Source organism: Anastrepha obliqua, chromosome 4 (assembly GCF_027943255.1).
Source record: "Anastrepha obliqua isolate idAnaObli1 chromosome 4, idAnaObli1_1.0, whole genome shotgun sequence".
Lineage (NCBI taxonomy): Eukaryota > Metazoa > Arthropoda > Insecta > Diptera > Tephritidae > Anastrepha > Anastrepha obliqua.
The window spans coordinates 30327838-30472016 of record NC_072895.1 but is presented as its reverse complement, the minus strand read 5'-3'; the positions used below and the strand labels follow the sequence as shown (position 1 = coordinate 30472016).

At 35.3% G+C, this 144179-nt stretch overlaps 4 protein-coding genes across 5 annotated transcripts; 1 reads left to right on the top strand and 3 right to left on the bottom strand.

The window, feature by feature from the left end:
* Window positions 1–6995: 6995 nt before the first annotated feature.
* Window positions 6996–20675, bottom strand: LOC129245927 (augmin complex subunit dgt5). 2 transcript variants are annotated; one of them, XM_054884372.1, is made up of 8 exons: window positions 20413–20675; window positions 20222–20354; window positions 10793–10937; window positions 10474–10725; window positions 8256–8779; window positions 7676–8196; window positions 7404–7591; window positions 6996–7290 (listed from the first exon to the last, which is right to left on the bottom strand). In XM_054884372.1, the coding sequence occupies exons 1-8, from the start codon at window positions 20505–20507 to the stop codon at window positions 7031–7033; spliced, it is 2118 nt and encodes a 705-aa protein (XP_054740347.1). In that variant the 5' UTR covers window positions 20508–20675; the 3' UTR covers window positions 6996–7030. The 2 variants fall into 2 exon arrangements, with proteins under 2 accessions (XP_054740347.1, XP_054740348.1); XM_054884373.1 differs by lacking the exons at window positions 20222–20354; window positions 20413–20675 and adding an exon at window positions 17995–18056.
* A 1863-nt stretch (window positions 20676–22538) lies between these two features.
* On the top strand, window positions 22539–26070 carry LOC129245614 (protein lethal(2)denticleless). The gene is made up of 4 exons (XM_054883887.1): window positions 22539–22735; window positions 23028–23674; window positions 23728–24511; window positions 24570–26070. Exons 1-4 carry the CDS (start codon window positions 22693–22695, stop codon window positions 25517–25519), a joined length of 2424 nt encoding a protein of 807 aa, XP_054739862.1. The 5' UTR covers window positions 22539–22692; the 3' UTR covers window positions 25520–26070.
* A 2272-nt stretch (window positions 26071–28342) lies between these two features.
* On the bottom strand, window positions 28343–31379 carry LOC129244033 (protein aubergine-like). The gene has a single exon (XM_054881617.1). It carries the CDS (start codon window positions 31328–31330, stop codon window positions 28640–28642), a length of 2691 nt encoding a protein of 896 aa, XP_054737592.1. The 5' UTR covers window positions 31331–31379; the 3' UTR covers window positions 28343–28639.
* Window positions 31380–46109: 14730 nt separating this feature from the next.
* Window positions 46110–141542, bottom strand: LOC129245760 (uncharacterized). The gene is made up of 6 exons (XM_054884131.1): window positions 140554–141542; window positions 53787–54012; window positions 50155–50312; window positions 49830–50067; window positions 49339–49758; window positions 46110–47116 (listed from the first exon to the last, which is right to left on the bottom strand). The coding sequence occupies exons 2-6, from the start codon at window positions 53892–53894 to the stop codon at window positions 46745–46747; spliced, it is 1296 nt and encodes a 431-aa protein (XP_054740106.1). The 5' UTR covers window positions 53895–54012; window positions 140554–141542; the 3' UTR covers window positions 46110–46744.
* Between the last annotated feature and the right edge of the window lie 2637 nt (window positions 141543–144179).

Genomic DNA, 144179 nt, shown 5'->3' with positions numbered 1-144179 from the left:
ACTCCGTCAGAAAATATGAGATTTGCAAGTGGTCTTTCGATTTCTTTGAAACTTTGGGAAATATTAGTTCTAGGTAAGATACATTCGAGCCTAAAAGGATTTTGAAAAATTTTCAAAATTGAGTCATCTACGCCATGTTGAAAATTGGGACCGTGTTTTTTCAAAAATCAATATTTCTTGAACCGTTGGATGGATTTCAATGCAATTTACAGACAATATAGAAACAAATAAGTAGTTTAAATTAGTATTATGTTAAAAAAAAAATTTCGAAATTTTGACCAAAAAAAAGTCAAAAAAATTTTTTGAATCAATTTTTAGTTGATTTGGCCACTTTTTTAGATTTACTGTTATACACGTAACGATTCCTTATGATTTAACCTTTATTTTGAAAAAAAAAAATTTTATGGTGTCTATAATAGTTCTCGAGATATTGCGATTTTAGTGGAAGCGCGCACCGTGAAGTTCCCGGTTACGCAGCGCGGGAGTAGAAAAACGCGCACAGACCTGCAGCAGTCTGCTCCAGTCACTTCATACAGGAACACATAACGCAGCGCGAACCGTGCGTGCGTACGCGAACCGTGCGTGCGCGCTTCCACTAAAATCGCAATATCTCGAGAACTATTATAGACACCATAAAATTTTTTTTTTCAAAATAAAGGTTAAATCATAAGAAATCGTTACGTGTATAACAGAAAATCTAAAAAAGTGGCCAAATCAACTAAAAATTGATTCAAAAAATTTTTTTGACTTTTTTTTGGTCAAAATTTCGAATTTTTTTTTTTAACATAATACTAATTTAAACTACTTATTTGTTTCTATATTGTCTGTAAATTGCATTGAAATCCATCCAACGGTTCAAGAAATATTGATTTTTGAAAAAAACACGGTCCCAATTTTCAACATGGCGTAGATGACTCAATTTTGAAAATTTTTCAAAATCCTTTTAGGCTCGAATGTATCTTACCTAGAACTAATATTTCCCAAAGTTTCAAAGAAATCGAAAGACCACTTGCAAATCTCATATTTTCTGACGGAGTCTTACCCAAATCCCCTACGTGTTTCTCTAGCTATTCTTATCTAGATTAAGAAAAAAAATGTTTCTTTGTTCCAGATTAAAATTTGCACCCTCTGTGCTGCGTGCCGCGGAGCTCCTTCAAGAGAAACTACATTACAAAAATGTCTCCAATGCCGCCATTTTGTAAAATTTTTCGATCAAACTTTGTAGTTTTGTATTTTAGTATATAAGTAATAACTTCCCAAATCAGAGTGATTGTTTCCCCTTTCCTTCTATACAAAAAAATTCTTTAAAAATCGTGTTTATTTTACGCGTGTACAGTGGTGTTACCCCTTAAGAGGGACTTTTTTTACTTCAATTTAGTAAGTCTTACAACGTTTTGGTCCGTGGGCTACATTAAAGGAGGAAAATACATTACCGATATTTGGCCGTCGTAGCTCTTTAACTCGCCTTCTTTGGAATAGCATGGCGCATTATCAACAATAAGTGCTTTTTACGGTAGATTCTGCTCACGAAGGAGCATTTTTACCTGTTTATTTAAGCAATTTTTGATTGATACTGGACAAATGTTCTGAGAAGCCAGTCTTCAACTAAGGCCATCCAATCACTTTTATTTCCTTTGAGTTTCCTAAGAGTTTTCCTTTTACCTGGATCGGATTCATGAGGAGTTCTTTCATGGCAGAAATACACTCAGAGGTTTGCCATTGCCTACCGAGGGGCGACCGTTATTAGAAAAAAAATTTCTATCACTTTACTGTGTCATGCGCGGATGTTCGAACCCATGCACTCAAGGATGGTAGTCGCGTACCAACCCATTTTTCCTAATTCGAACTCAATTTTACAAGTTCGAAACTTGGATTTATATACATATATGTTTTTTGTTAAACTTGCCAAAAAAAATATTAACCCTCTAGTTATTAATTAGTTATTCTGCAAAAGTGGTGTATTTTAAAAATTAAATAAAAATATTAGAAGTGTGTTTAGCTTATAATAAAAATTATCATAGTGTTGCTGGTTGTGTTCAAAATACGAAAGTTAAAAATAATAACAAAAAAAAAAAGAAAGTGTGTGGTAGTTCACGGAACCCGCACGATTGAAGTGAAACTTCTTTTATCAACAAATCAATAATTTAACTATTATTTCAATATAATGCATGCAGAAGTCATGGAAAGCATGGAATGGAATTTTATTAAACAGAATTATTTATTTATTTTAATATAAAAAGAAATGAATTTATTGTACTCAATTACATTTGGTTCTCGGCATTGTCATTATCATTATTGGATTCGTTTTCCAAAAATGAAACAAGGGCTTTATGGTAACTGAAATACGTAAAAAATGATCTACATTCTAATCTATCAAGGTATCGATGAAATACTGCATCAATGGTAGTTCCGCATCTTGTTGTTGGTACTACAAATTATCACTTATCGTACAACCGGAGGATTCCCTGTCACGGTGTTCAACAGTAGCTCTTAATTTTTTACGCTCCAAATACTCACGTTGCCGTTCAGCACCTGTTTTCGGTTTCCGTTTTTGTTGATTTGATGCCATATTTAACAGAAATCAATCAACAAAACAAAATATGTTTGTAAGATTTGCTCAAAACTACACACACACTCTATGACGCGTCTCGTGTTACTAATAATATTGTGTTTGGGATAACTGTCAACTGTTTCCACCGAAATGCGTTCGCAAAGTGTATGGTCTTTGGTATGGTAAACAGATTTATGATACATTATTTTGCGGCGACAGCACAGCGCGATAGCCCAGCGGCTAGCAATGTGGGCTTCCGATCCGAAATCCTTGGTTCGAATCACAAGAAATTTTTTTTTTTTTTTTTTTTTTATACATTTATTTCAATTTGTTTTATGATATGTTTATGAGCAGATTTTTTTCATGGCAGAAATACACTCGGAGGTTTGCCATTGCCTGCCGAGGGGCGACCGCTATTAGAAAAATGTTTTCATTAATTTTGCTTTCACCGAGATTCGAACCAACGACCTCTCTGTGAATTCCGAATGGTGATCACGCACCAACCCACTCGGCTACGGCGGTCATCAATCAAATGTCATATTTACAAATTACATTCGATAAGACGACACGCCACGCCAGTCTTTTAACAGATGGCGCTGGCATAGCGTGAGTTTTACGTAGTTTAGCGTAGTTTTACTCCTCACAGCGTTTCATCCACGCCACGCTTTTAACAGATGGCGCTGGCGTAGCGTCACATATCGATGAAACGCTATGGTTTTACTCCTCACAGCGTTTCATCCTTCGAGACAAAAGAAGTTTCACTTCAAAAAGTGTTTCCTGTATTTTATAAACCTTTGAAGACAGCCCGTCTAGAGGCGGTCCTGGGATAACTCGGAATAAATAACACTATGCAGTAAGTTTGAAATTTTTATATTTTTAGAGGGGGGCTAAGCTTAAAGTTTTGGTTTTTTAGAAATGGATCAACGACAAAAGTGCAAATTATCACCCCGCAATGAAGATATTGCAAAATTTTTGGGTTTACTAGAAATCGACGATGATACAGACGTGGAAGAAGATTTGGAAGATCTTTTAGACGAAGATGTGGACGATGCAGAATTACCTATCGACACTGGAATTGACGAGGTGATTAACAGGGCGGTAAATTTGTCAGATTCTATGCTGGAATCAGAAGTGTGTGTCAATTTAAATGGAAGTCCCGCGTCGTTTGCACATGTATTATCCCCATCTACTTCGACTTCCTCAAAAATATTCCGCAATCACAGAATCGCAAATGCAAAGCTCCTGGTGAGCAGGTTGTCGGTCAACGTATTGAAACTATCCTAACCGATCCAGGTGAGTTTGTTGGGTCAGTTAATGATATCGATCCTAAATCGCAGACCTTTAAGAAAATGTTGTGGCGAAAGAAGAACTTAGTGCTAGATAAATCAGCGAATGTGGTGGTCCGATTGTCCCGTAATATTCCAGATTTTACAAACCATATAACATATTTCGACAACTATTACACGTCACTGCCACTTCTGGTTTATCTAAAATCACGCGGAATACATTCGCTGGGAATTATTCGTTAAAATCGAATTCCGAATTGCACACTTCCGACAGATCTTGATCTCAGGAAACAACCCCGTGGATATTCAACTGAATTTTGTGGATCTGCTTTAGGAGTTGACATTTCTTTATCAGTTTGGAAGGACAATAAAATAGTGCGACTCGCATCGAGTTACGCATGCGAAAAGCCCTTCCAGAATGAAACAAATGTTATAAACAAGGTGTCGCGATTGGTCTGCTCAGAAAAAAAATTTGTTGATGTCGATTCCCCCAATGTAGTCCGTGAATATAATAGTTATATGGGGGGCGTCGACCTCATGGATGGACTAATTGGGCGATATAAGATTCCGGTAAAGAGCAATAAGTACACAAACCGACTTTTTATACACCTGCTTGATATGGCCATGATAAACGCTTATGTTTTGTTCAGAAGAATTAACAAGATTGACACGCATGCTAGGCAGTACCAACTGCCGAACTTCCGGGCAGAGATCGTATACGTACTCTGCAAACGTCCATGACAAACTCCTCAAGTAAAATTTACTGGAAGAAAAGCTTGCTTACCTCCTGACGACGTTCGCTACGACGGAGTTGGAAATTTTGCAAAGTTTTTATCACGCACCGGTAAAAAAAGGTGCAAATATACTGACTGCACCTCCGAAAATCAAATCGTGTGCCGAAAATGTAATCTGAATCTTTGTTTTTCCCAGCAAAAGGACTGCTTTCACAATTTTCACCATAAATAATTTGCACCAACTGCCTGTTTATGCCCAAAAGCATGCCTTTCTTTTGTAGACATTTTTCTAAAACTATTTGAAATAAGACTGACTGTTTGTTTTGTATTGATTTCTGTTAAAAACTTTCTGTTTTGTTCAATAAAAGTAAGTAATATTCTGAATTTGCAAGTTTTTCATTTAAATTTTATTTGGCGTTTTTTCCCAAAGCCACCTGCAGGCGCGGTAAGGTTTTATCCCTATATAATCGGATCAGGGAACAAAATTTCACTTTCTTGATAAAGAACCTATAATTTTACCATAATCCCCACCCAAAGCAATTTTTTTCAAAAATAAAATTTGGGCACTAGAGGGTTAAACATTTTTAAAAATTGTCAAAACTGCTGTTGTCAAAAAAATGTTCTTGTTATTGTAGCGGCATAAATATTCACCACACAAATACGGGAAATGTTGAAGAAATGACAGTCCTTGGCTGGATATAAATCCGGGTCGATCCGGTTACGTAGAACAGATTGTCGTGGAAACGGCGCACACTGGGGATTTTTGTACAGAGATGCGGAAAAAAGTATACATACATCCCAAAAAATATTTACATTTTTACTACTAACGAAGTTGTATATATTTGTGTATGAAAAGAACATGTTTAAAAACTATTTTTTAAAAAAAATTTTAAAAGAATTGTTTTTTAAAATTCATAAATTTTTTTTTTTTTTATTAATATAAGCCAGCAAATATTTACGCACAGTAAGTTCATAATTCTGAATTACCCTCAAAATGTCAAAACAAAATTAAAAGTAGTTTCTGACCGTAGGTAAATGTAGCTCAACTTGCAGATCCAAGAATATGAAGGAATATGATTTTTTTTTTTGTTCGTAAAATTAATTATAAATAGATAATCAAATGCTTCACAGCCTTTGTTCTTCCGGCTAAAATATATAAAAATATCGTACCCTAAATGAAAAATAAAAAATTGGAAGTCGGCTCAAGCAAAAGGAAAAAAACCACCTTGGGCTTTGAAGTTTTTTCTTAGTCAGTTCAATACTATAAAAAAATTATACTTTTGACATATCTATAAAAAAAAAACTGTAAGTCGGAGTTTAGTAATTCTTTTTGATTTTATTGTTGGTTCTATTCTGGAATTTAGAAATACCATTAAACATTGCGTAGGTGGGATGTTGCAAATTTGACTTTTTTTCCGCTAAATCCCCAGTGTGCGGCGGGCTGTATATAAAGGCTTTTCCCAATAACAGGTGTTATTTTGAATAGCCTGCTATTTCGGTAGCAGTCACTTTTGAAGCTGTCATTTTTTGATATTTGACAAGTAGAAACTACGCCATTAATAAAAATGGAACGAACAACGCATTGAAATTATTAAAATTCACTATAAAAATGGTGAAAATTTGACAGAGAATTAGGCATTCCACAAACGTCTTTACACCGTATTTTGCATAAAGATTTGGGTTTTAAAGCGTATAAAGTCCAGTTAACAAAAGAACTCAAGCCGGCCGATCATCAACAACGTCGTGTCTTTGCAGATTGGGTCGTTGAAATGCATGAAAATGATCCGGAATTCCATCGAAAAATCATCTTGAGTGATAAGGCCCCTTTCCACCTCAGAGGCTTCGTCAACAAGCAAAATTGTTGGATCTGGGGCTCAGAAAATCCAAGAGTTATTGTTGAAAAACCTCTCTATCCTCAACGTGTGACTGTTTGGTGCGATTTATGGACCCGCGAAGTCATTGGACCTTACTTTTTCGAAAATGAAGCTGGAGCAACAGTTACGGTGAATGGATTCCGCTATCGAGAGATGATTAACGATTTTTTATCTGGAAAACGTTTATTTTCAACAAGACTGCGCTACGTGCCACACAACCAACGAAACCATTGATCTTTTACGGGAATAACACCTCTCATTGAAAAACCCTTTAGTTTCAGCTGCAGATGTACACGTTTACCCTTGAGCTCTAAAAACCAAACAAACTGTAAAAACATATTATTATCGGCAGCCGAAAGCCTCCGATGCTAGCGCTGCACTACTTTCAGTTTGTATAATAATTTTATTGTTATGTAAACCTTTATAAAAAAAAAATAAAAAATATTATTATCGAATAAGTAATTGCTACCATCAAAAAAAAATTTCATAACATTTGGTTCTAAATTTTTTTTTTATTGTTTCAACTTACAAGTAAACAATAACACTATTTTATTCGAATACAAATCACATTACAATACAAGCACATTATTTAATTGATGCACCAACGGTTGCCATGCGGTAATACATGGAAAATTCGCCTTCATAATCCGCATACGTTTGATTGTTGTATTTCCTATCAGATGGAATATAGCGGCGCAGAGGGTTCGCCAGTATGAAATCGTACAATTTTGATAGTTTATGCAGTGTCCGATTGGTGTTTATATTGGTCACATCGATTTTATCCAACATCTCTTCAATTTGCTCACGGTGTTGCTTGATTTTTTGCCTACAACTTTGTGCATCGACTAATAATAAAATATTTAAAGAAAACCAAATCAACAAAAATAAAAAGGATACATTTTTGGAGAGTATATTTTTTACAAAATATAAGCACAATTAGCAGCACTTTGATGCCTACCCATAATCAAATCTAAATCCAATTTCAAGTCATGCGAATTCTGGGCAATTAAATCCGCCCACTTGATGCGATTACGCACTTCCTGTAAAGCCCCTGAAGCGGTCAACAAGCTGCCTGGCGCCAATTGCATTGTAGAGCAGAGTTCACGCAAGTCCACGATCAACGGATTGGGTGAGAGGTGGTAAGCGCTGAAAGCATGCACATAGTCATAGGGGTGCTAAATATGTATGTATGTACATTAAAATTTCGATGCACTATAATTGATATCCCACCATTCTTTCGTTACACAGCTAAACTTCTCAAATGGGATTTCGGCAAACGTGCTCAGTTCGCTGGAGTATGGTGGCAAATTGAAACGACCCTCGGTGTTGTTGCTGCCGGCAGCCGCAGGCATAAGTGTGGTATCCGCAGATCCCACACTACGTCTGTGCGATGTTGCTGTTATATTTGAGGAAGTTGAGTTAAGTGACATCAAGGTGGAGTCAAAATCCAATTTTGTGCTGCAAAAAACCATGTCTCCACCACCCATTTCGAAGCTATCACCAATAGTAGAACTACTATTGTTGACTTTAAGTTTCGTAGGTTGGAAATTGGATCTGATGCCGCCGCTGGCAGTGGGCGCGGTAATACTGCCCATAGTGGACATTTGCATTTCATCCAATAAACGCTTCAGCATATTTTTTGAGTACAGAATTTTCTCTTTGATTTGCCCCAGCTGCAGCATTTCATATTGTATACGATTGATGGATGTGTTTATGTCGCTATAAACTTGTTTAATGGAACCCAGAATGACCTGTGAAAAATTCGAAATTAAGTTAAGATTTTTTGTAATCAAAGTGCAAAAAAAAACACCTCATGATTTTCTAATTGTTTAGCGCCATAATCAATATCTGATTTGCACTCGTCGATTTGTTGAGCGATAAACTCATTTTGGGATTTTGAGAAATTTCGCAAATTGTACTGCACCAGATAGTCAGAAATGATTTCGTTGATATTCTCATTGGCATTTGCATTGAATAGATTGACCTTCTTCTGGAGCTCATCCACGAAAGGGCCATAGGCATCGGCGAATCGCTCTTCCAGTATGATACGCTCCTTGCGGACGGACAAAAATTTTACGACCATGCCCACAAGATCCGCTTTTGTTTGCAGTAGTTTGATTTCAAAAGCCGATAGTGGTTCTTTTGTTCCCACTCCGCTGACGGAATGAGTGCTTGATTCTTCATGATTTGATTTATTTATCAACGACATTACGTACTGGAGTTGTTCATCTTTTAAGCGCATAATTACATTGAAGAAGATAAAATTTGGTATATTGGAGAAAATTGAGCGCATTTTGCTCCACAAAGCATCCTTTGCTTGTTGCACACTGCTGGCTGTGAATATGTTTCGTATATAACTGCATTCAAATATCTGTAGGTTACAGCTGAGCGCATATACAGCTATGGTCAGACATTTAGCGCGCTTTATATTATACTGATAAATAATGCAGTTTCTTCTAAGAGAGTGCAAATTTTCCTAATTTTGTTTTCAGCATGATAAGAGTTATTTATGGGTCTCTTCAAATGCCCAAAAAATAACCGTATTTGTTATTGCTTATTTTTTCTTCAGTTCTGTCTCAATTACGTTGGACAACTATTTAGCGCACTTACACGTGTTTTCCCCTTACATGCGATCGGTTCGGCAAATAACTATTTTTTGTGGTGAATATTTAATTAATAACGTCTAAAATGGCTAGAGGAAAGTGTTGTTCAGTTGAAGAAAGAAAAATAATATGGACCTTTACTAAATGGGAACCAATCAAGTGAAGATTTCCAGAATAGTGCATTGTTCAAGAAAAATGGTATACAATGCCATCAGAGATGCCAAGTCGAATGCTAATATAATTTATTAAAACAAAAAAAAAAATCGTAAAGCTCCGCCACGTAAAACTTCCCCCCGTGAGGATCAAATAATTGTAAAGAAAAGTCGATCGGATCCTTTTATGTCTTCACGAACGATAGCGGCTGAAGTAAGGGCAGAATTAGGCTTAGTTGTGTCCAGTAAGCTCGTGCGAAGGCGTCTGAATGAAAATAAAATATTTGGTCGCATAAGCAGAAAAAAGCCGCTCCTATCAAAAAAAAATATTAAAGCGCGTTTATCATTCGCGCGTAGGCACCTCTTCGAAAAGACAGAGTTTTGGAAACGAGTACTTTTTACGGATGAAACTAAAATAAACCGCATCGGTCCTGATGGAAAAACGTAGGTACATCGTGAAAAAAATCAGGAAACCAATCCACGGTACACAAAAAAGGCGGCGAAGCATGACGGTGGGAATTTAAAAGTTTGGGGGTCTTTTTCGTGGCGCGGGGTTGGGCCGCTGGTCAAGATAGAAGGAAATATGGATAAGCATATGTATCTGAATATACTTAGAAATAATATGGAGCTATATTCTTTCGAGTTTATGCCAGTAAATTGGATATTTACGCACGACAACGATCCCAAACATACTGCGGGAGTGGTCAAAAACTGGCTTTCGCAGGAAAATATTACCCAGCTCGATTGGCCAGCATAAAGTCCGGATTTAAATCCAATCGAAAACTTGTGGAATGATGTGAAGACGTTGGTTGGACAAAAAAAATTTTAAAATATCGATGAACTTTGGGAAGGTGTACAGGAAGCATGGAACTCTATTCCTTTGGACAGGTGCCAAAAGTTAATAGAGAGTTTACCACGCAGGTGTGAAGCAGTTATACAGAATAACGGCTATTCTACCAAATATTGATATGGTAAATAATAATAGTCAACAATCTTTTCTCAATTCTTACAAATATTTCATATTTTTTACAGAAATCAAAACTGCGCTAAGTCTTTGTCCAAATCCCACTAAGACCAAATAAGAATCACTTCTATTTTATCATATTTTTACTAGGGAAAACTGTCTACTTTAAGTTATTTTGTCTTATAATAAAGTGTTAAATATATTTAGTTAAAAAAACTGGATTTAATTTGGTTTCATATCATTTAATCGAGCATTATATTGAACTCTTTTTAAGTGCGCTAAACGTTTGACCATAGCTGTATAACTTACGACTGCTCGCCTGGTTGATGTAAAACGTATAGAAATCGTCCAGATCCTGCAGAGCCTGCTTAACGCCATCCATTGCAACAGCTTCGCTGGCATTTTTTGCTGTCAAGCGCACCGGCATTGTGACACTAATTAGTTGTTTATTTTTTTCCTCTTGCTTTAACTTTTTATCCAATGACACAGATTGGAATTCTAATAGATTAACGCGCGATTTCAAAGTTTTCTGCTTATGCTTAAGGCTAATGTGTTGGATGTCTGGGTAAATATAAGTAATGAGTTTAATATTTATTTTCAAAACAGACTTTCTCGATTTTGATGTTACTTTTTGTTTTAATATTCATAGCCAGGGTCTCGTGCTCCTTTCTATATTCATCTAAACGCATCTGTACGTCTTCTATGTTTCTTTTTAATTCTTTTGCTTTAAGGTAAGTCTGCATTTCTTTGGGCAAAAAGCTTCGAGCGGAAGTCTGCAAAATAGAAAAAATTATGGCAGCTGCATAAATTCTTTTTTAATATTCTTATCAAAACTCTACTGAAGTACTCCTCTTTTTTTTTGCTTCATTTCATTTCTCAACATAAAATACAAAAAATTGGCCACTCATTTCATTGTAAGCCAAAAAAAAAAACAAAAACCTACAGCGAACTCACGCCGCAGCGTAAACGAAGCAGTTAAAAATACCGCTATTCCCGGCGCAATTTTCAACAAACGAAACTGCATTTTCAGTTTGTTCTGTGAGAGTTTGTAGAGTGTCAAACTCACTCTACAATTTTGTTGTTGTTGTTTTAACAGTATTGGTAGCCCTGTTAGTGTAGGCATATCACCGGTCATCTTCGTCTAGCTCGTCTAGGAGTAGGCCCAGGTTGGGTCCAGAGGGAGAGGGGTGTTAGATGAGTGGGTTTTAGGGTTCATGTGAAGAGGTGGTTAGTATCGTGCGGGGTACCTTCACATGCCGGACATGTGTTTGGAATGTCCGGGTCGATTCTGGATATGTAGGAGTTTAACCTGCTACAGTATCCAAAACGTAGTTGTGCCAGTGTTACACGAGTCTCACGGGGAAGCTGGAGCTCTTCGTCTGCAATAGGTGGAGGTTGGACTCCGATTACGGCATTCACAGGACGGGAGTTCATAAAGGTGGTGACGGTCTCCCGGTGGATGTCGTTTATTGACTGTCTAAATACTGTCCGGTCCAGTAGGTTGCGGTCAGTTTTGTTCTGGATTTCGTCAGCGTAGTCTAAAAGGTGTCTTCTGACGTGCCTGGGAGGTGGCTCAGGCTCAAGCAGGTCCCGGCAGGGGTGAAACCTGCGGTAACATCCAAGCAGGAACTGCTTGCTGAGCAGTTTGTTGTGCTCCACTACTGCGAGCATTTGTGCCTCGTTATGCAGGTGTTGAATGGGATACATCAGAAGGCAACCGGTGATGACATAACCATCATCATTGTTGGCTGGACAACCCTGGTCGGGTCTTCGCCTGCTGTGGCATATGCCTCCAATTGTCTCGGTTTCGTGCCTGTGCACTCCATGCCCGAAATCCCAATAAGCCTGCGTCTTCTTCTACACCGTCAATCCATCTAAGAGGCGGGCGGCCCCTTCTTCTCTCCCTGTGACATTTACCGAAGAGTATTTGTTGAGGTGGGTAATCCGTGTTAGCCCGCAATATGTGACCTGCCCGTCTCAATCTGTTGATCATGATTGTGGTTATCACAGATGGGTGCGCATATAGTTTTTCGAGTTCATGATTATAGCGTTTTCGCCACTCGCCTTTATCGCATATAGCGCCAAAATTTTTTCGCAGAGCTGTTCTCTCGAAAATTAGCAGCTTCGCTTCTGTTTATCTTCCACTCTGAGTGTCCACTACCGTGTAGCAAAATGGAAATTATATTTGAGCGGTATAATGAAATCTTTGTTTTCCTGTTTAGGAGGCGAGTCTTTAGGTGTTAACACAGCCAAAAATAGCAGCGCTTGGCCATAAGCATTCTGTGGCCGATTTCTGCAGAAATTTTGTTGTCATGATTAATTATTACCCCAAGGTATTTAAATACCTTCACTACTTCGAAACCATAGTCACCGATTTTTACTATTTGGCCCACATTGTGTCTGACAGAGTCCGATGTAGTTGAAACTAGCCTTTAGTTTTGGGTTCGTTTATTTCTAAACCCATACATTTTGCTACTCTCTCAATACTTGCAAAGGTTTCTTTCAAGCTCGGCATAGAGGATGCATTTACGTCTATGTCGCCCGCGTAAGCCAGCAATTGAACCGATTTAAACAAAATAGTTCCATTTGTGTTTACGGCAGCTTGACATAAAGCAATATTAAATTTTATGTATGCTTGTTTTTTTTTTAGCCATGGGACCGCGTACTTCGATAGAAAGGCGTGAGTTAGTTTTGGAGCATTTCAAAAAAAGTTTATCGTATCGTAAAATAGCTGAAATTGCACAACAGTTCAGGACATTATTGAACGACTTATGTATGAAAATCGTGTGGTAAGGGACGACAGGCTCCAAATAAAACTTTCATAGAGCAGAGTGTCAGCGATTAGTGCGCCAAGTGAAGAAAAATCCAGCAACAAGCACTTTAAAATTAGCTGAAATGGCCAAAAAGGATTTAGGTAAGCCTTGCCGTCCAGAAACTTTTCGAGGGAAACGATTTTAAATGGTAGATTAGCCTGTAAGTAAGAGATTGCAGCTTGCGCGTGATTATGTAAATAGAACCCCAGCATTTTGGAGGACCGTACTTTTTGTAGACGAGGTAAAAATAAACTTATTTGGCCTTGATGGCAGAACTTTTATATAGAGCGAGGCCAATACGCAGCTAAATCCCAAAATTTGAGCGCTACTAAATATAAAACACGGCGGTGACAACATTCCCACGACAGTCGGTTCTACGTAATCGGAACTACCCAGATTTATATTCGGCCAAGGACTGTCACTTCAGCAGCATTCTCCGTATATGTATGGGAAATATTTATCCTGCTGCAACAACAACAACGGCGGTGGCAACGTTACGGTTTGGGCATGCATGTCATCAAATGGAGTTGGGAGTTTGACCTTTATTAAAGAAACAATGAACAAATGTGTTTATTTAAAACTTCTGCAAGAATATTTGCTTCGAAGCGCTAGAAAATTTCAAATTGAAGATGACTTTCGCTTTTATCAAGATAACGACCCTAAACACAAGTCACAAATAATACAAACATAGTAAATATATAAAAGTCCACAATCGACCAGATATTCAAAATACGCCAAATCTTGGAAAAAACCCATGAAAGGAGAATCGATACACACCATCTTTTCGCCGACTTCAAAGCTGCATTGGACAGTACGAAAAGGAGTTCTCTGTATGCCGCGATGTCTGAATTTGGTATCCCCGCAAAACTAATACGGGAATGCAAGATGACGTTGCTGAATACCAGCAGCGCCATCAGAATTGGGACAGTTATGATTTCGAGGTTGTAAAGGGTTTTTTAATAAGAGGTGTTATTTTGATATTCAAAGAAAAATACTACTTTTTAATATAAATGATCGGATGTTTATTTCAGTATAAAGAGGAAGGTATGCCGTTAATAGTGGAAAATAACATCAGGCAAATGACCACTACGACCACGCTTACAGGACAATATCCTTTTCATGAAATTTTACATAACCGAATTGCAAAGTGGCTGCTCTATGTCCTCGATAGCCTCACGAATTTCATCTTTGAGGTCTTCAATCGACCCTGGGCTGTTGGCGTAGACCTTCTCTTTCACGTGGCCCCAAAGAAAAAAAGTCACAAGGTGTTAAATCACAAGATCTCGGTGGCCAATTGTGATCAGCTCTTCGAGAGACAACACGGTCCGGAAACTTTTCCCGTAAAAGATCAATGGTTTCGTTGCTTGTGTTGGACGTAGCGCCGTCTTGTTGAAAATAAACGTTGACCAGATCAATACCATCTAATTCCGGCCATAAAAAATTGTTAGTCATCTCTCGATAGCGCAATCCATTCACCTGTAACACCTGTTAGTAGAAAACCCTATAAAAGTCTTCGTTTATTTATGTCAGCCTGGAAATCCAACGTAGAATTTCTCTTGTCAACAAGTGCTACATTGGACTAAGTAGGCAATTGAGTAGTTAAGTCCTCTCTCGAAGAACAACACTAACACTCTATAAGGCTCTCATAATGACCGTCCTAACGTATGACGATGACAACATCCGATGAGGCGTCCTTTGGAGTGTTTGAGTGAAAGATTCTGCGGAAGATTTTTGGACCTTTGCACGTTGGCGACGGCGAATATCGCAGGCGTTGGAACGATGAGCTGTATGACATCCGTAACAAATCGGATCTTATAAAGATGTTACTTGAAAAGTGGCTAGAAAAAAAATGTGGTTGGTTCCATGCCACGTAGACTTCAAGCTGTAATTGATAATAAAGAATACCGAACAAAATACTAAATACCTTAAAATTTTAAATAAATATTTGGTATTTTTTACGTTGGATCATTTAAACTGCGGGTTGAATTCTCTGTATATATTTTTTGTTTTTCCATTACAATGAAATGAGTGGTCACTTTTTTGTATATTATTTAATATTGAGAGATGAAATAAAGTAAAATAAATAAAATATCTGCATACTCTGTTTTTCCATTTTCGCAAAATATTATGAAAAATTAGATCACTTTACAAAAAAAACCGTGTCTGTCTGATTTATTAGAATAATATAAAATATTACACTAACTTAAAAAAAAAAAAAGCACACTAGCTGCTTGGGCCTTCGGTGCTTGGTTTAAGGTATAGGGTTAATGACAATTTTACAAGCTTTCAATTAGGCCGATTACCTTAATAAAGTTATATATTTTAATGGCATTCTCTGTTGTGGTATTTTTCAAAAGTTCGGAGGGGTTTTTGGAACCAAAGATAGGTACACGTTTAGTATTTAAATTTCCACAGATGTCTATTATGTGTATAAGGTTAAGTTGATCGCTACAGAGAGTGAATGTATATAGCAAACTGTATGTACAAATGTTCATATGTTCAAATGATTATTATTGCCATCTTTAATATAAACATATTGGGAAAATCCATTTGTTATAATTTTCGAAACATTTATCATATTCAAAGAGGAGAGACACTTTAATGTATAGACTCATGATTTAAGTGTATTTATTAATATGTAGTGAATAAGCAAATTGTCATATCTATACTTGTTTAAGTTAATATAAGGTTGTCAAAAAAGTCTTGCGGTATTTTTATTGAATTTTCAATTGTTCATAAAATTGGTTATAATAATGCGATTTAAGTCAAATATACGAGTTCCCAACGAGATGCCAACTTCATAATGCCCCTCTTATAGAAGCTCGCTTCCCTATTGTCAAAAAACTCGGAGAGCCAATTTTCACAGGACTCTCTTGTGTACAACTTCCGACTACCAAGCTCGTTCGCCATGGACAGAAATAGGTGGTAATCACTTGGTGCGAGATCCCGGATCTTCTGGCGCGTCACCAAAGATGTGTGTCGCCTGGCGTTGTCCTGATGGAAGACAATTCGGCCTCTGTTGATCAAAGATGGCCTCTTCTGCATGAGTGCTGCATTCAAGCGGTCCAGTTGTTGGCAGTACAGGTCCGAATTGAGCGTTTGGCCATAGGGGAGCAGCTCATAGTGGATGATTCCCTGCCAATCCCACCAAACACACAGAAGAACCTTCCTGGCCGTCAAACCAGGCTTGGCCACCGTCTGGGCAGTTTCAACGCTTTTCGACCACGACCGTTTGCGCTTCACGTTGTCGTAAGTGACCCACTTTTCATCGCCAGCCACCATCCGATTCAAAAACGGGTCGACTTTGTTGCGATTCAGAAGCGATTCGCATGCATTCATACGGGCAAAAATGTTTTTTTGCGTCAATTCGTGTGGCACCCATACATCGAGCTTCTTTTTGAATCCAAGCTTCTTCAAATGGTTTATAACGGTTTGATGACTCATGCCTAGCTCTTGGCCGATGCTACGGCTGCTACTATGCCGGTCTCTTTCGATCAATTCAGCGATTTTATCGTAATTTTCGACGATAGGCCTTCCGGACCGTGGCGCATCTTCGATCACCTCTGCACCAGAACGAAAAAGTTGAAACCATCGTTGTGCGGTGGAAATGGAAACTGTATCGGGTCCATAAACTGCACAAATTTTATTGGCAGCATGAGATGCATTTTTGCCTTTATCGTAGTAGTACTGTAAAATATGCCGTATTTTCTCTTTATTTTGCTCCATGTTTGCGGCGCTATAACTCACGAACGACTAAAAGCAAACAACAATTAATCAAACACGTGTTAGCACGTGAAGAGCTTTCCAAAAGGCTCTAGCGTGAACCGATGCGACGAATACAACTAGAACTACGCGCTTGCAAAGACAAGCTTGCGGAAATACCGCAAGACTTTTTTGACAACCTTATATGTTAGTTGATACCCCTAATAAACTACCAACAACACGCGCACAACAAATAACTTTCATCACGTTAAAGCTACAACGCAACCCAAAAAACTGCTCGGAAAAAATTTGGCTTTGGTAGTGATTTTGTAACTATAAAACCTGAAAAACTGTATCTAAAGACTATGAAAGTTTTCGAATAAATACAGAAAAATTATTTTAATCCAATTTGTGTAATGAACGAACAGCTGGAATAAGAGGTGAATTAAAAAATTAAGAAAAGCAGTTTTGCTACGCACTCCCGAAACTGGACCCTTTCCAGCTTATAAATCTCGTTGCGAATTAATTGACTTATTATCATTAAATGATTTTGGCTTTTTCATTTCTTCTAGACATCCTTTCGAGTAAAATCGGCTGCCCTCCCTTCTTGGGTTAATTGATTTGCATATGCCATGTTGAAGCCTTCGCCTTTTTATTGCTTTTTTTATAGGCTCACATAAAACGCTTTACAATGCTAATGCTCCATCTTATAGAGCTTCGTCTGAGTTCAATTCTTTCTCGATTTTTTTTTTAGTTCTATGACTTATCGGATTCAAAGCCAGACTTCTATAATAAATTTACGTACTATTGATTGTGTAATAAATTAGCATAATGGTGTTGAAATTTACTAATAAGCGCATTACAGTAAGCAAAATCTTAAATTGGTGAAAAAAATTCAAGAAACTGGTGCTGTCGAGTATAGGAAAAGGACTGGTAGCCCAAAAACTGGATGTTCTGTAGAAAATATAGCTGCTGTTGCGCAAAGTATTGCTGGCCAACCCTGAACATCGATTTCTCAATGTTTTGAACATTTAGGCATTCATGAAGAGACTGTTTGGCGGACTTAACCTGTCAACCTGGTGCTCCTGGCGGACATTTAAATGATGCCATTTTGCACATATAATTGTTAAGAGCCATATTTTGAATAAAATTAGTGAAGCTTGAGTGAATCTAAATTTTTACATGTTTTATTTTAACCCTTTCGCTACTGCTGGGACACTGATATCCCACAGCATGTTCACTTCACCCTGAAACTTGCAATTTCATAGGAAACTCAACCAAAATGTCCTAATCAGTAGCTGCGAACAATACTTACAATTTATCGTTATCCGCATTCCACACTGTTTCAATCGTGTTTAGTTTTGATCAGTTGTTTGTGAGCAGTTGTTGTTGTTGTTAACAGCATAGGTAGCCCTGTCAGTGTAGGCATATCATCGTTCGTCTTCGTCTAGCTCATCTAGGGGTAGGCCCAGGAAACATGCTGTTTCGACAGGTTGGGTCCAAAGGGAGAGGGGGGTTAGATGAGTCGGTTTGAGGGGGCATGTGAAGAGGTGGTTAGTGTCGTGCGGGGTACCTTCACATGCCGGAGTTTGTGAGCAGTCGCTAATATTGCATCAAATTTACGCGTAATTTTGGTGAAATAATACGTATTTTTATAAGAAGTGTTGATTTTGCTAAAGAAAAATATTGCCCTTTTACTGGTAAGTACAAATATATATTTTAATAAGAGTTTTGTGAAAAATATTCAGCGAAAATTAATTTTGGGATGCATGTGTTCCAGCAGGGCTTTATATAGGGGCATATATGTCCCAGCAGTACGTTGTACATTCTGTATCACACAGCTAATTTTTTTTATTTTTGCAACCTCGTAGACAACAAAAATGTCGAAATTAAATCGCGATCAAATTAGTGCATTACTTCAAGAAAATGATCATGAATCCATGGAATCAGGAACTATTTTAGTGACGAAAGTGATGATATTTATAGTCCTGAGTTAGATAAAACCACTGGCAATGACGATTCTTCCAGACAGTCGGTTCTACGTTACCGAAACGACCCGGATTTATATCCGGCCAAGGACTGTCACTCCAGCAGCATTCACCGTATGTAAGTATGGGGAATGTTTATGCTGCTACAACAACAACAACAACGATTCTTCCAGCGATTCAGAGGAGACTGGATTGAGTGACGAGAATGGTGGCATAGACGATCAACCTGCAGGAGGTGAGGAAGGCTCAGGCACGGTTATTTGGAGCACACTGAATGAGTCATTTGTTTCAAGAAAATCGGTTAGTAACCACCGTGGGTGCAAAATTGCAGTAAATATTGGGCGCCACTCAACCCCCTACGAAATTTTTCGCAAATTGTTTCCAAGAAGCATGTCTTTGTACATTGCCCAATGTACTAATGAGAGGCTCAGGAAAATACCCATAACGGAGCGAAATAAAAAAAAAAATTCTTCAGACGGACTCCGGTGAAATTGATATATATATTACGAGTACTTGGATGCATGTTTATCATGTCGTATAACCATGAGTCAGAGTTTCCATGCCCTGACATCGTAAAGACGTACCGCGCAATAATGGGCGGTGTGGACTTGGCAGATCAAATGACGGGATTGTATGATATAAACAGAAAATCAAATAAATGGTGAAAAAAAAGTATTTTATCGTGGCATGATGATGGCTGCTGTAAACACTTGGGTTATATATTCGGAGCTGAATAAGAAGAAACCTGCCTTCTTACCAGTGCTGGTCGGGATTGCTGAGTCGCTAATTGAAAAAGGAAAGGAATCTACCGCATATAAACGATCCCGTCGGTCTGGAAGATCATCGAATAGGTACAAATCAATGACATATGTGGGGATCATTTACCCATAGACCAGTCTAAAAGACGTCGGTGCGTAGCATACGCCAATCGAAAAGTCGAGAAAAGAAAAAAAATTATTTGCCGGGCTTGTAATTTGCCATTCTGTATACAATGTTTCGCTTCATCCCATTCATAAAATAAATAAAAGTGCAAATCATATGTTATTACCAAAAAAATGTTTCTACTTTCTAGGTGTAGTTTGTACCCTGTTGGGACAAATATATCCCATTTTTAAATACTGTTGGGACACATATGTCCCACCTCAAAATACCATTATCTACATAAGTTACAAGCTTCATCTAGTTTCTACGCACATAAAGTACCAATGGGTATCCAAAAACTCAAAAATAAAGTTTGAGCAAATCCCCTGCAAAAGTCGGAGCGAAAGGGTTAAACCAACATCTAGACGCATCTTTTGAAAGACTTTTTACTTGCTAATTAACTGTAATTATGAATTCTTGTGCTATGTTTAGGGTAACGAAGTTCTAAATACAATTTGGGAGATTGTTGTTTCACTGTATGCTCTTGCACGAATCTTTCAATAAAATAGAACATTTAGAAATTTATAATAGAAATAGAGGCAAAAGAATAATTGGGCGTTTAAGATGTACGGTAATGCTACAAAAACTTCCAATAGCAAAACACTCACTTCCAATAGCAAAACACTCACTTACCGGAACCACCTGATCCTTCAGCTTTTCCAAACGCTTGATCAAAATATTCTCGCGCACCTCTTGCACATCCTGGCGCGAACGTACGCTTTTGATTAAATTACAAAATAAATCACGCTGGCGCGACTTATAGATCCTGAAACCAATGATATATCAAATGAATTGTTCGTATTTTGCATTCTAAACAATCTTACGATTTTAATGCTTCCTCCGAAGGTATTGCATTCGGCGGGCATCCCAATTTAGCTGCCCACACTTGAAATAATTCTATATCCTTCTCAAACGGCATAGATAACTTTTAAATTTGATTTACAGAATTCAACAATTAATTGTGGCACTCTAGTTGTTGGCTCCTTTTTGAATTTTTATATTTGCCTTAGTCATTCACAATAGCATACTTTTAATTAGTGATGCATTTCTAAGGCAACGTTTACACACAACTTTCTGGTTGCCTTGCTTTGACACTGGGGTATGAGTACGTTTACATATACTACAGAGATTATCTCATTTAAACCGCACGACTTCTTGCCAGTAATACACAAGTTACACAAGTTCAATAGAAATATATTTTTATTTCGTACTTTGCATCCATTTTTATTTACTTTTACATTTGACATATGACAAATAATCGATGAGACCAGATTGGACGAAGATTAGATATCGAAATTATTTAATTTCTATGAAAGAAAAACTTTGAATGGTGTTCCTTTTAAATTACAGATATGGAAGTTGAAATGAGAATAATCTAGTTATATGTAGACCTATCAAATTCTTGGTATCCAACACGTTGCCATTCATTATGGATGTATAAAATTTGTAAAATTATGAAGAACTCATTTCCACATATTTTATATTTCCTACGAGAAAACAATTTGTATCAGATACTCCGTGTAATGAAAACTTTTATTCGAATTTCGATTATACTGTTGGAATCATTAGCAGACATTCCTGGATTATTGAATAGAAGTCACATATTAATGGCAATGCAACTTGCTTGCTTGCTGTACACCGGGCGATAAACGGATTTCATACGCTAATTCTATGTTCTCACGGCACGTAATTCGCTATCTAATTAATTCGAGAATCTATCTAATTTGCGAACTGTCACGACCTATTCGTAATTAATTTGGTAGCCCTCCTTCTTGTTCTTTGGTTTTTATTATTACTTTTGTTGTTTATCATCTCACTGGTAAGCCATCCGCCAGAGAGTTTGATCCTAAAAAAGTTATAATACGATATTTCATAAAAATATTCATAAGTTAATATAAACTTTTCAAAGGACTCACTCCAGGTTTTGCAAGTTAAACTTCCAGGGGATTTGATACCTTCACAACACTTAGAAGAAGGGGGAAAAGTTCTCTGAACTTGGGGTAAAATTGTAAACAGTACTCATTTGATTGTTTTTTATTAATAAAATATATCAGTAAATGCCACTCAGTGTACTTAATCATTTTAAACCTCTTCCGGTTTAAAATGAAATGAATGCATCCTATGTGAAAATTGTCATACACACAAGGAGTCTGCATATGCAGTACAAATTAAGAAATTATTTGAAATATGATATGAAATGACTTTCGATTGCATAAAATTTGTTATATACATACATTTACTCTATTCTGTCTGCATTTAGTCTGTTTGCAGGGGTTGAGGGGTTTTGATTAATCGCATCCGCTGAGATGGTTTACCCATCGGAATTCCTCTTCTTCATATGTATCCATTATACAAAACTACAATTAAAAAATTTTAGGAATCTGAGAGAATATAGGCATCGGATTATATGAAGAATGATAGAGAAGAAGATTGCGCCTTTCGAATTCGCCGCGTCGTAAGAGTCCATGAATAAACAAACAAAAAGAAGGGGAATTACTTGTTTGTGAAGAAGAAGAGTAGACGATGCCATGCATTCGGAGGCTATATATTTATTATTATTATTTATAGGAGATATATACAATATAGGCCTAACTAAATTAGCACACTGGCTACTAGGGCTTTCAATGTGTATATATTTATATGTGCTCTCACAATTTAACACACAGCACTTCTTTTGTTTAGTTTAAATCTCACAAACAACAATATTACCAATCCACTCATTGAATTTTCATGGATATTTATTTTATCTTGCTTTTGTTTATTTTGTATTGAGCTACACAAAAAATCACGAAAAATACAGTGACTATTTCGACAGACTTGTTAAAATCACGAAACATTCAGCAACTGTTTCGGCAAGGCGCCGCCCATGGTACTCAATTCGCCTTGCTTTGACACAAACTATTGTGTGCGGGGACACTGTCAATTTTTGACAATTGCGCGCATTCTTTTGTACAACTGACAGCAACGATTCCTTGAATGGATTATTTTATTTGAAAACTTTATTATATTCATATGTCGGTAATTGGAAGAGTTTAGTAATAATATTTATAGATTAACAAACCATTAAAACAAGAAAGAATAAATTATTGGAAGCTGGTGTCAAAATGAATAGAATCCAAATGCTCTTCAACCGCCAGCAAGGGATAGGTAAGTTTAAGTTGCATATAGCGCAGTTTTGTTTGTGTAAATTTTTTCACGGCTGAAGTGGCGCGAGTTTCCTCCAAACTCGAGAAGATTTCGCGGGAAAGTTAGTCGCAAAGAAGTTTTGTTGGTAGATAATAAAACTAAAGTTAGATAACAAAGTTTCTTTTTTAACCATAAAAATCGGTCATAAAAAAATTGTGCTGTGTATGCAAAATTATTGACCTCTTCTCTCTCAAAACAATGCATTTATATGTGGGATACTTGAAAAATAAGTCATTTTTCTTTTGACTTTCAGCAAACGACTACACATATGATTTTGCTCTAGGCCGGCTTTGTGTAGCTAAAGAAGACAGTTGGCGTGGAATATTGCCCTCTAACTATAGTTCAGACTATAATCCGGAACCACCAATATTTTCGGCGAAATTTGCCAACTGTGATAGTTTCAAACACATTTTAGCCATCGCTAATGAAGATGGAAAGATTGCTCTACAAGATGTCACAAAAAGAAATGAAGATCCGGAAGAACGAGCTCTTAATGCACCACAGTGCCATTACAATGCAGTGTTCGATTTGGAATGGGCGCCTGGGCAGATGAAATTCGTGTCTGCATCTGGCGACCACACAGCGTGTTTGTGGCAAGTGGATGAAAGTGGGGAAATACGTATTTTACGCTCATTTGTGGGGCATACACGCTCTGTGAAGACAGCGGCTTTTCGCAGGCATGACTCATCTGTGTTTGCCACGGGTGGACGAGATGGTGCGATAATAATTTGGGACACGCGAGCGAATCTGAATGTTGATTTGACTCCACGAGCGGATAATTGCATTTACAGTGGCCATGTTGGCGGACCGGGTACACCAGTGTCACAAAAGAAACGCACACGTACACCGAAAATGACCCCTAGCGCAACATCAAGTAGCATTACGGGATTGGCTTTTCAAGTAAGCAATAAATTTAAATGTTTTTGTTCTGATAATTTCATTAAATTCCCTAGGATGCTAATACACTTATATCATGTGGAGCTGGTGATGGCGTTATAAAAGTGTGGGACCTTCGACGCAACTATACTGCATATAAAAAAGAGCCTCACCCTAAACATAGCTTGCCATATGCTGGCACAAGTACCTTTAAAGGATTCACCAACCTAGTCGTTGATGATTCAGGATCACGCCTTTTTGCTAACTGTATGGACAATACAATATACGCCTATAATCTGTGCTCCTATTCAGCTAAGCCTCTAGCGCGCTATAAAGGCCTTTTAAATAGTACTTTTTATATAAAATCTTGCCTTAGCCCAGACGGAAAATATTTGTTGAGCGGCAGTAGTGATGAAAAGGCTTATGTATGGAATCTTAAATACCCAGATGAGCCGCTGGTTGCCTTATGCGGCCACACAGTGGAAGTAACATGCGTGGCATGGGGTTCTACATACGATCAGCCAATTGTAACATGTAGTGACGATGCGCGCCATAAAATTTGGCGTATAGGACCCGAACAGACATCCGATGCCGGAAGTATGGAGAACTTCCGAGGACACGCAGAAATTGTACGCCAGTTTGGTAGAAAGATGCATGGTTCGACACATAAGTATAACTTGCGTGACCTTGAGAATACGCCACGTTCGCTTAAACGGCTTGTGGATCAGAATGAACGTACGCCTAATTCCGTGGAAAAGATTTCAACGAAACGTTCTTTTCTGGAGATGTTAGGAGCGGTGGCTATGGCTGACGATAGTGAAGCAATCGAGCCAAAGCGGCAGAAACCATTGGAGTCTAGAGGTAAGAAGTTGTAAAGAATAAAGATTTTGTCAATTTATTTAAGTATATAATTTTTTAGGACGACGTCTGTTTAGTCCTTCCACGTCAAATATGTCCAATTCGACTAGCCTTACACCACCACAAATGCGTTGTATTAATTTACAATTACTTCCAATACCTGAAGTGCCAACCATTTTGCCTTCAAGTCCAGTAACGAGTTGCGCAGTACATACGCATAGTAACGACAGTAATCAGGAGAATACATTAGAATCTACACTACCATATATCTCGCTGAAGTATACACCACCAGCCATACCAACGCCACTAAGTGAAAGAGCAGTGATAGAAAACCAAAATACCCATTATTCTTCGTCAGCGAATACGTCAACTACATCTTCAGCCGCAACTGCACAACAACCACCGTTGTCTTCTATGATTTTTTCGCCTACCTCAAATTTGCCTAACTACGTGCTAGATGGGGAAGCACCACATTTGAGTATAATGTCACCCAAGCGTAAACACAAAGAAAAGGTTGACTGGCTGACCAAAATACGAAAACAAAAATTGATGTCCTCCCGCACTGCGTCGCTAAGCGAAAAAATAATTGAAGGTTGTAATGGTCCAGAATCCCCAATAGCATCAACGGCTTCACGGCTAAACAATTTGCGTCACTCGGAGGCTAGTCCACGCGCAACAACTACGCCACGTCGTCGCATGTCAAGTGGTACCCGAGATACTCAGGTACATGACTCACCTTCAACATCCAGCCATCACATTCCACATCACCCAAAAACGCCGACGTCCAGTCGACGCAACAGTGAAACCACTATTTTGCGGTTCTTCAGTGTACGCACACAACAACGAGCCACACCTGAACCCTTATCGACTGTTGTGACTGCTACGGACGTTATTAGTGACCTACAGCCTTTGACACTGTCTTCTGTGGCTTCCAGTACACTAAGCGGCAGCAGAGGCCTCACTTATAATACGTCGACGCATGCTCAAGCTACCACAACTTGTAGCGAGTGATTTTAATGTCTATGCTTTACTATCAAATGTTTAATTTCTCACTGCTATTTTGGTATTAAGCTTAACTTTGGTTGTGCGTTAGTGTACATACCGATTGACATAATGTGGCCGTACCTAATGAGGTGTGCCCACCGTTATTTACTTTTTAAAAAAGTTTTTTTTTTATTTTCTAAGTTTATTGCTAGTTTATATTGCGTACTTTTAAGTGTAACTGATGGACTTTTCTAAAGTAAAATAAAAAAAATACTTAGACATATAAACAATAAATGTGCAGAATCGAATACCCGTTTTCGCAAAATGATAAAAAATGACAATATTTCTAAAGTTACAAATAATGTTTAATTTGCAAGGATAAACCTTAAAAACCGCAACTCGGATTTATTTGATTTCCTCACTGGGGAAAAGTGAGCGGGGCGCTCAGGAAACTTGGAAAATAGATCGGATCAACGGAAACAAGGAAATGCATATTTTAGTGTCAGTAAACACCATAAAAAACCTTCGTCACCTAATTGCTGAAATAATCAAAACCATACATAAATGACTGTGACGTATTTTGAGATTCTCAACACGACAATTACAATAAGAAAATTATGGCAAAGACTTGTTAATATTTCAATTTTTAACAATAAAAATCTTTGGGTGGAAATCCCAACAAATTCTAGTGAAACGATATCAGGCTACCGTAGGTATGTGCTCGAATACCGATTAGTTTTGTTTTTTAGCTCCATAATCTCAACCCCTAGCCGAATAGATTGTTGCGTGACCAGCAGTCGGTAGTGCGTACCTTCGAATCTCCGTACATGAAAGAGCAAAATGATAGTTTTTTTAAGCAGTTGTCCCTCGGCAAGCAATGGCAAACCTCCGAGTGTATTTCTGCCATGCGGAGTCGGGTTAAAGCTGCAGGTCCCTCCATTTGCGGAATAACATCAAGACGCACGCCGCAAATAGGAGGAGCTCGGCCAAAAACCTAACAGAAGTATACGCGCCATTAACTTATTTATTTTTTAACCGCAACTCTGAAACTAAACAGAATTTTTTTTAACCTCAACTCGGAAACTAAACATAATTTTTTTTTAACCTTAACTCGAGAACTAAACAATTTTTTTTAATCTCAACTCGGAAACTAAACCGAATTTTTTTTTGTAACCTAAACTCGGAAACTAAACAGAATTTTTTTTAACCTCAACTCGGAAACTAAACATAATTTTTTTTTAGCCTTAACTCGAGAACTAAACAATTTTTTTTAATCTCAACTCGGAAACTAAACCGAATTTTTTTTTGTAACCTAAACTCGGAAACTAACAGAATTTTTTGTTTTAACCGCAACTTGGAAACTAAGAATTTTTTTAACCTCAACATTTTAACATAACTCGAAATCTAACAGATTTTTTGTTTTACTGCAACTCGAAAACAGAATTTTGTTTTACCGCAACTCAGAAACTAAACGGAATTTTTATTTGCTTTTGTAACCTCAACTCGCAAACTAAACAGATTTTTTTGTAGCCGCAGCTGGGGGAACTGAACAGACTTTTTTTAAGCGCAACTCGAAAACTAAGCGGAATTTTCAGTTGTTTTTTGTAACCTCAACTCACAAACTAAACAGAATTTTTTTTTTAAACGCAACTCGGAAACTAAACCGAATTTTTTTTTTTGTTTTATGTAACCTAAACTCGGAAACTAACATAATTTTTTTTTAACCGCAACTCGGAAACTAAAAATTTTTTTTGACCTCAACTCGCAAACTAAAAAGATTTTTTTTTTTTAATTTCAACTCGGAAACTAAACGGAAACATTTTAACATAACTGGAAATCTAACAGATTTTTTGTTTTACTGCAACTCGAAAAAATATTTTTTTTTTTACCGCAACTCGGAAACTAAACAGATTTTGTTTTTGTTTTTTGTAACCTCAACTCGCAGCAAACTAAAAAGATTTTTTTTTTTAATTTCAACTCGGAAACTAACTGATTTTTTTTTAACCGCAACTCGAAAACAACAATTTTTTTTAACCTCAACTCGGAAACTAAATGGAAATTCTTTTAACTTCAAATCGAAAACTTAACAGAATTTTTTTTAATTTCAACTCGGAAAGTAACAGATTTTGTTTTAACCGCACCTAGAAAACTATACGGAAATTTTTTTTAACCGCAACTCGAAAACTAAAAGAAAACTTTTTTAACCTAACTTGAAAACTAACAGATTTTTGTTTCTTACCGCAACTCGAAAACAGAATTTTTTTCAACCGCAACTTGAAAACTAAACAGAATTCTGTTTAACCGCAACTCGAAAACTAAACAATTTTTTTAATCTCAACTCGGAAACTAAACAAAATTCTTTTTTTGATATTTACTTAATCCCATCAAGTTAATAAGAAATGAATCCTGGTGTAATGGAAACAGTTTATTACTTCATCTAACCACTATGAATTCGTACGCTTACTATTTCTTCTCATATACGCGCCGTCGCAAAATTATGCACACCCCTTTGTAACAAAAATTATATAACGCAAATTTTGTACAAAATCCTTCGAAAAGCTCTTGTTGAATAACTCTTTACATGTACGTATATCTACATATATAAGATTTGTGTGACCACTTGAGCTGTGCTTCTCTGCTACCGTTTGGCGAATTTCTTAATTAGTTTCAAAAACGGACCGATATTATTTTTTATAAGTCGATGCTAAATCAGAGCCTGCCTTATCTGAGAAACCTTTCCAGAATGTGTTCACCAGTTCATTTATCTATCCAATTTTTTTCGGTTTATTATCGTCCAATGATTCCTTTTTTTGTTTCTAATTGTTTTGTCTAAAAAATGAATAGGGAAACTTCATTGTACGAAAATTCATTTTTATTTTTCAATAGAAAAAGCTTAACATTTGTTTACATATGATAATTATGTTTTAGTAGGTCGGAACATAAATGAAGAACTCCAATAAATGTTTATTCGTATGAGTGCATACGTAAGCAAATGCAATTCAAATAACAAGTAATGCCAATAAATGAAAATAAAATATTGATGTTGCACTTATGTATAAAAAAAAAATATATATATATAAGAAAAATTGAAATGGATAAAATTTCGTTTATCTCATTATGAATAAAATATATAAACATTCAAACTGTTTAAAGGAAATAAAGTTGCTTTTCTAAAGCGTTGCTTGGCAAACGATGAATGCTCTCAGCGACAAGGAATGCAAGTTTGTGCGCATATTGGCACACGGCAGGTACACGGCAAGTGCCACTCCAATTATAATACAGATGGGTCATTTTGTATGTTAACATTTGTAATTTGTCGGCATCGAAACCCATGGTGTCGTAAATAACATTGTAACTAGTAGGCGAAACAGTTCCCTGACGCACTGATTGGGAAACTAAAAAGAAGTCATAACGTTCCGGTAGAGTGATCACATCATCAACCACGGAACCTGGAGGTGGATTCCTGCCATTAATGAAGTAACGAGTATTAATACGCTTCGATACTACTATAAACGCCAAGGGGCAAATCGTAGGTTTCTTCTCATAGTCAGAATACATTTTGTTTAACCTTTCTATCAAAAATTTCACTTCGGTGTTGAAAACTTGATGCAATTGCCCATCACCGACTCCGTCGCGATAGAAGAGGATTTTCTTTGGTAACATACCATGCTCTTGTTGATATGCTTTCAAAGCATAGCCCATGCGCAATGCAATTTCGTTTGATAGCTCCTGGCCTTTCACATGCTCTGAAACTGAAGAGAAGTAAATGGGCTTCGACTTCAGATCCATTGTGGCTACTAATGCGCCATAAGATTTAGTTTTCTCTCTGGGAGAATGACAAACATCGAAACCAACAGTCATTAGACCACTTACTGGAATTTCGGTTAACCAAGGTGCTCCCATGAGTTTTGCATTCATTTGTATAACAACTTTGGTAGCTATAGACATCAAACCAGCGGCTTTGTCTCCGCGAGGGGCAATAGTACGTAGTGTCACTACTTGAGATGGCATTGGACGGTCAACGCAACACTTCTTTTTGACGCAACCATATTTTTCTTCATTTGCAGATACCAGAACTACCATCACGATTTGAGGATCTCCAGTAGAAACGGTATTGATTGCTTGTGAATAAGATCCACTACGATCGTCACTAATTTGTTGATATATAGGCTCTGCAATGCCCATACGCATTCCATTAGCTGCTCTTATGCACATTTGTACGAAATTTTGAGCTTCACGTAAATTCCGTGATGGCGTAATCACGTACCACCTCTTAATGTCAACGTGTTTGTACATTGAATTATTGCGAAATTCTCGCGTCCAATCTGCAAATTCATTGCAATCGTAACGTTTATTGTTTCCAAAAACAATTCTGTTAGCTGGTATAATACGACCAGGTACTTCAACGAGATTTGTATCTAATCGCATACTCCAAGACTGTAAGACCTGAACGCTTTCAGGTGCCTGATTCAAACGCCTATTAAATACTCGCAATCGTTCAATACGTCTTTCAGGGGCCAAACGAGTGAATTCACTCATTGCCCTCATCAAGCTGAAGTTATTTCTCATAGCGTTAGTAAGTCCAGTTGCGCGTGATAGCTCAGGAATTAACATAATGAAGTCGTCTATGCCACCACGTATATCACGTTCAGTTGGGCGAGACATCAAGAGTGGTTGGTTTGCATCGGATATTGTAATATTGTAACGTTTTTTATAATAGTCAATATACGAAATTTCTCCGTCTTTGGTTGCAAATTTCGACTTGGGCGATTGTTGGAAATCCACGTCATTTATCCGATATGTTTTATTATTATAGTCGGTAAGGACTATTGTTCCAACGACTTCTCTTTTAAAAGCATCATGGAAGTCTGGTTTACCGACGCAATCTTGTAGAATTTTATATAACGTATCAGTGCGCATTACTTTATGAGCAATTTCAGCACATAAAAGAATGTCTTGCTCATGTTGGCGTATTGAAGTTTGATATCCAGGCCATAATTCGAGGTAGAAACTGTTTAGACAATGCTTTGCCTTCGGATCAAAGAAACTACGCCCAACAAGTTCTAAATTCAGCCCTGCCATAGCACGACGTAAAATAAGATTTAGCACTTGTAGCTGCTGTGAATCAGTCACTTCCAATTGCCCAACGTGTTTAATTTTTATTTGGATAGTTTCACCCTCACGATTTTTAGTTAAAAGCTCCATTTGTGGCTTTTCTAAGTACTTTGTACAAAACAACATAGCGCCATCGAATATGTATCCACCGAATGTTTCCTTATGTTGAGCTAAATAGGCACGTCTTAAGCGTATCATGTCGACGTCAGGAGCGAAGTCCACCCGGTATTGGTGAATGGACCACTGCGGTTTTTTTAAAACTCGAAAATAGTTAGTCTGGATCACAACTTTCTTTCCACTACAGCCTGTCTTGGTAATACAGGTGCTTGGGCGCGAAGTTACTACCTCATGTAACACACGCTTCCCACGCACTGCTCCACGGGAATCTTCCTTAACAACTGGTGCATCACCTATTGGAGCTCCTCTGTGAGCAGTTGCTCGGCCTTGCATAACTGGTGCAGCCGCACGTTGCTGAACGGGAGCAGTACTACAGCTTGGTTTTGGTGCAATAGTTGAACCACGCGCTACACCTGGTAAGGGTTGTCCCCAAGCAGACGTTGGAGGCGCTTGTGGCAAATTTCTTGAAGGACCTGGACCACCACTAGCTTCCGCTTGCAGTCCAGGTTGACCAGTTCGGCGGCTCCGTGCATCGCCACGAGGCTGTTGAGGATTAGAGGCTCGACCACGACCTCTTGAGCGTCCAGCATTTGTTAATTTATCCATCTTCAAAAAAAAAAGTAAAAAGTTACTCTTCTGCGTATCACAAAACGAAAGGAAATGAATACCCGCGTAGAATCCAGCCACGCCAAAAGGCTTCACTAGCTTCCTAGAGATGCCATATATTTTGTTTTATTATACTTTAATTATTATACTATACCAAAAAATACTTGAAAATGTGTGTACCGAAATTTTGTAACACATTTTTACATATGTGTTTGTTTCTTTAACCGTATAGAATATTCTATATAAATGTTATGTTGCAATAGTATGAAACTTCCCCATTATTTTTGAAAGAATGTATATGGAAAGAACCTACTTGGCAGCCCTTTTATTTTCAAAATGGCACCCCAAATTCGTCGAATAGTATTAAACTTGTGTACAGTTTGTTTTTTAAACAGTTGCAACAGTTATGTTGACTTATTCATACTTGTACATATATATGTAGCATTATGCAAATATATGTATATACATATGTCTATAAAGCGAATTCATAATTTGTTGTTCATAATTTGGTTGTTCGAATACCAAAATTTCGATGAGAATGTAAAAAATAGATAAGGTAACAATAAAGAAGATGGGAACTTTTATATTTAAAGCAGCGAATCAGCTGCTATAGCGACCTTACCTTATGTGTTTATTTCAAATCAAGGCGAATTTATTAATAAATAATAAATCCAACTTGTTTCAAATTTATCACATATGCATGTATTATGATTAGTGTGGGAGCAGTCATGTATGAATTCGCCTTGAGCCCACAACTATTCTCTGGGCATGACATTCAACAGGTTGTAGTCTAGATCTACATATACATAAATCATCGATTAGTCATGCCGTAACCATAAACAGCTCATATTGAAGTAGAATTAATGACAACATTTGCATTTTCTTATAAAAACACGGATAATTTTCTATGAAGTGAATTATTTTTTCGTCGTTCATTTCTAATACTCAAAGTTTTATCAATAGATATGTACATACTGCTATGGTTACGGCGTTATGGTGCGGCACCTATAATTGTTTACTGTGATGTCAATATGTTTGATCAGAACAGCTAATTATTATTACACTGTGGAACAAATTCAGGTTAGCAAAAATTAGGTCCATTCTGAGAGGGGCGGGTGAAAATAGAGGCGAAATTAGAAGACCCGTATCGCGCCGTTTTTTTATGTTAGTTCGAATTTTTTTTTAATCGACCTTCGAAGTTCGAAATCGGAGCCGATTTTTGGTATATTGTTTCATAAGTACCACAAAAATTTTCGAAATCAATTTTTTCAAAAATTGTAATTGTTTCACAGGTCTCTAGCAATAATTTGGCTTTTACAGATTGAAAAAATATTAATTAGTCGACGAGTTATGGCCAAAAAACCATATAAACAATTTTGCTCCGATTTCGAACTTCGAAGGTCGATTAAAAAAAAATTCGAACTAACATAAAAAAACGGCGCGACACGGGTCTTCTAATTTCGCCTCTATTTTCACCCGCCACTCTCAGAATGAACCTAATTTTTGCTAACCTGAATTTGTTGCACAGTGTAACCGCAACAAAAAAAATAGCTTCTTTTCATGGTTTATTTTGTTTATTTTTACTAAAAATTCATTTTCCGAACATGAAACTGAATGTAAAAAAGTCAAATAACACTGTGCAACAAATTCAGGTTAGCAAAAATTAGGTCCATTCTGAGAGTGGCGGGTGAAAATAGAGGCGAAATTAGAAGACCCGTATCGCGCCGTTTTTTTATGTTAGTTCGAATTTTTTTTTAATCGACCTTCGAAGTTGGAAATCGGAGCCGATTTTCGGTATATTGTTTCATAAGTACCACAAAAATTTTCGAAATCAATTTTTTCAAAAATTGTAATTGTTGCACAGGTCTCTAGCAATAATTTGGCTTTTACAGATTGAAAAAATATCAATTAATCGACGAGTTATAGCCAAAAAACCATATAAACAATTTTGCTCCGATTTCGAACTTCGAAGGCCGATTAAAAAAAAATTCGAACTAACATAAAAAAACGGCGCGATACGGGTCTTCTAATTTCGCCTCTATTTTCACCCGCCACTCTCAGAATGGACCTAATTTTTGCTAACCTGAATTTGTTCCACAGTGTTATTATTGGCAATACTGCTGTTTCCGTGGCGCCGCAATCTGACGACGGATTCTTATAGAACTCGACAAAAGAAAACGAAATGAATAAGTAAAATTTTTTGATATCTCGCTTAGTTTTCAAGTAATTTAATGTTAAAGTTATCTAATTTAGCGCAAAGTTGGTGTTGCCATACACCTGAAATAAAAACGAAGTTCATATGCAGAGATGTTCAGTAGAACGTTCATTGTAAAACTGCAGTATTTTTTGCTCTAATTTTAAGTTGAGAAATAATTTTGAAAATAAAAACATACAACTCATTCAAACTTAAAAACAATGATATTAAGCGTATCTCAAAAAATAATAAAGTAATTAAAATTAAATTAATTAACACAGTATTTTTGCGTAGAACTCTTATTCGCGTGGGCGGCCTTCGGCCGCGCTTCAAAAAAATAACCCTCATCAGTCCAACTCCGGCTACGCAATCCACAGTATTTTTGCATAGAACTTCTTTCCGTGTTAAAACCATTGAACCCAAAATTAAAACATCATGTATGTAGTAAGGAGGCACAATAACCCCCATCCCCAACATTAACACTAAACTTAAATACTTAATTTTTGTTCATATTTTGGTTCATATTTTTGTTTTATTTGCAGGCATCCGGCAACACCATACTGTTGTCATTCCAAACTTCTTCTTATTCGCGTTTAAAATTGGAGAGTGACTGCATGGACAAATGCATTTGCATTTTATTTTAATAAAAATAATTCGAATATAAGGATAAAAATACGTAAAAACACGTGTGTGAGTGTATATTTTGTGAATTTTAGTGAAGTGTTAAAAAATATACAGTATAATAGGCAAATTATAGTGAAGTTCCAAAGGGTATTTTGAGACCTTTTTTATTCAATATCTCGAAAACTAAGCGAAATATCAAAAAATTTTACTTTTTAATTTCGTTTTCTTTTGTCGAGTTCTATAAGAATCCGTCGTCAGATTATTATTATTATTATTTAAAGAAGTAACTAAATTACAAATTAAAATTTAAATTCTAGCACTAGCAGCTAAAGGCCTTCGACTAGTTCCTGTTTGTTTTATACTTAAAGGGGGAAACCGGTTTAGGAGGTCAAAATTCTGGTTTTTTTCGAAAATTTTTTGAACAAAGAAGGAATAATCAGAAATTGTTTGAGTTAAAAGGATATTTTATGTATATTTTTAGGTACACTTTTAAATTTTTTTGAAGGGGAGATAGTGACGTTAGAGCGTGCTGGCCATAGACGATCGCCATCCGAGTGTACTGCTGGTGGGAATTCCTGAAATTGCAATTTTTCTCTGAAATCAACAGCAATTTCTTTTTTTATTAACAACATATTTCCTAAGAATATGAACCTAATTGTGGTAAAAATATATTGAAAATTGCATGCTTTTGAGGCGTTTGAACACAAAGTAGTTTTTTATACCATATTTTTCATCTATTTTACTTAAAAAACCATATTTTAAATAATAATATAATCCCAAAATTAGGTTCATATAGATTAGAATTGAACTAACAAAAAATCCCGAAAAATTTTAGAACGATTGGTCGATAACTTTTTAAGCTAAAATTCCCATCAGTTGAAAAAAAATACTTTCGAGAAAAACGTCGTTCTAACTAACGCACGCTACGGTGCGGAACCGACGGGCAGTCACTTAAGTGCTCATAGAATCGGGAATAATGCGAATTTCGCTTTAAAATTTTCACCACATATTCTTGAGTAGTTATACTAACGATTTATGCAATACAAAAAATCGATTTTTTTATCGATATAAACCGGTTTCCACTCTTAAATAATCAAGTAGTTATTACAATGAAAATATTAGTGTAATTGGTGTGTCATATTTCTTAGAAAATGTTGCTAATTTTTAGAAATTTGGAAAAAAAGTGCGTGTAGCGTAGTACACATAACAGAAGTGAAACTTTCAAGGCAGACAAAGAAAGAGGGAGAGACCCGAGGAAAAATGAGAGAGAGAGAGAGAGAGAGAGAGAGAGAGAGAGATCGAGAGAGAGAGAGAGAAAGAATATATATCTAAATAAATTCACAACATTTGCAGAGAATACAGGAAAAATAGCCTAAAGTGTATCTAAGATATAATATATTAGGTATAGCTCTCTCTATCCTTTTCCTCTACGTTATATCTTTTTTCTCTTTCGCAGAACGAAAATGCCCAAAACGTTGCATGGCCTTGAAATTTTACTCTCCATTCTCGCTCATCCATCGACGCCTAAAAAATTTCACTTAAAAAATTATACAATGCCTATGAAGATACGAGGACAAAATGACCCGTTTGCGAAGACCCTAAGTTTCCATTTGCGAATGCAGCAATCGATTTGCTTGATACCATTTTGGTTATGAAGTGTTGAGACAGCACACATGAGAAAGCGAGACAAAGTCAAAACAGAAATTTGATAGATGTTAAGATGCATTTAGTAAAAGATGCGGATGTGGAGTTATGCTTCTAGGCTTTATCTCAGATACACGCAAGGTATTTCTGAATGCATCGATTTTAGATGGTGGCCTTGAACATTAAGATGACATATTTAATATATCCTTAATCCAGATCCAGATTTTTGCTTACCCGAATCATATTAAAAGCGATATCTCGGCCCTTTGAACAGCAATTATAAGTGGACAAGAGAACATTGAGCTTAAGAAACATTATAGTAAAGAAGAGGAAGTTTAAATAGCGGAAAGATAGACATAATAGAAGATAGTTGAGATAGTTATAAACACTAGATAACCTATTTGACCATTTTTGTTTAGTTTTTCTTCAACATTTAACAGAACACAAACAAAAAGCAAAAATTTATGGTACGAATAGCGTCACAGCTGTCAGCTGTTTTTTGTTTACGAATCACGCTCACAAAGTTTGGTGATATCTAATAATTCTAACTGGCGCTTTACGTTTTGAAACATTGCTTGCTTAAACTCCTTAGACCGTCGATTTGACGTTTTCGACGACCACGAAGGAAACATAAATTTAAACGAAAGCGTATTGTATTTTTATGAAACTCGAATGTTCACGAACCAATTGTGGCAATACTGCGCGAATGAGATGCTAAAACAATTCAGATGGCGAAACAAATAACAATTTAGAAATTACGATGAATAAGCAGAGGTATATGCGCATATATGTAGAAGCAGTCTTAAGTTAAGCGTGTGAGCGTGTAAACAAATAGTAAAGCGATAAAGTGGTGAAAATAAAGCAAGCCAGTGTGTTGCCATTAATTTCTGGCTTTTATTTTACAGTGCAGTAATTGAACTGAGAGGAATTATCGAGAGACGTTTTTATTTGGATAAAACGTAACAAATTCGTAATAATAAGTTCACATATAAGTAGATGATCTACTTTTTGGCGCTTAACTCAAAATCCGTAATTAAACAGCGCGATTTCCCATACCAAATTTCTCTCCCAAAATCTGAGATTATAAAATAATCCCAGATAATAATGATACTTATTGACATACAACCCTGTGTTTTCTGTGTTATCGATAGTTATTATTACGAATGTAAGGAGAAACATCAAAATAAAAACTAAATGAAATGGATGCCGGCAAAGCAAACAGGACTTTAAACATAATTCTAATAAAATGTTTCTTAAATATTATTAATTAGCGATTCATTTTACAGAAAGAAGTGTGTGTCCATAAAAGTTTTGTCCTCTCATTACTTATTATAAAATGTAATATAGAATTTCCTATGCGTATTGCTGCCATAATTTTTTGCCTCCTCAGTAAGCGTCGCATACGGATTTCCTCCAACTGTTTATTATTAGCAGCCAACTGCGCAATTAAATTAGCTATTCCTTCTCCTTGTATTTTCTTCATATCGTTAATAATAATTAAAGAAATCAAAAACACCGAATATTTCACCAAAATAATTTCTATGAAGAAAAACCTCTCAAAGCAATATTTACAGCTGATTGTAGATTTTGCAGGTAATCTGCCATATGTGAACGGGTAGCTTAATTTCGTGGATTTATAGGTGATTAATGCATATGTGCGGCCGCCGTAGCCGAATGGGTTGGTACGTGATTACCATTCGGAATTCACAGAGAGGTCGTTGGTTCGAATCTCGGTGAAAACACCAAAATTAAGAAAAACATTTTTCTAATAGCGGTCGCCCCTCGGCGGGCAATGGCAAACCTCGGAGTGTATTTCTGCCATGAAAAAGCTCCTCATAAAAATATCTGCCGTTCGGAGTCGGCTTGAAACTGTAAATCCCTCCATTTGTGGAACAACATCAAGACGCACACCACAAATATGAGGAGGAGCTCGGCCAAACACCTAATAGAAGTCTAAGCGCCAATTATTATTTTTTTTTTTTAAGCATATGTGAACGTATTATAACCGTATTGTTGCCAATCCCATCTATGGCAGCCCTATTTTCCGATGTAGTATCAGTGTTGCCACTTAAGCATATTTCTGGTAGATTTAAGTTTCTTATAGGGCGTTCAAACCAGACAAAAGCATTGCGCAAGCCGAGACTTGTGCAAGTAAGTATTTCCAAATTACTACAAAACGCAAATATCATATCAAGTATACTTTGTTCAACCGTGAAGATATGCGCGGAGTGTGAATTGTGAATGTACGCTCTACAGCTTTAAAAAAAAAAAAAAAAAAAAAAAAAAAAAAACAATTCAGTTAAGAAAAAACTGGTGTGGTTTCAATAGTGGTTTAAAAGACAGATTTGAATTAGGACACAAAAAATTAGTAAAAGAACTTTAACTAACATCGAAAAAAAGCACTGGAATACTTCCATCCAATGGATGAACACATTTTTGAAGCGCTTTTGATAAAAATAACTCCGTTGATGAAGAAGCAAAATACTGTTTTAAGAGAAGCAATAGCACTTAGCCTGCGGTAGTATGTCACACTACAGGGTGCGGCACTCGAAGTATAACCAATTAAAAGGGTCATACATTTAGTTCGGAAAATTACTTTTACTCAACTCAAAAAAAAAAAATGTGGGAAAATAATACAAAATTAACAAAATTAAGAATCAATTTACTTTTGCTCATTATGACCCGTTTTTGCCTTGACTATGGCCTTGAGACGGCTCAGAAATGAATCGCAAGCTGCCCGAATGTGACTTGCAGGTATTTTGGCCCAATCGCGGGCAATGGATTTTTTCAGCGCCAAAGAGACTAATCCATTGGATTCGCGTCTGGTGAATTTGAAAGCCATTGTGTGGCCGTTATGAAGTTCGGAACTTTGTTTTTTAGCCATTCTTGGTTCACCCGAGCTTTGTGAGACGGTGCCGAGTCCTGTTGACACGTCCATGGTCTTCCGCCGAAATATTTGTCGGCCCACGTCTTCAAAGCAAACAGAATATTTTCCCGATAATATTTCGCATTTACCTTGACGCCAGGCTCGGTAAAAACGACTGGAGAGTGCCCATCTGCGGTTACAGCGGCCCGAACTATTACCTGTGGCGGATGCTGCCACCTGGTGGCCAATCAATGGCCCTTATTATGAGCAACTTTCGATCTTCGACTGTAGTCGAAAGTGCTGATCGAACGAATTTTCATTTGGTATTGGCCCCTATTATGAGCTGGATTCGATCTTCGATATTCGTTGGTTGTCGAAGATCGAAAATCGAATGTCAATTTGGTATTATGAGCGATGCAACCCTATCGAAATTTTCGTTGTTTACCGAATTTAGTGTCGAATGCAATTTTGCTTTCGATTGTGTAGCGTATTGTGGGTAAACTTGTTAAAATGTAAGTTGTTTGCGATTATTTATGGTTTTATAGTAACCAAATAATAAATATATACTAATTTTGTTAGTTTTATGCAGGTCGAAAGTCGTGAGTACCAAACAGCAATTAGAAATGCTAGTTTCATTAATGGAAAAGAATCCACAATTCGCAAAAGGGATTTGCACCAAAGTTCAAGCAGCAAAAAAATGGGAGGAATTTACAACGGAGCTGAATTGCTTGGGACCACCAGTTAGAACGGCAGCAAAATGGATTAAGGTTAATAATGGATTTTTTTTGTGATGTTTATAGAAATACATTTTTATTTTCCCTTGGCAGGTATGGGCTGAAATACGTAGAGGAACTGAAATACATACATATTTTTTTCGAATGACGAATAATTGAATAAAGAAAATTTATAACAAAAATAAAACAGAAACTGTGGCGTAAAGTTTTCTATTTAATACTTTTTAGATTTTTCTATAATATTCTAAGAATATCATTTATGCTATATTTGCTATAAAAATCTGCTTTTCTTTGTTGCAGATCAGCCTCTGTACTACTAAATTGTATCCATCTTTGGCAAATACAATTTTCCAGGACATCTATTATTTCCGATAGAACAACAGACACAGTGGGTTGAGCAAGTCCTAGCATACCTTCATTACCAATACTCAATTGGTACGATCCCTGAGCATAAAATCGCAGAACTGTGGCTAGCTTTAAAATATTTGGAATGGATTTGGCTCGGGTGCACTGCTGCAACTGGTTTTCTGTACTGGACAGTAGGTTCACCAACGCCTCTTTAGATAATCTAAAGTTCTTTGAAAATCTGTAAGGAAATTTCTGTAATATTAAGTACGTCAACACATTTTGAAAATTCTAAATTTACTCAGTGGAAGCCATTTCTAGGGGGTGGATGCGCCCCTCAACTGTTTTCTACTTCTAGCTAGTTCCACTAATCTTTCATCGTCCGATAAATCGTCGAACCACAACTCCGTTAAACTCATTTTCACAAAAAATACTTTTTTTAACTTTTAAAAATAATGTTAGCAAAGAATTTCAACTCAATCGGTTTTTCTTTTATTTTGATTTGCTGTATCAGCTGAGAAAAAATTATCTATTGTAAATGCGTCGAGCGATCGAAATTCACAATAGTCCTATTCTTCAACGAATGAGCACCATAATACCAAATGAAAATTCGTTCGATCAGCACTTTCGACTACAGTCGAAGATCGAATGTTGCTCATAATAAGGGCCATTATGGTGCTCATTCGTTGAAGAATAGGACTATTGTGAGTTTCGATCGCTTGACGCATTTACAATAGATTATTCTTTCTCAATCAAAATAAAAGAAAAATAAATTCCTCCCATTTTTTTACTGCTTGAACTTTGGTGCAAATCCTTTTTGCGAATTGTGGATTCTCTTCCATTAATGCGACTAGCCTTTCTAATTGCTGTTTGGTACTCACGACTTTCGACCTGCATAAAATTAACAAAATTAGTATATATTTATTATTTGGTTACTATAAAACCATAAATAATTGCAAACAACTTACATTTCAACTGATTTTCCCACAATACGCTACACAATCGAAAGCAAAATTGCATTCGACTCTAAATTCGGTAAACAACGGAAATTTCGATAGGGTTGCACCGCTCATAATACCAAATTGGCATTCGATTTTCGATCTTCGACAACCAGCGAATATCGAAGATCGAATCTAACTCATAATAGGGGCCGATGACTCAAATTTTCGTATGAACGGTCAGTCAAATAAACCCTATTGTTTTGGAAGTTTATGAATTCCTCAATTTGTAAAATTTTTTTCGTCAGAAAACACAGAATTTGGAAATTGACCGCATTCGGCCAAGCGAAGCAACGTCTTCGCTCTCTCAAGTCTAACTTGTTGCTGCTTTGGTGTGAGATCATGCGCCTTCTGGATCTTGTAGGGCTTGACTTTGAGATAATTTTTCAGTATGCGCCGGACGCTACGGTCAGGTATTTTCAGTTCTTTCACCATTTGATTGGAACTTCGTCGGGGATTTTGCTCAAGTCGCTTCTTCTCTTTTTGAACCATTTCACGTGACGTTGTAGTCTTTTGATGACCACCTCCATGACGTTTCGCGATGCTACCAGTTTCATTGGAACGAGTAATGGTGCGATAAACAAAAACTTTATTTACTTTAAGGTGCTCGAGCTCACGAACAATCGCTGGTTGTTATTTTCCGGGCAAATATTATATAATGCAATCTCACTTTTACGTTTGAAATCCATTACTGATTTTCTTTTTTCGCATTTATTATCGGCAAAACGCTTCCGCGCGCTTCTAAACAATACTTTGGACTGCAATTTAGCCAACTAACAGAGAGCTGATCCCCGTGCATCAGCAGCGCGGACAGTTTGAAGTTGCTTACACTTCTTGTGCCGGACCCTATACTTTGGAACCAGCTTTACTAGATTTATTAGTGCCAGCCTTAAAACCCGATGGATACATTATGACTTTAGATTACGGAATTTTATTACGAAAGCAGTGACCAAGACGAATACAAGGGGGTGGCATTCGGGCAACAACAACATTTTTGAATTAGGAATGTCATGTGAAAGAGAATAGAAGAATGGAATGAATGACAAATAGATGCAATAAGTTTGTCGCGCAACAACAACCTGCCGACATTCTGCTTTACTGACATTCTAATTTAAAGGCGAAGTGAAGGAGAGGACATCAACTGTTCTAATTGTACCAACTTCTTTAGATGTGCTTTGGTAGTGACTCTAATTTTTACTTTCTTAGTAATTCTGGCGGAATTATTACAGGTGGTGGTATAGACCCAGCTGATTTTTTCGGCAAAATATTTGTTTTGTTTACATTCGTGTTTATGTGATTAACTTGAGTATTTTGAATAGGGTCTGTTTGATGGACTGTCTTGTTATTATATTATATTAATGCAGGAGCACAAGAATTGGCGATAATTTTATCTGGTTGTGATCTAATTCGTCTTGGCGCGGTACAGTAAGAATTTGGCGCCATGTAATCTGGTATCCAGCCGCATACCTTTTGGCCAGTTTCAAAACATTAAAAAATCAATTCAATGATTGTAATTTATTTTGTGATTTATTTTCCGAAATTGTCATTATTCAAAACTTGAATACAAACTTATCTATTAAATTAAGTAAAAGTCTCTAAATTTGTAATATTACATCGGAATATTATGCACTGATAAGTATAATTATTGAAAGGATTTAAAATAAAAAAAAAAATCCCAAAAAATTGTAAAAGGCAAAAGATAATATTTACAATGAAACTAAATTTAAATGACCACTTACACTTAAAAATAAAAAAAAGTTTTTTAAATAGCGTAAAATCTGTCCCAAAAGGGCGTAGTTACGATTATCGCAGGTTCACAAAATCGTATTTTACAGGGAAAATATTAACTTTAAATTCATTATAAAAATCAGCTGTTTATTCAATTTAGTCGGATCTGCAAATTTAGCAAAAATAGTGGCACTTACACCTCACACCTTGCAGGCTTTTTGTTTCACTTCTCAGAGGACTCAAGATACCCTAAACGGTAGGCGAAAAATACTCGTAGAAGTTAAAGTCGAATTACTTTAGGTGTAGCGGCTGAACAAAGCATATAAAACAAATCGAGTATCTCGTTAGGCAAAGTTTCCAGAAAAGGGTTGCCCAAATGATGCACAATCTCACAAATGGGAAATCAGAAACATCGGCCTAGCAAAAGCCATTGGTAAGTGAAAAAAATATTCATAATTAAATTTTCGAAAAAGCGAGAGTTATTTTGATTCTGACTGGTGTTAGGTTATGTACTGAGTCACTCTTACTGCATTCCCGAGCATTTTTCAGCATCTCGAGTGTGAAACAAATATCAAGCAAGATCAAGCAACTATTTGACACGGCTTACTCGAGACATTTTAAAAATATTGATTCTCTTTTCCTTTTCACATCATCATACACTTGGGTGCCTGTCAAACTCACACCAAGGGTGTCTGTCAAAAAATAGGAAGAAGAAGTGTGTTTTTACTTGTATTTTTGTGTAATGCTCTTTCGGTCGGTGTTGTAGCAGCATAACAAATTTCCTTATATTTCTGGCGAATGCTGTTGATGTGGCAGTCCTTTATATATATATATATATATATATATATATATGTATAATTGGCGCGTACACCCTTTTTTAACCGAGCTCCTCCACCTTTTTGTGGTGTGCGTCTTGAAGTTGTTCCACAAATGGAGGGACCTACAGTTTCAAGCCGACTCCGAACGGCAGATATTTTTATGAGGAGCTTTTTCATGGCAGAAATACACTCGGAGGTTTGCCATTGCCTGCCGAGGGGCCACCGCTATTAGAAAAATGTTTTTCTTATTTTTTGGTGTTTCACCGAGACTCGAACCTACGTTCTTACTGTGAATTCCGAATGGTAGTCACGCACCAACCCATTCGGCTACGGCGACCGCAGTCCTTTGCTGGATATAAATCCGGGTGGTTCCGCTAACGTATAACCGAATGTTGTACGAACGAACATATACTTTATATATAAAGTTAAAGGGCTTACGCCCGTGCTTAGCCGAGCTTTTCCTCCTATTTGGATTTTTATGGTTTCCCACAAATAGACGAACGAAGATGGCAAGCTATAATCTGGATACTGATGGCAAGAGGTCGCTGCCTCAGTTTATTTATAAGAATAGTTTGTTCGCAAGAATTGCTTGATTTGCAGGCAAGAAGTAGGTCTGTTCGTGTTCAATTGGTACAAATTATTAAGTTTTGGTGTTCATGTAAAAAAAAAGCTGCAAAGTAGGCGAAAGAGAGAGAGAGAGAGAGATTCAAATTACATTTAACTTGAGGGGAAATTGCAAGTTTTTACTGGATGAATTTTTACTTGCAAGAATTTGCAAGTGACAAAAACAGCTGATCGCAAAGTAAAAATAAACACAAATTCAAATTTGCGAATTGAGTCAAAGTTCTAAATTTTAATAAAAATCGTGATTAAAATGGAAAATGTGAGTAAATATATTTTATATCCAATTTATTTGAAGTCATATATTAAGGGGACAGAAAAATTTCGAAAAATTTGTAAAAAAAAAATTGTAAAATGTCGAAAAAAAAAATTTTTTTTTTCGTTGGCAGCAAACCAGATATACAGGTGGCAAATTGAAGCTCAATCAAACAACAAAACAACTACACGTTCAAATTCAGACATTTAAAAATTATAATTTCAATCGATTTCTTAAGAGCCTCACATCTGATGAATCCACAGACTACTCCTTATGAAAGGCAGCAAAGTCATTTAATCGACCGATAAAACACATAGCATCTATCAAAATAAACGACACCCAATGGGCAAAAACCAATGAGCAAAAAGCAAATTCATTCGCAGAGAATCTTGGTAAAGCCTTCTATGTTAATGATGGATCTGAAGATATTGACATCTCGTCAAATTGGATTGAAAGCGATGTCAGCATTGAGCCAGTCAGTAACGAAGAAGTAATGAGCGAAATCTTCGAAATGAAAACCAAAAAACGCCTGGTTTCGACCTCATAACTGCAGAAATTCTTCAGAGATTGCGCAATAATTGTGTTACTTGTCTGTCTCAATTGATTAATTTGTGTTTTTTGTTAAAATATGTTAGTATGTACTGGGAGACAGCAGAAGTAATTATGATTCTGAAAGCCGGAAAATCGTCAAATGATGTGTCTTCATAGCGACCTATTTCTCTGCTACCAATGCTGTCCAAACTTTTTGAACGACTGTTACTGACTCGAATATTGCCGATTATAGAAAACAAGAGAGTTATTCCAACGCACCAATTTGGCTTTCGAAAAAATCACTCCACAGTCGACCAAGTTCACAGGGTTGTTAGAACCATAGAGTGTGCGATAGAGGAAAATAAAGTTTGCGCAGCGGTGTTCCTTGACGTCTCGCAGGCGTTTGACAAAGTTTGGCATACGGGCTTACTCCACAAACTAAAATTGATTTTGCCTAGGAATTATTGCGAAATCCTTTCTTCCTACCTTGATGGCAGATACTTTCGTGTCAGACTTGATAACGACTATTCTTCATTGCAAAAAGCAAGCGCGGGGTACCCCAAGGAAGAATCCTAGGCCCTCTCCTGTAACTCTTGTATACGTATGACTTACCGGTTTACGAGCAACACGTTACCGCAACTTTTGCAGATGACACGGCTATCCTAGCAGTTAGAGAAGTAATCGAGACTACAACGACGAAATTGCAATCAGCGGTGAGTTCTATTGCAAAATGGGCAAAAAAATGGCGTATCAAATTAAATAATTCAAAATCAGTGCACATTGTATTCGGCCTGAAAAAAAAAAACAATTTATAAGCCAGTCTACATAAACAGCGTAAATATACCGTACGTCAACGAGGCAAAATATCTTGGAATAACCCTTGATGCTAAACTGCGTTGGAGCTGGCATTGTTATTTAGCATCTTATTTCCTCTATTTTTTTTTTAATTTAACACGAGGTAGCTCAACGGGAAAATTGTTTGATTTGAATTGTGTGATTTCTTACGCCGAAAGTTTAATCAGCTGTTCGCAAAACTTGCCTGTTGTTACTGATTTTGCGTTTACGTAATTTTTTGATATTTTTCTCTTTGAGAGTGAATTCTTAGAAATTAAGTTACTGGCTAACTTTTACGATATTTGTTTAGAAAATAGGTCTGTTCATCTATTTTCTAAACAAATATCTTCGTTTCGTGCATAAAAATGGCTACGCTTTTATGTGACAGACTGTAAAATTCCACCAAGTATGCGTACTGAAATAACATACTAGGAAATTAAGTTAATTTACCTATGTACTTATGCATATAATTAAAATTTCAGGGAAAATTTACTGAATTTAACTTAAGTGCTTTGATTTTTCATTTTTTAATCACGAGTATTCTTTTTTTCCAATTGCAATATAGTTCTTTGCATTTCGTTGCATGATAAACAATAAACACTTGACCTTTTGCATAATGTGTATTTATTGTGTGAATATTATTTCTAGGACATATTTCAGTCTTCATTTTAAAAACAAAAGTAAAATATACGAGTATACATATACATACATACATATGTACGTAGATTCGATAAAAGGCTACACAACAGAAAAATCAAACAATTATGGCAATATCGTATAGTATTACACATACACATAGTTTTTTCCACTAAAATGCGCCTTATAAATAAATAATTTTATAATAACTAAATATTGCAGTTACACACTCATATACACACATACATATGTAAGTGTACATACATGCATATGCAATTTGCAATTACAAACAAGCAATGACAAGTACATTTACGTGTTTTCTTATTTATTAAATGTTTTCATTTCATGCTGCAAACTGCGTGTGCAGTAATGTTTTCACGCACTACTTGCACTTACATTTCTATAAAATATAAATTTTATTTATTTTTCATTTTGATTTAAAAAAAATCACATGCATCCCTAAAAATGCTTCAACTTAACTCGGTAACATTTTTTTTTGTTTTTTTTGTTTTTTAATCTTTATTTTCTTTAATCCTACTCCGCCGATTCATACCATATTTAATAACCCCACCCCCGCCATCATCTCTATTCATGCGCGCTAATCAGGCTGCGCGCATCCCACAGTGATAATTGCGATTGGGAGAGTCGATGTTGTCGCGCATGAAGTAATTTATATGGGTAGTAGGGTGGCTGGTGTGCCGGATACTGATGGAATGTGGCAATGGGCAGCGGTTGTGTAGGTTGCGGTTCTATAATTTGTTGTTGTGAAGCAGAAATTTTACGCGAAATTTTCGCTTCTTTCTTATTCGGTGACTTCTTCGAAGACTTAATGAAATTCGGTATGCGTGCAAGTAGGCCACAATAGTAGGGATCATCTTGTTTCTTACGTTGCTCAGATTTACTCTTCTGTGTTGGTGAGAGTATTGGCACTGATTGATTATAGGCTTCATAATCAGGCTGCAATGAAAGTGGTATAGTGATTATATATTATTAATAAAAGGGACTAGAATGTGTAAGTGTATAAACTATCACCTTTGTTTTCTAGGCGTAGAGGTTAGCATTACATACTTATGTACTTGTAGTTGCGGTGTACAAAACTTGACCTTAACCAGAGAGTACGTTTTTGATTTCCCAATATGCAACTTTATACTATGCGTGTGTGTGAAGGGGAGATTTGCGTTACGAGTATATGGGTGTGTACGTGAATGTAGTGTGTTTTTAGGGTGCAATTGGAAGTATACAAAAGATATGGTTTAATAACAAAATGTGCCAAGTATATATACAATACAAGTATATTAACAAGATTATAAAATTTAGCTCACATGCGTTAGTAATTTTGATGTAGGTTAATATGCGAGCACATACATATCGTCCCCCTCAACCCAGAAACGTGAATGTGTAGAAATGAAAATAATGGAAAATCAAGTTTGAACGTTTACTGACCCATGGAAATTAAAAGGTCTGGGTTCTGATATAAAAAATATACAATATATTTGTGGTTGCCTTGTACGCATGCATTCTAGGGTTTGGTAAAAAAAAGTGCATCTAATGGTTAATCAAGTCAACCCGTTAACTCAACATGGGAAAATTGGTATATTCATGCGTCTGGCATGAGGGGGTTGATATGCAAACTAAATGGTGGTTAAATTTCAAGGGCCGATGTTGAATGTGTACCACACCTAAACGTTAAGTTCTTTTCCGCATTTCATTTGACATTTTTCAATTTTAGACTAATTCAATTTGAATCATGGAAAGATACACAATCGAGCAACGCGTTAAAGTTATTCAGGCTTATTATGAAAACGGGCGTTCAAATCAAAATGCATATCGCGCACTTCGTTATTTTTTCGGTCAATTTAATCGTTCAAATGTGCGTACAATCGGAAAAGTTGTGCAAAAGTTTGAGCAAACCGGGTCTGTAGGAAATGTGAAAACACCAGTGCATGCTCGTACACTTCGTACTGCAGAAAATATTGCTGCTGTTCGCGATAGTGTGGTTGAAGAGCCGTCCACCTCAACTCGTCAACATTATGCATTTAGACTTGCATTTACACACTTACAAGGTGCAATTGACTCAAGAACTAAAGCCTCTTGACCATTTCAAGCGTCATCGATGGTCAGAATGGTGGCACGAAATGGCAACAATGAATGACCAATTTTCGAAGAAAATCATCTTCAGTGCTGAGGCACATTTTCACCTCAGTGGATTCGTCAATAAGCATAATTGCCGCATTTAGGCGAATGATAATCAAAGAGTGATTGCCGAAAAACCAATGCACCCACAAAGACTGACTGTTTGGTGCGGTTTATGGGCCGACGGCATCATTTTTTCCAAAATGAGGTCGGCTAGGCAGTTACTGTGAATAGTGTTCGCTATCGTGAGATGATAATGAACTTTTTATGGCCCGAATTGGAAGATATGGATGTGGAAACAATGGCTCTTTTGCTCGAAAAATTTGATGGCCGAATAATCTCACGTCCCGGCGATGTTAATTGACCGCCAAGATCATGTGATTTGACACCGTTGGACTTCTTTCTTTGGGGTTATTTGAAAGAACAGGTGTACATCGATAAGCCAGCAACAATTCAAGAGCTAAAGGATGAGATAATTCGGCACATGAACGGCATAGAACCTCAATTATGCCTTAGCGTCATCGAAAATTTGGACCATCGGATGGAGGTGTGCCGCCGAGACCGCGGCGGCCATTTGGCCGATATTTTGTTCCATACGTAATTGAGCCATACCAATATTATCATAATAAAGAAAAATGACAAAAATTTCTTAAAAAAGTTGTATTTTATTCAAAACCAACACCGGCCTTTGAAACTTAACCACCCTTTATATCAATACAACTTTCTCGTACACCAAATATTTCGAAAAAATCAAGTTTCTCAGAAAGTTGTTTTATTGAAAAGTTAAAAAAAGAGCTATAAAAAAATGTCTTCTTTATAACAAATGGGAAAAGTAACTCCAATCTGATCCCCCTTTAATTAACCAAGTGGAAAATTGCGTAACATTACTCTTCTGCTGGACAAGCCACTTTTAGCATTTTTTTCATATTTTTCAAACTCTCCCATCGTTTAAAGTCATATACATTTGCACATACATATAAGTAAACTAATGAATTTATGTGACCACTTTTTTTAAATATTTGTAAATTAAAGTGTTTTTCACTTACCTTTGGCACATATGGGCTTTCATCGAGAAATCCTGCATTGAATACACTGCGACGTCCTTTGCTCGACTGACTCGAATTATTCGAGTTATTTGAATTGTTCGAATCATCAGAAGCAGCAGGTGTGGGATAAATAAGACCAACCTGACTCTCAATGGTTGAGTATGGATCCTCGCTGCCCGCTGTTGGCACACGCATACCCATCGCATCCACCGATTTGGGTAGTGTCTGCAAGCGATTCTTCAGCATATCAATAGCGACTATATTTATGACCAGTATCCAAAGCGGGTTATTGATTAGATTATTATTGGATTTGACTAATGAAATGGCCGACAAGCATTGCCGTTCCAGACGTCTACTCTCCGGATAAGAGCGTGAGAATTCACGATTTATATTGGTCGTATATTTTCGCATGTCGAAGAGCTGTGCCAAAAAAGAAAAAAAAGCGTAATGATTTTTATTGAAAAAAGAAATGCTATAGCCAAGCGACTTACCTTAGCTGATGTGCCTGCCGTCAGCGCCATATTCGGCATTTGTAGTATATCCGCACCAATGACTGTCTCTTCGTTGGCCATCGAAGTGTTGTGCACAAAGACATTACTCTTCCCGTAACGTTTCACGAGTATATTACCAATATCGTCCATTTTAATTTTGAAACCTTCACCGACAGATTTTTTCGCAACTTTTGTATCGGCATCGCGCATCGGATTATCGAAACCGCTGAGACCGATTCTGTGTGATGGCAAGAAAAATGGGAAGGGAATATATTTAGGATTCCAAGTATTTTGAGATTTCTCCAACAATTCTCGGAATACTCACCTCACGCCATCGAAACCATTCTTCCCGCCATTTATGGTAATCACCGATGATCTGGCATATGCTTTGGCCACTCTTCGATTCTTCTCGAATACGATAACTTTTGCCCAAATTTCATCATCGATTTGTTCCCATTTGCTGAGCACTTCGTTGATGTGATCCTTGAAAGATACAAGCAGAGCAAATGGTCACTTAAAATTCAACTTTTGCTGAGACTTTGGTGCATATAAATTACAACATAAAAAAAAAATGGTTGGTACAATAAATTAATATATTTATATATTTTTTTTATCCTTGTTCACTCCGCTCGGGAGTGGCCCGATACGACTCTTCCATCGTACACGGTTCTGGGCTGTTGTTATTGCGTCGTCTCACGTGATGCCAGCATCTGCTAGTTCGCACATCATCGACCTTCGCCAAATGATCTTTGCCCGATCGCAGCCTCTGCTACCTTGTGGGCTCCTGTGCCATTCTCATTAATAATTACTGCTCTAAAAACTATGCAACATCATCATTTCACCTTGCACTATTTTCACCAAATCATACTCGTATGGTTTGTTTCGTACTATGCGTCCGAATGCTGGTCATAAGGAATGGTAATAATATTCTAAACAGGCTTAGGTCACTGGGACTCCTGCTGGGTACACTGCGACTAGTATGCCGCAGTAAAGAGGTTACCCGAAATTTATTTAGAACATTCTGATGCTGCTCCGAACATCATCTACCAATTGAGGCAGGCGTCGTAGATTACGGATCTTAACACCATAATCTGCATATAGGAATATTATTCAAACGAGTACCCTAGCAGGAGCTTACTGGAAGTCGAAAAAGGTATCTCATTGAACTTAAAGATGATATCCAGAAATAAGGCATCCACTGCATCCGTTGAAATTTCAACACGCCTTGACCAATATTCATCGACAGATAATCCCACCTAATTCTCGATCCACGAATGATGTAATCGGATACCAGTCACCATGCAATGCAGATGCAGAGTTTTAGCTACCATCAGACACGGGTTACATTAGTTCGATTATAGGAGGTTAAAGAACTAAGTATCTAGAATTGATCCCGACACTTTTCGTACAAATTCTGCTTGTGAGGTATCCACTCAAAACTATAACCATTTCTTCATTTGTCCTGATATTTTAACCTATCTAACAGCCACTACCCATTGATTCGTACCTCTCGAAATAGTAAGATTTTGTGCCGTTGAAAGATATGATATGATGATAACTAAAGCGCCAACAGTTTAAGACCGCCTTCCAATGTCTCAATCGAAGCAGGTTCCACTGGTCCGAGACGAGATATAAATTGTTCACCGAAACCACGACGCAGTAAATCCATTGTTTCACTGGCAGTGAAACAATTGTTTCATAAAGGTTATGGAGATCGCGGGCTTAAATTTCCGGCATCAAAAGATCGTTTATAGTTTGTTTTGGCGCGATAGCGTTCGCCAGCCTCGCCTTTGAAGAAATATGGGCCGATGATTGCTTCAGTTCATAGGTTGCTCCAAACGGTTGTTTTCAATGGATGTAATGGCTGTTCTTGAATGAGTTCGGGGTTTGTTGTTGTTGTTGTTGTAGCAGTAACTTTGCCCTGTCAGTGTAGTGTAATCACCGGTCGTCTTGGTCTAGCTCATCTAACGGCAGGCCCAGGAAACTTGCTGTTTCGATAGTTTGGGTCCAGAGGGAAAGAGGAGTTAGATAAGTGGGTTTGATGGGGCATGGGGCATGCGAAAAGGTGGTTAGTGTCGTGCGGGGTGCCTTCACATGCCAGACATATGTTGAGTGTGTCGGGGTCGATTCTGGATAGGTAGGAGTTTAACCTGCTACAGTATCCAGAACGTAATTGTGCCAAGGTTACGCGGGATTCTCGGGGAAGTTGGAGCTCTTCGTCTGCAATAGGTGGTGGTTAGACTCGGATGACGGCATTCGGGGGTCGGGAGCTTAAGAAGGTGGTAAGAGTCTCCCGATGAATGCCGTTAATTGACTGTCTGTACACTGTCCGATCCAGTAATTGTCAGTCTGTTTTGTCATTGTGACATGTCTGGAAGGTGGCTCAGGCTCAAGCAGGTGTCTGCATGGGTGGGACCTGCGGTAACACCCTAACAGGAACTGCTTGTTGAGCAGTGTATTATGCTCCTTTATACGGTGCATATGGGCCTCGTCGTGTAGATGTTGAAGTGGGGACATCAAAAGGTATCCTGTCGCAGTTCTAATGGCAGTGTTTTTACAAGTCTGTAGCTTCGTCCACTGCGAATCACTGGTTCCAGGCGACCTGACAGGCACAGCATAGTTTAAAACCGGTCAGCATATTGCCTTAAATGTCGACAGCAACATATCTTTGCCTTTGCCCCAAGTGCTGCCGGCAGCCGATTTGAGAACCTTGTTGCGATTTAGGACTTTAGTGGCAACAGCGGTTGTATGCGCTGAGAAGGAGAGCCAACTGTCGCCGACTTTTAGCTTAAGTTGCAGTTTGGCCTCCTTTGTCCAGGTTGTGAAGAGGGTCGCCGTGGACTTCGTGTAGATTCCTCGCAGTGAAGTAACGAGAAAGGCAGGCGAGGTAGTCGTTTACCTTGGCGCACAGGTCATCAATGTCATTGATCGACGCCGTTATCGGGTTCGGTTCTTCTTTCCTTCTGGGTCTTCGGAAAAACTTTTATTTACAGCCTCAATATTCTTTTCACTTCGGCCTGTACTTCGGTCGAGTATCAACCAATAATGTAAAATTATTCTCAATTTGCCGAATAGTGCGCTCGGTAGGACAATCACAGAGCGTCGATTTTCGTAATACAGTTGAACGATTTTTAAATGTTGTTGAGGCGTAAGTCTTTCCATGATGAAATGTCAATGAATACTGAAAAAATTATGTATTTAGTTTGACAGTAGTCACGCGTGATCTGTCGAAAAAACGCTATTCGAAAAAGTACCCCCAATCTGATCATCCTTTATAAAGCTTTGTTGAATTAAAAAAAGAGAATAAGGCTTGAATACGCAGAGCTCGAGGCTGATTGAAAAGTTTTGTTGGATTACTCGAGTGAAAGTTTAAAATTCCACGCCAGTTCAAGTTTTCGAATTACAATATTTAATAAGAGCGAGAGTACAGGTGTTCGTGACCTCCAATAATATCGAGAGCTGCGATTCCAACATATGCGACTAAGTTTAAAGGCAATAGAGTGAGTGAGTTGGCTTCATGGCCGCACTCTTTTTAATAAAGTAACTTCAGCCATCTAGAAAATTGACAAGGCAAACTCATCTTGGCTCTGGCAGCTGACTTTGTGCCTTTATAATATCAGGCAAGAAATCTACTGACGTATAGCTAACAAGTACTATTTTCAATCGACAAAATGTTGAATGCCATTGCGGATATATTCGACCGACATGGCTTATATGGTAATTAAAAAAATTGGGCATATCAACGACACAAGCAAGTAAAATAGGAAATAATTTCCTACACAAGGCAAAACTTGTCTTTGTTCTTTCGTAGGAATGAAATTCCCTTGCCTTTTTTTCATATATACTCAATAATTTATATTATATTTCTAAAAAACTTACAATCTAGTGCTGGGTAGGAGTTTGTTAAGTGTTTCCTTTTTTCAGCAGCTTTTCTTTCTACTTGAAGTAGTTACTTACCCTAAAGAGTTTCTCCTTGTTATACCAAACATCCTCTTCCTCTTCGACATTTGGTATCATGTCCAGATTGTCGAGGGAACGCGAAATAATTTTCCGACGCGAAATCATTTTGTTAACGTTTTGTTGTTGTGAACTACGTTTGCGTGTTGGCAGTATTTTGTGGCCGTTTGTGAAAGCCGAAGCTTTTCAGTCTTTTCGAGGAAGAAAAAATAGAGTCACAATGTGTCTGTAAGAAAAAAGAAAATAAAAGTTGAACAAAACATTAGTTTTTGTTGAAAAAAGTACAACAGAAATTATAAAATAATAATAACAACATCATAACAATTTTAAGTGAATACCATAACTTATTATACAATAATGAGCTAAGAAGCTCGTACTTTTCGGAGGCCGGTGAACCATTTTTTGAGAGTATCCATTTAAGAGTACCCAGGAGAGGGTTTCGGTTAACGAAAGGCACTTCCTTACATATTCTGAGGCCTCGGTAGTCTAGCGTAATGGAGCGCGTATAGGTCAAAATAAAGTACTTCATCACTCAACCCAATGGTTCCTCAAACACAAAAATGGATGATTTATTTTGCGCCACATTTATAAAACACCGGCTGTATAGCAAAGTGATTTGTGCGCGTTTATCATTCGGCCCCCCCTGGAGCACTTATTGAAGCTTATTAAGAAAAAAAAATAAGAAAAAAATCGGTTTTTTGAAAATTCTAACTGTATATAACCCCCTAAGAAAATGAAACACCAAATTATAGAAAAAAGTTTGAAACGCCGCTGGTGCATTTTTTTTCATAAAAACAATCTGCTTTTCAGAATCGGCTTAAAGTTGTAGGCTTGTAGCGTAAGAGTGTGTGTGTAACATAAGAAGTGTGCCTCTCAACGCGCCAAATTACTTATAAGTATGCACATGAGTGGTTCCATGTCATGAAAATTGGTTAAGTTTTTTTCGTGATTAAACTGAAACAATTTTGAAAAAAGTTTAAAATTTTTGGATTTTTTCAATGTTAGGGGGTTTTAAAGTGAAGCATCTGCGATTTCTTTTGGTATTTTTATAAATATTTTTTGTTTTTTTTTTTCACTTTTTGGAGATAAAAAACACTTAAACACTAATTTTGTTTTGGGAAAATTTTTTTTTGTTTCGTAAAAACTTTTAAGAACATTTATTTTGGTGATTATAAAAAATCAGAGTGTGAAGGTTTTTCAAAAATTCCAACAAAAATTTTTCTCAAAAAATTTTGAGATTTTTTCAATGTTGAAAATTTTGGAATAGGGGTTTTTAAACTGAAACATCTGCGATTCTTTCTGATATTTTTTATTTTTTAATATTTTTTTTTACGTTTTTGGAGATAAAATACAATTTAACACAAATTTTGTTTTGGGGGAAAATTATATTTTTTTTGTTAAAAATTTTTGAGAAAATTGTTTTTGCTGATTATAAAAAATCAGAATGTGAAGGTTTTTCAAAAATTCCAAAAAAAAATTTCTCAAAAAAAGTTGAGATTTTTTTAATGTTGAAAATTTTGGAATAGGGATTTTTAAAGTGAAACATATTCGATTCTTTTTGATATTTTTATAAATTTTTGTTTTTTTTTCACTTTTTGGAGATAAAATACACTTTAACACTAATTTTGTTTTGGGGGAAAATTATATTTTTCTCCTAAAAATTTTTGAAAAAATTTTTTTTTGGTGATTATAAAATATCAGAGTGGGAAGGTTTTTCAAAAACTTCAAAAAAATTTTTTCTCAACAAATTTTGAGATTTTTTTAATGCTGAAAAGTTTGGAATAGGGGTTTGTAAAGTGAAATATCTGCGATTCTTTCTGATATTTTTATATTTTAATATTTTTTTTACTTTTTGGGCATAAAATACACTTTAACACTACTTTTGTTTCGGGAAAAAATTATATTTTTTTTGTGAAACATTTTTGAGAATTTTGTTTTTTGGATTTTTTGAAAAACTTCCAATTTTCCTGATTTTTTTTTAACAATTTTTTCTTTTTGTTCAGAGAGATTATGAGACTATGCACAGTAATCCCTAAAAGTTTCATAGCGGGTTTTACGCCGATACTGTAACCGCCCATTACGTGCAATTTTGGTTTTGTCGATTCCATTCCGACATTTTTGATATTAAAGATGCACCTCGCACACGCAGATCCGTCGTCGAAAATGTCGATAAATCACAGAAATAATCTAAGTTGACCGGCAGGTTAGTAGTCGTAGCATCGCCCAGGAGCTAAAGATCGACTATAAAATATTTTGAAGCTATTGGCGCAAAAATGTTACGCAAAAATAATGAATTTCTTTTACTCAAACTAATATTTGGCAATATTTGAAAAAAAAAAAAATCAGAAAATGTCTCAAGCCCACGGCAGTTGCTTTTGAATGTTCAACTTGTCATATTCTAAATGTCTAATTAATTTTACAAACAACGCGTAGGCGTTTACACACTTGCAATTCGCGCTAAAATAATATAAGGAATATATTTAATCTTTCTTCTTCTTCTTCTTAATTCACACTTCATCTTTCACTTTGGTACAATTTTCGTTTCCCTTTTTTCTCGAGCAAAAAATGAAAGTTCTGCACTATTTAGCCATGCGCCAAAGCATAGATACAACGAAAATATGTATTGAGGTCATATTTCATCTCGGTTGAATTCATTTGGGAAACACAAATATTTACTTAAACCAGTTAATTGTGTCAATCGAAAATGTATAAGAATCCAAGAAGCATTAGTAAGCGCAAAACACGTGTAGAAACACCTACACTGAGCATGGAAAAAAACTAGGAAAATGAATAAGTCAAAAATTCAAAAAAAAAAAAAAATAAAAAATAAAAAACCACCGTAAATTCATTCCTCACATCAACCATGAGCGTACGATGTGCCGCAACAAATGGCAACGTTAGTGGCAACGGCATAAATGCATTAAATTACAAAACTTATGACTGTCGCATCGCCAACCAACAATTTGGGTTATTGAACTCAATTTTGTGCTTGTGGTTTTTTTTGTGTGAATTCTACCAGTTATGCGTTGCATTACATAAAAAGTTGGCTGTTGACTTTGTGCTAAAAATAACCAATTAGTTGGAAAAAATGCAAAAATATGGGAATACACAAGCGGCAATTTGGCGCTTGAGCCTTTTGTTTGCGGGCGCGCGCGCAGACCGATCGACACAGGCATGAGAACTGTAACAATTCTGTCAGGCGTTTATGTCTTGGCATATTAATCAAAAACTTGTTCACGCCAAACAATGCCAGCTGGCGAAGGTGTTTGTGGCATGGCAATTGATGGCACCGAAGCAGCCAGTTCATGCACTTGAATGCAGCCAATTGCGCGAGAAGGAAATGGTTAAAATGCAAAAACTTCTTATTTTTATTACTTCTTTCTCGTAAACGTTTGTGTGAAAGTCAGCTGTGGAATTCCATTCTTGGCGCTATCTTTCTTTGCAAGTGCGTGCGTGAGTGCATGTGTATTGTCGTATTACGTGCTCGGCATGATGGACGACTGTCATATTAACTGTAATCTCAAATCAGTAAACATCTACAATCGCAACCGCTTATCATTCAATTTGGCTTTTTAGCATTGCAGCTACTTACTACTCGTACTATGGTGGCAGTGTCGGCGTTAAAAGACCATGGAATGATCCCTGCATTACTTATGTATCTAGAAATTCGAGTGCATTCAAAAACAGATTTATGTAACTGATTCTGGTAAAGTAATAAGAGCCTGGCATTGTTGTATCAAAATTTATTATATAATTTGAATGCAAGTTCGCTACTTGAGTCTTTTGTTAAGCACAAACAAAGGTTGAATATTTTTATTTGCATACTAATTTATATTCTTGCTCTGTCAATAAAATGCCATAAATTATATAATTATCAATTGCCACAAATTGCAATACCAAACCGTACTTGGCACCATGCGCTGGAACTTGTTATTCCACGCCTTCCAAAACGAGTTTCCCATGCAGAAGCCAGACATGTACGCTGGCTGCTTAAATGGTTCTAATGCAAATATACATAAAATATAAAAGTTTTAATTTATAATTTATAAAAATCTAAAATCAGGTTTTATTATACATTTTCTAAGTAGAAATTGGCCGAGCAAAATATTCAAATTCCGGCAAAAGACTGGCGTACATTTTTTAATATGCATGAAAAGATTAGAATTTGTTTGAAATACTCGTCGATAGAAAAGGAAAAAGTTACAATAATAACTTCAATCTCTTATTTTTCAAGTATGTTATGCAATATGGACAATAAAATAAGTCCGCTATATTCTTACTAGTTTTGGCCATTTCACTTTTATTATTTATTGTCTATGAAATAGGAAAAAAATTAAAAATAAATAATTGGCCCCTACACTTCTATTAAATGTTTGGCCAAGCTCCTCTTCCTATTTCTAGTGTGCGTCTTGTTGTTGTTTCACAAATAGAAAGATCTACAGTTTTAAGCTGACTACGAACAGCAAATGGCTTTTTATGAGGAGCCTTTTTTCATTACAGAAATTCACTCGGAGATTTGCCATTGCCTGCCGCTGTTAGAAACAACTTTTGCTACCATTTTGCTTGTTTCATGCACGGAGATTCGAATCTACGCATTTCCGAATGGTTGTCACGCACCAATCCATCGGATACGGTCGCCGCTAAAATTTTATAAAAGTTTTTTTTATTATACAACAAACACCATGTAAATAGTTTTTTTCAACTTTGTGCAAAAATTATGAAAATTCTGCAAATTTTTACCGAAATTTCAAACTTTTCAGCAGAAATAATTTTGGAATAATTTTTGGTATGCAATTTTATAGGCCACCCAAGGTTCAATTTGCAGTGGCCATTTACTGCCGAACCAAAAAAAATTGTGCTTTGTAAAAAAGTACTTTGTATGAAAGACAATTTGTGACACTGTAAGCACGAAGAAAAAATAAATAAAGTGAGAATGAGAGAGAGAGAGAGAAAAAAATAATATATAACTCATGTACAATTTGGAGAGAATACAAATAGACAAAATTTACAAAAAACGCAGAAGGGTCGACCGGTGTAGGTAAACGTCGGACACAAACCGTGGCAACAACGCGCACTACTCCGAGCGTTTATTACCCGCACAAGCGCAGCGATTCCAGGACCGCAGCAACGGCACAAATAACCGCAAGGCAATACCAATAAATCCGACGCCGGAATGGAAAGCACTTTATAGTACGAAAAAGCACTAGCCAGGAAAGGGAAATAAGCGCCAAAAAGAAGGCACCAAAAATATGTTTCCTACAAGTTTGCACCAACAAACAAGCGCCAATTATTTCTCACTAAAAATTAGCAACCACAAGGAAAAATTCAGGATAAATAGTCTAAATCAGGGCTTCTTAAACTTTTTTATATAGCGACCCCCTTCAAGCTTAGGAAATTTTAAATGACCCCCTCCTCCATATAATGAAATATATATTAACCGTAGATGTAGATGTAATATCGCACTATTTTACAATGTAAATAAAATAAAGACTAAAGAATACGTACCCATTCATTTCACATATATATAATTGGAAACGTTGACGGGATATCGGTCGTAATAAAACACAATAAATAGAATGACATAAAACTATATATATATTTATTCAATAGAAAAAATAAACTGGCTGAAGTCCCAAAAATTTTCGGTTATGCAGTGGCCAGCACAAAGCCCTCACATGAACCCCATTGAGAATTTGTGGATTCTCGTAAAACAAAAGCTCGTACACTATAAAAACCCGCCAAAAGGGATGAATGAGGTCTGGGAGCGAGTCCAGGATGTGTGGTACTCCATTTCGCCACAAACTGTGGCTAAATATACAGAAAGTATGCCAAACCGTATAAAGGCATTAAAAAAACCGAAGGGGCTTTGGACGAAATATTAAAATAATTTGTTTTTTGTACTTTTTTTTATAAATAAATAAGCGGTGCATAATTGGAACATTTGTGTTTTTATTTTCAGCTCTTGAGTAGTTGTTGTTGTTAGATTTTAACCGTTATGGGCTCATTTGAAAGCTTACACACTAATTATATAATACATGTACAATTGGATTCAAATAAACAAGCTTGTTTGCGTAGATATGGTACTAAACGTAACTTATGTTATTTATAATATATTCCATTTTTGCACCTCATCAATGTCGAACGTTTAGTTGAAAATCGAGGAGCGCGTTGTATTTATTACAATATTTTAATTGCTACTTCCATATTTTCATTTATAGGCCCTACACAACAGTTTTGCATTGCCACTTTTTTCCAAAAATAGTTATAATAAAACTACAATAGTAATATATTTTGTATGATTTTTATTTGTATTTATATTTGAACGTAGTGTGTATACTAATTTTAAAATTTTATTTATAATGATTGAAAAGTATCAGATCTTTGCGACCCCCCTGGGGGTCGCGACCCACAGTTTAAGAAGCCCTGGTCTAAAGTGTATCTAAGATATATATAAGGTATATATCTCTCTCTTTCCTTTTCCTCTACGTTCTTTTTGTTTTTCTCTCGCGGAACCAAAATGCCCAAAACGTTGCATTGCCTTGAAATTTTCCTCTCCATTCTCGCTCGTCCATCGACGCCTAAGAAGTTTCACTTCAAAAAAGGTCAAAAATAAACAATACTTTGTAGCCACTTGCAACCTGCACTTACTAAAATTGAATGAGCTATAAATTATATATAAAAATTATTCCACAAATTCTGATTAAAAAGTTTGAAATTTTGTAGCTAGCTTCCAGAATTTTCATAATTTTTGCACAACAATTTTTGTTGCATAAGAACTTAAATTTTTATAAAAAATTAATAGCTATCAAATAAACAAAAGTAAAATAGCCAAAATTGCTCAAAAATGTCGCACCCCTTTTTATTGTCTCAGCGTCATGTCATTACCCGCAAACGACCTCACTCCAAGCAGCCGCCAGTTACACGAACATTGATTTGATAGTCATTATTTAGCTTCATCAGCAGCTTAGTTCTAACCATAGAACTCTTAAATAATGGCACATCTACATTTATAATTTGCTCAAAATTTAGTTCGAAAATATTTTCGTAGGTAAGATAAGCAAAAAATATTCACAGTTAATTCCTACTTGAGCTGAAGCGGGCGCAGCAGCCACGAGTTTACAAATAAATTACAATTTATAAATTACTTGCCAAGACAAGCACGCCAAATATTATTTTTTGAAATGTTTTTGCCTGTCTGTATGCACGTAAATGTGTGCCTTAAAAATCTGCGTTCTGTGTGTGGGCTGCTGGCGGCATACATATAAGCGAATGATGAGGTCAGCGGTCTAAGCTTCTTCAGTGCTAATATTTGCTTGAATTTCGGTGTGTGATTGGCTAAGTTTTGACAACTAAGTTGAATTGGCTAAGTCGCTTGTGCTTATTTTTAAATATAAAATTGGGTATACTGAAATTTGGTAAGATTTTATTAATTTTAGAGCTTTTGGAAATAGCGGTAAAAAGCCGCTAAATATCCATTCATCCTAATTTTTCTTTTTAAAATTTGAGATCTAAGAAGCCACTTATTTTATAAGGATAAGCTCGCGGCAAACCGGTACCACCTCTAAATTTCAAACGGTTTCGACTATTTGGCCTTTTTTGTGAATGCCATTGTGTTTTTTTTTTTATAAAACTAAAATCATATAAATCCAAGTTTCAAACTTTAGGTATACATAAATTATTGTATTATATTATCTTCATATTTTTCGTTTTCTTCTTTATATGTTTCACTGAGTTCCTTTAGCCTAATCTGGGCTCAACAACAACAACAATGCACTCTTTACAGTTTAATCCGCTATGAACTATTTTACGTTCATCATTATGTGTACTCTTCTCCAGACCACTCCATACTTTGCGTGGAAAGAATATCTGCTTACATTATACCCAAAGTCCTCAAGTCAATTTTTTTTTTTTGTCGGGACAGACTAGCAAGTAAAGCACTCAGACATAATTAAGCCTATTGTACTGTACTCGGATTCGCTTTATAATTTTCTTTAAATCTACTAGACCTCCGAAGAAATCTGAATAGATTTTGTGGTGCCCAGGAGCCAAGGTGGTCGCTTCTTAACACATCAGTGCCAAAGATCTCAAGCCTGATTCGAGTGAAGGCTGGGCAGATGCACAGAAAGTGGTCCGCCGTCTCATCCTCCTCCCACATGCTGAGCAGAATGCACTGTCTGAGACACCCACCTTTTCCATGTGCTTTGCCCATAGAAAGTGGTCCGTCATCAGTTCAATCAGCCTCCTACAGTCACCTGTAGGAACTGCGACAGTCGGTCGGACATAACAGGTAACATCAATTTTGTCCATCTGCAGCCTCCCTCAGCCTGCCAAGCTCACTTGTGGGTTGTAGTAGCACATTTGCTAACCTTGGCTTTGATGGCTGTAGAAGGGAGTGGCAGAATGGGCTCTGAGGCCAACTTCTTTGGCTCCGGGCCATTCTAGCTAAGAAGTCAGAGATCTCGTTACCCGCGATACCCACATGTCTCGGGTCTCAGGTTAGCATTAGGCTATTATGTCTATGACATAGTTCAGCCTGGATCTATTAGTATCTTATATTTTTTTGGCATCTTCTCGTCTACTAATATTTCCGTCCATTCTTATCTAACAATTAAATACATTCGCCTTGAGGATTTTTTAGGAATTTCTTAAAGTAATTAGCTGTAAGAATTTTTGGAATGCGCGATTACTTGTAGTTAGTTAAGTAGTGCATTTAAATTCGATTTGAACAAGTTTACGTGCAGTTTAGTACTCCGCTCATAGAATGCAACTCATAAACACTTGCACTCACACTTGTGCAGTGAGGCGACCATGTTAGGCAAGTCAAACTATGCAGTTATTTGTGGCTTGTGCGCTTGAAAACTGGTTTTTGTCAGTCTTGTCAGCTTGTTGGCTATTGACACGACTGAAATAGGTGGGGTTGGTTGCTCCCACTGACACACTTTGCTATTGAACTAATTAACTAGCCAGTATGTTTGTACAGGCTAGAAGAGCACTTATGTATATATGTACAGTGTTTGATAGAAAAATACGGCCGACAAAAATATTATTTTATTTTTGACAATTTTTTTTTCGCTGAGGTTTCAGTGAAAGCTTTTTTCGTACAAAATATATGCACAAATTCTTTTTATACGGAAGAAAAATGCCTACAACAAAAAAAATTAGAAATAAAAAAAAAATCAAATTATTATATTTTTTAAAAACTTGAACTTTGTTTTTTGTTTTTTGAGCTCAATAAAATTAAAAAAAAACCTTATTTGTCAAAAAACTCTCCTCGTTTTGGAAATTACAGTTTTTTGGTCCAAAGTGGAGTTGTTTTTTGGAAATTTAGAGTTATTTGAAAAAAAAAATCTATCAACTTTTTATAAAAAGTTTCCGTTTACACGAAGACAATTAATGGGCTTAACTGTCATTTTGGCAATTGGTTTATTTTAAGCTTATTTTTTCTCATTTCTATAAGATTTGTGCGCTTTGGCATTCCAATGTCATTTAGTCGGTTAGTGTAACATAATGTACAAACACACAAATACATGTAAATGTATATTTTTTACACACACATGTTTTCAAAGGGCAAATCCACTTTGCATTCAAGGCAATTCAATTTAAAGAGTTGCTTTTTTTTATCTTATCTATTTGCAAGTTTATTTTCATCGATTAACTCGCTAGCCATTGTTGCTCCAGTTAAAGACAGAAATAAGCAACGCACTTTTGCTCCGATTACGTGCGACGCACACAAACCAATTTTAAACAACATAATAATTCAATCCAATACACTTTTTTGTGCGCCAGCCAATGCCGCTATTCAAATTTTTTACTCAGTAAAATTTTGCCTGGTTTGAGTTTATTTGATACGCCTAGAAAATCACTCCCTTTTTCACATATTTTACATACACACCTTACTTACATAGGCATATATGTATATATTTAAGTATACATGTACGTACATACTATATAAGTTTGTATTAAGCATGCATGCATTCTCTCGACAACACCTTAGGCGTTCTTAAAAAGTTAAATAACTACTGTTGTTGGTTTATAAATGCACGAAATTTGTTAGAAATCTAATTTGACTCGTGCTGACCCACAATTTGTGTGCCCATCAGTAGCAGCAAATGTAGACAAATTAGCTGCCATTCAAAGAGAATGTCGTGAGTTGCGCAGAATTTCAAATAAATTTTTAAACTCATACAAGTCTTTGAGAGTTCATTTTTACTGTAGTATTCTTATATGAGAGTCTTCTTTGTGCATTTGGAATAATGGATTCCATTGGTTTGGCTTAAGCCACATAAACTGGATACAAAAGTATAATCACATTGCTGTTCATTGCAGAAATGAAAATGCTAAAGGAATTTATGCGTTTAAAATATTTTAGAGTGAGTAGAAAAAAATCTGTTGGAAATTTGAAGGAAACCGAAATTGTTGCCATGATAAATATCGGCTAAATCTAGTGGCTTGTCGTAGTGAAAGGGTTAATGCTGATGCATATAAAATAGGATCACACAAAGAGTGTGCAAATAAGTTAGTCATTAAGGAATTTTTATTAAATCGGTTTGTAAAAATATCGATCATACTTGCTAAAATCAATGGTTTCTTAGTTGTTTTAAGTTACGTTAAACTAGTAAATTAATAAATGTCTTAAGTTAAGTTTGGTTCAGTGAAGTTAAATAGAGAAAGTATAGAAAAGAAAAATAAGTTAAGTTTGCTTAAGTTGGGTTAAGTAAAGTAAATTATATTTAAATATTTACCAATTTTTCCTTGAGTAAAGTTAAGTCAAGTTTGGTTAAGTTAAGTTACGTCAAGTTTGGTTAAGTTAAGTTAAGTCAAGTTTGGTTAAGTAAAGTTAAGTTAAGTTAAATAAAGTTTGGTTGAGTCAAGTTAAGTAAATTATATTATATTTAAATATTTATCAACTTTTCCTTAAGTAAACTTAAATCAAGTTTGGTTAAGTTAAATTAATATAAGTTAAGTAAAGTTTGGTTGAGCTAAGTTAAGTTAAGCTAATTCAAATAAGTCAAGTTAAGTTTGGTTAAGTAAAGTTAAGTAAACCAAAGTATTTTACATATATACCATTTCGGCTTTAAGTAAAGTTAAGTAAAGTTAAGTTTGGTTAAGTTAAGTAAAGAAGGTATATTTATATATTTACCAACTTAACTTTAAGTAAAGTTAAGTTAAGATTGTTTAAGTTGAGTTAAGTAAAGTAAATTATATTTAAATATTTACCGATTTTTCCTTAAGTAAAATTAAGTCAAGTTTGGTTAAGTAAAGTTAGGTTGGGTTAAGTCAAGTTTGGTTAAGTAAAGTTAAGTTAAGTTATGTTTGGTTTCGTTAAGTTAAGAAAAGGAAATTATACTTAAATATTTAACAATTTTTCCTTAAGTAAAGTTCAGTCATGTTTGGTTAAATTAAGTTAAGTTAAACAATTTGGCTTTAAGTAAAGTTAACTTTGGTTAAGTTAAGTAAAGAAAGTATATTTACATCTTTACCAATTAGGCTTTAAGTTAAGTTTGCTTAAGTTCAGTTAAAAAAGTAAATCAAAGTCAAGTTTGGATAAGTTGAGTTAAGTAAATCAAAGTATATTTACATATATACCAATTTTGCCTTAAGTAAAGTTTTGTTAAGTTAAATTAAGTAAAGTAAAGTTACGTTAACTTTGGTTAAGTTAAGTTAAGTCGAGGAAAGTTATGTTAAGTTAAGATAAGTTGCGTCGATAAATGCTATGTTAAGTAAAGTTAATAGGTTTATGAATAAGTTCGTGCGGTTTTTTTTCGAAATTTGAATTTCGGATCATTCCCATGGCTTTTAAACGTTTGGAAATGGTTGATTGATCAACTCCCAAAGTTTTTGCAACCTCTTCTTGCGTTTGAGCCGGATCTTGATCGAGCAATTCCTCCAATTCGGTATCCATGAACTTTGGCGGCGCGGCCAAAATCACCACTTTTAAAGCGTGCAAACCACTTCTGGCACGTTCGCTCAGCTAGAGCATGCTCACCATAAACTTCCACCAAGATACGATGACTTTCGGCTGCTTTTTTCTTCATATTAAAATAATGAAGAAGAATTCCCCGCAAAAACACATTATTTGGCACGAAATTCGACATTTTCAAGTGTGGTAAAAATATTGTTGTTTACGCTTCAAATAAAAAACTTATACTGACGTTTGTGCCTTACGACAGTAGCTCTCCAATGAATGTTTGGAAATGTGGATCGATGGAATAATAATCAAGTTACGCCATCTGTTGTAAAACCGCACGAACTTATCCATAGACCTATTAAGTTAAGATAAGTAGAGCTAAGATAAGTTAAGTTAATTTCCGTTACGTTCGGCTAAATTCAGTTCAGTTAGGTTAGATAAAGTTGGTATTATAAACTTCCAAATTCCTGGTAGATCATGTGGTGCAAATTAACTCAAATGCTTTATCGGTTAAAATTAGTAATCGAATTGGTAAACAAATAAATAATTGGCGCGTACATTTCAGTTAGGTGTTTGGCCGAGCTCCTCCTCCTATTTGTGGCGTGCGTTTTGATGTTGTCTCCGAACGGCAACTTGTTTTTTTTGAGGAGCTTTTTGCATGGCAGAAATATACTGAAAGGTTTGCCATTGCTTGCCGGAAAAATTCTCCGGGCGAGACAAATTTTGTAAAAGAATTTATAAACCAAATAAGGCATCTTCTTCTATTCAACGTCTAGCACTTGGAATTCCTGTATATTCTAGATAGCATTTAACTGTGACTTTAAGCTTCACATATATGGATGATGGCGCATTTGTACGTAAATTGCCAGGATGGATCGAAAATTATTTTCGTATTTCGCCAAGCATTTTATACTGGGTTTGAGCAAGGCATACATTTTTTATAGCATATTCTCTGAAAAAACATATGTCTAAGCAGTGGCGAATGATATTCAACATTTTATAACTAATTATGATATTTTTATGAATTCAGTAGATGAACTCAGCCTAAGCTAGGTTAGGATAAGCGGCTGTCATCCGACACACTTTTGGCTGCATAGTCCATAGCAAAACCAGCTGCTAATTAATTTCGTTGCACTTTACTTAATTTTAAAGGCATATGCATGATAAAGTATTCAACGGCTTGGAAACGGCCAAGTCATACTTTTATTATTATTATTATACAGATTCGAAAATTTAATATCAGGCTTTAGTCAAAATTATATTATTTCTCTTTATCCGAGTGCAGCCTTACATTTCACACTCACCCACAGGTATGCGTATGTTTTAATAAAAAATAAAATAAATAGTTTTACAAGGTTAAAACAATTTAAATGAATGAAATAGACCAACATATTAATACCATTTCTGACACAATTCCACCGCAAACAGACCCTGTTTTGCATTTCTATGTGTAGCACATTTTTGTGTTTGTGCTTATAGCACACCCTTACCAGTATTGAAACATAACCTTGCTGCATATCTACAAAAGCCACTGTTCGGCCAGTCGGTCTGGCGGGTACACACAGCACGCAACTAATCAATAAACGCACGCGTATTACGCAGCCAAACCGGCAGAAATGACCCACAGCTATGCTTGCAAAAACAACTACAAAACAGGCAGGCATTGACAGCAGTGTTGTTATTTAGTGAGTTTGTTGTGTTGGCTGCCTTACACTTGTCCCATGAAATAAAAAAATTTGAAGGGAATACAAAAATGTAGGCGTAAAATTTGTATGCAATGCAGTGCAAGGAGGCGATGTTGCGCATGCGCAATGTGACATTGATTTTTTATGTGTATTCAATTGAATAGAGTTTCTCTAATGGTGTTGGACATTTTATTTTAGGACTTTGTGTTTTGGTCTAAGGCATTTTTTGAAGCGATTTCTTTTGCTTATTTTCGATGAAAATGCACTCTGTGCTTACAAAGTTTGAGGAAATATGGAAAATTGATGAGTTCTAAAAGTGTATACTATATTTTTATGTGTTAGAACACGTGCTTTGGTGTATGTATGTATATATGGTCACACACATAACAAATGGAATGCAGGCATACATTTACTTAGAGTGTGAATGAAATGAAAGACTTAAGGCACAAACTTGCGACGCTATTGAGGAATTTCAAAAAGCACTTCAGGCTGCCTATTTGTTATATAAAATGCAGGATGTATAAGATCTTGTCACATTTATGTAATTAAATTTATAGCCAAAAGATATATGAAATATTCTGTACTAACACTGAGTTACCGCTTCTTGAAATACTTCCATGAAAAAAAAGTGCCTTAAATAATTGTAGCACAGGAACTAATTGACAAGTTGTAGCTACTTATTTGTTTTGCATTTAATTTTATTAATTCTTTTTATGAGATTAGAGTTTACTTTCCTACAATAACCATATAAACTTTGGGCAAATTAAAAAAATTAAAAAAAAAATTCAAGAAATTTTTATCGGAATTTTTTGCAAAATTTCGGGAGTGCAGTTTTATAGCCAATTGAATTTTAACATAACAAATTTCGTGCAATAAAATTGCGCTGGTTTTTTTGATTCTTTTTGCAGGTGGTTTTCTGTATTTTCTCCATACAACGAAGGCCCGTCAGCAAAAAAAAATTTTTTAATTCCCAAAAGTCAACCCGATTTCTGAGCCACTTCAAATCTGAAGTTTGTTAGGTCCACTAAAGTTTGTTGGGACATAAAGCTGCATATTTGAAATTTCCCAAAATTTGAAAAACAGTGTGAAATTTTGATTAAAATTTATTTATTTTTGTTTTTAGATTTGCACAAAGTTTGAAACTTGACTTTAAGTGGTGATTGTACGACAATAAACTATACTTTCGTAAAAAAAAATGTAAAAATTATATAAAAAAAATTTTTAACGCAGTGTATATTTCATAGTTATAGGCATCACATCAAGCGAAGAAAAACGTAATATACGCGAATTAATAGCATAGACCTCAAGTCACTCGAAAACGCATCAAGTGTCACGCTCTCACACGCTACACACTTCCTATCGTCTTGGCGCCCAGCTTTTATTCGCAACTAGTCACGCTTCCTTAAATAAAAATCTGTACAACTACAAATTTCTGCACAGTCATAAGCGCCAGCTAAGGTGAAGCAAAAGCGTCTTAGGATTTTTGAACAGAAAAACGAAAACTCCAACCAAGTAATTGGCGAAAAATAACTAATAATTACAAAAATGGAAAAAAGGTTGCTGCCGATACACAGCAAAAATGACACCAGTACGACACCCAAAACCACTGTGATTAAGTGCCGTAAATGTTGCGGCTAAAGCGTTAAAGAACGAAAAAGAATCAGCAAAAGAGCAGGAATGCGCACACTCACAGCAACAAGTAATAGCGATACAGCGGCTACAACAACAAGTGAAGCAAGAGCAGTTGAGTGAAGCTTATTTGCCGCTTTGACGCGATTTCTTCGCAATGTCGCTGTTATTTTGGTAGTGGGTTTTGGTGTTGTTCTTGTTGTTACTCGTATGTGTATTTTTTGGCATGATGACCGCATCACACATTAAATTTAATTAACTTGTTGGCCTTTTGGGTGTACACTGTTTTTGTTTTAAATTTTATTTTATATCTTCTTTTTGTTTTTGCTTTTGTTTTGTTGCTCTTGTTATCACATTTTTGCTTTTAATATTCATTTCAAATTTTGTATTCGAATACAAGCGATTTTTGAATTTTTGTTGTAGTTGTCGCAACGTTTCCACATTAGAATTTACTGTTTTATTAATTTATGTGTACTAATTTACATTTCCTGGCCAGCTTTTCTTCCACCTTCCAACTTCTGTAATCAAGTCACTTCCTCATAGATGAAGATTAAGATTTTCATGGAACTGAGTTACAAGTGATAGCGATATAAACGTCGATGACAAAATCATTCTTTTAAAGAGATAATTTTAATAAAGGGTGGTTAAATTTCAAGGGCCGATGTTGAATGTGAACCACACTTAAACATCAACGACACCGTTGGACATCTTTCTTTGTGGTTATTTAAAAGAAAAGGTATACGTTGATAAGCCAGCAACAATTTAAGAGCTAAAGGATGAGATAATTCGGCACATTAACGGCATAGAACTTCAATTATGCCTCAGCGTCAGCGAAAATTTGGACCTTCGGATAGAGGTGTGCCGCCGAGGCCGCGGCATACATTTGGCCGATATTTTGTCTCATGCGTAATTGAACCATACCAATATTATCATAATAAAGAGAAATGACAATAATTTCCTAAAAAATGGTATTTATTCAAAATCAATACCGGCCCTTAAAACTTAACCACCCTTTAGATACCGGTATAAATTTTTTACACAGTATAAAGGAAAGCTAATGAACAGTTCTGCATTTTTATCTATAACAATTTAACATACATTTATAACATTTTTCCTTAACGATTATGAGACTTTATCGACATGTTTTCCAAAAATGGTAATGAAGTTTTTAAAGATTTTCTGTTCTACAAAATTATTTTCGGAATCTTCTAACATTTAACTATTCTTGAAAACAACGCATACAGTTGTATCCTTTGCGTATGTTTTAGTGGCACAGCAAAGCTTATTCATAAATTTCCAGGACAATTTTTAATGTATTTAAGAATTCATGTAAGTCTAGAAGAATTTATTTTATAATTTTCGTCCAATTTAAAACTTTTTTAGATTATTTTTGTTTTTTTAATTTTTATTTAAAAATCTCACAGTTTTGAAAATTTTTTAAATGAAAATTAAAAAAAAAAAATTTTTTTATAAAAAAAAATTTAAAAAAAAATGTTATAATATAAAAAAATTGTTAAGCATGAAATTTTCAAATATACGGCAGAACATATTTCATAATTTCTCTCCATTTTGAAAATTTTTTGAATGAAAAAAAAAAATATTTTTAATAAAAAATTAATTGATTAAATTTTATTAAAAAAATTGTTAAACTTTTAAACCAACGATTTTTTTTGTCTTAATTTATTGTTTAACATTTCAAGAATATATTATCAAAATTTTAAGCCGATCTGAGTAAAACTTTTGGAGTTATTGTCCAATTAATCTCGCGTCTTAGCTCTGACAGGTGCGAGCGTTCGGGCTCTCATACTTTTAAATGCGATTTTCTCAAAACTACTTTTTGAAAGTCGGTGATCACTGCCATTTAAAAACTACTTGACCGATTCATTCCAAACTTTGCGCACATTTTCTTTATATAAATTGCCTCCCTCCAACGTTTAGTTTATATTTTTTTTTGACATGAAGGAGGTTTACCGCCCACAAAATGGCGGAAATTTTCGTTGAAAATAGAAGTTTTCACTTTAGGCCGCCACCAAAAATTTTTAAACGAAGAAAAAAATAAGCGGACAACGTTGAAGGGAAGATTTAATGATACTTTGACTAAATTGGAATTGGTTTTGGTTTCAGATAATTTCCGACTGAGATACAGTGATCACTGCAAAATGTTTTTTTTCAAGACGTTCCCGGACATGGTCTGTCACCGGCTTATTTTCAAGTATTTCCACATGGAAAAATTACAGAAAGAAATTAACTAAAAGTATGCTTAATAATGCACAAAAGGTTTCAACAAATTTGCTCAATCCATATTTAAGAAAAAAATTCCCAAAAATAGTGTTTTTTTCCCGCTGAAACCCTTACCCCCCTACAACATATAACTATTATTAATCAAAACCAAAAAAATTAAATAAATTTTTATTAAAAAATTTCAATAATTAAAAAATCTCTCTATTTGGAAAATGTTTTAAATATAAATTTCAAAAATTTTTAATAAAAATTTTATTCAAAAAATTTTATATAAAAATTAAAAAAAATTGATTAAAACATTTCGAAATATTTTACGCTCAAAATAGTTAATAATCAAAATCGAATAAGTAGGATAACTTATTTTATAATTTCTCTCCACTTTGAAAATGTGTTAATGAAAATTAAAAAAAAAAAAAAATTATTAAAAAAAAATTGTTAAGGCACCTTTCTGGTCTAGAATATCGAAAAAATGATTTTTGTTTTTTTATGTTATGATAGTTTATACTTTCAAAAATATACTTGCAAATTTTTATAATTCGTTGTAGTTTAGACGCTACAGTCCCTAAAAACGAGACCGGTTTGGAGTACGACGCCCAGGTGTGTTTTTCTCTAAACTATTTTTTCCGAGTTGGCGTTGGTAATTTCTCAAAAGGAACAGAACCGATTGATTTGAACTTTTAGTATGTTATTGAGTAGACTTGTGGCTCTCGCGGATAGCAGATTTATAATTTTATAATCAATTTTTCTATTTTTTTTTTTGAGAGCGAGAACGTAAAACAAATTTCTTCTTTTTTGTTTTTTCAATAAACAGATAAAATATCTAGAACACTTTTTTGTTTGTTTGTAAATCTGCTACCCACCATAGCGACATATCGCCTGCTGAATAATCGTCCGAATTTTTTTTTCAGACGTACCTGAGCAGCCCATCAGTTACGCCAGTGGCATGTGTTGGGTCAGGGGAAGCAATTTTTTTATTATTGTCATTGAAAAAAATATTTTTGTGTTTTAAATAAAGAATTGATCTAATGCATAAAAACGATTTTCAATTGATACCGATTGTTTTTCTTCGATTTTCAACGCCTTCAGTTTTCAACGCCTTCAATTTTCACGTCTATAGACCGGAAAGGTGCCTTAAGCATACAATTTTTAGTAATCAAAATCAATTATGTAGAACAACTTATTCTATCCTTCATCTTTTCCTCCATTCTAAAATTTTCTTAGATTAACATTTTTTCTAAATTTTATTTAAAAAATTGTTAGCATAATGGTTTTATTAAACAAAATCAAATATGCTAAAGATTTTACTTTATAATTACCTTGATCTTGAAAATGTTTTAAATAAAAATAAAAAAAAAAAATTTTTTTTAGAAATAGTTAAGCGCCCAAATTTTCATCCTCAATATCAAATATGCAGAAGAACTTATTTTATAATTTTCTTTCATTTAAAACTATTTTTTTAAGACAAAAAGTTTGTATTTTAAGTTTTATTCAAAAAATTGTCAAGCATAAAACTTTTATTAAACAAAATCCAACATGCAGTCACACAGGCGTGATCCAAAATTAACACATTTATCGAAGCAATCAAACAAAAATACGACTGCGCGTGAGCTATAAAAGCGGTTTCGCATTCGTCCACTTTATATTGATGACTAATTAATATCAATCAGATACTTTTTACAACCCATCCATTTGTACGTTCAAGGTAAGACAAACATTTTTCCACAATTTTTTCTATTCGCTAAGCCTTTCCACTCCAAATGCATGTAAATATTAAGTGCCACTTTATAGATAAACAGCAATAAATTAAACAAATAAAATTGGCAAGCACTTTTATTTCACTATCGCGCCAATTTGCTTCAATTCAAGGAATCAAAACATTGCACAGCCCCAATTAATGCCATGAATAGTGATGTGCTCACAATAGAAGTGCGATGTGCCAATGTGCCCGTGATGTGGTGGTGGTGAGTGGTCAAAAGCAACGACAAAGGCAACAAGAAAAATGCTATTAAAAATAAAAATAAAAATTCGATATAAATATAAGTAGACATCAAATTGACGTGAATGTCTAAAGGCATGCAACTGTGTATGTATGCAATTGGGTATGCATGTATGCATTTATGTGTGTATGTATGTAAGTGTGTATATGGCTTTTTAATGGCACTGCAACGCAGCCCTCATTGACACATACAACTAGCCGCCAGTGCGGCGCAGCCATGTCGGTTGGAAAGAAATAAATCAACTGCTAGTAAAGAGCAAAAATTCAGTATCAAATCGACGAAGTATGCATAATTAACGCTGCGTAATGGCAGTTACACTGCCAAATATTAGTAAGCACAGGCACAATCACAATCACAATTACAACTAGCCAATTACCCATTACCAATTACCGATATTCAATTACAATTATACATTAGGCACGAATGCGCTCACTGTGTATGCGCTCAGATCCGATAACATCTTCAGCAATAATAATAACAACAACAACATGCTGTTGCTGTAGCTGCTGCCCAAGTGACGCCCCAATGGGGCAATGCCAAATGCAAAGGCGCATGCAAGTGGTCAAGCGTACATACTCACTGTATCTTTGTATGTGAATGCCAGTGAAGTAAAAGTAGAGAATTTTGAAACGCTCTAGCTGTGCTGTGCCACTAGGTGAGCTCACAAAAATACTTGTACAGTCTATCACAAAAATGTAGCACAAATTATGCTGAAAATAATTCAAAAGGCGTGGCCAACATCAGACTGCTAACCGGATCCCAGCGAATTTGAAGGAATCAGCTGATTTGCTGACATCATTTGAAGAAGAAAACTGAGTTTGTTTGGGTGATATATGAAAAAATCCACGCAACCTCCGCCCATTCTATTTCATTGCCGCCTGAATCATTTATAATAAGATGCGAAATTCTCTCATTTCAAGTGAGAGCGTTCCTGGGTTTTTTGTGTACTTGGCAGCACTACCAGTCACTGGCCTGATGAACAGCTATTGGCTGCCGAGTGGCGACCGCTATTAGAAACATTTTATCTTTGTCATTTGGTGTTTTATGCCAGAGGCTTCGAAACCGTAGTCACATACTAACCCACTCGGCTACAGAGGCAGCAAATTATTACAGGGTCCGGCACTCGAAGTGTAACCAACTTCAGATCGCTCGCGCAGCTGATGCATGGGCTGCCTGTTAGTTGGATAAATGACAATCCAGAGTATTGTTTACAAGCGGGCGGAAGCATTTTGCCGAGCGTAAACGCGAAAAAAGAAAATCAGTAATGGATTTCAAACGATTGTTCGAGAGCTCGAGCACCTTAAAGTAATAAAAAATAAAGTTCTTGTTTATCGCAGCATTACTCGTTAAAATCGTACTGGTAGCAACGCGAAACGTCATGGAGGTGTTCATCAAAAGAATGAAACGTCACGTGAAATGGTTCAAAAAGTGAAGAAATGACTTGAGCGAAATCCCCGCCGAAATGCCAATAAAATGGTGAAAGAACTGAAAATATCTGATCCGCCGCATACTGAAAAATGATCTCAAAGTCAAGCCTAAGAAGATCCAAAAGGTGCTTGATCTCACAACAAAGCAGCAACAAGTCAGACTTGAGAGAGTGAAGGAGTTGCTTCGCTTGGCCGAAACGGTCAGTCCGAACATTGTGTTTTCTAACGAGAAAAATTTTCAAATTGAGGAACTCGTAAACTCCCAAAACGATAGGGTTTATTTGACCGACCGTTCATACGAGAATTTGAGTCATCGATTGGCCAACAGGAGGCAGCACCCGGCACAGGTAATTGTTGGGGTCGCTGTAACCGCAGATGGGTGCTCTCCAATCGTTTTCAACGAGCCTGGCGTGAAGATAAATGTGAAATATTATCGGGAAAGTATTTTGGAGGTTGCTTTGAGCTGTGGGCAGACAAACATTTTGGTGGCAGACCATGAACGTTTCAGTAGGACTCGACACCGTCTTACAAAGCTCGAGTGAACCAAAAATGGCTAAAAAACAACGTACCGAACTTCCTAACGTCCCCACAATGGCTCTCAAATTCTTACTTACTTACTTACTTCGGTGGCCATAACAACCCGTTACTGAGTTACGGCCGACCTCACTAGCTCTCTCCAGGCGCCTCTGCTCCGCGTGCACCTTCTCCAATTCTGTACACAAAGCGAGCATAGGGTTTCCCCCACCTGGTCTTTTCACCGGAGCAATGGCCTTTCTCTGCGTCGGCTCCCTTGGACTTCGCCCTCGAACACCTTCTTTGCTGGAGCTTCTTCTTCCATACGCACGACATGCCCTAGCCAACGCAGGCGTTGGATGGCGATGCGTTGAACTACGTCAATGTCGGCGTAGAGCTCATACAGCTCGTGGTTTATTCTTGAACGGTAGTCTTCGCCAACGCGCACAAGACCGAAGATCTTACGAAGAACTTTTCTCTCGAACACCCCAAGAGTGGCTGCATCGCTTTGTGACACTTCCCATGCCTCCGCGCCATAAAGCAACACATGTATGATGAGCGTCTTGTAAAGTGCCAGTTTGGTCATGCGAGAGAGGGCTCGACTACTCAATTGCTTACTTAGCCCATAGTAACACCTATTAGCAAGAGTGATTCTCCGTTTGATCTCCAGGCTGATATCGTTTTTGCTGTTAACGGCGGTGCCAAGATAAATAAATTCTGGCACAACTTCGAAGGTATAGTTGTCCGCAATGATGTGCGTTCCTACACGCCGTGTGTTCCGTAGAACAACACGCCGTGTTGTAGACAGCATATACTTCGTTTTACCCTCGTTCACCGCCAGACCCATTCGTGATGATTCCTTTTCGATAGCAGAAAACGCAGCGCTGACATCTCGCTTACAGCGGCCGATAATGTCAATGTCATCGGCGTACGCAAGGAGCTGGACACATTTGTAGAAAATAGTGCCATTACGATGCACACCTGCTTTTCGGTCACCCCTTCCATCACGAAGTTGAAGAGGTTGAATGACAGTGGATCGCCTTGTCTGAAACCTCGAACGGTACTGAATGGCATGGAGAGGTTATTTCCTCCCTTGACGGAGCTGGTTGTGTGGCTCAACGTCATTCTGCAAAGCCGTATGAGCTTCGCTGGTATACCGAACTCAGACATGGTGGCGTACAGGCAATCGCTTATCGGGCTATCGAACGCAGCTTTATAGTCGACAAAGAGATGATGGGGTCATGGGTTTTTTCCAGGATTTGGCGTAATGTGAAGATCTGGTCGATGGTGGACTTACCGCGTCTGAAGCCGCACTGATAAGGTCCGATCAGTGTGTTGGCAAACGGCTTAAGTTTTCCACGCTAGACAGGACTTTGTAAGCGATGGTTAGAAGACTGATGCTCCGGTAGTTGGTGCAGATCGTCGGGTCACACTTCTTCAGTACAGGACAAAGAACACTGAGATTCGTCGGGCATGCTTTCTGCTAGCCATATTTTGCAGATGAGCTGATGCATGCTCCCTATCAGCACATCGCCGCCAGTCTTGAAGAATTCAGCGGACAAGCCGTCAGCGCCAGCCGCTTTGTTATTCTTGAGCCGCTGAATGGCAACTCTGACTTCGTCATGACTAAGTGGTGGAACGTCCAAATTATCGTCGATTGGTGGTATCGGGTCATCTTCTACTCGGGCGGAATTATGCGCTTCATCGCCAGCAAGTAAATTGCAGAAGTGTTCCCTCCATATGCCCAGATTTCCGTTTTTAACTCTGCAGGCTGATGCTCCGCTCTTGAAACCTTGTGTCAGACGATTGACTTGTTGACAGAATTTTCGAGCGTCATTCCTGCCCCTGTACTCCTCTAGCAGCTCACGCTCATGCTTCTCCTGTTCTCGTTTCTTGCGTCTGAAGAGTTAAGGCAAAAGGTGGTCATATCGAGCAAAAGTAAATTGATTCTTAGTTTTGTATGATTTTCACACATTTTTTACTTTGAATTGAATAAAAGTAATTTTCCAAACTAAATTCATGGCCCTTTTAATTGGTTACACTTGGAGTGCCGGACCCTGCACCTCCTTAAATATTTTAGATTCTTTTTTTTAACACCCTGTAAGTTCTAAAAATTTAGGTCACGCCCGAACTTAGTTGTTTCCAAATTTGGTTTTATTTACTTATTTCTTCTTCAGTTTGAACTGTCCACGTTTCACGTACATACCTATAACTTACTTGTCCTATGTTTTTGTTGTACCTTTTATGATACTTTTGTAGATTTCTACATTTCGAGATTTTTTCAATTAATTTTTTTTTAATGCCATAATTTTATTTACACACACGTGAAGTATGAATCAAAATAAAAACTGTAAAATTGAATGAATTATTTGATTTTGCGCAAAAATTGCCTATATTTTGGTCTACGCTACATTTTTGTCACGGACTCTGTGTATTTATATATATATATATATATGTATGTATATATTTATGTATGCATGTACGATTATTTTTCATTAGCCGACAAATTGCCTTGCGCGGCGGTGTGATGCTTTGGTGCTTTGCCAACAAAACCACCAACATATTTTAGCTATAACTTTATTACTTTACAACTCAATATATTTTTACATATATATACAAATGTATATGTATATGCACATGTATGTGTATGTATCATTGCGTACTATGCCGAAAATAGCAAATGATTTATTTTGTTTACTAACCAACGGAGACAGAGATGCGCATGTGAAAAAAATCGCAGAAGCTACACTTCGAACTTTTGTGTGAATTTCGGCGTAATCGCGCCAACAAAAGATACAAACAAACGAAAGATAAATAACGGCACAGCGCATTGAAGATGGTGCAGACAAATCAGCAGGCAACTGGCCGCAAAGGCATTAAACAGCTGGTGGGCCAGTCAGTAGCAACAGCGAAAATAGTTTGAATGGCACAGAATTGCTAAATGAGTGGCCTGAATGGAAATGGTGTAGTCCTATGTATGTCTGTATGTACATGCACACACATACATCCATATCTAATAAATTTAAACATAGATCATCGGCATCTCGTAAAGCGTGTGCATTATTAGGCTATACAAAATATTATTATTTATATGAAAGAAAAATTTCAATAGTACTTTGAATGCCTTCTCAGCGGTCTCGTGGGGCACAGCAGTAGCAGATTAGCGGAGTTTAACTTTTTAATGATACTTTTGACCTTTAATGCATGTTGTTTATGTTTGAGAAAAAAATCTGTAGATATATACATAAATATAATTGCAGTGCAGTTGAAAGAAGTCGAAAAATGTTACACTCCATTAAAGGCCATAGGCACTATAAATATATTTAAAAACATGTAAATTTGTTTAAAAATTGATATGACAGCAGAAGTAGTGGGAAGTTTTTTAGCTTCAATTCAGTTTTTTCAATTGTTTTTCTAAGATGGCTTCCAACTTAAAATTTTTTATAATTTTCTTTATTTATAATTGGCGCTTACATCCTTTTTGGCTGTTTAGCTTATCTATTCCTCCTATTTGTGGTGTGAGGGACCTGCAGTTTTAAGCCGAGCAACAGATACTTTTTATGAGGAGATTTTTCATGGCCGAAATGCACTCAGAGGTATGCCCTTGCCTGCCGAGAGGTGACCACTATTAGAAAAAACCATTTCCATAATTTCGGAGTTTCATGCACGAGGACTCGAACCTGCACACTTTCGAAGACGCTGAGTTTTAGTGCTGAATTTGAATTAATATGATGGTTATTTTAAGCTCATCAGGAAGTTAGCTCACTGTAGCTCCTTAATAACGGAAATGATAGCAAATCCCATTGCTTTCACCAGACTCAAAAGAAAATCCACCACAGATCTCCTCTTTTAGTGGAAAAAACTGAAATGGGTTGTACCACTGCGTGCATCCTATAACCGACTGGAGTTCTCTAGCTGTTAGGTTAAGTTATTTTACAAATATCGCTTAATGTATGTATACACTTTGCAATAAAAGTGTTCTTAAAAAAACACAGGCTCAGGAGCTCGTCCGTTGCAGCGCAACCGATCGTTAACTACCCTGACAGTCTAGGAGCCTTAAAATTTCTACAGCGCCAAAATACTTTCTCCAAAGTAGCAATTGAATGTAGAACTATGCTAAATGAGCTGTCTAAGCGGTGCTCCACGAACTTGGCTGGGTTTCTGGGCACACAGACATTCCTAGAAATTGCAGCGTAAATGAGCTGCCTAAAAGAGGCAGTAGTCATCTTAAATCAGTCAAGTTTGTTCATGTTGTGGGCATCACTTTATCCTCAAATAAGCTTTCGTTTCAGGGAGGAGTGGGCGGTGTGAAACATTTGGAGACAGTGCATGGCAAACATGTTTGCGGATGGCTCGAAGTTAGGTGGAAGAGTTAGTGGGGGAATCTTCTACGAGAAACTCCTCATCAAGTTCATATTTAGGCTTTCGGACCGCTGTAGTGTTTTCCAAGCGGCAGTAGTCTCTCTCTCTCTCTCCTGATTGCATTTGAATACTTCGACATTAGGCTCATTTGGGTTCCCGGTCACAGTGGCGTAGAGGGAAACTTCTGGGCTGACAAGCTGGCTAGAGAGGGAATTCTGGATACGGTTTCATCACAAAATGAGAGGATTGGGGCTCCTTTGAGAACCTGTGGTCCACTACTGGAAAGATGGACTTCCACTCAACAGTGAGCGCCGTGCTAGAGCACAAACGTGCAAGGTCGCGAGATCATTCTGGCCAAGCGTAGATCGGGGGCGCTCGAGAGCTCTTCTAAGGCCAATCAAGCAGCAGCTCTCGGATTTGGTAAGACTTGGTTTAGCTTCAAGTCCTTTCTGCAGAAGCTGTCTGGGGGACGAGGTGGAATCATCTCAGCACTTTCACTTTCGGCTACCCTGCTCTCATAGGGCAAAGATTTAAACAACTGGGCTCTCACTTTTTTGCTACATCTGCGATAATGCGGGTTTAAATATCACAGGCCTGATGAAATTCGTCGATAGCTTGAGGCGGTTAATACAAACGTAATTAACCACTGTTGGTCGTCACAGTCGTAATCCAAAGCTTCTTCTTACTATTTCCTTTTTTTTTGGTTCTTTTTCTTCTGCTCGTTTATTAGAGAAACAGGGTGGTTTCACCACATTGCGTATTAGAGTGGGAACGTGAGCCCAAACTGGTGGTGCCACACTAGACTTTCAGGCCTAAGTGGGTCTCTCTACACCCTCAGTGAGAGGGAGCAGCAACCACAGTAACCTAATCTAACCCAAGCACTTTGATAGGCGTTAAGTACCAAATTTTGGATGAAAATCCACTCTTTAAGGTGTGTGAGTTAATAGCTTATCCCTTCCAATATGCCGGAAATGGTATGGGATATGTTCTGGGTGTTTCCTTCTCGAACTAACGAAGCCTGCAGTACATTTCATCAGAAACTCCCATCTTACCAAGATACTATTATAGCTTGACTCATGTAACTACTAAGGGGTTTTAAGCCTCAAATGAGTACTGAATATCCGAAGAGTTTAAAGTAATTCTGCGATCACACCGCTTGGACATCTCGCATAAAGGCTTCGCACCATGCGGGTGCTATTAGATCCTCGTAAGAGGGTCAGACGCTTTATTCGCACCATCGTTTTCATGTCTGCGATACATCAGTTTGCATAGTGATTTAGCAGAGCTTCTCCTCCCGTCTTGAGGTTATCCTACAAATGGAGGGTCCAACATTTTTATGTCCTCCCGGGTATTTATGAGAAGATTTTTCATGGCAGATATGAAAGCGAGTGTGTTACATTGTGTGTCGAAGAGCAAGTACTGTTGGAAAAACGTTCCATATCATGAAGGCAGGACCATCCAAATGGGTTTTTTGTTTGGTCTTAAAGCAAACACCTAACTACGCCAGCAAAAAAAATTGAGTCAAAACTTTTGCTTGGTAGCTAATTTAAAAGGCTAAATTTTCCCTTCAAAGTATTGGCTTAGTCCGAATGCATTTATAGTAATGAGATAAATGAAAACAAAACCGACTGTGTTCCCTCAACAGTCCATCCTACGTAACCGGAACGACTCGAATTTATATCCGCTCAAGGACTGTCACTTCAGCAGCGTTCCCCGTATTTGTATGAGAAATGTTTGTGTTGCTACAACAGCAGGAACAATGGAATTCATTTAGTTATCTGTGAAAGCATTTGAAAAACTGCCAACATAACAGGAGCAGTACTGAAAAATATGCTGTGGCTGTGCTGCGAAAGCAATAGTTTACTGAATACAATTTTGGCTTTGCTATGCTGCGCACAGTGCAACAACCGAAGCAGCAGCACAGCAGAAACCTATACTTCGCTTAGCAGTGCTCCGACTTCAACTGCGCTATTTCAAATAGTTCAGCCGCAGTACAGTTAAAAGGTTTTACTCATACTCAGAATGTATGTACTGTGGCTTTAGCTGCGGATGAACGACAGCACAGCATAGCAAACATGAAAAAAACAGCAAAAAATTACATAGTTACTTATATTACCTGGAACATTGCAAGCCTTCAGAAAGTATGAGCTTTACTAGCTATTTGATCCAAACAAAATCTGTGGTCGTCTTGTAACACAAAAACAATACTGTGGAAATTATGGCAGCAGTAGCTACGGCGAAGCTCTGATTTTTTAAATTGGTGTAGCTATGCTGCCATGCTGTACCATCTACGGAGCAAAGCAACAGTGCAGCTTCTGATACTATTTTGCTTTTGCTGCGGCAGCTTCCAGCCGAATCAAATGAAATGAAAAACTGAAAACAAATTCAAACGCTGCTCTGTGAGGAAAGCATATTTTTCAGCATAACTTCAAAACTGTAAAACGCTTTCGTTTAATATTGCGTTAATTTCATTTCGAAACACTAAACACTCACGCCATATTTACAAATCCCATGATTATCCCATTTATGTTTATGAAATATTTCTGCCAAAAAAAAAAAAAAAATAATAAAAAAAGCATAAAATGACATATGCCAACACAATTTGTTGTAACTCGTTTAATTTTCTTAAACTCTTGAACAGATTTTCTTGCTCTAAATCGCATGTAGCAAAACGTACAGGGTACGAGTGGAAAAACAAAAGCAAATGAAAAATGAAAGTATGTCGTGATAAGTGCTAAGTGCCATTTTGAAATTTACTAATGACAGCCACAGCACTAAAAATAATAGTAAACTATTAAAAACCCTTTCAAAAGCCTTAAATGAAAATTAAATTCACGCAGTCGCAAATTTACTTAGCTGGCCATAGCTGCCACAAACACAAACGCACATTCAAAGTTGTAGTCCAGCTGCTGTATACGAGTATAACTAACTGTTAATGAGCATTTGTAAGCGCTTGTTGTTGTATTTAATTGTACATTTGCTCGCAAGTAAACAAGTTGTAAACAAATAGGAGGAGGCAAAAAAGGTTGTACATTCAAAATATTTGTTTTAATTACGAGGGTTATTGGAGGACAGGTGGCTTGGGTAAATACAAATTTACTTTAAATTTATTTATATTCGCTGCTCCTTAAATAAATCAAAATAAAAATTAAAATAAAAATATTAATAATAAAACAGTGAGCCAGCCTTTTGCGCTGGTGAAGGGTTGACAAAGTGATTCACTTTAAACATTGACGTTCATTGATTTATGAGACACAAAAGCTGTGAAAAAGATTTGGCAAAAGTCGCTAACTGGGAATTGAATTTCATAATTTTCCTGTGTTACTACATGTCGTGTTTTCGTTATGATGTAGTTAAGATTTTTATGATTCTTTAATTTTTATTTTACTCCATTCACCATTTGAAGCGCATAATAGCAAAAGTTTTGAGACACATTTTTTGGCTCCGAGTTCAATGGAAATTTATTTGAAGTTGATTGAAATTGAGTGCCTGTAAATAAAATACCTTGGAGAGAGTGCTGGCAAGACTTAAGAGATTTGGTTATTAATATTCTTTTATATAAGTATACGAGATGTAATTGTACAACACTTCTAAACAATGTCTAAGAATCGTGAATAAGCAAAAAAGTATGGCTTCAGTGTCTAAAAAAATGAGATATACTAGTTTGAGTCAAATCCACTCTTCAAGTAGCACTAACGTGCAAGTCCCACGTAGAATCTCTCTTGCCATCAAGTGTTACTTTGGACTAAGTAGGCAATTGAGTAGTAAAGTCCTCTCTCGATGAACAAAACTAACACTCTACTAGGCTCTCATCAGGCTCGTCCTAACGTATGGCGCTGAAGCTTGGACGATGACCACATCCGATGAGGCGTCCCTTGGAGTCCTTGGGAGAAACATTCTGCGTAAGATTTTTCGACCTTTGCACGTTGGCAACGGCGAATATCGCAGGCGATAGAACGATAAGCTGTATGAGCTTTACGACGACATAGACGTAGCGCAGCGAATAAAGATCCAGCTGCTTCGTTGGCCAAGTCACAAACTCTCCGGCTCTATGCCGATGCGCTCGGTACCAGCTGGTGGTAGCAGAGAAAGAGAAAGATTTCATCTACGTTGGAGAGATCAGGTGGAGAAGGACTTGGCTTCACTTGGTGTGTCCAATTGGCGCCGGTTAGCACGAGTAAGAAACGACTGGCGCGCATTGTTAAACTCGGCTAAAATCGCATAAGCTGTTATCGCGCCAATAAAGAAGAAGAAGAAGTTTGAGTCAAAGGAATCCATTATTTTCTCGGTAGTTGGCTGTAGGTAGGTAGGTTAGATAGCAAGAGTACCCCAGGCACACTTCAAGTAGCACTTACGTGCCGTTTTGATACCATAATGTGGATCCACTACGTGTGAAATGAAAAATTTTGGGCAAAGAAAACCTTCTACAGCCATCCAGTAAGGAATCTCAAGGGAATGGCCGCCAAAGCCGGACATTTGCAGAGAGAGTGTTCAACAGTCTCTTTCTCTGCAAGATCCCCATAGCTTTTGTAATAGGTGTTGTACGGAATCCAAGCTTCTCCGCATGAGTATCGATCAGCCAGTGACCAGTGGACACAGCAATGAGTTTGGAAATTGAATGATGGGACATTCCCATCACTAGTATTTTCGAAATAGCACACGATGAGACAGACCTCCATCTATCTTGCGCTGTTTTGAGAAAGAATTTGTGCAGTTTCCCTTTAACAACGGCGAAGGCGGCACCGACGTCCGAGAGGGGGACAGCTGAAACCGGGTTCTGTCCACCCCTTCTTGGCAAGCTCGTCGGCAATTTCATTTCCCTCTTTATTCCTGTGTCCAAGAACCCAGATAAAGGAAATGTTTCCTGCATGTTCGACACGTTTGAGTTCCTCCTTACAGGAGTTCACCAGAAGAGAACTGCAATACGGCGACGACAGGGCTTGGATCGCAGCTTAACTAGCGGAAAAAATATTAATGTCTTCCTCCCAACAGCGATCCCGAAGCATTTTGCATGCCTGCACGATCGCATAGACCTCTGCTTGAAAAACGCTGCTTGTTTCCGGCAGTTTAAAGGAGACCGAAATGGTGGTTGATTTAGAGAAAACCCCCGCTCCCACTCCAGATACCATCTTGGATCCGTCAGTGAAAACCAGTTCATTTGGAGAGATTCCGTCAGAAGTAATTGATTTGTTGCCCATCACTCTGCCATATTACCACCTTAGTCTTGTCAAAAGGAGATTTGGTTTATAACTTTTTTCCTCGTAAATAAGCGCCTTCTGTCGCACCTTTTTTCTGAATCTCTTAACACTTGAAAACACAGATTTCATCGCATCACTTTTTAATGTGCTGATAAGTGGAATTTCAAGTATTGATAGCATTTTGAAATGAGCTCGTTAATTAAAAAAACGTCATCACTTTATGTTTTTTTTAGTCAGCGAAAAATATTAAATGCCTGCAAGTTTGTTGCTTAAGTCTTTTGTCCTCTCCATTGTCGCAGCGGCTGCTTGTAAGCCGTAGGTCTTGTCATGCCCGGCTGTTTCATATGCCACACGCTATGTATTTCAGGGGCATAAATGCACACTTGAATATGCATGTAAACACATGGATACACACGCACACACACACATTCATGCATATGGGGAAATGCTTATCGCTTTGTGCTCATTGTCTTCATAAAAATTATATTTAGTTCGCTGTTGTAGTCTTTAGCTTCAATTTGCAAATGTAAGTAAGTATGAGTATAAAATGAATTAAAGTTTTATTTGTAATTTTTTCTGCTCACGTTCTTTTTCACTGACTGGCAGTTGCTGTTGCTGCGCTGTTACCTTAGCCCAATGACCTTGCGCCGCTTACAATACACTATGAAAGTGCGTACGAGTATGTGCGCACACAACCACACACACATTTAAATATCGAATCAATTATTACCGAATACCTAAATTATTTCCTGAATTCTTTTAAACAGAGCAAAGCAAATATTGAAAGAACCCATCGAATGCAGGAAGTCATTGAAAGAAGGCTGGCTGATATAAGAATCGATAAGTGCAGGTCAATGTACAGCAGACAGCGCAGGAGTAATGGAGCGCCTAAGGAGGCAGGAAAACAGGAACGATTGAAGAAGCACTTAAAGCGCACACACGGATGGCAAAGTAGCACGGATGCGCGAATTGAGTACAGAAAAAAGGGTCAGTAAAAGTGGTAAACAGACGCAACAGCTTTAAGGGTAAAAAAAAGGAATCTTGTGATATTAAGCAGAAATACACAAACACAATCAGGCATTAACACATATGTGTATATGTATGCATGTATTTTAAAAAATGTTTACTCTGACTTGCAGTATTTACAGTAAATGCGAATTACCAACATAGGCGTTTGCGTGTCTTTTCCCGTTTCTTATTATTATTTTTGTTTTTCATATTTTCTTTGCGTGTTTTATTGCATTTCATTTTCACCACATACATATGTAATTATGTAAGTTCTTTCAAGGTTAGTTTATGTTGCAAGCATAATAAACGCAGTGTGTGCGCCGCACTGATTGCCAGCGAACTGCGTTAAACTGGCTAGTCGAGTGGCTGGTGGCCTGCGTTCATGCACACCCAACTCTTCTACTTATAAAAATTCGCATATGCAATGCGCGCGAGTTGTTAAGTTGGCCAGTTGGTCAACGCTTATGTACGTATGTGCGTGTATGTGTATGTAACTGCGTAGCTGTTGGACGCCAGTGCCGTTGCTTGAATGGTCGAGTTAGTCGGGCGCGTGTTTCGCCACGCAATGTGCAGTTATGCCGAACGTCGTGTGTCCGAATGACGGCTTACACGCCACCAAAAAGAAAAATGTCGCAGTGCCCATTGATAGAAGTAAAAAACAAAACATAGAGCGATTCCACGTCAACTGATCCAACTATTTTGGACGTTGGCGTAAATTTTCGCTGAAAATTGGTTTATTTGTGGAGTTGAGTATTGTAAGGGGTAAACTGAAAAAGTTTTGAAAAAAATTTTCATGTTGAAATTTATGTAATGTTGAAAATGTGTATTTTGGTATAACGTTTTTTAAGTGAATGTTTATAATTTATGTTTTGGGTAAAAATATTATATTAAAAAAATTTTTTTCTTAGAGAAATGTTTGTTAGAAACTGTTTTTGTTAGAAAACATTTATTTTGTTAGAAAAATTTTCGTTTTGTTAGGAAAAAAAATATTTTGTTAGAAGAAAGTTTTTGTTTTTTCATGTTAGAAAAGTTTTATTTTGTTAGAAAAAATTTTTTTTTTTGTTAAAAAAAAATGGAAAAAGTTTTTAAGAAAATAATTTTGTTAGAAAAAAATTTTTTGTTCCAAAAATTTGTTTTTGTTAGAAAAAAGTTTTCTTTTATTGTTAATTTTTTTTATTTTTGGTAGTTTTGAAAAACAATATAACTCGAAAATTGAAACTGATAAAGTTTTCAAAAAATTATTAATAATTTGGAGGTTTATGCAATGTTGAAAATTTTGCTAGAGAGTTGTTGGGCGAAATTTTACAACATATTTTTTGGTAAAAATATTTAAAAAAAAAATTTTTTGTTAGAAATTTTTTTTGATATAGAAAAAATGTTTTTGTTAGAGAAACATTTTTTTTGTTGTTAATTTTTTTAGTTTGGTAGTTTTGAAAAACAATATAACTCGAAAAGTGAAGAGAATTCTATAATGAAACTTAAAGAGGTAATTTGATAAAATTTTGAAAAAATTTTTAATAATTTGTAGATTTATACAATGTTGAAAATTTTGCTAGAGAGTTTTTAAGTGAAATTTTACAACATATTTTTTTGGTAAAAATGTTAAAAAGTTTTTTTTTTTGGTTAGAAATTAGAAATTAAAAAAAAAATTTTTTTTGTAAGAAATTAAAATTTTTTTAAAGAAAACTTTGTTTCTGTTAGAAAAAAGTTGTTTTTTGGTTGATAATTTTTTTTATTTTTTTTTATAACTCGAAAAGTGAAGGGAATTCTACTATGAAACTGATAAAGTTTTCAAAAAATTATTAATAATTTTGAGATTTATGCAATGTTGAATATTTTGGTAGAGAATTTCCTAAGTGAAATTTTACAACATATTTTTTTGGTATGCCTAAATGTTTTTTTTTTAAAAAAAATTTTTTGTTGTTCATATTTTATTTTATTATTTATTTTAGTATTTTTGAAAAACAATACAACTCGACAAGTGTAGAGAATTCCACTATGAAACTTTCAGAGAAAACGCACCACCTAATAAAATCAGCGCTCAGTTGATATTTCATGGTTCGATACCCATTTGCGGATTTACCAAAGCGCATACAAGAGAGATCTGTAGAAAATAGGGAAATAGGAAGACATAAAATTTCATAGAAACAACAAACTGCATCATCCCAACACAGTTAGTACCAGCCGATTTATTAATTAAAGAGTGAACTCACCAGCGCTCACTGAGTAATAAATGGGATACTGCGGCCTCCGCTATACTTCATGAACTGAATCTTTCAGCTAAAAGTTTCTTTAACTTTTGCGAGTTGAATGAGCGAATGTGAAATTGCCGCTTCCACTAGTCGAAAATAGGTCCACCTCGGCAGAGAGAGCTGATGCTGGTAGAAGAAGAGGATGGCCTGATCAGCGTTGGAAATATCAAAATGTGCAGTAAAAGGAACAAGAAAGTGCTTAAGTGCGTAAAAAACCTCCACATAAATCTAAATTACGCTATGATCAAAAAGTACCGGTAAGGTGATGTTGACTGTTTTCTTCGATTGCCAAGGCTTAGTGCACCATGAGTACCTTCCATCGAGCCACACAGTCAATGAAGAAATTATTTATCCGTTCTGAAGCATTTGAGAGATGCTGTACGTCGCAAACGGCCGGAAATGTGGGCAAGCAATTCTTGGATTCTGCATGATGATAACGTGCCATCGCACCAAGCCCAAATTGTGTTGGATTATTTGACCAAACAACAAGTAAATACCATCGTGCAAGCACTGTATTCACCAGATATGGCCCCGTGCCACTTCTTTTTGTTTTTCAAGTTGAAATTATCACTTCGCGGAAGGAGATTTCAGTCGATAGAGGAGATCAAAGAGAATGTGACGAAGGAGCTGAAGGCCATTCCTTCGTCGGCCTACCAGGGGTGCATGGAGGGCTGGGTTAAACGTTGGCACATTGTGTGTTGCTTCAGACGGGTCATATTTTGAAGAAAATAAAATAAATTTGCCTGAAATTGAGCTCTATTTGGTTTTATTGAAACTTTACTTTAGAGGTAATAGGCAAAAGGCTGATGAGCAGATATTATTTGACTTGTTCAGCGTTTTTTCTGCCTGGTTTGAGGGTCATTTTTTCCACTTAATTATGTAAAAATTTAATGGGGAATGAAACTGTACAAGTACATCCAGAAATTTTGAATGAGAGTAGAATATTCTTCATGGATATTGGATGAATGTTCGAAAATTTCGTACAAAGTTGGAAACTTAGATTTACGTGGGTTTTTGTTATAGAATGAAATGTATGCGCATGAAAAAATAATGAAAAAATAAAAATTAATGGACTAGAAAACTGCGTACTCGAAATTTGTCTACAAATTCCGATTAAAAAGTTTGAAAATTTTGTAGCATATTTTTCGAATTTTTATAAATTTTGTACAAAAAGTGAAACTGAAAATAAAATAGTTTTTGTTTTCATAGAATTAACTATATTTTTACAAAAAAAAATTATTAAAATTAAAAAATAAGTAAATCAATAGCAAAAACTTGCGAATATTTCGCGCTTTTGTCATTTGGCAACGGAGTTTGTAAAAGATATCCCACTACAGTGAGGACTCAATAGTAAGAAAAACAGACAGATTTGGACAGGAAATGAAATTTAGCAGTAAATTAAAGCATTAAAAATGAAGTGAGCAGGAGTTAAGGTTTAAAATTTGCTCTGTATTTTGTAAGGTGAGCTTAAACACTCCGTTGGACACCTTTTTTAAAACCTGCGGTTGAGCACACGGCTTTTTTTTCATACGGTTCGATGCTTTTATAAGGTTATATGCATAAATTATATTTTAGGAAGCTAAATGGAAGCTCAAGTCGTTTCTCAATATAATAAAAATATGTTAAATTCACGTCCAAAGTCGAAAAGGCCAGTCTGCTTAGACCCGGGTGCTCAATCGGGGCTTAAAAATCTGAGAAAATTTTTTTCGCTGAAATTATATGAATTTTTAAACGAAAAAAAATTTAATTTTTTATGTTTTTTTTTAATTCAAAAATTGCTCTATTCCATAAATAGTTAATGGTTTTTTTTTATTTTTTGGTATTTTAAAAAATTTTTTGGTATTTAAAAAATTTTTTTAATTAATATAAATAAATTTTTTTCGCTGAAATTATGTGAATTTTTATCAACGTAAAAAATGGCTCTATTCCATAAATAGTTAATTGTTTTTTTATTTTTTTAATTTAATAATTTTTAATTAAAATTTTTTTTTAATTCAAAAATTGTTCTATTCCATAAATAGTTAATGGTTTTTTTATTTTTCTAATTTAAAAAAAATTTTTTTTATATTTTTTTTAATTAAATACATTTTTGTTTAAATTCTTTTGGTTTTTTTTTAATTTTTTCATATATTTTTTTATTTTCTTTGTTTCTGTTTCTCTGCTAGTTAATAGGGCAGCAGCGCATGTCTCAACAATAGTTTCTAGCCTAGGCATGCATGCACACACTCACACATACAAACAGAGTATCATATGTATCAACATTTATGAAGGTATGCACATACATATGCTAACTAATGCATATAAAGCCATCTGCACATATCCCCATAACATAAAAACAGGTATGAAGCAAGTGCTTTTGCTCATTTACGCCGTTGCTGCTTGGTGTGGCAAGGCCATTCTGTGGTTAAATGCCAATTCACTTTTCTTTTTTTTGTCTCCCCGTTCACACACACCTTCCTTTCGCTTTTTCGCTGCAATTTTTGCTCTTTTTTTCAATTCCATTATATTTTTTCATCATTCATTTGCGCCACGGTTTCATTTTCATTTCGACCGCTATGCGCTGACATACTTACGTGTCATAACATATCTACACGCATATACACATACATATATATGAACTCCTGTGACGTCTGTTACAACCAGACGCCTGCAACGAGGATAACTTGACAGCTGGCAGGTGATGAGAATTGCACTAAAAAGCAGTACGCATGCGCAGATTAAATATTTCCTAAAGTCACGCCTGCCAAGTTCTTGAGTTACTGCAAATGTATCATCCAACAATATTTTCACGCTGCTGCTGAGTCATGTCAATTAGTTGATTAAAAGTGGCCACAACTTTAATTTAAACAACAAATTCATTTTGCCACAAAATCAGTTGTGGCAGCACAAACCACTTTAATTCCACTTTAATTTTATGGATATCACAATTCGCAAGGAGTGCAAATGGGGTGAGTGTGTGTATGTGTACGAGTATGTATGTAATCTTTATGAGTGTGAAATCACAAACTGCATGAAATGTATTGTAAGTGGGTAAATGTGTCTGTAGGCGCTCACTCGTACGTTCTGATTTGGCCACCTAGGCATATTTGCTTGTCTATAAATAGGTGCATTGTAAATATGTATGTATATATGTATGTCATGAGTGTTGACGGCTTTTTAATAAGTGAGTTTGAAACAGATTTTATGATGATTTCTGAGATGAGGAGAATGCAGCAAATGATACAAATCTAAATTGCTTGTCGTTACAAGCATTACGCATTGAGGTGGAATGGGAAATTTCGATTTGTTTACTAGTAAAACAGTTTTGTAGAACCTATGACAGATATCTAGCTGAAAATATTTGCATGCATGACATTTAGAGAATGCAGGCTGCAGGTACACAATTAAATTTTTATTAAAAATTTTTTTCGATGAATAAAAATCACGCCTTGCCAACCAAACCTTTGGCAACGAGCAAAAGGGAGGTGCGTTGAGAATACGCCCCATGTGTCGCTTTTTGGAGAGTTCTGGAAAGCACGAGCAGCATTCAATTCAGAATCATAGTCCCTCTTGCCACCTTAGATTTAAGACACGCCTTCAACAGCGACACATTAGCTGACTTAGAGCTAAGATTCAAAATTCCTCACAATAAAGAATTATTTGCGTGATCGCAAACGCGTCTATCGAGCCGCAGGGGGTTCTCGTTTTATAGACGTCACATCAGGAGCGGCATAAGGATGCGTTCTTGGTGCCGATTTTTGGAACATCAGCTATAGCGAAATATTCAATATAGAAATGCCCGATAGTACCTTTCTAGTCGGATCCGCAGATGATATCGCCGCACGTTTCCACGACAGTCGGTTCTACGTAACCGGAACGACTCGGATTCGGCCAAGGACTGCCATTTCAGCAGCATTCTCCGTATATGTATGGGGAATGTTTACGCTGCTACAACAACTACAACATGATATAGCCGCAGCAATCTCGGCGCGAAACTTGGAAGAAGCTCGTAAAGAACTTAACCAAGTTATGATACAGACACAAGCGTGACTCGATTTACTTGGTCTCAAATTAGGCACAGAGAAAACGGCGCTAATAGCGTTAGAAGTTAGTATGCAAACTGGAGCCAAGCATAATCTTAGTCCAAATAAACTCAGAAGCAGTACGAAAGCCGCTTAGATGACATCCCTACTAAGTAGACTGACGGCAAACATAGAGGGACCAAGCCAATGGGAAATAAGAAAAAAACGGGAAGTAATAATGGCTACCACGCGTTCCTTTCTCTTGTGCGGAGCTGAACTGTGGGCAAACGCGCTAGCGGTGTAAGCTCCTAGTATCGTTACAACGAATGATAACTCTGAGAGTTATGTCTGTTAGTATCAAGGCCAGCTGTTCAAGTGATAAGCGGTTCAATACCAATAGACTTACTGGCGTTTGAGAGGAAAAAGTTGTGGGCGCTCAAAGAAAGTGGGAATGGAAGAAGGAGTCAGCAAACCTGCAGCGTTCGAAATAAAGAATGAAGCGCTTGGTAAGCCCACTGGAGAAACGAAGCATGTGGCAGATGGACGGCTAGGCTAATAAGAGACGTCGCTATATGGTACAGCCGGAGGCAGCCGCCGTAGCCGAATGAGTTGGTGCGTGACTACCATTCGAATTTCAGAGAGAGAACGTTGGTTCGAATCTAGGTGAAAGACCAAAATGCAGGAAAAGTTTTTTCTAATAGCGGTCGCCCCTCGGCAGGCAATGGCAAACCTCCCGAGTGCATTTCTGCCATGAAAAAGCTCCTCATAAAAATATTTCCCGTTCGGAGTCGGTTTGAAACTGTAGGTCCCTCCATTTGTGGAACAACATCAAGACGCACGCCACAAACTGGAGGAGGAGCTCGGCCAACCACTCAAAAAAGGTGTACGCGCCAATTATATATATATATACATATATGGTACAGCAGGAACTTCGGTTAAGTCAATTTTTATACAACCAAAATGCTTTCGGTTCACGGGTATTTCCAGAAATACCTGTTCAAAGTAGAGAAATGCGAACATCAACATGCATATGCGGTGATGCTGCCGAAGACGACACAGAATACATCTTTTTCCAAAGCAAGCGTTGGGAACAAGAATGTTCAAACGTTGGAGTCACATAACCACTGAAAATGATGCTAAGTAAGGAGGAAAAGTAGGAAACCATCAGTGGTTTCGCAGAAAAAACTCTGCAGATGAAAATGCGGTACCTGGATGCAGGCACACAAGCATGGAACTGTAAATGAGGAGCGCCACGCTGAAGTAATGCGTAAGCGGTTGCAGAGCGGGTGACGGCTCCATCGAGGGGGAGTGATTTAGTCCCCGCACATACCATTGCTGCGACGGCAACTTTGATGAAGCATAAGGTATTTTCAACCTTCTCATCTAAAAAACCAAAAACTATAAAAGGTATCTGTCGCTTTACTCGTTGTTAGCAAGAGAATAAAGATACATATTTGACCTCCATTCTGACGATGGTGTAAAGTATGAAAACTAAAGTTCATTATTTAAAAATTTTCGTTTTTGCTTTAGGTACTAGAACCAAAATTATTGCAATTCACTTCCTTGCCTCCACTTAATTACAAACTGACCTCAATATCATATAATTTCCTTTCTCTAGACACGCAAAAACGATTAATAATTTTTTATCTTTAGTCTACAATTTTGAGTATTTAATTTCCATACAAAGCAACTTGTAGGATTTGTTCTCGTATGTACAGGTAAGTACAATGCAGTTGAGGGCAACAGAAATCACTATTGATTCAATTATCAAATTAAACCCACAAAGCACATTCGTACATATGGATTAGGGTGGGCCGATTGCAGGGAACAATTTTTCCCACTTCGCTCCTAGCAGTCGTATTCTACATAAAATCGTATGAAAAAAGTTAACAAGAGTTTGGTTCTAAGATTATTTCGAGTTACTCAATAAAAAAATTGTAATAGAAGTGTTCTTTTAGGTTGGGTTAGTCTTTAATAAACGAAGTCAATAAGAGATTATTATTGTTTAGGGAAAAAGATATCCATTATTTGTGGGTAAAATTCAAAACTTTATTTAAGATATCTCGGATTGTCCGATTTGGGTCAAATAGGCAGCGTTTTGTGGTATAAGTTGTTGCCAGTCGAGGTCCTTGCTGATGAAAAACTCCACTAATCGATTTTCACAATCTTCTCTTTATACCAAATTCTTATCACTCAGGAAGTTTTGCAATGAGCGAAAAAGATGGTAATCGCATGGTGCCAGGTTCCGACTATATGGTGAATACATTAAAACTTTCCAACCAAGCTCCCGCAGTTTTTGGCGAGTCACTACAAACTTGTGTGGCCTTGGGTTGGCCCGACGGAACACAACTCCTCTTCTGTTGGCCGTTTTTAGTCAGTCCCTAGCTACAAATGGTCCAGTTGTTGGCTGTAGAGATCTGAATTTAGTGTTTGGCCATACGGAAGGAAATGATTAGTTTTACGTCCCCCCAAATACACAGTAGAACCTTCCTGGCCGTTAGTCCAGGTTTGGCCACCGTTTCAGCCGCTTCGTCACTCTTTGGTCACGGTTTAGGCACCTTTTCTCATCTCCAGTCACCATCCGTTTAAGAAATGAGGCTATTTAATTCCGTTTAGTCAAGGCTTCGCAGATGCGAACTCGATCCATCATGTCTTTTTGGTGTTCATTTGTGTGGCACTCAAACATTGAGCTTCTTTTTGAATACAGCTTTGCACAACTGGTTAAAAATTGCTTTCTGGTCGATCTTTAGCTCTCAGGCGATGCTACGACTACTAACCTGCCGGCCAACTTCGATTATTTCTGTAATTTTATCGACATTTTCAACGAAGGGTCTGCCTTGCTAGGTGCATCTTTAACATCAAAAGTGCCTGAACGGAATCGATGGAAGCAAAATTTCACTTAATTGAATTACGTAATGAATATTTTTTTTAAAGAACTTTGTGCGCAGAATTTTTTTTTTATATCTATTTGTTTGTTGTAAAAAACCCTAGATGGCGCTTAATGTAGACATGTTTTTTGAGCTCTTTGTGAGCTTTGGCCTGCTGCATGTGGGACCTCTATACATCTCGATCGCTTGCAACTTTTTTCAAATTCCTTACCCCAAGTATATTCCTCCTCTACAATAGTTCGTCGGCCTATCTTGTCCTCGGCCTTCCTCCAGCTCCAGTGTTGAATACTCTTCTTCTTAATTGGCGCGACAGTGTTGAACGCTTTGGCTTCTACTATACAATTTGCTTCTGCGCTCTCTTAACGTCCATTCTTGTTATATGACCCAGTCATCCTAATCGGTGCGCTTTGATGAAACGCGTAACACTTTCGCCATTTATAAGCTGGTCTAGCTCGTCGTTCCACCTTATACGCCACTCGCCGTAATCTTTGATTGCTCCAAAACTTTTTCTGAATATTTTTCGTCCGAAGGTTTGCAGTTTTGCTTTATCTGCTTCAATTAGCTTCCACGATTCAGCTTCATAGCATAAGACTGGTCTAATGGACTCAACAAAGTGATGTGTTATGTATGTGGAATTGTGCCAAACTACAAGGCCAAGCGCAAAGCACTGGAGGCTGTGCAACGAACAGCGGCACTCAGAGTAGCCTCAGCCTACCGCACTGTCTCAGGCGCAACAATTTTCGTGATCAGCAGGCAGATACCCGTCCACCTCATGGTCCGGGAACGAATGGATGCGTGGGACTCCAAGAAGAATCATGCCATCACTAGCTTCTTAGAACGGAGATGCCAAACCATGCTGCGGTGGCAAAGCCGATGGGACACTGAACCGAGTGGCAGATGGACGGCGGAACTTATTCCATCAATTGACAAATGCGCCCAAAGGAACTTCGGGGAAGTGAATTACTTCTTAACTCAGTTCCTCTCGGGCCACGGATACTTCCGGAGATACCGATTCCAAGTGCATATACTGCGAAGCGTTGAGCGATGACGCTGAACACATGTTTCTTAGTTGTGACAGATGGCTCGCGGAAAGAAATGCTCTGAGGGAGCGACATCGCACCGAGCAACATACACATAATCAGCGAAATGCTCGAACGCGTGGACAGCTGGAACGCGGTAAAGGAATACATTGAGAACGTGCTACGAAAACAAAGATTGACCTCGACACAATGCAACAAAGCGAAGCCGCACAGATAGAGACACAAGAAGGCGAGCCTATAGCATGAAAGCTGGCTACAAATATGGTGGACTCAGACGTGGGTGAATAGAATTGGTCCTTTATGGATGCCGTTCTGGGCCCTCCCGAAGTAATATACAGTTACGGGAAGGGTGTCTCCCCAGAAGGAGAGGAGGGATCGTTTTAGTGTCCACACCACACGACGCAGTAGTCGACGGTCGCTGTAAGTGCGATGGCATTTTGAATCCTACCTCATCCACAAAAAAAAAAAATTCACCCAACGAAGGGATGTGTTGTGTTGTTGGCTAAGCGAGATCGACCTCCTGCATTGTTGAACATTCTTGCCGAATGCACTTGGCACGATATCAAAAAAGTAGTTCCATACAAATTGAACCGACCTAATATACGTCATATAAGTACAACCAATACTTACACAATGATACAAAATTTCAATTTTGCATGAATCATAGGGTAATCAATATTTATTTTGGCACACGACATTACAGCAAAACAAAAAAAAAATTAAAAAAAAATACACAAAAACGAGATAATCGCCAGTCAGTAGTCGCCAAAAATATATCTGTACCTGCATAAATACATACATACACATGCACAAAAACATGAAATCATATTTTTCATAACAACCAGTTTTCCAGCATAAGGCGGACTTACAATTACACGAGCATACGAGTGCAAGCCCAAGCAAACGAGTTAGTTTTGCTAGCAAACCTTTAACCTTAATTTTGTTTAAAAATAAATGTTTGTATGTATTCAGCGCTTTGCAATCTACTTATATGTATCCATTTACAAATAGACGCCGTGCTTTCAAAAAACTACATTCTATTGTACTTCGAATGAAATAAATATGCGTTTCATGGGATTAGAACTACACATATCCGCTTACGCCAACACAAGGGGAAAATAATAATAATGAAGATAATATAAATAACATTTTCGTTTTGTTAAATTGAAGTAAAATGGAATGAAATACACCGGCAAACCGAGTAACGCATAAAAGTGAATGATATATGTATACATACCTACATATGTTTGTCTTCGAGTTGTAATAAAAAATCTGTGTCATGAGTTGACAATTACACTTCGCTCATTTAATTATACCCCAGCGTGCTGGTGGTCCAAAGACATGTATGTACATACATACATATATTTTTAAAAATTAAATAAAATGTGGCTTGCAATGGTTTGGTTAGAAAGAGTAAACTTGCATATTATCTATGGAATACGACTTTATGCCTCTACCATTTGACGCGGCTGGCTTTGCAGTAGCGCATTTGGTCAACTCAACTTTTCAAGAGCTTCTTGAAGGCTTCTGGTTCTATCTAACGAAAGTTTCTGAGGTAGTTTAATTAATGTTCAGGATCTTTCATAAATCCACCGCGTAACGTCAGTCTCTCCGGGTGGCTCCCAAAAAAATCCAGCGTGGCTACGAGGCGGCCAAATGTCTGCTGATAATGAGACTATTGAGCTTAGTTAGCAAAAGATTGATTCCATGTGAGTTGTTGGGAAACCTGCTGCTACATACCTGCCAAGGATTGTCAAAGTTCTTATCTTTGATTTTACCCCACAAAAAGTTGGTTATTATATCCCTGTGTTGAAATGGCGTTCTCAGCAGCACAGGAACAAAAAAAATTTTGACTAAGCTGTCAGTCTGCGCAGACAAATACGAATTCGCAGAGGTATGCAAATGACTGAAAATTCAATTTTTCCGCGTGTAAAACTGTTAGTGTCATAATACATATAAGGTGGCGCAAAATAAATCATCCAATTTTGTTTTCGACAAACTTTTTTGCTTATTAAACAAACAAAAAAAAAAAATGATTTTGAGTGCTGGTCTCGACTTACACAGGGAAACATTTTCTTCATTGAAGAAGCACGTACGGGGAAGAGAGAGGGGTTTTTGTTTCCCGTACTGCCAACACGTTTTGTGCTTCTTATTCGTATTGTCAAATTTAGAGAAGTAAACGTCAAAAGCGACGAATGAATTGCCGAAAAGAATTTTGCACGTGTGATTGCGAATGAAACATCAAAAGAGAATTTCTAGTGTTTCGCTTCCAGATGTCTCTGTGTGTAAAACGGGACATGAAACTTTTGACGTGCTGCCAACTGAAATCCTGGTATGGTTGAGTATAACTTTTTTACATCAGGTGCAATTAGTCAACTTTTCATCACAAAAATCCCGCGTTTTGAGGAAAGAAAAGGTGTTTTAGCTTTATTTTTGCTTTAAGAGTGCGATAAAAGCAGAGCCAAAAACCGTCGACCCATCCAGCAATTACCCTGAGAGATAAATTGTTTAGAGCTTTAACTAGCCTCGATGCTGTTCAGACACTTTTGATTAAACTACCGTGGGCAAAAAGTAAGGTGAATTAGGTTGTAAAATGAAAAATCTTTATTTATTCTTGTAAATCAATTTCATCCCCTTCACAATCTCCTCTCGATGAAATACACTTATGCCAACGATTTTTCCAATCCCCGAAACATGCCAAATAGTCCATTTCCGGTATAGCCATCAGCACCTTCTTCGATTCAGCTTTATCTCCTCAATCGACTCGAAACTCGTTCCCCGGAGTGGTCTCTTGAGTTTTGGGAATAGCCAGAAGTCACACGGAGCCAAATCAGGCGAATACGGTGGGTGGTTGCGGAACGATATGCGTAGAATTTTTGGCAAAATGGTCACGAAGGACGAGTGCAGTGTGAGACGGTGCATTAACGTGATGCACAAACCAAGAGTTGTTGGCCCATAATTCTGGTCTTTTTAGACGAATTGCTTCACGTAAACGACGCATAACGTTCAAATAATATTTCTTAGTAACAGTTTGGCCAGGTGGAAGGAATTCATAGTGCACCACACCACAAAATCGAAAAAAACTGTCATCATGACCTTTATTTTTGAACGACTTTGACGTGCTCTCTTCGGTCTGGCCTCGCCTTTAGCACGATATTCGCTTGATTGGTCGGTTGTTTCAGGGTCGTAAGCTTAAATCCAAGTCTCATCTCCCGTAATGATGCATTTGAGCTTGTCCTGATAGTCTGAAAGCATTGTTTCACACACATCAATGCGACGACTTTTTTCCAAGAAATTGAGAGTTTTCGGTACCAAACGAGATTTGACTTTTCGTAGGCCCAAATGGTCTTTCAAAATGGTTTTCACAGATCCTTCTGATATTCCGAAAGAAAAAATAAAATAAAAATTAGTGCCATGTTTGACGCACTTCAAACTTGCAGTTTATTAGAACAAAATTCAATGAGCTACCCAAATTCTTTTTGTTTAAGCTTGATTAAAAAATTAATGAAAATTATAAGAACCAAAGAAAAGTAGCTTGATTTATGAGTATACCTTTATTTCTTTGAGGACCTGGGAAATTTGCAAAATGTCGCACTGGAGTGACTTAGTTACCTTCTTAAATTTCTAAGTGTTTGAAGCAACTTAGTTAGGGGAAGGAAAACAAATGCAGGTATCACAATTTGTCTTAAGGCCATTGAGTGCCTTTTGTTAAACAAGCAACCTGACTAACCTAAACTAACCTCTGAGTATAACTTTTTAGGGGGGTATTCCCATGATTCGGGTTCAAAAAATTGATTTTTGTGTTTTTAACTATTTAACTCTGTAATCCTTTCCGAATAATCTCCAACAGGTATTTTCGAGAAATCTTGAAATCTCCATGAGTTACGGAGAATTAAAGCCGAGCGCGCACAGGTCAGAATTGACCTGCCATTGCAGCTAGCCTGTCGACTCCCATTGTACGGCCTATTGACGTTCCAAGGCTAATCTTTTTTTCCTCCAATCTCATTTTGACCGTTCTAAGTCATTGTTGGGGCGGAGGAGGGGTTGTGGCCTTTTGCCTATACACAGGGTTCAAGTTTTTTAATAAGCCATTAGCCTTCAGTTGATCGTGAACTGCGAAACAGACTAGTTGTGTTTACCACGTTTCGAGAAACTTTTTCATTTGCAACATGCCAAAAGGACAATACCATTCTAGTAGATCCAAAAAACGGAGATTCTGCGGAAATCTGTGCACAGCAGAAATGGATACGTTTTTCACTAGCGCATCAGCTCTGAACTCCGCACTTCTCAGTCAGCAAAAGCGACCAGACTGTCTAAACAACAGGCAAATTCAGAAATTCAGGGGTTTTTTTTGAGAAGGAGGAAGGCCTCTTGTACGGTGCCGGCATAGTAGACTGAAGGTAAATTTGAAAATTCCACTTTTATTACTCAGAGAATGGTACTTTCAACTTTAAACGCGTTTCCTGAAAACGTTTTTCAAAATCTCAGCCACGATAAATCAAAATGTAATTTACTGATTAGGACGTGTAAGGTCTCATTTTGTTCGTTATTAATGCCCCTATAATAATATAGTAATATGAACTAGAATTATTCACAATCGAATATTTTCGATTTTTTATGGCCCACCAAAGTAAAAAAAAAGTAAAATCGCGATTTTCCTGTTTAACAGGCTGCCATTTCATTGCATGTAATTATTTTTCAAAGATTCTAGTTCATATGATGACGACAACCTTCCTGAATAAAATGATTTTTTATTTTTCTGTTTCAGATGAAAAGAACGGCTGATGTGCGGGGACAACTCTTTTTTAGTGGGGTCATATCTTCGCCCTTTTTAAATATTTTAATTTTATTTTTTATACAGTTATAAAATAAATATCAAATAATCTAATGCAAAAAGAAAAAATAGTTGAAGTTTTTTTTCCTTAAAAAAAAGTCCCGAACTTTTCCTTTTTTCGCGCGCCGTTCATGGGAATACCCCCTTTAAAAGCTTCCACCAAAAACATCATACTTCAATTTTATTGAGAATTCACTACAGACATTTTTTGTACATTTTGAGAATTTTTCAAACTAAAATGTTCCACTTTAAAATTTTTTGGCATGCAAAGCATAAAAATTGTTGATTTTGTAAAACTATGTACACAGGCATATTATACAGTTGAAAGTGCAGGCCTTTACTACCACCAATGCAAGTATTGCCGAAGTGGACTTGGTATTGTACTTTTTTAACACAGCTCTTTGTCTTTTTGACACAGCCAAACAACCTTGAGTGTGCGCTAAGAACAAAAGCAAACAATGTAAATACATACACAAATAAAAATTATATATGTATTAGTTTGACTATACAAACTGCAAAGTAAAGCAACAAACTGCTGCTATTTTAATTTTACCACATCACAACTTCAGCCTGGCTTAATTCACTCTTTGCACCTTTTCCATTGAGACCAGTACGATGGCCAATAAAAAACATTAATTTTTGTTTTGCAAAGCTGTCTGTCGCGCCAGCTGACGAACTGAAAGCCAACTAGCACTAGATATGAATGACACTCATTTATGAGTGACAGCGACGGACCTCATTTGATTGCACTGAAAAACATTCTAAATATACATCTATGTATGAGTGCATGTGTGTATGTATAAGTATACATGTGTTTGTGCATGCACTTATAAGAATTTATTTTTTTTAGTTCGCCCACAAACCCTGTCGGAAAGTCAATTGATTAATAGTCAAACAATTTTACAAAAATTTTGTTCAACACGAAAAAACGCTAATAATTATAAAGCAGGATACCTCCAGGACCCGTATTGCCAGGTATAGTATTAGTTCAGAGCGCCTAGATTTTTTAGGGTTACAGTTTTAAAATTTTGGACCCAAAAGCGTATAGTTTATCAAAAATAGTAGGCATTAAATTACTTCAAATATAAATTTTACCCTCAGACTTTTATAATGCAATTTGAAGAGATATTTTTTGTTGTACAATCGATCAAATTTTATTGGGGATCATTGAAGGCGAAAAACTTGGACGGCACTAGGCACTTGAGTGCGCATGAAAGCATTAGCGAAGATCGATTTGTGTGCATTTCCACGACAGTTGGTTCTATATAACCGGAACGACCCGGATTTATATTCGGCCAAGAACTGTCACTTCAGCAGCATTCCTGTATATGTTGGGGAGTGTTTATACAGCTAACACAACAACAACAACAATCGATTTGTGTGGAATGCCTTTTTTTAACTTACTCTATCGCATAGTTTAACATAAAAATGAATTTGTTGCCACTTTAACAGTGTAATTAGTTATTTTTCAGTGATTAGTCTATCATATAATCAATTTATGCTCTACCGCCATTAGCTTTTAAACTAGTTCCAAACGAGTTCCCTTCATAACTAGTTCAATTTTCGTTTTCAATTCGTTTTATTTTGTACTAGCTATGGCAAATATAACCAAATTGTTTTCGAATTCGGCAAGTGACACCATTGGTACTACTTTTGCACTAGTTCCAAACTAGTTCATTTTATAACTAGTTCACTCATAGGTTTAACCAAATTGTTCTCGGATTCGGCAAGTGACATCATTGGTATTACTTAATTCCAAACTCGTTCACTCACAGCCAAATTGTTGTCTAAGTCGGCAATTGACACTATTGACATTTCTTTTGCATTAGTTCCAAACTACTTCATTCTATAACTAGTTCACTCATAGAACCAAATTGTCTAATTCGGCAATTGACGCAATTGGCATTACTTTTGCACTAGTTCTAAACTAGTTCACTTTATAACTAGTTCACTCAAGTCATCAAATTGTTATCTAACTCGGCAATTGACATCATTTGTATTACTTTTACACTGATTCCAATTTAGTTCACTTATAACTAGTTCACTTTTCGTTTTCAATTTGTTTTATTCTGTACTAGCTTATTCTCTAGTGCTTTTAAACCAGTTCTCAACTAGTGCTCTTTACATTTCGTTTACTCTTCGTATTTATTTTGTTTCATTCTGTAATTATTTTCTAACTCCATAACTGACTTCATTGTAGGAACTTTTTAACTAGTTCCAAACTAGTTCATTTGGCAACTAGTTCACTCCTCGTTTTTATTTTGTTTGACTTTATGCCACATAACCAAATTATACTCAAATTCACCGACTGACCCCCAAACACATTACTTCTGGACTAGGTCTAAACTAGTTCACTGTGAGAGTAAGCTTGTTAAATATTTTAATTCTGTACATCAAGTATTCTTCCAGGGTAACTAACTTCAAAATATGTATTTGGCGATGTTTATCGATACGTATATGCATGTAGTGGTACTGCGTGCATGCGCAGCATTTGCAAAAACTCTGTTTGCTATTCTTGTTGTTTGAACTGGGCGTATTAACTCACTGCTACATTAATCTACCCAAACGAGTTTAATCCATTTGGGGTTTTTCGTAATTGAAAAATCATATGAGCTTTAATTCAGCTTTGATCTGTGCCTCGACATATACACACATAGAACTTAATTGTGCAACAATTTTGGTGCTAATTATAGCAATAACAAAATTTATATGCGAGTATGCAGACTCTGGGTGTTCGTGTAGATAAACTCGATTTTCTTAAATGTTTAACACAAACTTGTAATTTTAGCTACATCAATGGGTTTATATTTGTTTGTTTTGCTTCAAAGCAAATGTTACGAAATGATCTTCGTGGCAAGCAAAATTATGTTATTTAATTTTTTATTTACATCTTTGTAATTTCATATAAAAATTTAATTAAGACATATTTTTAATTAATTCGGGGCGAAAATTTGTGCATGCGTAAATTTATTGCATTTTAAATGTTGAGTTTGGTGTTTTGAAAATATTGAACTCATGAATATTTTTGGGCGTTTGAGGTATACGAATATTTTGCAAAACATAAAATGATTCTAATATAAAAATAAAGTAACCATTTAACAGCGATAAGTGATAGAGAGTCTCTTATTTCTATTTTCCTTCTTAATTATTTTTGCTAGCCATTGACTTCTGCTTCTTCGCGCGATAACCATTGACTACCCGAATAAAATGGCATGCAATTTAAAAAAGGAAAAAGCGATTGAAACTATTTTAGCATTGCCTAGCCAGCTGGACTTCAGCACACTTGCGAAATACCATTCGATGCAGCAGCAGTTTGCTTGCTTACATTTTTTTTGTAATAATTTCAGTTTTCAATGGAACTTTGCTGTGGACTACAAGTATTACTTAACATATTTTCAAAGGCTTAGGTTAAATGTAGATGATAAGCGACACATCAGAGGCTAGAGAATACTTAACAACCATTCCGACGTTTTTTCTTCTCTTAACTGCCTATAGCTAAGCTATTTTTTCGATTTTTTGGCTCATTCCTTTCGCATTTAATAACTTTTCGCTGTCACAAGAGCAAGTTTTGATAAATAAATCCGTTGTTGAAATATCAGATTAATTATAAAGTATGCATCAGTATGTAGATATTTGCGCGGGTAGCTGTGCATTAGAAGCAGCTCAGTTTGCGCCGTTGCCAAGTGTCACCTCGCCACCCAAATGAGGTCGTCCGACTGCATTTGTGTTGTGTGCAGTGTTGCATTGATTGAATTGCTGCTGAAAAGTAATTTTATTTTTCTTTTTTCTTCCTTTGTGATGTGCACTTTTTTGTTGTTGTTGAATTTTTGATATTTCTACTTTACACTTGCTTTGAACAACTGCTGCACAAACACAGCTACGAATTTTTTTTTTTTTCAACAGCTACTATGTTGAAGTCTTGATATTATCTTGCATAAAGACATATTTACATGGTTACAAGTACTTATACTGGAGTAAGTGCATGCAAAGGGTGAAGCAATAGTGGGTTTCTTTTTAGAAATGCAATGAAAAAAAGAGCATTCTATATATTTTTTTAAATATTTTTTACTTTATTAGATAAAATAATCTTTTGCATTATTTGACTATAGAAATGATTGCGTCGCCTGCGAATTTTGAAGCACATTTTCGATGTTTTCGTTACCTTTTTCAACAACAACGTGAGTAAATTTATGTTTAAGCGCTTGTATTGCCGGCTTCCAACCGCATGCCTTCAAAAAATGTGTAACAGTCTGAATTTGACAGCTCTGTGGAGGCTAACTGACGTCACAAACACGACTGATTACACGAAGAACGAACTTATTGTCAAAAGAGCGATTTTTTTTCAAGTTCTAAGACTTTAATTTTGTTTAGTTTGAAGTAGTGGGTGCCGCATATACGAAGAAGTTTTTTAAGTTTTTTAGGTACTAACCAGGTCTTTCCATTGTCAACTGTTTCGTCCATTTGTGGAACAATATCAAGATGCACATCACAAATAGGAGGAGGAACTCTGCCAAACACCTAGCAGAAGTGTGGGCACCAATTATTTATTTAAAAAAATTTTTTTTTAACTTGTTTTTTCGGGCACTAGAGCATTTTTATTGGCGGGTGCAGGCTGTGCGCCACTAACTAGCATTTCTTCAGTTCCTTTAGCTATGAAGCTCGGGAAACTTCTGAAAAGATTATTGTTCTTTTGCTTCTTACACCATTTGAGAAGTGCAAACACCTGCTGACCGAATGAAATAGGGTCCAAAAAGCAAAACTTGTTGCATACTTATGGGCAAGCAAAAAGTCTTAAGTTGCTTAAGCAAACTCCAACCCACAGAGGCTTGGTAATCATGAAGTTTCTAACTAAAATAGCGCTTCCAGCAGTATTTTCGTAAAAATTGAACACAAAATGTAGCTCACTGTGGATAAATTTGCTGCGACGCAATGAGATGCGATGTTTCTGCTTCCTAGATATGATAATTTTGTTTAATAATACAGCTACTGAGTTCAAAATGCGCCACGGTATATATTTCCTTTGCTCCCAGTGCATTTCTATCATGAAAAACCTGCTCATAAAAGATATCTGCCGTTCGGAGTCGGCTTAAAACTGTAAGTTCCCCCATTTGTGGAAAAACATCAAGACGCACAAAATACGCAAAGCAGCTCGGCTAAACCATCAAAAAAAGTGCAAGCGCCAATTTATACATATGTATAAATACTTGCGTTCAATAAATTCATGGTTTGCGGCCACATGACCAACATTTTCGATGCAACTTTTCAGTATTTCGGAGTATTTTTCTAAACAAAAGCGAACTGTTTCTTGCTGCGAATATTTGATTTTGAGCTGTGATATTTTTGCTGCAAAATAGCTGTCAGTTTCACAATAATACTAGTCTCTGATTTAAAATAAATTTAGCTGCTGACCCACCCTTTATAAGCAAGTACATATGCCTCTTTATGCTTATCTCTGTGTATTGTGCTTTGTTTTCTGGCAGTGCAATTTGAATTTTTACCTCGTCTTGCCTTCTTTGTCTTTCCCTATAGTTTTCTTTTAATCTAATTTTTGCTCAGCTGCTCGCATGCAAAGATGACGAAATTTGGCTTGCATTTTTTTTATTTAGACTTTATTTTGTTTTTTTTTTTTATTTATATATTTTTTCTATGCATTTTCTGATTCAACATTTTCTTGGTTTGTAGAGCTTGGCGTGGCTTAAAGCTGTCAACGAAACAAAAAAAAAATATATATAATAAAAGTGCCGCAATGGTGGCATTTGTTGCAAGATACGGCATCGTTTGAATTAACTACCTGTCATGCACACAGCTGTACAAAGAGTAAAAATAAAACAAAATTGAAACTACCTTTTGTAGTAAAGTATTATAATAAATATGTTCCATTTTTTTTTATATGCGTACCGACATACGCACACCTGAGTTCAAAATAATAGAGGCGCGCCGAATTACCAAGTTTTAGCTAAGTGATTTTTTTAGGATTTAAGTTCTTATTTCTAGAAAATTTTTAGAAAAAACTGAGCACGCAGTTTTATAGCCCATTCAATGTTGGCATAACAAAGTGCAAGTTTGAAGTCGCTCAAAAATTGCGTTAATTTTTGACGGTTTTTTTTGCATGCGATGTTCGAAAGTATTTTTTTATGGAAGAATATGCTCAACACCTCAGCGCAAAAAAAATGCCAAAAATCAATAAAAATTTTAAGCTACTTGAAACTTGCACTTTGTTATGCGAATATTGAATGGGCTATAAAACTGCATATATAGAATTTTTCTAGAAATTCTGAATGAAAAGTTGAATACATTGATGTATTTTTTTTTTAGTTTTAAATTTTTGTGCATTTCGTAATAATTTCGATTACAAGATTTTTGTGGCAGAATACGCTATATATTTATAAAAACTAAAAAAATGCGTATAAAACCAAAAAAAAAAAATCGTTAAAACTTAGTATTGTACTTGGTAGCGCTCCTATTATGTTGAGCACAGGTGTAGATATGTTTGTGACTTTAATAAAAATTTCATGTATAGTCAAAACGCATAAAACTTTTTTGGTTTAATTAAATCGGAAAATATCTCATATTTTTTATTCATTATTCATCAGTCATTCAAGACTTTATGAAAATTATTGCAAGTAATGCAACTGCAATCAAAATGACGAAAATGTTTTTTCAGCCAAAGTTCAAGCCCATTTGCTGACTCATTTCGTGAAAAAATTCAAAGCATTAAAATGAGTTTACCCATACAGGTTTTTCGGTTGTGTCCTTGAGTGCACTTATACCCAGATAAGTACATACAAAAATACATACATTTTGACGAGTTCCATGAGATGCGCGCTCAGTTGCTGGAATTGACCTGCATAGCTATTTTCCGCTTTGAGATGAGTCATTACAAAATCTGGATAATTATATGTGATTTAAATAAAAGTCATTAACCAACGTGGAAATAAATTCGAATAAAAAAATGTATTAGCGTGCATAGTAAAAAATCTTTTGCATTTTTTAGAAGCGCACAATTAAAAATTAATTTTAACTATTGCAGTTATGGGAGTTAGTGGGAGTTGACGAAGTGCATACACACGAAGACTTTTTAATCCAGAGCTCTGTTTTTTTATATTTTTTTATTCATTGTTGTACGGTTTTACGCTGAAGAATGTCGAATTGAAACGCAATCCTCCTGTTGTGGCTGTTATAGGGTTAAACCATTGACTACCCCCTGAATTGGCATAGGCTAAGTAAAAATACAACACCTTAACACCCCTTTACAAATTGCTGAAGCAAATGAGGTGAGTCCCTAATAAGAATAGGGGTGTATACCAGCAACTTTAATCTTAACTGGCTTCGACTTATTCTGGCTTCGACTTATTCTGGCTTCGACTTATTCTAAGGAATTAAGGAAACTTATTTCGGCAATCAATGAACTATCGTAAGCTATTTTCCAGAGACTGACTAAGTGGACTATGGTCGCTAAGTGGTCGCTCCTACACCGAAGTGTTCACTAGACTATACTGAATTCCATAATTCTTTATCTTCTTCTAGTTTGGAGCGATAACCGCTGAAGCGATTTTGGCCGACTTTAACAAAGTGCGCCAACCCTTTCCTTTTCGTGCTAGCCGGCGCCAGTTGGAAACACCAAGTGATGCCAAGTATTTCTTCACCTGGTATTTCCAACACAGGGAAGGTTTTCCTCTTCCTCTGCCAGCACCAGCTGGTACCGAACGCATCGAATACTTTTAGAGCCGGATAGTTTGTGACTTAGGCAACGCAGCCGCTGGATCTTTATTCACTGCGCTATGTCTATGACGTCGTAAAGCTCCAACAGCTCATTGTTTCATCGCCAGCGATATTCGCCGTTGCCAACGTGCAAAAGTCCAAAAATCTTCCACAGAATGTTTCTCCCAAGCACTCCAAGGGACGCCTCATCGGATGTTGTCATCATATAAGCTTCAGCCCCAAACGCTAGGATGGGCCTGATGAGAGCCTTATAAGTGTCGACAGAGAACTTTACTATTCAATTGCCTACTTAGTCCAAAATAGCACTTGGTGGCAAGAGAGATTCTCCGTAGGATTTAAAGGCTGGTATTGTTATTTGTGTTAATGTCCTAAATAAACGAAGTCTCTTACAACCTTTTACAACTCTAATTAGTGAAGGAAAGTGAAGCAAATTTGAATTTTTATCGACTCTATCAGATTAAATATTGAGAAAACAAATTTACTGGAAACTGCCGTATGGGCCTCTGAAAACAAGCAAACTCTATGTGCTATGGAGTGTCTCTGTCTTTGCAAATAAACTCCAAAAGTCTGCTCTACACTGGGATGCAGAGGGCCTAAAACACCAGAATGCATGGGCTCTAGGACTTGTGGCCGCAAAACCAAGCTGCCTGTGATGATGTGTAGTTTTCCAAGCGTCTTCCAAGCGAAAGTGTTTGCTATCTGCCTATGAGCAGAGATCAGTTTCGGAAGTAATTTCCGCAAAGAGCGGACAGCCATTCTGAGCGACAGTAAAGCTGCACTTGAAAACTGGCTATCCTTTTTGGTAGAGCCCACATGAGTCCTCTGGTGCTTAGTAGAGCTGAAAAACTATCGATAGACACTTTTTAACGAGATTATTTGTGTGTCAGTGTGATAATCGAAGAGACCTGGCATGGCAAGTCTCCCACATAACCACTACAGCAACAAAATGATGCTGAGTCTCGTTTCTTGAAATTCAATTTCCTTGATATGAACTTCCAAAATGTGAAAAGAGGTTACAAATTGGGTAAAAGGGATAAATTAATTTTTCTTCTTGGGAATGCACCATCAAATCGCAAGATATTGAGAGATGCACTTAGCAGGGAAGCACTGGCCATTCGGCCTACTTAACCGACTTACACAGGTACGAGTATTCTTAAATGGCCTGCGAGTTGAAGAAAAATCCGGGCTCGCAGGCTCACTACTGGTAAAGCGCAATTAGAGAGGTGTAATGCGCTATTCGCTTTATAAATTATTTCCAAATACCTGCTTTTAATCTTACCTAAGTTAATTGTATTTTTGACTCTAGACCACCTATAAATTTTATTAAAATAAAATAGTACGTCAACTCAGCCAATAATTGACTGCAAAAATGGAACGATCTAAGCAGTCCGGAAAGCATGCGAAGTTTCTGCATGTGAGGACCAACTACTAGTTTGGGAGCCAGGAGTCATTTTGACCTCATCATTTCATGCCGACTGATTTTAATACTGAAGCCAGACACCATCCGATGAATGACGAAACCAACCGTCACCTGGTCCAGTAGCGGTGGGTACGTGCGTGGGATGCTGCGAAACGTGTCGAAAAAAATTTTTCACAACTCATTTAATACCGGCGTATTTTCCCCCTTCTACGGCGCAGCTGACTATTTTTTTTTCTACTAAATGTCAACAATACATGAAAAAATTTTCAGCCAGCATAAAATGAGTTGGTAGAAATTTTTTTTCGACACGTTTCGTACCCTCCCACAATCACACCCACTGACGTTCACTTTCGTTATTCATGAAAGCTAAATCACAAGTATAGTCAAGAATTTAACGGTATAAAAACGCAGTCCAAAATCGATCCCTGGCCCCCGGACTATACTATGAACCCATTTAGTTCACTTGACGCTCAACATGTCAAGTAATCTAGCTTGCACACACACATTTGCATTTGCAGCTACCAATGACATGCTCCTCGGGCAATTGTCGCCACTCTACCACGATTGATTTGTTAAACATTCGGTTGCAATTAGCCAGTAGCCAGCAAGCAGCCAGTAGCTATAGCTTCCAGTTAGCGATACCATAATTACAACTTTACAGCTTGGTAATCAAGCAGAATAGGTACAAGGGAATGTACTAATAATAAATCGATTTAAGTGCATACAACAACAAAATTCTTTGGCTATTAGAAGCCAATAAAAACAAAAAGAAATTCTTTAGTCAATGGTTTACTATAAAAAAAAAACATCGAAAGTTAACATTAAAGAGTCTGAAATTCGCTCAGATTGAGCAGCACTTGAAGGTTGCAGCGGTAATTATGAACTAACTAATGCGTTCGCATGTGTCTTAGACCAAATGTATAATAAAAAAGTCAGTGATTTCGATTAGATGTAGAAATATTTCAGGTAATAAGATTCATAGAAATGCGCGTGTATGGGTAAATGCACAGCAGGTGGTATAGAAAAATGCCACTAAACATAAATAATGAGAAACTATGAGCGGATTGCCTGATGCATGCAGCATCTACGAAGTAGAGGCAACAATTAACAAAACACAGATACTCACATGCGCTTAGACTTATACTAATTAAGTGGTGTTACAAAAACACTGATCTGAAAAAAAAAAAACAAAAATCGGTTAAGTGTTTATCTACATCAATGCGGCAACGGCTTATGTAGATAAAATATATGCAAGAGGCTTACTTTGACTCATACACACATACACACATACACACATATGTACATATGCATGGATATATTGATGGATTGTACTTCACACGCATAGCTGTAGCTTTAGCACGGCTGTTATTAAATTTATTGGGCGTGTTGGACTTCATCTGACCATGAAATACTTATACCATTTAAAACATTCAAAAATATTTTATTTTTACTAAAGTATGTTAATAATCTATTAAGTCCAATGAGTTTATGAACAGTCGCACACAAAACTGAATTTGTATATATCTAATCGTTCCCTAAACGATTAATAATTAATTTAAAAACTTTCAATAATAATAATAATAGACTGGCGCATACAGCCTTGAGCGGTGTTTAGGCCCAGCTACTACTTGAATTTGTGGCGTGTGAGTTGGTGCTGTGCCACAAATGAAGGGCTCTACAAGTTTAAATCGCCTTCGAGTGGAGTTATGGTTTGAGAAATTTTTGTATGAGAAACTTCTTCATGGCCTAATTGCAATCGGAAATTAGTCAATTGCTTGCCGGGGAGCGGCTGCTATTAGAAAAAAACTTATGCTGACTGAGGCATAAGCCGACTGTTGGCATGTCACGCAAAAGTCTATTGAATAAGTAAAAAAAAAAATGAGTTTCTAAAATCCTAAAACGGTAAGATCGGCATATAGAGGAATATATAGTGCCTCAATGAGATGTGAAGTTTTCGAGACTTTATGAGTAATCTATTTCTTGCATAGAGGAAATGATCTCGTAATGTGAAAATGTTGCACAATGCAATGAAAAAGAAGATTGTTCAAGAATGTGAGAATAAGCTTAATTATGTTGCAAGACAGAATATGCTTGTACTTATATGGGTTTCAGGACACTGCGGTGTTCAAGGGAATGAAATTGTCGATGTTTTGGCCAAATGTGGATCAGCGGTTACCGCACTGAAACCAGAGCCAATAATTGGAATCAGTTCTGCAGGAATAATGAGTGGCGATTATGTATGCAATTTACATAAAGACCGATGGTGCGGTCGAGAACGCTTCGGAACGGCAAAGTGACAGAAAACTATCGAACTTTCTTCCAAAACTTGGAATCATTAAGGACCCTATTTGCCTGTCTTGCTTAGAGAAGCTGGATAGCACTGAGCATTTTCTCTGTGAGTGTCCGACACTTGCTGGAGCAAAGCTACGAATTTTGGATTCAGATGTCATGAGAAAGAGTAAATGCGTTCTCTCAAACTGGCGGATGTTACTTAAAAAATAGTTAATTAAAGCTTGACAATATGGGTATAAAATTAATGGTATTTTATTCAACTTTAATATCGAAATATTTTTGATAAGAGTTGCCAATATTTTTGAAGTTATTAAAAATTAAAAAAGCATGAAAATCTGAATATATAGGTCTTAAGCTTGGGGTGTTTGATACAGCTTTAATATCGAAATAATTTTTGACAGAGTTGCCAACTATTTTTACAATATTTAAAAAGTAAAGTTTGACAATAGACGCATTTCATATAGACTTAATCTTGAAATTCTTTGGAATAGAGTTGCCAACTATTTTTAAATTATTTAAAAATTAATGAATTGAGCTCAGTTTTAGTTTTAGTTTGACAATATGGGTATTGAACTTAGCGTATTTTATAAGTATATGTAACTTTAACCTCAAAGTTCATTTAAATAGAGTTGCCAACTGTTTTTAAATTATTAAAAATAAGAAAAAAAAATGAAAATATGGTTATTAAGGTTATGGTGCTTGATATAACTTTAATCCCGAAATTCTTTTGAACAGAGTTGTCAACTATTTGTAATTTATTGAAAAATTAGTCAATTTCAGATCGACAATATAGGTATTAATCTTATGGCATTTTATAGACGTTTAAGGCATTGAACTTATCGCAGTTAATACAACTTTAATCTCAAAGTCCATTTAAATAGAGTTGCCAACTATTTCTAAATTATTAAAACCAAAAAAAATGAAAATATTGGTATTAAGTTTATGGTGCTTCATATAACTTTAATCCTGAAATACTTTTGAATAGAGTTGCCAACTATTTTTAAACCATTTACAAATTATTTAATTAAAGCTCAGTTTTAGTTTTACCTTGACAATATATTATACTTTTTGAAGTTATCGCATTTGATTTGACTTTAATCTCAATGCCTTTTGATTAGAGTTGCCAACTATTTCGAAATTATATGAAAATAATTTAAAAGATAAATGCAAATATGGGTACTTAACTTATGGTGTTTGATGCAACTTTAATATCAAAGTACTTTTGAGCAGAGTTGCCAATTACTTTTAACCTATTCAGCCAAAGTCTTTTGAGTAGTGTTATCAATTTTTCTCAATTATTAAAAAGTAAAAAAGGATATGAAAAGATGGGTACTAAACTTATGATAGAAATTTAGTAACTAAATACCTTTGAATAGAATTGCTAATTCCTTTTAAGCTATTTAGAAATTAGCTAAAATGCCCCAATGTAGGAGTCGAATGAAATAAGTTTCATAGAGCTTGAATACATAAATATTTTTTAAAGGGTTGCCAACTAATTATTAATAAGAAATTGCTTAAATTGCTTACAATATCATTAATTTTTCTTTAATAGATTAGTATTTATAGGAAACGAACGAAGGAATGAACTTAAAATAAAATAACCCAATATGTGCATTAAAGACACGGTATTTGATGGAACTTTAATCTCGAAATGCTTTGTCACGCATTTTTAAGCTGCTTAAATATTAAACTAAATACCATTGCATCAGTGTAAAATGAGTGCTAGTTTATATAACTTTAATCCACAAAAATATTTCAATAGGGTAACCACATAATTTTTTATAAAAAATCGTGTTTTATTAATGCTTGTTTATTATATTACTGTTTACGAAAGAGCGCTTCAAAAAGAATATAATTTTAAGCTTCCTGAACCTTGCTTTATAAGAAAAATTTAGAGAAGTGAATAAGTGTTTTTACATCTTATGAGTTTAAAAGAGCTATTATTGCAAATATGATCATTTCAATTTTACTCAAATATTTTAAAATTACCAGGGCACAACTTTTACTGTTTTGCTCTAGAAAATGACATCCTCACAAACTGCTGGCAACGCCAAAAATTTGTATAGATTTTGGCTAGGAGTTTTACGAACTGTCTCGACAAGAGATATACTATAAATTCTTTCAATTTCTACGACTTCGGTATGTTCGGGATCTCTTTGCTACGATACCGGGATTCCGGAATTTAGGTATTCATTATTTTACAGTAACTTAACTCAGAGGCTTAGTAATAACTTTTTCTATCAGTTGGTGTTTTGTGCTCGGAGATTTCAGCCCAGGAGCAACCGAATGGTAGTCACGCAGCAACCAATTGGTTTGCGATGGCCACCAAATATATATCGATTTTTTGTGCGTCAATAAAAATTGTCAATACTGTCACACTTTGTTATTCCAAAGCAAATTCAATAATGCGCTGTTACAAATTATCAAAATGCTAATTGTTTTCCAATATACCCCATTTTGGCTTATCTTTACTAAAATAAGCAAATGATGCATCTTTCCTTTCACCTCATTACGGCTTACTTGTACACATAGATTTCCATGTTATGCGGCATAGAAAACCAATAATAAACTATAACAATTATTGCGCTACTGGCTCAGTGTCCACTTTTCCTTTCGTTCGATTAGCCGCTTGTATGGATTTATAGGCTGACAGGAAGCGAAAGTGGCAGTGGTGTGTTGCACGAAGTTGGACATAAAAAATATGCCACTTGTACACACACAGACACACACACGCTCTCGCATACTTAGATAATTTGTAACGGAGCCAGTGAAATGAATGACACGAAATGAGCAGCGTTGCAGCAGTAGCGCATCAGTTTGGTTGCGCAATGATGCGCGCGCTTTTGCTTTTGCTTTTGTATGGTAATAACAATTTTGCAACAATCTCTGCGCTCCACTATGTGTGCTTGTACGAAATGAGCAAGTACTTGTGTGTGTGTGCAAGTAGTTGGCGCTGCACCCCTAATTGGCTGACTTGCACCAAACACGCAAAGATTAATAAAACTGTCCATCAGCTGTTGAGTAGTTTGGGAGAGGCGGCGAGCGGTATTGATGCTAGTTAGTCGCAAAAAATTCTCAGCACAACAGGAAATTAATTAGGCCTCAAAGCAAACACTTAACTTGTTTTGTTATGTATAATCCGACTGAAAATAGGCAAAACAGTGGCAAAGCGCACCCGTCTATACATACTTACATATTTCTATTTACTATACAAATGTATTTTTATGCGGTGGTACGGGCACTCGTCTTGCCGGGCGTATGAGTTACTTTTATGGTTATATCGTACACTTCCGCTTCTTCATTTCGCCGTTCAAGTGAGCAAAATCGAGTGTTTTGATTTTTACGCTTCACTTTAAATACTTCAAAATTTTTTTGTCTATATTACATAGGTGCTTTGTTTTTGTTTTCATTTTTAGCCGTGTTTAGCTACAACTTCAACTTGATTGTAGAAGTGCTGTCGTCGCACTCGCGGGTTCATCGCTTCGTTTTTGCTTTGACTTAACGCTTTGTGTCTGTCACGTGTGTGCGCTCAGTTGTTGCGAGCAATAAACTGCTTGCGGAGTCAACTTGCGGCTTGCTGATCATTGTTTCCTGCCCATTGATGGCTAATGATTGAGACGGTGGCTGGAGGCCTGTGTTGACGCCTCTGAAATGAGGAGTGAGTGTTGTTGGGGAAATTGATCACAGTCGCCTTGATGTTGGTTTTTTCTCTTATTTATTCACGCTTACTAAGTTGGTGGTTTAGGTCTCTCGCCTTTGGTTAAATTGCCTTCGTGCCTCATGACATTCAAATTAAATATAATTTCTTTTAGATATTCTACTTTTGTATAATTTTCGCAATGAAAAAATATGCCCACCAATGACCTGAACTGCGAATGACTTACAGCTTGGCCTGTTGTGTGGATTTTGCTAATTATAAATATTAACTTTTTCTGCCACAGAAGTTTGCAAAAAATTAAATAGAAGCGTGTGTCCATAATTTCAAAATAAATGCTTTTCCTTAAGCTCATAAAGTTACGCGTTGGTTAGGAAAATCGAAACATTGGTTATTAAACTTTTAGCATTTCGTTTGTTTTTCTGGCTGAATCGATATCAAGCGCACGAAAGACTTTCAAATATCATAGTCAGAGACAGTATTATAAAATTATTTGGTTATGAAATGAACTAAATTTAACCTTGAATTATGGGGCCTTGACAAAGTTTTGTGCAGTTAAAGAGAAAGTGCAACAAATTGTAATAGAAAATCATTGGAAACAAATGGATTCTAATTGTCAACTTGACGCTTTTGTTCCAATCTCGATGAATAAAAGCAAGCGGGTTTCTAAAACAGGAGAACCCATTAGGATCACACATTTCAACGTAATATTTCAAAATTTTACATATCATACTTTTATAATAAGAAAATTAAGAGTCCATTCGTGTTTAACTATTCCAGTGATGGTTTAGGCTCTGGCTAGCTTATAATCTTGGGAATTTTTTTATTTTAATGCACGTAGCAAAATTTACAATTTAATTCTGATTGTGAAACTTTTGAAATACTAATAACATTTAAAGTATTTGACTCCTGAGGTATAACAAGGTAAGTCAGGTAATAGAATGATGGTTTGTTATTAAAATAAAAAATATTTCATTAAACGAAGTAAGGTGAAGTAAAAATAAAGTAAAATGAAATTCAATACAATGAAATTAAATAAATTAATAACATAGTAAATAATAAAATAAATTTAACTTAAATTTAGTGACAAAAATAACACCAGAAACAAGAAAGGGGGGAAGGGAAATAAAATAAAAATAAAATAATGAAAAAGTAAAAAAATAACAAAAAGAACAATGAATTTGAATTTAAAAACAAAACTAAGTAAGAGAAATTTATAACAAAAACAAAAAAAAAAACAAAAAATAAATAAAAAGTGAATAAGACAGGAAGATCAAAAAAGGCAAAAAATAAATGAAATGCAATTGAATTCAACTAGTGAAATAAAATAAAAAACAATAATATATAATAAAAACAAATGAAAAATAAATAAAAAAAACATTAAAATAAAAGTAAAATGAAGGGGGGGAAATTCAACGAAAAGAAATTAATAAAATAAAATGAAGGGGGAGAAAATTTAACGAAAAAAAAATTTATAAAATTCAATACAATAACATAAAATTAATTAAAAAAAGAAAATAAAACAAAAATTAAATTAATTAAAAGGGAAAATAAAAAATTAAATGAATTGAAAGAGAAAATGAGACAAGCAAAATAAAATAAAAAAAATAATGAAACTTAAAGAAAAATAAAAAGGAAAATTAAAGTAAAAAAGTTAAGTGAGAAAGATAAAACAAAACTAAATAAACTAAAACAAAACTAAATAAATGAAAAAATTAAAAAAATAAATAAATTTAAATGAAATAATAAAAAATTAAAATGAAAACAAAAATAAAAAAAAATTAAGTAAATAGTGAATAAAACAGGAAGATCTAAAAGGCAAAAAACAAATAAAATGCAATTGAATTCAATAATATATAACAAAAAAAACTTATGGAAGAAAAAAATTTATAAAATAAAAATAAAATGAAGAGGGCGCAAATTTAACGAAAAAAAAATTATAAAATTCAATACAATAAGATAAAATAAATAAAAAAAATAAAACAAAAATTAAAGTAATTGAAAAATAAAATAAAAATATTAAATTAATTGAACGAGAAAATAAAACATAAAATAATAATGAAACTTAAGGAAAAAAATAAAACAAAACTTAATAAACTAAAATAAAATAATTAGAAAAGAATATAATAAGAAAGTAAAAAAATATAAGAAAAATTTAACTGAATATATTAAAAAAGAAAAAATTAAATATAAAAGAATTAAATAGAATATAACAAAAAAAAAATACAAAAATGAAAGCGAAAAATGGATAAATAAAAATGTAAAAATTCAACACAGAGAAACAAAATAATTTAATATAAAATGAAATGTAATTAATTAAGTGAAAAAATAGAAAAAAAAACATAATAAAATACAAAAAATAAAATAATATAAAAAATAAAACGTAATTAATTAAGGGGAAAAATAGAAAAAAATAAAACATAATAAAATACAACAAAAAAAATTTAATTAAATGAAGTGGAATAAGAAAAATATAAAACAGCAACAAAATAAAATAAAATGAAGTAAATAACGATAAGAAAAATTAAATTGAATACATCTAAAAAAATTAAATTAAGTATAACAAAAACAGCAAAAACAAATACAAAAGTAAAAGCAAAAAATAGATAAATAATAATGAAAAAATTAGAAAATTCAACACAATGAAACAAAACAAAATAATATAAAATAAAATGTAATTAATTAAGTTAATAAAATAGAAAAAAGTGCGTGTAGCGTAGTACGCATAACAGAAGTGAAACTTTCAAGGCAGACATAGAAAGAGGGAGAGACCCGATATAGAATGAGAGAGAGAGAGAGGGAGAGAGAGAAAGAATATATATCTAAATAAATTCACAACACTTGCAGAGAATACAAATAGACAAAATTTACAAATAAATTCCCCTTCATCGCTCGACATATTGACAACTCGTACTTTTACGATAGATAGTTGCATTGTGGGCGGACAAGCCACTGACGATACGACCTATGTGCGGAGGCCCTAACTGCGTTAATTCCTAAACATTCTTCAAATTGAATCTGCCTTGTGGATACCTAGCAGCGACGTTGAAATAAAATTTGCTTCGGCATAAGTGCCTTGCATTTACCTAATAGCTCTGCTTACATACTATTCAAATTAGAGCAAGCGCATCCAACTTTGCACTAAACATCAATCGGCTTTTTTTTACAGACGTACACGGGAACAAATTTGTTTCGTTTTCGTAATATTTGAAGGTAAATTAGTTAAAAAATTCTTAATTTACCAATTATCGAGGAAAAAAGGAAATAGGGTACGCAACGACTATGGATCTGAGCTTGGACGAAAAAATTAAAACCAAAAAGATTGCTCGACCATCAGCAGCTAAGAAATTGTTATTATGTCGAAATATATTTCCCTGTGTTCAAGTCTGAGCAATCTGAAATCTTTTGGTTAACGCTTTTTATTCATTGCAGCAACAATTCGGAAAACCCACGTAAAGGGTTAGCATTGCGAAAAACTTTAAATAAGTCGATATTTAAACAGAGCGTTGTGTCTGATGTCCGTAATAAAATAATACAAAATATAAACTGTGAAATATCAGACGGTCAACAACAAATGATCAACCGAAACTGGATCTATTTATGATGGTAAATTACTATAAAATATATAAGGTATAGCTCTCTCTCTCCTTTTCCTCTACGTTATATCTTTTTTCTCTCTCGCGGAAGGAAAATGCCCAAAACGTTGCATGGCCTTGAAATTCCAGTCTCGATTCTCGCTCGTCCATCGACGCCTAAAAAGTTTTACTTCAAAAAAATAAAAAAGTAAAACATAATAAAATGCAATACAACAAACAAATTAAATTAAATTAAGGGGAAAATACACAATAGCAATGATATAAAGTAAAATGAAATAAATAAATAAAAGCCTCCACATATGAGAAAAATAGTAATAAATAAGCAAAATTCCACACGTAGGAAATTGAGCACTTGAAGATAGGAATACAAAAATAGATCAGTAACTTCCTTCTCATAAAAATAAATTGAAGCTTAAATGTCTAGAAGGAAAATTGGCTCCGTAACAGAAAAAATTCTTAGTTGCATGTAATATTTACTAAAAAAAAAGCAAAATATGTCAATTGTAATCGGCACAATTTCACTCGCAGATTCAATTCTATTTTAGTAGCTCATTACTAGGGTGCTCAATTATACACTTTTCTTACATCTTTCTCATGACTATTTGGTGCCATCAAACGACTGTTGAGCTTTATTCGAAACTCGAAAAAGTGCAATTTTGAAACAATCAACTCAAAAAACCGGTTTTATACGGGCAGTATAACCGGCTTTAAACCGGTTTACAAAATCAGTGCCGCTCACCCTAATTATGGCAAATTTGTCAATGCTTGCCCGTAAAAGTGGCAGGTGAATCAGGCTTGTTACGCACGCGTGTGTGAGACAGTTAATTTCAATTGCTTTGTTTGCCGCAATTTTTTCACATTTTTACTCGTCACTTTTTACGGTAAGTCATTAAAAATTATTAACATTATTATTTAGTCAAAACATTACATAACAATTACTAGATTTAAGCACAACAATGCAAGAGGGAATAGTGGAGAAAGCAGAGAGGAAGAAAGAGGGAGAGAGAGAGAGAGAAATTTGAAATTAGTAGCGCAAGACATGCGAAGGTATTGGTGCAAAAGTAGTAGTTAATAAAAATTGAAGTAAAATTTGTAAATAAAAAGTTGGCAGCGAAGCAAATGGGCTAATAAATAAGTGCTTACATATGCGCTTATGCGCAATTAATTCGAAAATAAAAATCAAAAGTGAACATATTAAAAAAAAGATGCATACACATGTGTGTGTGTGTGCGTGCGAGGGTATATCGCTTACTAATAATAACAAAATTATACGTAAATATTATAGGCAATAAATATTACAGCTAGAAAAAGCTTGAAAACCTGCACTTAAATAAATTTATTATACAAATGCTCGTATGCATATATGTATGTATGTACTTGAGGATATAAAAGAAATTGAGCGTCTCTGCTTATTATGACGACTCACGAAATCATTACACACTTACGTACGTACGTACGCATTCGTGTACGCAATTGCATTCAGTGCCGTCGCACTGGCTGACTTGGAATTTCGCTGAATAAAAAGGCAGCAGCGTGACAAGTGCACGAAGAGGAAATGGTACAAGCGGCTGGCTCAAATAAAAAATAAATACATCATTGTTTGTCATATTTGAAAATGTTATATAGGTGTGCACTAATTAAATTACGCACAAACATGGCAACTGTGTTTAGGCGCGTTGACCGACTCGAATGGCATTCACTTCATATGGCTGTGAGTGTTTTTAGAGTTTTTCTAGCCGCTTCTATAGAAAGTAATGTCAATGATTTCCAATTGCTTTGCTCTTAATTAAATTCATTTGACTTTTTTTTCTCAAATTTAGAGACAGTAATGAGTTGGCTTTTAGTTGATATGTATTTCGATTTCAGCTACTTGTTTTAACATTTCTTTGCTTTCAAATGGTGTGGGGTCTAATTAGCTTTAGACAGATTTGAAAGTTTTCGATGATTATGAAATTTTGCTACTTTAAAAGTTTATAGATACATATTTTGTTTGTATGTAGATACATATATACAGAGATGGCCAACGTTGAGTTTGAGCTCAGGGGAAAGTACTACAGAAAATAAAACAAACAAAAAATTTATTAAAAATAGGAACGAGGGAAAGAATAAAAACTCAAGAGAGCAAGACCCAGAAAGAAAGAAAAAAAATTTTTAAAAAGAAAAATTAAGAAAAGCTAAAGAAGAGACGTCAAAATAAGCAAATGGGGAAAAAGAAAAAACAAGTGAAAATAGGGAAAGCGATAAAAGCAAGACGAAACTATTATTGAATACAAAGGTTGTGCCCATCACAGAGGCGTGCTCAAGTCTCCTCACTGACAATCTCGAAGCCTAAAGGAGACAAAAGAGTGTTGTAAAGTACAGCAAGTTTTGAAAAAAAAAAGAAGGAAGGAAGAATAAATGAAAAAAGATTAGAAAATGAAAATTTTTGAATAATAAGAATAAGAATTTGAAAAAAAAAACGAAAAAAAATAATATTGGAACAACTAAAAAAAATTGAAAGAAAATAACCAAGAAGAAGAAGAAGAAGAAGATCAAGATAAAGGAGATCAAAAAAAGCAGAAGAATAAAGGAAATATCAAAGAGGAACGATTCTTAAAAATGTCTATATAAAAACAAGGAACGGAAGATTAAATGATAAAAAACTAGAAAAGGGAAGTTTAAATCAGAAAAATGAACTAGAAAATGATGAAGAACAGAAATGGTATTAAAAAGAAGATAAAATAAATAAATAAAATAATAAAAAGAAAGAGATACAGAAAAATTACAACAAGAAAGTTATGTGCGGAAGAAGAAAATGAGTCAACAGAATAAATAGGAAGAAAACTTAAAAGTTAAAGATAAGGAAAAGGGTAACAATAAATAGAAATACTGACGACTAAGTTTAAAAAAGGAACAAAAAGTAGAAGAAATGAGGAAAAGCGAAGAAGAAAAAAGACTTGATACTGGAGAGTGAAAAAGGGGTACATAAAAGAGAAGATATTGAAGAAGAAGAGTAAAAAATTTGGAAGAAAAGAAGGAAATAAAAAGAAGAGGAATGAAAAAATAGTAATAAAAGCAAAGACTGAGAGAAAAATGCTGAAGAAGAGTAAAACAATTGGAAGAGGAAGAAGGAAATAAAAAGAAGAGGAATTAAAAAAGTGGAAGCCAATGAAGAAGAAGAGTAAGCAATTTGGAAGAAGAAGAAAGAAATAAAAAACTAGGAATGAAAAAAGGAGTAATAAAAACAAAGACTGAGATAAAATGGAGAAGAAGGAAATAAAAAGGAGAGAAATGAAAAAAGTGGAAGCCGTTCAAGAAGAAGAGTAAAAAATTTGGAAGAAGAAGAAGGAAATAAAAATAGTAATAAAAACAAAGACTGAGAAAAAAATGGAAAGGAAGGATATAAAAAGAAGTGGAAGCCATTCAAGAAGAAGAGTAAAAAAGTTGGAAGAAGAAGAAGGAAATAAGAAAGGAGGAATAAAAAAGTAGTAATAAAAACCAAGACTGAGAAAAAAATGGTGAAGAAGGAAATAAAAAAGAGAGGATGAAAAAAGTGGAAGCCAATGAAGAAGAAGAATAGAAAATTTGGAAGAAGAAAGAAGAGGAATTGAAAAAGTAGTAATAAAAACAAGGAGTGAGAAAAAATCGAGAAAAAAATAACTAGAAACGTTGAATACCCAATGGCAAAGAAAATAACGAGTTGAAAAAAATTAAGGATAAGTTATATGCAAGTGGCACATAACAGAGAAGAAATGAGAAGGATGAAAACGAGAAGATAAACGAAATTATTTGTACTAGAGAGAAAAGAAAAATTAACAAAAGAAAAAGAAAATAAACTAGAAAAAGAGACTATAATAAGAGCTTACAAAAGGGAAATGTAAAATTGGGTGACATAAAACGAAGAGAAAACGAAATTATTTGTAAAAGAATAGAAAACAATTATAACAATATTAAGAAAACGAAAATGAAATAAAAAAAGGGACAAAAATAAGAGCAAACGAAAGGGAAATCTAGAATTGGGTGACAAAAAAGAAGAGAAAATTAAACTATTTGTAATTAAGTAGAAGAAAAACCACCAAAAGAAAACGAAAAATAAATAGAGAAAGGGACTAAAATAAGAGTAAGAAAAGCAAAATGTGGAATTGGGTGACATAAAAGAAGAGAAAACGAAATTATTTGTAAATAAGTAGAAAAAAATTTTTCGAAGGAAGGGCGGCAAAGAGATTGAAAAACTAAATAAAAGTATGCAAAAAAACATGAAATCAAGTTTGTAGAAGGAGGTTACCTTTAGATAAGATTTAAGTAAGATTTATAAAAGTAACTAAAATGTAAAAAATAAACAAATATTTTTTTATTTAAGTTTATCCATTTTAGTACGTTCTTTGCGATATTTTGCACACTATATGAAAGAAAAAACTCGGTACAGCGCAAGAAAGCTGGGTTTAAAAAGGAAACACATTGGTTAATCTATGCTTCCAATGTAACATTCTTCTTTTTCTCCTCTATTCAACAATAATACGAAATACGAACTAAAGTGAAGTATATTTTCACTTTGGCTTTCCAACGTAGAAAGGCTCCTCCTTTCCCTGCCATACTCAGCAGGCAGGCATAACAAATATCTTCTGAATTGTGACCTAATTGTCATTGGAGCGAAAACATTCCACTCTTTGATCAGAATGGCTTGAATGCGGCTCATTAAGGCGTGGGAAAAAGTCATTTGGTAATAGTTTTCATATAATTTCTGAATTAATAGCCGCCCACTGCTCACATTATAAACTTGGGCAAATTCACTAATTAATAATGCAAAAAAGGTTTTGTTTTTGTTATTGCCACCAATAAATCAGCCAGCCACCCAGTTAAATACCTTTTCCCCAATACTCTGCAGAACATACAACAGATGTTAATTTTTCTAAAATTTCTAATTATGTATGTAAGTAATGGTTCTGACGGTGAAGGAGAAGAATTTAAATTTTTTTGCGTTCCCAGACACAACAGACTACGGGATGCCCACAGTAGGGATACACTTGAATGTATGCCTGTGCGCTTATGAGTTGTTGTATGGAGGCAGATCACAAGCGGTATTGATATGTTTGCTATTAGGTGCGAATGCTACTATACAGGGTGGTCGAAAGTTAAGTGTCTCTTAATATCATAAATTCGCTGAATGAAATTAATTTCTGTAAGGTTGATGGAAAATTTGGCAAAATTATTTGTAAATAATTACCCTCCTGGCAATATATCACAAGAAATTAAATTTGTTAATTTTAGTGTTGTCAGACCCTTGATAAGCACGCAAATTTTCAACTCTCGCAGTGGAATTATAATTACCAATTTGCATGTGCGATTAAAATATTTTTTAACAGGTGCTTTAATCCGATTTAATCCAATCATAAACATTATTAACTATGTTACAAGGCTACTTTTTACAGGGTTTTTTACAGATTTGGTAAATATTTATTATTATTTTATTTAATGCTTTAAGTCAGCAATTTCTCTGTTTTTATGGGAATAAGGATGATAAGATCTGCAATTGAAACTTTTTCTATCTTGCTTTGGTACACATTTCGTAATTTGTATTTGAATTCTAACAAAAATATAATTGTAGCTTAGAACTAAGTGGCAACTCTATTAAAAAATAGTGCTGGATTTTTGTGACCTTAAAACCTTTTGTTTTAATTTCATATCTTAATTTAAAAATTTTTTTAATACTTTGTTTAATTTTTTAGTTATATGGCAACCCTGTTCAAAAAGTATGCCAAGGTGAAAACTTTCTCAAACATGGTGTGAAATACTTTTCGTTTGATGCCAATATTGGAATAATTTAATTAGCTCAACTTTAATTAACGGATAGATGGCGACCCTATACAAAAATATTGCTGATTTTCGTGATTTTCATGCCCATATTTTAATATTTTGATTAACACATATATTTCATGCAATTTAATAATTTAGCCATATGGCAACCCTATTGAAAAATATTGCTGACTTTATGCGGTTTTTATACCCATATTTTAATATTTTGATTAAATCATATATATTATTCAATTTTATAATTTAGATAGATGGCAACTCCAGTTCAAAATATGCCAATATAATATCCATGTTTTATTATTTTAATTAATTTACATATTTCGATCATTTAAATTAATGGCAACCTTATTCAAAAATATTGCTAAATTTCTGTGATTTCCATACCCCTATTTTAATATTTTAAGTAACTCACATATTTCATTCAATTTAATTATTTAGCTAGATGGCAATCCTATTCAAAAATATGCCATGGTGAAAATTTTCTCAAAAGTGTTCTGAAATATTTATTGTTTGATACTAAATAGTATTGTAACACTTTAATTAACTTAAATATTCCATTTATTTTAATTACTCAGATAGATGACAACCCAATTCAAAAATATTGCTGAATTTCCATGATTTTATTATCCATGTCTTAATATTTTAATTAACTTACATATTTCATTCAATTTAATTATTTTGTTGGATGACAACCCTATTCAAAATGTCTCTATTAAAGTCTCCTCAACCACCCACCAAAGTGCACATTTTACTTCCTTCAGGATCACACTTTGGGCTACATCTTTGGAACTGGTTGAGATATCAGAACAAAGTACGAATAAAGTTAGTGACGTGTGCCTTAAATAAATATATACAAAGGCAGTGCTCATTAAATTTAAGTAACCAATTCGGTGCACTCAAACGAGAATGTATCTGCTCTGGCCCAGTGTAATCTAGGAACACTGACCTGTCAGCAATTTCATTAATTAAAAATTGCATGCTCTAGCCTGATGGAGATTTTTTAAAGTATTTTGGTTTAAAAGAAAGGTCCAATTTACTCAATAAATAATGAAAAATTATCATCTGTTTCGTTAACGCTTCTTGACTTGCCGGGCAGCTCGGGTTGCATGCTGAAATTTTTCGGAAAAAAAATTAAATTTTCTGAGAAGATAAAGTTCTAGTGTAGGAAGAGGCAGTTTAGAGTGGATTTCGGAGTGCAGTTAAATTTGGCGCTTTCCATCCGTCAACGGCTATTAGGCTAGGTTTTACTGGCTGGCCGAGGCCCCACAGAGACTATTTTGGTCCATAGCGATACCAGATCAGGGCCCTATTTAGCGAAAATATGCATGAGTTAAGATCCGCGTACCGTTCGCGATTGTTAGGAGTCGCTCGGGCTCCAATTCAGGAATGGATTCTAGCCTTTCAAAGCTGAGAGCTCCCAGGTAGCACAGTCTAGTTTTCAAGGGAGTCGGGCAGTAGCATAGAAGATGCTCCAGGGTTTCTCTTGTACCTGGCTCATAACATTTTCTACAAACGTCGTTAAGGATTAAATTGAGCTTGTAAACATGTGCTGCAACCTGGCCCTGTTAGTATACCAACTAAAGTTCCTTCTATCGAACGATATAACCGATTTAGTATATTTGTCATCATATGCGTTAGCTTGAATCAAAGTCCAATAGTTAGGGAGTTTAAATGCCTTATTGATGCTTAATTCCGCACAATATATGCCAGCCAGCGCCTTTTTTGATCCATCAGTGAACATTAATGGTGTTACTCCTCGGAACCAAGCCTTTGTGCCATCCATCGTCTTCAATAACGGTCTTCAGTGGTTTTCCAAAACTCATAACTGGAACCATATAGTCTGAATTGACTGTGGCATTCCCAGTAATAGAGCTATGTAGGAAGGTTTTAGAGGTAAGCTGTTTGGTTGTTGGTCACAGCTGAGCTTGTTTGGTCACAGCTGAGCTTGCAGCCCGATTTTCTGCATAGAGATCAATTGGTGTTTGGTTGAGCGCCTCGAGCGCTGACGTTGGAGTTGATTTCATAGCTCCCGTAATACAAAGCGGGAAGAGTCGTTGAACTATATGGCTATAACTGCTTTTTTTTCTTGGGCAAAGTTAAAAATATTGTCTTGGACTATATTTGGTTTCACCAGAATGAAGCAGTCTGCCAAACCGTTCACCAACTAAGCTGTCTCATATTTCCTAAGTATTTTAGTTATGTTCTTGTCAACTTGGCGATACTAATTGGATGCCTTGGGAATTTATCCCGTTAGTCTTTCTTAGGTGTATACGATACTCAACCTTAAGGCGAATACCATTCGAGCCCTTCGTGGGTAGAGCCAGTAACCAAAGAAGACACGACCACTATTCCATAAATGCATGTTCTTTGGAGAGAAGAAATATTTTTATCTCTTATACTATTTGGATCACCCTTTATACGTATGTGTGTATGTGTATTAAATGATTGGCACAATAAAGTGATATGGGTAACAGTTTACTAATCTACACACATACATACCTCTGTTTGCATACATATTTCTATACATTTACACATTAAGCGAATAAAAATATGTGGCCGTAAAATATAAAGCAATGCAAAATGGCCAAAGAAATGCAAATTAGAAAGCAAAAATAAAATACAAAACTATTCAAAAATTAAAACGTTTGCATGCCTGAATCTTTGATTCTATTTGTTTTTGTGCGTGGGGCCAAAGACCTCAAATAATGGACAAGACAAAGTGTGACGGCTTTTCGGCATTTTTTTCTGAAGAATTCGTTTTTTTGTTTTCTGAAATATTTTTTCCATGTAGCGCTTTCATTTGCGTTTGTGCGTGCTCTAATGTTTTACGGTCTTCTGCAAGATAGCGCAGCATTTGAGCGCATGCGTTTGATTTCCCTCCCCTGTCGCGCGGTTTGGCGTTTCGCAGCAGGTAGATATGAATGTAGATTGAGCTGGGAATTCACACAATGTTGACTTGACATGATACCTAGTTAGTGTTGTTGTTGCTGTTGCTATTTGTCGAAGAAATCACGGTGCGTACATTATTCATGTCACTCGCTAATGGCTGCTGTCGGCCGGTCGGCGTAGCGGCTCTGGCGGTTTAGCCTGATTTTTGATAATGATTTCATTGCGGAAAAATTAAAATGTCAAATAAAAATGGCCACTAAACGCTGGCGAATGGTATTTTGTTTAGACGTGACTTACGCCAAATTTTCGCTTCATTTGCTGTCACTTTTAAGCGCGTGTGAGTCAGCGGGCGAGCCGAAAAGTCAAGCCTTAAAAGCGACACAGTTAATTGGCAATTACGTATTTTTTAGATGTTTCTAGACGGAGGCTGGCAAAATTAAAATTAAAAAAAATTATGTAGTTATGCTAGAATTTGCATAAATAATGGCATAATTTTTTGTTTTTAGTTTTTGGCGAAATATGAATCATTTTCACGTATAAAGGTGATTGGGCTAATTCTCTTGCATTACATTGACGCGGCCTTCAAATCGCCGTACTATAGGACAGAAATGACGGAGTTATAGGCTCTGTTTGCTAATTCCAACAGGCCTCGCAATGACTTTTTTATTTCTTCTATAATCCTGGGTACTCCACGCCATTAAATTTCTAGAGTCGTAGCTGTATCTACCGGTCATTGGACGATCGGCACAAACGCAGAAAAGCTAGGTTTACATTTAATACCCACTGCTAAAGCTGTGGGGACTTTTCCGGGAAGGAGACTGGTGAGCACTTTCTCTGTGAATGTCCAGGTTTTTCAGCTGGACGATTAAGGTTACTGGGTGCTGTTTTCTTCGACAGCCTGGTGCAGTGCTCCAACCTAAATCCCAACAATCTTCTACATTACATCAACAGCTGTGGCTGGCATATTTCATTATGGCCCTTTGGAGGTCTCCTAATAGTGTGAAAACGGCGTTTTAGTGCTACTTGCGCAGTACTTGCACTGGTACTTAAACCATTTTATCTACCTGCCTTTATTATATAAAATTCACAGTAAACTTATCCACAAAGTGTTCAACCTTGAATATACAGCTAAATGTTGTGGTTATCGCTTGGAAAATGATACATAGCAATGCCACTGCACCTATTTTTATGTTAGGGCATAGAAAGCGTGGCTTAGATGAGAGTGTGTGGCACCGCCTACAGGTGTGAATTTGTTTGTCTTTTTTTAACTAAAAAATCAGGAGTGAACGTCCACTCCTTAATTTGGGAATATGGGAGAAGAAAATAACCATTGCGGAACGCTTTAGAATAGGCTTATGGCATGAAGCCTTGCTTTAAAGCCTTCAATTCTTGCTTTTTCTGCTAGACAAGAGTAGTAAGTTTTGGAAAACTCACCGATATTGTCATTACCACGCGGCTACGTTAAGATATACAGCTGTGTTCCCAATAATGGGAGCGCGACATATTGCAAAGTTCTGACTTTCTTCTATTTGATTATTATTTGTTTTTATAAAAGCATAGTTCAAAGCCATATAAGTCGAAATTTAAAGCTTTATGCAAAATAAAAAAAAAATAAATAAAAATATTTCCATTAAAATTTCATACTTTGGTAACATTTTTTTTTTTAAGTCTGAGTATGCAATTTTATAGTCCATTGGATTTTATTGTAAAAAGTGTTATAAAAAAAGATCAAACAATTTTCATCACTTGGTTTTTATGAAGTTATAGTTCAAAACCCTATGAATCGAAATTTCAAAATTTGTACAAATTGACATAAAAAAAAATCATTACAATTTTTTACTTTTCAAACAAATTATAATAAAAAAAGTCTGACTATGCAGTTTTGTAGTTTATTGATTTTTTTTGTAATATAGTGAAATAAAAAAAGAAAAAAATATCATAAAATTTTCATACTTTTTAAATTAAATTTTTAAAAAATTCGGACTGTGCAGTTTTGAAGTCTATTGAATTTTATTGTAATAAAGTGTAATACAAAAAAAAAAAAATTAAAATGCTTTAAAAGTGGTGATTTTGGCTTGGAAGACGAAGAACGCGAGGGTGCGCCACCAAAGTTCATGGATACCGAATTGGAGGAATTGCTCGATCAAGATCCGGCTCAAACGCAAGAAGAGGTTGCAAAAACTTTGGGAGTTGATCAATCAACCATTTCCAAACGTTTAAAAGCCATGGGAATGATCCGAAATTCAAATTTCGAAAAAAAACCGCACGAACTTATTGATAGACCTATTAATAAAGTGTAATAAAAAAAAATTAAAAAATTTTCATCAAAATTTCATACTTTTTAAACTGAATTAAAAAAAAAAAATTTTTTTTGTAATTCTGAGCATGCAGTTTTGTAGTCTATTGAATTTTATTGTAATACAGTGTAATAAAAAAAAAATTAAAAAATTTTCATCGAAATTTCATACTTTTAAAACTTAATTTTTAAAAAGTTCTGAGTATGCAATTTTGTAGTCTATTGAATTCTGTTGTAATAAAGTGCCAGTGTAAAGTGGTTGATTCGTGTTGAGTTTTTTGACCGCCAGCAAAAAAATTTTGAAAAATCAATGCGATTTTTTAGCCACTTTAGGCTAATACTTTATTGAACTAAATTTAATGGATTATGAAACTACCTACCTAGAAGTTTTTTAAGAACTCTAACAATAAAGTTAGACTTCTTTTTAGAAAATTTGTTGAAACTTTAAGAATTTTATACAAAGTTTTAATTTTAAGTCACATTTTCTTAAATACAAAAATATAAAAAAAAGGAAAATAAAAAAAAAAATAAATCAAAAATAAATTTGTGGTCCCAGCTTTGCTGCTATAATATAGAACTTAGTTGCATATATATTACAAGTTGGCAAAAGATTTTATAATTTATTTTGCATATGAAGAACTTTTTACTAAATAAATAAAAAAAACACATATTTTTTAATGATCGAAATGCTTATTTTGAGATTTACGCACTCCTTTATTTGCCTCTTCATATACTGTAACTGTTTAATTCACAAGTCTCAAATAGTGATTGACGTAAGACGCCAATTGCAAAAATTGTAAATTTTCCGACAAATAATTTTGGTTAAAGTCTTATACTGGAAAATATTTGATTCAAACTAAAAAAATTTATTAAACAAGTTGCCCTATAAAATTTGTATTTACAAAATTCGAACAGATAATCTAAGGGTGAATTAGCATTTCTACATTAATTTATTTTTGCAATAATCCTCATTATTTTCGCAGTAAAAATTTACAAGTTTTAATCTCCCGCAAACGTAATTTGCTGGTAAAAAACGGTGAAGTATATGAGCAGTTGAATAAATTTTTCATATCGATGGTGCATGCCAAGGAAATCAGTAGAAAATACTGCACAAAAAAGAAACTCAGCAGTGATCAGGGAGATTAGGTGCTGTCACAGCCGACAAATAAAAGCCATGAAAATAGTATCAAAAACACTGTTAGCTTTTAGTTTCAAAGTGCCGGCTTTGATGGCCAAAACAGTATAGATATTAAGTAAAAAATGAACGGGATTTTACTCGTAAACCTTACAAGTTAAAAGTCCTTGGTGATGCTATCACACGTACTTTGTTTTGCATCGGGAGCCAATTTAACGGTCAACAATGACATAATGCAACAAAAAGTCACGCACCGCAAACTGCGCCTTCTCTTACTCAATCGAGCGGATTTAATGAGGAAAATTGATTAAAATTGCAGATGTTGATCATGCATTACAGTCTCGCCAGGTAGTTTGCTATTACCTATTTTATCTGCATTTTACCTTTCCCTGTAGCCGAGTATTGTACATACAAGAGTGGCTGGTATTCTTATGACTTGTTCCCTAAACTGTTCAGCAATAACCTGTAGATGCCGGAAATTCGCTCTAGCCCATATATTTAGAATGCGGCTGAACTGATTAAGGGGATCAAGTGCCCACACCAGTTATTATTATTATTAGACGATTCGCACTGTGACCTGAGTACATATTTCTCTGAGCCCAGCTCCCTCAATAAATTTTAGTATTTTTCTTATTTTATTGTATTTTATTTCCTCCTCTGGTAAGAGAATTTTGCCCATGTGTTTGTGCCATTTGTGCAACAGAGCTGGGACATGTTTGATGGTCTCATCTTCTTTCATCTAAATTTAGTTTAATTTTAATTTTAAAAATAATTTAAATAATTATTTGTATACAATTTTTATTTTTAATTAACTTAAATGTTTATGTTTACTTAATTTTGTATTTAAATTTTATTTTTAAATAAATTAAATGTTTATGTTTATGTTTAGTGTTTTATTTTTATCTAAATTTTTATTTATTTTTTATTTTTAATTTATTTAAATATTTATGTTTATTTCATTTTGTTATTAAATTTTATTTTTAAATAATTTAAATGTTTTTTTATCTAATTTTTTATTTTTAATTTATTTAAATATTTATTTTTATCTGATTTTTTTTCAAATAATTTAAATGTTTATTTTTATCTAAATTTTTATTTATTTTTTATTTTTAATCATTTTATGTTTATTTTTATCTGATTTTGTATTTAAATTTTATTTTTAAATAATTTAAATGTTTATTTTCATCAAAATTTTTATTTAATTTTTATTTTAAATTTTTTAAATGTTTATTACTTAATTTGATGTTTTATTGAAGATTTTGTTTAATTGTGTTTTTTTTTTTAATTTTTAATTTTAGTTATGGAAATTAAACTTAACTTTAAATTTAAACTTTGGTTAAATCTAAATTTAAATAAAATTTAAATAATTCTAAAATGTAGATTAAAAACAAAATTTAAATTTATATTTTAAAACTTATTTTTATACTAATTTATGTATTAATTTGGCTTAATTTTAGTTATAAATAATTTCAATGTAAATTTGAAATTTTAATTAAAGTTTAATGTGTATTTATAATGATTTTTATTTTTATTTTTATTGGAATTGTTTTTAGTTTTTTTACCTTTAATTCTCTTTTGGAATTAGTGCTTAGTTTTAATGCTGTTTAATTTCATATTTTGTTACAATTTTTGTCTTGTTTTTATTTTATTTTCAGTTATAAAAATTAAGTTAAAAAATTTAGATTAAATAAAATTTTGTATTTTTTTAATTTTGAATTTAATAGCGGTTTTAATTTAAATTTTGAATTAGACTTTTGGCTTGATTTAATATTTCTTAATTTGCTTTAAATTTGTGTTAAAATTAAAATTTTTATTTAAATTGAATTTTGCTTTTAATTTTAATTTTAATTTTAATTTTAGTTCTAATTTTAATTTTAGTGTGAAAAATTATTTTGGTTGTAATATTAATATTAATTTTATTTTTAGTATTAATTTATATACTGGTTTAATTTTAATTTGATATATTTTTTTAGTTTTAATTTTACATTTAATTTTAATTTGAGTTTAATTATTTTAATTCTTGTTCTAATTTTATATTTGATTTTAAATTTATTTTTAATATTAATTTAAATTTTAATTTGAAAAAAACTTTAATTTTAATTTGGTTTAATTTTAATTTTATATTTCACTTGAATTTTAGTTTTAAATTTAATTTTAATTTTAACCTTAATTTTAATTTAATTTTAGCTCTAATTTTATATTCAATTTAAATTTTATATTTCACTTGAATTTTAGTTTTAAATTTAATTATAATTTTATATTTAATTTTATATATAATTTTAATTTTAAATTTAATTTTAATATTCAATTTTAATTTTAGTTTTAAATTTAATATCAATTTTAATTTTAATTTAAATTTAAATTTAATTTCTTTTTTTAATTTAATTTTAGTATTAATTTTAATTTTTGTTCTAATTTTATATTGAATTTAATTTTATATTTCGCTTAAATTTTAGTTTTAAATTTAATTTCAATTTTAACTTTAGTTAATTTAAATTGAATTATAATTTTATATTTAATTTTAACTATGTACAGGGTTGGCCATATTAAACTGACCCATTGAGTAACCCTATAACTTTTTACTGTAATTTGAAATCTAAGGTTTACGTCAACAAGCCAAAGACACTAGGCGCACTTAAGGCCAATATCCAACGGGAAATAGCCGCCATATCGGCCGAGACGCTGGCCAAAACTATGGAAAACGCCGAAAAACGGGCACATTACGCTATACGAGCTAAGGGCGACCACTTGCGCGATATCATATTCAAAAAGTGATGTAAACGAATCTCCTTGAACTAAATTAAATGTTTTTCACAATGAAACACAAAAAAATGTTTCTTTTTCCATATTTTTTTAATAATCACATGGGTCAGTTTAAGATGGCCAACCCTGTACATAATTTAAGTTTTATTTTTATTTTTAAATTTAGTTTTAGTATTAATTTTAATTTTTGTATACATTTTGCTTTACTCTTAATACAGAAATAATTTTTATTTTAATTAAATTTAATTTTTAATTTCACTTTTATATGAATTTCCATAACAGCAGGTTTTTAATTTAATACCAGCACATTTCTATACAAAACTCATTTGTCAAAAGTTTTGATTTATAAAACCTGCAATAAATATATTTCGTTTTCTGCTACTAGATTTTAATTAATTTTGACTCCAACATCACTTCTGATATCTTCATTCCCAAATGGGTACACTCCGTCAAATGTATACATTTGTGTAAATTTAATTTTAGTATACAGGTTCCCTTAAACTCATCTTCTAGACGCACTCACGCCTACCAAAATACCAGCTATCATACACGTACATACATACACACATGCGTATCTAGGCAAGCCATGTGAAAAAACTTGTATGCTTGCTGCCTCCTGCCTTCCTCTGCATTTCCGCTCGGTTGTCAATTTAATTTACATTCGCTGAGGCGATTCTTTAATGTCAGATCTGGCCGTTGGCACGTTTTTAAATTTTAATTTCATATGTGTTTTTTCGATTTCATGTAAGTGGTTGGCATTGACATGTTGAATATTTTATGGTATTTCGGTTATAATAATTTGATGCAGGTAAATTAAAGTCAAAATATTCAGGTGATATACGAAAAAGATTGCAGCTGTTTTTTTTTTTAAGAAATACGCTTTAAAATTGAATTTTTTGAAATGGAATATTTTTGTATTTTTAGTAGTTTACTTCTGCTCACGGGAACAGAGAGTTGTCCTTTGCGAGGTAAGAAGCGGGTGTGTGTGCGTGTTGCTTATGACAATTTGTGACGGTTTTACATGCATTTTGAAATTTATGGAGGGAAATTAAGGTAGTTCGGCACTACTGGAAGAAATTGATTATATACTTTCGTCTACATTGCCAGAAATTTTATCAAGGAATATTTTCTACTAACTGCAGCTTCAATTTTCTGGCAAGAATCGGCACCCGCATGCCAGACGCAAACCCACTCAGCTCATGCAATTACATAATAAATACCAATAAAATAGAAGTATGCATTGCTTAGGATCGAAAAAAATCCAACTAAAAACTTGCCTCTAACTGTGTCATCGCTGGCCATAATTTAAAGTGGGCGTGCACATGCCGATCTTCAATACACTTTGGTGTAAATTCTACTGACAGCAGCTCACACGTTCGCTGCGAATTGGTATCTAATTGAACGATTGCACAGAATTGAATTACACAAATGCTCAAGTGCTCACCGCGCCGCATGAATATGTGTGTGTGTGCATGTATAGCTGCTGCTCTTGCTCTGTGGTGTGTTAACAAGCGAAAGACTTAAGCGACGAACCCGGCACTGCTAATGTGCGCTAATGCTGTGAGTAACCCCCCAGTCTGCGCACATAAAACCAAACCGAAGCTGCTTCTGCCACAACAGTTGTGAATGTCCGCTAATTTATTGCTAATACTTTATTAATTTTTTTATTTGCCCGCCACCACTTTGCTTTGCTTTTGTAACTTGCAATTGCGATTTGCGGTTTACTCTGTGCAATGAACACACACACACAAAGTATATATACAAGTATAAATATTTGCTTTAAGTATCGAAGTAAAAATAGCGCAAAAGTAGACTTTTTGTTCATAGTATAAGAATTTTTAATTAACAAGCGTAAATCAATAAACTTTTGTTTTATTTCGTCCCCCCCATTTTTTTCGCATAAAGTCAAGGTCGTCTTGTTGACCGCTGCGCGCTACTCACTACTCACTTTGGCATAAGTGCGCTTTTAGCAGTGCCCTTAACGAGCGAATGAAATAAAAAGTGAAATAAGTAGCGTGTGGGAATAAGAAATATGAAAAACATTTATATACATTTACACGTTTATACATATATAAATACATAAATACACACATATATAGGTACGTTTTTTTCACTTATTTCACATTTAACTTTTTATGGAAACATAATAACAACAACATCATTGCATTATAGCTGTAATTAAGCTGTGGTTAGCTTTACTTATAAGCTAACGTTTCATGCTTCTATAGCGCGTCTTTCTTCTTCTTCTCCTTCTCCTTCATATAATCAAATGCAAAGCACATCCACATGCGGACTGGGTTTTTAGGTGACACACAATTGACGATTTGATAGGAATTTTTAAATCAATTTCAATGAAGTCTTTCGATTGGAAATGAGTAGAACAAAACAGTGAAGATCGTTTTATATGTACGATACAGTACATCGACAACATTTTTTATTAAGTTTAGGTTTTCAAGCTAAAAAAGGTATATCTTTGATTGCCTTAATTTGATTTAATTTAATATTAATATATAATAAAGGGGTTTCCAATAACAGCTGTTACAGGTGAATGGATTGCGCTATCGAGAGATGATTAACATTTTTTGTATGGCTGGAATTGGATGGTATTGATCTGGACAACGTTTATTTCCCACAAGATGGCGCTACGTGCCACACAAGCAACGAAACCATTGATTTTTTACGGGAAAAGTTTCCGGACCGAGTTATCTCTCGAAGAGGTGATCACAATTGGCCACCGAGATCTTGTGATTTAACACCTTCTGACTTTTTTCTTTCGGGCCACGTAAAAGAGAAGTTCTACGCCAACAGCCCAGGGTCGATTCAAGGATGGAATTCGCGAGGCTATTGAGGACTAGGGCAGCCACTTTGCAATTCAGTTATGGAAAATTTCATGAAAAGCGTGGTCGTGGTGGTCATTTCCCTGATGTTATTTTCCACTATTAACGGCATACCTCTCTCTTTATAATGAAATAAACATCCGATCATTTATATTAAAAAATAGTATTTTTCTTGAATATCAAAATAACACCTTTTATTTGAAAATCCTATATAATAAAACTCGATTCTCTTATACGGATGCAAAATATGGACAGATTCGCTAAAAGTGCATTGTCCGCGGAATACTCTGCAATCTGTGCAATGCACCTGCGCTCTCAGAGTGGCTTCTTCATACAAAACAGTATCCGAAGCAGCGGTGTTAGTTATCAGCGGAACCATCTCTATAGATATTCTAACACAAGAGCGCAAACGGAGATGGGAGGCAAAAATCAGAGGAATCCCAGTACCTCGCTTCTCCGATATTAGAGTTCAAACGCTCACACTTTGGCAGGCAAGATGGAATTCTGAACGGTACGGTAGATGGATAGCGATACTAATACCCGATCAAAAAAAGTGGGTATAAAGAAAGCATGGTGAGGTTAACTATTACCTCACAGAGTTTTTGTCCGGACATGGGTCCTTTCGCAAGTATTTGTGGCGAATGGGAAAAGTGAGCCTACTAAACTGCATATATGGATATACTGAGTATGATGATGCGGAGCCCACCTTTTTTATATGCGAGAGGTGGAGCATAGAGAGAACAGCTCTGCCACGAGCTATTGGTGTATTTACACCGGAAGAACTGATCGAGAAAATGATGATAGACGAAGAAAAATGGAATGCCGTCGCAAATTTTATGGAGGATATTATCCGAAAAAGAAGCGCGAAATGGAAACTTATGTTGAAGAGCATTGAGCATAGGTTTCTCAAAACAGGCGACCCTGGATGCAGGGTGAGTAATTAAGTGTCCTTCTTAGGACGCCGTCTTGGCCCTCTACCGCGAAACAATGCGGAAGCAGTCGCGGGGTGGAGGGAAAATCCAAGAGAAGAGGAGGGATATTTTTAGTGGAATCACCACACCCGTAGTAGTGACGGTTACTATGTGGTGCGAAGGCATTTTTAACCCAACCTCGCCGCCAAAAAACAACAAAAAAAAAAAATATAATAAAATTATAATTAATTAAAAATTATTTACGTAATAAATTAAACTAAGTCAGTTCTATTATATTTTTTGCAGCTGATTTAATTATATTAAATTTTTTATTTTTATTTTAATCTATTTAATATTTTTTTTTAAGTTTATTTTAATATTACTTTATTTATATTTTTTTAGTTTTCTTTTAATTCTGTTTTATGCAATTGAATAATATATTATTATGTTTGCTTTGTTTTTTTTTTATTTAATTTAATTTTGCTTTATTTTTCTTTACTTTAAACTTGATTTAATTTACTTTATTTGTATTCTGCATTCGCAACTTTTTGTTGTTATTTAATTTTTAAAAATATAATTTAATTTTGCTGTGGTTTTCTTGTTTGTATATTAGTTTTCTTTTCGCTTTATTTGATTAATTTTTATGTTTAATTTTATTTCATTTAATTTTAGTTTACTTTAGTTTTTATTGAATAAAATTTTATTTTATTGTTTTTTTTTTTTGAGTTTATTTAATTTGATTTGTTTATTTAATTTAATTCTTTTTTAAACTTTTTTTAATAGTATTTTATTTTTAGTTTTTTTCTTCTTCTTTGTTTGCTTGTTTTTTATTTTTTTCATTTACTTAATTTTAAAACTTTAAACTAAATTTAATTTTCTTTGATTGTATTTGGTTTGGTGTATTCTTTAACTGAGCCTTTTTATACTACTAAATTTTTCTAAATTTAATTTAATTTTATTATTTTCTTTTTTTTCCTTTCTGTATTTTTTACTTCACATTATTCTATTTAATTTAACTTACTTCAGCTTGGTTTAATTTCATTTAACTTAATTTTTGAATATAATTTCATTTTCTATGGTTTTATTTGTTTATTTGATTTCGTGTAATTTATGATATTTAATTTGCCATTTTATTTTTAATTTTTTCATTTGTTTTAATTTGGGTTTGCGAGATTTTAAGTAGATTTCGTTGTGAAAAATTTTATTATATATTATTTCTTAGCATGCTTTTTATTTAATTTAATGTTTTACTTAAAATTGAATTTTTTTATTTTGCTTTTATTTAAGTTTGTCCTACACTATATCGTTTTTGTTATGAAAAATTAATTATTAAATTATTTTATTTCTTATGATGCTTTTTATGTAATTTAATATTTTATTTGAAATTTCGATTTTAATTTTTATATTTTATTTAGATTTTTTTTTTTAGTTTGCGCCGCTCCCTCTCGATTTTATGATGAAAAATTAGTTATTATATTATTTTAAGCTATTTTTTTGATGGTTTTTATTTAGTTTGATATTTTACTTAATATTTAGTTTTATTTCTTTTGTGACTTTACTACGACTTTGTTATGAAAAATTAATTATTATTTTATTATATTTTATTTTGAGGAATTTTTTTTTTAATTGAGTGTTTTAGTTAAAATTATTTTTTATTTTTATTTTGCTTATATTTGGTTTTTTGCCATTTTATAATTAAAATTGTGGTGCTTTTTAGGCAATTTAATATTTTATTTAAAACTAAATTTTATTTCTTCTGCTTTTATTTGAGTTTTTTTAGCGCGATTTAGTTAGGAAAATTTAATTATTATATTATTTTATGTTATTTTTAAGATGCATTTGATTTATTCCAATATTTTATTTAAAATTAATTTTTTTCTTCTCATTTCATTATAATATATTAATGCATTTCGCTTTATTCGTTGATTCGATTAATTAAAGGAAAATTTTATAAACAAATTCCAAAAACACTAATCTATCGCTAAAGAGTAGAAATACACCCTGCCACAAAAGGATGGCACCTCAATATTTTGAACAGATTTAACTATTTTTCATGTCTCGGGCATTTGTTATATAGAGAAATTGCGTAAGATCGCCAAGGAGAGAAATTATATAAAATCTACTTGATTATTCAACAGCTTTAAACTTGCGCTTTGTTATACTGGAATCTAATTAACTATAAAACTGCATACCAAAACTCTTTTTAAAAATTCGAATAAAAAACCAGGGAATTGTGATGCAAAGTTTGAGAAATTTTTCTAAAAAATTTGAAAACTGAATTTATATACTTTTTGTTAAACAATGAGCTATAGTTCTATACAAAATTAATGAGTACTCATCCAAAAAAAAAATTTTTAAGTAGCGCAAAATATTGCTTCAGTATATATTTTTGCGTGATGTGCCTCACCATTTTATTTTAAAATTTGTAACATTTTGAAAATAAAATAAACTGTAGGTATTTATATCTTCCAAACTTACTTTGTGCTTGTTGTTGCTTTCGTGCGCTTACAACGCTTAGACTGGCCGTTTGAGTAGTAACTAGCGGTTTTGTGACGGTTCTCACAGCGCGTATGCGATTTTGTTGATTTCCGAAATAAAAATATTTGAGTGCACTTTTGCTATACAGCTGCCGTAAAAGTTTTAAGGTAACTTTTGTAAAATATCGAGTTCAAATTTTCCACTTAGCCAATTTCAAATACTTATTAACTTTGTTCGAAATACCAAAAGCCAAAGCCAAAAAAAAAATGACGTACACATGCAAACTTTGCGCTTTGTGCTTTGTTTGCGTCTTAAATACGTAATCTCACGCCCACTGTTTGCACAGACTTGCAGTCTAATTTTATTATTGTTACTACTTTGTGTGCCTAAATTGTGGCTTTCGTTGGTTGTGAAATTTTCTCTTGTACACTATGGGTTTTTACGTCCAGTCATGCATTGGCCAGCTACAGTATTTCTTTATTTTGGTTTTTTTGCTTGTATTTTTTTTTTCTTTTGTTATTTTGCGAAAATCACAGACACTTACTTTTCCACAAATGCTGATGCAGTTTGTTTTTGTTTCGTTTCTATGAGTTTTCGTCGATGTTGCAATTTGTGACAGCTGCAAAATTTGTTTTACATTTTTTTTGTTGCATTAACAAATAATTTCATTTATTTACGCTTTTGACAATTTGCGTTAACATACACCGTTGTAGACGCGTCTGCAACAACAAATACCAAAACAATTGTTTTAATTATTTTTTATTGGAATTATCGCGTATTTGCAATTGAACAGTTCTTTTGTTAATATGTTTTTTTTTGGATTTGTTTTTGCTCAGTTGTCACCCACTATTAGTATGTATTTGAACTTTTATCGTCTACAGGCGGGGGTCTACAGCGTAAACTGCATTATTAGTTGAAGTCGTTTGGATTTTGATCTTGTTGTTGCTTGTGAGGAGCGCGCGCAACCGCTCGCCAACAGCTATCAAAATTAACTAACAAAGTAACGGTGCGTCCGTGCGCAAGACACCACTTACAAAAATCCGGGCTCGCCAATAAGCGAGCGAACAATCAAAGCGGCTGTGGTGAATTCGCAGGCACACGGATTTGTGGTGTACTGTTTGTTGTAGAGTAGCATTGAAGGCTGGTGGAGGCTGCTGTAGAGCGCAAGTAGTGCGCGAATGAGAGAGTGGGTACAAATTCTAGCTGCCGTTAATTGCGCTGAGAGTATGCTGTGCGATTGTGATAGAATAATTTGGCATTTATTTCATACCAAGAATATCAAAACCTGCGAGTAGCTTTCCAAATGCCAATCAATATGCGCCGTTTCTCCCTACCAGCTGATCGCTGCACGTTCAATGATGCTGAGTGAGCTTTGTGTGAGCGCGCAAGTTCTTATGCTCCAGCAGAGGTTACACACACAAAGCTTCAAGCGCAAGCAAAGTAGTGCTCATAACATGTCGGTTTTTTTTGTTTTTTTTTTTTGTTACAATTTTCTATTATTGTAGCGCGCTTTGTGTTGTTGTACAGGATGGTGTCATGTACTTTTGTAGCTCTGCGCACCAATTTTTCTAACCTCAGCCTACTAATTATATGCACTGCTCTCTACTCATTCTCTCTCTCTCTCTCTCCCTCTTTTTAGTTTATGAGCTTTTGCCGCTCTGCTGTGTTCGTGTCTTAAGTCTTTGGTTGTTGTAATTTTCAATTTTTTACTGTGCTCATATTGTTGCGCACCACTTCGTGTTTGTCTCGCGTGCCGTTTGGTACATCTGTGCACGTTTATTGCTCAACTATGTAAACAAACATAACAACAATAAGGGGCGCTAGCGTTGGATTTACTTCTTGATAATTTGTAAAGCGGAGCTTACTGACTTCTCATACCCGCATACATACATACATATGTACGTGTCTGCCTGTCCACCTTAAGAGTTTATTTTTAGCATATTTATTGCTAAGTAGTTTTGTTGTTGTTGCCACACTTGATGACGCACTTTCTTGCCATCCGCTTCTCGCTCATCTTCGCTTTGCCATTTATTCATTTTCTTCCATATCTGCATTGGCTCATTTGCGCTTTACCTTTGAGTTAATGATCTCATCAAAAAATTGTTCTCCAAGTTTTGATTTCAAATATTCTTTCCCAACAATTCAATGAGTTTTGATGCGTCGTCATTTGGTAATTCATTTAATTTGCTCAACTAATTTTGTGGTAATTTTTGCGTTCACGCCAATTGTGTGATTTTTCACGATCACTTGATTGTCGTTCTGTTCACCCTTGGCTGACTGTATTGTAGCTTTTTAGCTGTATTGTTGTACTTTTGTGACGAAGCACGGAATCCCCCAACATTTTCGGACGTTTGCCAATGGATGTATAGAAATTTCTTTAATTGTGTAGGCGTCGAAAAAAAAGATACATAAATTACCGTTGTCATGTTCGTGGCTCAAATGGTTCTATTCTTCCTTCTATTCAGCTGACATTTTTTTTTGGCTTCTTATTTTGCTTGACTTTACGGTTTGCTGCGCTTTTATGGTGTGGATAAATGATTTCAAGTGTTTTTTGCTTTTTGTTTAAAAGCTTCTGCTATTTATTGGTTTTCAATTCACAATCAACTGATTTACATATCTATACAAAATTTCCTATTCATAATTTTTTTTGTTTGTTTTTATTTGCCTAAGCTTTGCAAAAATTGCTTGCGAATTTTTTAAATAAATTGGTAAATTATATATTTTTGGTTATTACAATAGAAGTTTGTTGGGTGGTCCTTGTGCGCAGTTGGTTATACACGCAAATTGTGGGGCTTAAGGGGTTATATGCCTTGTGTTGGATTAAAAAATCGAAATTTTTTTGATGGCATATTCTAAAAGTACATCATCTTAAAAATATAAACTCAAAAAATCATAAAGATAGGAGCACTAGAACAAAAGTTACAGACCGTGAAAGCGCGCGACCTTATCCATAAATGAAGTACACGCAAAACTTTAGACGCGATTATCTCGAAGTCGTGTTTTTTGAAAATTACCGTCGCGGTGATCATTATTTATCAAAAACTATTTGACCGATTTGCATAAACTTTGTTTTTAATTGTTCGAAGTTACAACCTCTTGAATCTGAACGGTTCACTTTTTATAAATATTTGCATAGTTCGCTGGAGTTATTATTTTTTAATTTTTCAACCCCCCAAAAATCGTTTTTTGGTGCAAAGCGGTTTTCATATCGAGAAAAATTTTTTTGGCTAAATAAACCGTTCAGATTCACTCAAAACATTTTTCTACAATAATCATTTAATTTTTTTGATTTCAGTTGAGCTGCTCATGCGCCACCGTAATCACCGCAAGCCTCTTTTAAAAAAAAGCGTTTCGGGGGAGGGGCGATATCAACAATAAATAATATAATTTTTTAAAATAAAAACCCCAAAATGTTTTCTTCGATAGTTCCTTTCAGTATGATATACAGTTAGTAACATAAATAAGTACTCAGGAGCCTCATTTATGGAATTGTTTGACGCTAACGCTTTCCTTAATATGTAATCAAAATATTTAACACATGGTATTTGTGTAGTGGGATAAGTTTTCATATGCGCCTTAATTTAGCTGTACATTTTAGGTACTGTTATCCACGCTTTGCTTTGCCT

Excerpts from the sequence above, each read along its gene's own strand:
- LOC129245927 (XM_054884372.1), bottom strand. The coding sequence starts at position 20,507 with ATGCCGTTTGAGAAGGATATAGAATTATTTCAAGTGTGGGCAGCTAAA. Across the intron at positions 8,197-8,255 it reads AACAATTAGAAAATCATGAG|GTCATTCTGGGTTCCATTAA; the intron begins GTGTTTTTTTTT and ends AATTTTTCACAG. Across the intron at positions 7,291-7,403 it reads GGATTTAGATTTGATTATGG|TCGATGCACAAAGTTGTAGG; the intron begins GTAGGCATCAAA and ends TTTTATTATTAG.
- LOC129245614 (XM_054883887.1), top strand. The coding sequence starts at position 22,693 with ATGAATAGAATCCAAATGCTCTTCAACCGCCAGCAAGGGATAG. Across the intron at positions 23,675-23,727 it reads TTACGGGATTGGCTTTTCAA|GATGCTAATACACTTATATC; the intron begins GTAAGCAATAAA and ends TAAATTCCCTAG. Across the intron at positions 24,512-24,569 it reads GAAACCATTGGAGTCTAGAG|GACGACGTCTGTTTAGTCCT; the intron begins GTAAGAAGTTGT and ends ATAATTTTTTAG.
- LOC129244033 (XM_054881617.1), bottom strand. The coding sequence starts at position 31,330 with ATGGATAAATTAACAAATGCTGGACGCTCAAGAGGTCGTGGTCGAGCC.
- LOC129245760 (XM_054884131.1), bottom strand. The coding sequence starts at position 53,894 with ATGATTTCGCGTCGGAAAATTATTTCGCGTTCCCTCGACAATCTGGAC. Across the intron at positions 50,068-50,154 it reads AATGGTTTCGATGGCGTGAG|AATCGGTCTCAGCGGTTTCG; the intron begins GTGAGTATTCCG and ends GCCATCACACAG. Across the intron at positions 47,117-49,338 it reads AAAGCCCATATGTGCCAAAG|CCTGATTATGAAGCCTATAA; the intron begins GTAAGTGAAAAA and ends CTTTCATTGCAG.